General features: G+C 47.2%; 2 protein-coding genes and 2 long non-coding RNA genes across 12 annotated transcripts; 1 reads left to right on the top strand and 3 right to left on the bottom strand.

Moving 5' to 3' along the window:
• Positions 1 to 37,679: 37,679 nt before the first annotated feature.
• Positions 37,680 to 141,937, bottom strand: LOC118370721 (F-box/WD repeat-containing protein 7-like). Of its 4 annotated transcripts, none has more exons than XM_052486709.1 (11): positions 141,513 to 141,937; positions 78,574 to 78,656; positions 75,193 to 75,334; positions 70,389 to 70,523; positions 67,138 to 67,261; positions 66,750 to 66,889; positions 64,651 to 64,764; positions 49,280 to 49,461; positions 48,006 to 48,231; positions 46,179 to 46,389; positions 37,680 to 40,382 (listed from the first exon to the last, which is right to left on the bottom strand). In XM_052486709.1, exons 1-11 carry the CDS (start codon positions 141,750 to 141,752, stop codon positions 40,114 to 40,116), a joined length of 1,866 nt encoding a protein of 621 aa, XP_052342669.1. In that variant the 5' UTR covers positions 141,753 to 141,937; the 3' UTR covers positions 37,680 to 40,113. The 4 variants fall into 4 exon arrangements, with proteins under 4 accessions (XP_052342669.1, XP_052342670.1, XP_052342672.1 ...); XM_052486710.1 differs by having other exon boundaries at positions 66,750 to 66,886; XM_052486712.1 differs by lacking the exon at positions 141,513 to 141,937 and adding an exon at positions 82,882 to 83,246 and having other exon boundaries at positions 66,750 to 66,886.
• On the bottom strand, positions 42,892 to 46,171 carry LOC127913662 (uncharacterized). The gene is made up of 4 exons (XR_008086353.1): positions 46,023 to 46,171; positions 45,761 to 45,866; positions 43,463 to 45,654; positions 42,892 to 43,405 (listed from the first exon to the last, which is right to left on the bottom strand). It is a non-coding gene; the product is annotated as an uncharacterized LOC127913662 (long non-coding RNA).
• Positions 67,274 to 69,409, bottom strand: LOC127913661 (uncharacterized). Of its 5 annotated transcripts, XM_052486716.1 has the most exons (3): positions 69,089 to 69,409; positions 68,975 to 69,031; positions 67,274 to 68,803 (listed from the first exon to the last, which is right to left on the bottom strand). In XM_052486716.1, exons 1-3 carry the CDS (start codon positions 69,336 to 69,338, stop codon positions 67,944 to 67,946), a joined length of 1,167 nt encoding a protein of 388 aa, XP_052342676.1. In that variant the 5' UTR covers positions 69,339 to 69,409; the 3' UTR covers positions 67,274 to 67,943. The 5 variants fall into 5 exon arrangements, with proteins under 5 accessions (XP_052342676.1, XP_052342674.1, XP_052342675.1 ...); XM_052486714.1 differs by having other exon boundaries at positions 68,918 to 69,409; XM_052486715.1 differs by having other exon boundaries at positions 68,975 to 69,409.
• On the top strand, positions 101,540 to 102,754 carry LOC127913663 (uncharacterized). 2 transcript variants are annotated; one of them, XR_008086355.1, is made up of 4 exons: positions 101,540 to 101,823; positions 101,885 to 101,946; positions 102,254 to 102,377; positions 102,440 to 102,754. It is a non-coding gene; the product is annotated as an uncharacterized LOC127913663 (long non-coding RNA). The 2 variants fall into 2 exon arrangements; XR_008086354.1 differs by having other exon boundaries at positions 102,254 to 102,754.
• Positions 141,938 to 144,179: the final 2,242 nt, after the last annotated feature.

Raw genomic sequence — 144,179 nt, 5'->3', positions numbered from 1 at the left:
GGAGACAAATGAAGCTACTCCATTATGGACCGTTCAGTGGCTATTTGGCTCTTTCCAATGAGAGGGTGTTCTGCCATGGCTGTCCTCATCGCCTATCTCATTATGGCTGCCGTATGAATCTTTCTCCTGTTCTGCCTGACCTGCTAATGGTGGCGGGTATATGAAAGAGAGCGTCACTTCAGGAACTGAATAGTCGGTACAGTGAGGTATCATTATTCTCAAAAGGGCGACTGTAGCTATTCACAGGCAAAATTCCATCTTGGCTTGTTTGACAATGGAAGGGTATTAGGGCTGAACAGCATTTAGACCCATAGGGGCAAGAGCCACGCGGGTAATGTACAATAACAATGACTGTGGTTCGCTATGGAGACGTTCGCAGGTGCTCAATTCAACAATACAGACTGAATAGGAGCACAGTCGGAGGCCAGAGATGTATTCGGTGGTCTTAAACGCTCACCTTATTACCTGTAGCGCTACGGTTGTTGTTAACTCTTGCCCCAGGGCATAGCTGACACTATGAGAACAAGGCATCACTGAAAGACCATTGACAGACATCTCATTTCCTAATATATAGCGTCTATTTATTCTATACAGCCCTGTGTGTTTACACCTTCCTTGGTAAAAGGACTCAGTACAGCCCTGTGTGTTTACACCTTCCTTGGTAAAAGGACTCAGTACAGCCCTGTGTGTTTACACCTTCCTTGGTAAAAGGACTCAGTTCAGCCCTGTGTGTTTACACCTTCCATGGTAAAAAGGACTCAGTACAGCCCTGTGTGTTTACACCTTCCTTGGTAAAAGGACTCAGTATAGCCCTGTGTGTTTACACCTTCCTTGGTAAAAGGAATCAGTACAGCCCTGTGTGTTTACACCTTCCTTGGCAAAAGGACTCAGTACAGCCCTGTGTGTTTACACCTTCCTTGGTAAAAATGACTCAGTACAGCCCTGTGTGTTTACACCTTCCTTGGTAAAAGGACTCAGTACAGCCCTGTGTGTTTACACCTTCCTTGGTAAAAGGAATAAGTACAGCCCTGTGTGTTTACACCTTCCTTGGCAAAAGGACTCAGTACAGCCCTGTGTGTTTACACCTTCCTTGGCAAAAGGACTCAGTACAGCCCTGTGTGTTTACACCTTCCTTGGTAAAAGCCACTGTGTTTGCATTATAGATCTGTGGTCGGACAACAGCGGCTCCGGATACCTGCAGGTAATCATTGGGAACTGTATTTGAAGTGATACAGCCAAGCACCAATTGATTGTCTTAAACCTGTCTGTCTGTCTGATGCTCCCAGGAAGTCAAAGCAGACAGTCTTTCTGTGAAGCAGTGCCTCAACAATAATAACAATAGCTAGCTACTTATCATTCTTAGAAAATGCAGCAGGCAAGAAGAACAGACAGACCCTGAAGTTACCACCAGGGAGTCCAGGATGAGGGCGTTTGCATTCACTCTGCCTACATATTCTGTCCCTATTCTGAACCTCAACCTCAGAGGAGGCTGGTGGGAGAAGCTATAGGAGGACGGGCGCATTGTTCCATCTATTCCATTCCAGCCATTACAGAGTCAAACACATCAGACATATGGAAACCACATGTTTGACTCCACTCCATATATTCCATTCCAGCCATTGCAATGAGCCCATCCTCCTATAGCTCTTCCCACAAGCCTCCTCTGGTTGACATACATTAGCAGACGTGGGGGTATAAAATAGACATTCTGTGTGGGTGAAGTACTCTTTCTTTCCTCTAGGTATGACAACCCTATTCTAATTCTGTGTCTGTCAATACAACATTATACACAGGGTAATACTGTATAAGTAACTGTCCATAGACTAAACAAACATTTAAAACACATTAGGAGCTGAACGTTGTTTATCCCGTCTGTGGATCTTTGATAAATGAGCGTTCCTCGACAGCCTTCTGCGGCTTAATGTCAAATTAATGTGTTGTTTTTTTGCCTATTACCTTGGCGACACACAATGGATGGGAACTAATTACATTCCCGTAAAAAGAGGGAAATAAATAACGTTTTTTCTCTTTATTCAATTTGCATTGAATCGAGTTAATGTTATTTATTTAATCTCAGGGCCTCCCTCAGTAAGGAGAATACAGACTAGATCAGAAAATAAGAGCACGTTGTTCCGGTGATTGTGTCAGCTGTGTCTCAGAGCTGTGTCTCAGAGCTGTGTCTCAGAGCTGTGTCTCAGAGCTGTGTCTCAGAGCTGTGTCTCAGAGCTGTGTCTCAGAGCTGTGTCTCAGAGCTGTCTCTCAGAGCTGTCTCTCAGAGCTGTGTCTCAGAGCTGTGTCTCAGAGCTGTGTCTCAGAGCTGTGTCTCAGAGCTGTGTCTCAGAGCTGTGTCTCAGAGCTGTGTCTCAGAGCTGTGTCTCAGAGCTGTGTCTCAGAGCTGTGTCTCAAGGGGATTGTTGTGTTTTCCTGTACATGTTCCTTTCTACAGTACCTAGAGTCTGTTCCCTTCTGAGATGAAATCCTGGGTGGAACTTTGTGGAGAATACAGACTGGTTACTGAAAATAACAAACCTTTCTTTAGATTCTTTCTAAACGGTGACTTTTCAAGGGTTTGGCGTGAAAGTTTTCCTTACCTGGAATTCTTCAGAAATACTTTGAGTCAATATACATCTGAATAATAAATTCTGTTGGAGTTCATTATTACCTTTCAATTATTGTCTGATTGAAGTAGGAGCGCATATGATTAGGTGAATGACCTCACGGGCCAATCAACCCCTTTAATCAATCAAGTCTAGGGGGAGAACCATGATTGAGAGACAAGACTGCTGGACTGAACTAGACTGCTGGACTGAACCGTTTCCCCCAAAGCATCCTAAGGCTAAGTTCATCATTAGAACCATTGAGCTCAATGTTTCTAACGATGAACTTAGCCTTAAGATGCTTTTGGGAAACAGGCCGCTAGACTTGAACACTGCTCCTGATGTATATGAAGTATGAAAGACAATCGGTGGAAGATTTAACCACGCAAGCAGGAAACATGTGACTGGAAATGTTGGAAAGAGACTCGGGGTGAAGGAGCGCACAGTTTCATTCACACCACAGACAGGCAAAGAGTAGGAGGTGTGTGTGTGTGCGTGCGTGTGTGTGGTGGTAGCAGTGAACGTGTGGGAATGCGTTAAGTCTGCCATCCTCTTGATGTCTTGGCAGGCACAACGCCCTGCGCCATGTGCAGCCAAGCCAGGACGTCTCTGTGTCTCCGTATCAGTGTCTCATTTAATACAGTCCAGATGTATATGATGCATTAAGCCCTGGTCTCTGTCACTGACTGACACCCATGATGTTTCCTGTCCCCACAACAGTAGGCCACTGAGGTGGATGTAGTGCACTTGTAGGCCAGGAAACGTGGTTGTTCATTCTCTCTCTCTCTCTCTTTGTTTCTATCCCGGCCTCAGAAGATTCCTCTTCTCATTCAGTGAGAATGTAAGACCCGTCTCAGGCACCAGAATCCTGCCAACAGTTTGCCCGGTCCGCCTCCAATCCCAATCCACCATTGCCAACAGTCATTATCCAAAGCGCTGTTGCTCGCTCAGCCAGTGGAGGATAGAGATCCACAATCCTCAGCTTTTCCTTGTTCTTTGAGCGTTTTCCCAGCGTGTCTTCATTAACTGTTGAGCAAACTGATACTACATCAACGTAGCCCTATACAGGGGATTACGTTTTTCCACAAGTATGGGAGATTGTTCTCACTTGAGAGAGGAGTCTATTTCCGTCATGTCATGTATGCTTTATTTGCAATGTACCAGCATTCATGTTCTCGTTTGAGGTTCCTACCGGAGAGAGGAGATTCGTTCTTGGAGGCAGACAGACATCGAGCACAGAACACAGAGTCCAGCTCCCCTCCCTCTCTCTGTCTTTCACATCTGGTGTTGAGGTCCTTTGATCAGAGCTGTCAAGGGGCTATTATCACGCACGTCATTGAACGTGGCCTGGAGGCACTGTCATTATCATAAATCATGTGGTCTTCTTCTTCGTTGGTTGGGCGTCCTGCCGATGACCAGCGTGTCCTTAATTATACATTCTAAAAGCATACTAGGAGATCCAGGCAGCTTCACAGCATAGGTGTGTTTACATACTCATATTAAAAGAGCTGCTGCACCTTGTAGTGTTTGCTAGGCTTGCTAAGGGTACAGCTGACAGTTGCTCTCAGCGACAGGATTCATAGGCAGTGGTGGTTTCTTTGCCTGACTCAATTTAAATGAATGTCAATCTTTGAATAACTTAATGTAAATGATGCAGTACAGTGGTTTCTCTAACTGCAGCCCACAACAACGGTGGACGTTTTGAGCAGGAGTAGCCCATTTGTGTTCATTAAGATGTTTAAGGGCAGTTTCTCTGTCTACCTCAATGTCCACCACGTCCTGGTCTGTGAAACCCATTGTATTAGATCTAGTCCTAGCACGTCATAACAGTCTTCCCTGCCTGTCTATGTCCTGTCTTTCTAGGTCTGCCCTGCCTGTCTATGTCCTTTCTTTCTATCTGTGCAACGCAGACGTAACACAACTTTACATTTCTGTGTCACCAGAGGATTTTAGATCCACAGATACATTATTACACTGTATTAGGGATTGAAATACTTGGATGGCTCACAACTTCCTCCAGCTAAATCAAGACAAGGTACTTATTATTGGAGCCAAAGCACAGAGAGTGAATCTGGATAAAACACCAGGTAAAAAACCTAGTTGTCATTTTAGATTCTGAACTCAATTTCGAATCACACATTAGGAATGTGACCATAATAGGTTTCTACCACCTGAGGAACATTGCCAAGCTGTGGTCGTTTCTATACCAGGCTGACACAGAGAGACTCATCCATGTTTTTATTACAAGCAGGCTTGACTACTGTAATGCTCTCCTGTCTGGTCCACTCAAGAAAGCCATTGGTCAACTGCAAAACATACAGAATGCTACAGCACGGGTACTGACCAAGACCAGATGGAGAGCACACATTACACCGGTTTTAAGGTCTCTGTACTGTAAAACACACAGAATGCTGCAGCACGGGTACTGACCAAGACCAGATGGAGAGCACACATTACACCGGTTTTAAGGTCTCTGTACTGTAAAACACACAGAATGCTACAGCATGGGTACTGACCAAGACCAGACAGAGAGCACACATTACACCGGTTTTAAGGTCTCTGTACTGTAAAACATACAGAATGCTACAGCACGGGTACTGACCAAGACCAGACAGAGAGCACACATTACACCAGTTTTAAGGTCTATGTACTGTAAAACACACAGAATGCTGCAGCATGGGTACTGACCAAGACCAGACAGAGAGCACACATTACACTGGTTTTAAGGTCTCTGTACTGTAAAACATACAGAATGCTGCAGCACGGGTACTGACCAAGACCAGACAGAGAGCACACATTACACCGGTTTTAAGGTCTCTGTACTGTAAAACATACAGAATGCTGCAGCACGGGTACTGACCAAGACCAGACAGAGAGCACACATTACACCGGTTTTAAGGTCTCTGTACTGTAAAACACACAGAATGCTACAGCATGGGTACTGACCAAGACCAGACAGAGAGCACACATTACACCGGTTTTAAGGTCTCTGTACTGTAAAACACACAGAATGCTACAGCACAGGTACTGACCAAGACCAGATGGAGAGCACACATTACACCGGTTTTAAGGTCTCTGTACTGTAAAACACACAGAATGCTGCAGCACGGGTACTGACCAAGACCAGATGGAGAGCACACATTACACCGGTTTTAAGGTCTCTGTACTGTAAAACACACAGAATGCTACAGCATGGGTACTGACCAAGACCAGACAGAGAGCACACATTACACCGGTTTTAAGGTCTCTGTACTGTAAAACATACAGAATGCTACAGCACGGGTACTGACCAAGACCAGACAGAGAGCACACATTACACCGGTTTTAAGGTCTCTGTACTGTAAAACACACAGAATGCTGCAGCATGGGTACTGACCAAGACCAGACAGAGAGCACACATTACACTGGTTTTAAGGTCTCTGTACTGTAAAACATACAGAATGCTGCAGCACGGGTACTGACCAAGACCAGACAGAGAGCACACATTACACCGGTTTTAAGGTCTCTGTACTGTAAAACATACAGAATGCTGCAGCACGGGTACTGACCAAGACCAGACAGAGAGCACACATTACACCGGTTTTAAGGTCTCTGTACTGTAAAACACACAGAATGCTACAGCATGGGTACTGACCAAGACCAGACAGAGAGCACACATTACACCGGTTTTAAGGTCTCTGTACTGTAAAACACACAGAATGCTACAGCACAGGTACTGACCAAGACCAGATGGAGAGCACACATTACACCGGTTTTAAGGTCTCTGTACTGTAAAACACACAGAATGCTACAGCATGGGTACTGACCAAGACCAGACAGAGAGCACACATTACACCGGTTTTAAGGTCTCTGTACTGTAAAACACACAGAATGCTACAGCACGGGTACTGACCAAGACCAGACAGAGAGCACACATTACACCGGTTTTAAGGTCTCTGTACTGTAAAACACACAGAATGCTACAGCATGGGTACTGACCAAGACCAGACAGAGAGCACACATTACACTGGTTTTAAGGTCTCTGTACTGTAAAACATACAGAATGCTACAGCACGGGTACTGACCAAGACCAGACAGAGAGCACACATTACACCGGTTTTAAGGTCTCTGTACTGTAAAACACACAGAATGCTGCAGCACGGGTACTGACCAAGACCAGATGGAGAGCACACATTACACTGGTTTTAAGGTCTCTGTACTGTAAAACACACAGAATGCTACAGCATGGGTACTGACCAAGACCAGACGGAGAGCACACATTACACCGGTTTTAAGGTCTCTGTACTGTAAAACACACAGAATGCTGCAGCACGGGTACTGACCAAGACCAGATGGAGAGCACACATTACACTGGTTTTAAGGTCTCTGTACTGTAAAACACACAGAATGCTACAGCATGGGTACTGACCAAGACCAGACAGAGAGCACACATTACACCGGTTTTAAGGTCTCTGTACTGTAAAACACACAGAATGCTGCAGCACGGGTACTGACCAAGACCAGACAGAGAGCACACATTACACTGGTTTTAAGGTCTCTGTACTGTAAAACATACAGAATGCTGCAGCACGGGTACTGACTAAGACCAGATGGAGAGCACACATTACACTGGTTTTAAGGTCTCTGTACTGTAAAACATACAGAATGCTGCAGCATGGGTACTGACCAAGACCAGACAGAGAGCACACATTACACCGGTTTTAAGGTCTCTGTACTGTAAAACATACAGAATGCTGCAGCATGGGTACTGACCAAGACCAGACAGAGAGCACACATTACACTGGTTTTAAGGTCTCTGTACTGTAAAACATACAGAATGCTGCAGCACGGGTACTGACTAAGACCAGATGGAGAGCACACATTACACTGGTTTTAAGGTCTCTGTACTGTAAAACATACAGAATGCTGCAGCATGGGTACTGACCAAGACCAGACAGAGAGCACACATTACACCGGTTTTAAGGTCTCTGTACTGTAAAACATACAGAATGCTGCAGCATGGGTACTGACCAAGACCAGACAGAGAGCACACATTACACTGGTTTTAAGGTCTCTGTACTGTAAAACATACAGAATGCTGCAGCACGGGTACTGACCAAGACCAGATGGAGAGCACACATTACACCAGTTTTAAGGTCTCTGTACTGTAAAACATACAGAATGCTGCAGCACGGGTACTGACCAAGACCAGACAGAGAGCACACATTACACTGGTTTTAAGGTCTCTGTACTGTAAAACACACAGAATGCTGCAGCATGGGTACTGACCAAGACCAGAGAGCACACATTACACTGGTTTTAAGGTCTCTGTACTGTAAAACATACAGAATGCTGCAGCACGGGTACTGACTAAGACCAGATGGAGAGCACACATTACACCAGTTTTAAGGTCTCTGTACTGTAAAACATACAGAATGCTGCAGCATGGGTACTGACCAAGACCAGACAGAGAGCACACATTACACCGGTTTTAAGGTCTCTGTACTGTAAAACATACAGAATGCTGCAGCACGGGTACTGACCAAGACCAGACAGAGAACACACATTACACCGGTTTTAAGGTCTCTGTACTGTAAAACATACAGAATGCTGCAGCATGGGTACTGACCAAGACCAGACAGAGAGCACACATTACACTGGTTTTAAGGTCTCTGTACTGTAAAACACACAGAATGCTACAGCATGGGTACTGACCAAGACCAGATGGAGAGCACACATTACACTGGTTTTAAGGTCTCTGTACTGTAAAACACACAGAATGCTACAGCATGGGTACTGACCAAGACCAGACAGAGAGCACACATTACACCGGTTTTAAGGTCTCTGTACTGTAAAACATACAGAATGCTGCAGCACGGGTACTGACCAAGACCAGATGGAGAGCACACATTACACCGGTTTTAAGGTCTCTGTACTGTAAAACACACAGAATGCTGCAGCACGGGTACTGACCAAGACCAGATGGAGAGCACACATTACACTGGTTTTAAGGTCTCTGTACTGTAAAACATACAGAATGCTGCAGCATGGGTACTGACCAAGACCAGATGGAGAGCACACATTACACCGGTTTTAAGGTCTCTGTACTGTAAAACACACAGAATGCTGCAGAATGGGTACTGACCAAGACCAGATGGAGAGCACACATTACACCGGTTTTAAGGTCTCTGTACTGTAAAACACACAGAATGCTGCAGCATGGGTACTGACCAAGACCAGATGGAGAGCACACATTACACCGGTTTTAAGGTCTCTGTACTGTAAAACACACAGAATGCTGCAGCATGGGTACTGACCAAGACCAGACAGAGAGCACACATTACACCGGTTTTAAGGTCTCTGCACTGGCTGCCTGTGAGTTTTAGAATTTATTTGAAGATTCTTCTATTGGTTTTTGAATCAATCTACGATTGTGTACCCCAATACATGTCAGACATGCTTTTAAGTTATGTACCCACTTTTAACTATCCCAAAGCCTAGGACCAAGAGGCATGGAGAGACAGCCTTTTAACTATCCCAAAGCCTAGGACCAAGAGGCATGGAGAGACAGCCTTTTAACTATCCCAAAGCCTATGACCAAGAGGCATGGAGAGACAGCCTTTTAACTATCCCAAAGCCTAGGACCAAGAGGCATGGAGAGACAGCCTTTTAACTATCCCAAAGCCTAGGACCAAGAGGCATGGAGAGACAGCCTTTTAAATATCCCAAAGCCTAGGAACAAGAGGCATGGAGAGACAGCCTTTTAAATATCCCAAAGCCTAGAACCAAGAGGCATGGAGAGACAGCCTTTTAAATATCCCAAAGCCTAGAACCAAGAGGCATGGAGAGACAGCCTTTTAAATATCCCAAAGCCTAGAACCAAGAGGCATGGAGAGACAGCCTTTTAAATATCCCAAAGCCTAGAACCAAGAGGCATGGAGAGACAGCCTTTTAAATATCCCAAAGCATAGAACCAAGAGGAATGGAGAGACAGCCTTTTAAATATCCCAAAGCCTAGAACCAAGAGGCATGGAGAGACAGCCTTTTAAATATCCCAAAGCCTAGAACCAAGAGGCATGGAGAGACAGCCTTTTAAATATCCCAAAGCCTAGGACCAAGAGGCATGGAGAGACAGCCTTTTAAATATCCCAAAGCCTAGGACCAAGAGGCATGGAGAGACAGCCTTTGAAATATCCCAAAGCCTAGGACCAAGAGGCATGGAGAGACAGCCTTTGAAATATCTCAAAGCCTAGGACCAAGAGGCATGGAGAGACAGCCTTTGAAATATCCCAAAGCCTAGGACCAAGAGGCGTGGAGAGACAGCCTTTGAAATATCTCAAAGCCTAGGACCAAGAGGCATGGAGAGACAGCCTTTGAAATATCTCAAAGCCTAGGACCAAGAGGCATGGAGAGACAGCCTTTGAAATATCTCAAAGCCTAGGACCAAGAGGCATGGAGAGACAGCCTTTTAAATATCCCAAAGCCTAGAACCAAGAGGCATGGAGAGACAGCCTTTTAAATATCCCAAAGCCTAGGACCAAGAGGCATGGAGAGACAGCCTTTTAAATATCCCAAAGCCTAGGACCAAGAGGCATGGAGAGACAGCCTTTGAAATATCCCAAAGCCTAGGACCAAGAGGCATGGAGAGACAGCCTTTGAAATATCTCAAAGCCTAGGACCAAGAGGCATGGAGAGACAGCCTTTGAAATATCTCAAAGCCTAGGACCAAGAGGCATGGAGAGACAGCCTTTTAAATATCCCAAAGCCTAGGACCAAGAGGCGTGGAGAGACAGCCTTTGAAATATCTCAAAGCCTAGGACCAAGAGGCATGGAGAGACAGCCTTTTAAATATCCCAAAGCCTAGGACCAAGAGGCATGGAGAGACAGCCTTTTAAATATCCCAAAGCCTAGGACCAAGAGGCATGGAGAGACAGCCTTTGAAATATCTCAAAGCCTAGGACCAAGAGGCGTGGAGAGACAGCCTTTGAAATATCTCAAAGCCTAGGACCAAGAGGCATGGAGAGACAGCCTTTTAAATATCCCAAAGCCTAGGACCAAGAGGCGTGGAGAGACAGCCTTTGAAATATCTCAAAGCCTAGGACCAAGAGGCATGGAGAGGTAGCCTGCCTCTGGAATAGCCTGCCAGAGAACCTGTGGGGGCCGAAACTGTGGATATATTTAAAAGAGATCTTAAAACACAGCTTTTCAGCTTTGCTTTTCCTCTTCCTTTTCATTGTTTGTTTTTTTCCTGTGAAATACACTGTGTTGTCTGAAATGTGCTATATAAATAAAGCTTGATTTGGTTTTATTCGATATCTCTGCCCAACCTGTCTATATCCTGTCTTTCTAACTCTAGTCTTGCCATGTGTTGACAGTCTGCCCTGCCTGTCTATCTCTGCCCTACATGTCTATGTGATGTCTTTCTATCTCTGCCCTACATGTCTATGTGATGTGTTTCTATCTCTGCCCTACCTGTCTATGTGCTGTCTTTCTATCTCTGCCCTACCTGTCTATGTGCTGTCTTTCTATCTCTGCCCTACCTGTCTATGTGCTGTCTTTCTATCTCTGCCCTACCTGTCTATGTGCTGTCTTTCTATCTCTGCCCTACCTGTCTATGTGCTGTCTTTCTATCTCTGCCCTACCTGTCTATGTGCCGTCTTTCTATGTGCAGTCTTTCTATCTCTCCCTTTGAAGTTCACAAGCTTTCCTTTCAACACTCTTGATGTACTCGTCATTAATAGCCGAAACTCCCTCCATCTGCTTTCAATCAGGGTGCATGTTCTAAATGGCACCCTATTCCCTATATAGTGCACTACTTTTGACCAGATGCCTATGGGCCCTGGTCAAAGGTAGTGCACTACATAGGGAATAGGATGCTATTTGGGGCACAACCCAGGGATCTCAGCTCATAATAATGACTCGTTGATCAAGTCCCTGAGGTACCAAGTATGATATTAATACGCTAGCTTTCAACACTGCAGTCGCGAATAAAAGCGCCCGTCTTTTTCATTAGCGGCCAATTTCAAAATCCTGTCAGAAAGTAGAACGGATCCCCTTATTCACCCATCACACACACACTTATTCACCTCCAATTCATTCATTGAGACTGCTGAAGAGGTGAAACACATACAGCCCCCAAGAATGAGCAGGAAAGCAAGACAAGAGTTTAAATAAAATATATTCTCCACATAAAAGAAATATGAACCTCACAAATGCAGGAGAAATGTCTACACTAGTGTCATCCCTCATATGTATTGGTGAGCGGTTTGTTTTCAGTTTGGAGAGGAAAACCTCAAAATCAAGTTACCACGCGGTCCAGTATCTATACCGAACAAAAATATTTAAAATGCAACATGGAACAATTTCAAAGATTTTGCTGAGTTACAGTTCATATATGGAAAAAAGTCCATTGAAATCAATTCATTAGGCCCTAATCTATGGATTTCACATGACTGGGCAGGGGTGCAGCCATTGGTGGCTCTGAGAGGGCATAGGCCCACCCACTTGGAAGCCAGGTCCACCCACTGTAGAGCCAGGCCCAGCTAATCAGAATGAGTTTTTCCCCACAAAAGGGTTATTTAGATTTAGATGCACTATTGTAAGTGGCTGTTCCACTGGATGTCATAAGGTGTATGCACCAATTTGTAAGTCGCTCTGGATAAGAGCGTCTGCTAAATTACTTAAATGTAAATGTAAATGTTATATTACAGACAGAAATACTCCTCAGCACCCCTTCTTTCTGCCCTTTGACGATCCCGCAAGTGAAGAACGTTGAGGTCCTGGGCTGGCGTGGTTACACGTGGTCTGCTGTTGTGAGGCCTGTTGGACGTACTGCCAAATTCTCTAAAACTACGTTGGATGTGGCTTATGGTAGAGAAATTAACATTAAATTATCTAGAAACAGCGCTGGTGGACATTTCTGCAGTCAGCATGCCAATTGCGCGCTCTCTTAAAACTTGAGGTGTCTGTGGAATTGTGTTGCATGATAAAACAACACATTTTAGAATGGCCTTTTATTGTCCCCAGCACAAGGTGCACCTGTGTAATGATCATGCCGTTTAATCAGCTTGTTTAAATGCCACACCTGTCAGGTGGATGGATTATCTTGGCAAAGGAGAAAATGCTCACTAACAGGGATGTAAACAAATGTGTGCACAACATGAGATAATTTTTTTTGTGTGTATGTAACATTTCTGAGATATTTTCTTTCAGCTCATGAAACCAACATTTCACATGTTGAGTTTTTATTTTTGTTTCAGTATAGCAGTCAGACAGCATTTTGCATGTAAGAAACCTCATTACCCTGTTGAACTGGGACTATAATGAAAAGGTGCTAATGAGGGGTCATGAAAAGGTCAAACTAATCTATTCTCTTGATAAATCTCTGCTTCTGACCTCTGACCTTTCCCCATCAGCCCTGAGATAACACAGCATTGGTCACAATGTATAGTTAATGCCGTGTTGACATTGCCTGATGAGCATTTTTGCTATACCCGCGATAACATCTGCTAAATATGTGAACGTGACCAATACAATTTGATTTGACTGACCCTGAATTGAATTCCGCTGCTTGATTGATATCTACATACATTCGGTCTGAATCTGCCATCCTAGAAGTGGTTTGTGTGACTTCAAAATAACGGGACGTTGCACAAAACAAAGGAATCAGGGATTGGATCAAGTCTAACCAATCAACAGTGGTGTAAAGTACTTAAGTAGTACTTTAAAGTATTTTTACTAAAGTTGTTTTTTTAGGGCATCTGTACTTCACTTTATTATTTATATTTGTACTTTTACTTCACTCCAAAAGAAAATAATGTACTTTTTACTGCATGCATTTTCCCCAAAACACCCCAAAGTACATTTTGACAGGAAAATGGTCAAATTCACACCCTTAACAAGGGAACATCCCTGGTCATCCCTACTGTCTCCGATCTGGCAGATTCATTAAACACAAATGGTTCGTTTGTAAATGATGTCTGGAGTGTTGGAGTGTTGGAGTGTACCCCTGGCTATCCGTCAATATAAAAAAACATCATAAAATTGGGCCGTCTGCTATGCTTAACATAAGGAATTTGAAATTATTTTTGACTTTTGATGCTTAAATAAATTTTAGCTATTACATTCACTTTTGATACTTAAGTATATTTTAAACCAAATACTTTTAGACTTTTACTCAAGTAGTATTTTACTGGGTACCTTTCACTTTTACTTGAGTCATTTTCTATCAAGGTATATTTACTTTTACTCAAGTATGACAATTGAGTACTTTTTCCACCACTGCCAATCAGAGTATCAAAATTGACAACATCATCATGTAGGCTGGCTCTGATCCAATCCATCGGTTTCTGGGACCAATCAGAACGGTCAGAATGTGTTTGCATTCTAGAAATCGTAGGGCAGGGAGGCAAATCCAGACGCATCGTGGAGAAGTAATATCAGTTTGGCCAGAGCCATGTGGATGGGTATTCAGGCACGTGATGTCACAACCCGCCATAAAAGTTCATTAAACCTTAAATAACGGAGTGACATAACTCATGCTCGTGGCTACACTCTTAGGGAAAAAAAGTGCCTTCAAGAACATAAAATGGGTCTTCGGCTGTCCCCCTGGGAGAACTCTTTGTGGTTCCAGGTAGAACCATTTCCACAGAGGGTTCTACTTAGAAACAAAAAGGGTTCTCATATGGGAACACTTTTGGAACCCTTTTTTCTAAGAGTGTAAGATGGCAAGTGCCCCTAAGTAGTGGCCAAGTGGGCAAATAAGAGTGTCATCCTAAATCAAACAGTAATATATAACTACAGTACTATACCAGGAGTGAGGTTGACCACAGTCATTAGTATTCTCTTATTAAATACAAGTTAGAGATAAACTGTTTCCCCCAAGGGTGAGTTATGCTGATGAACGTATATTAACATAGATGTCTTGGGAATCATCTAGCGATGTGTTACACATGGTGGATATAATTAGTGTCCTTGTATTGGAGGCACTTCTCCCTGAAATTGCTGAATGGCCTCCCCCCCTCTCTCTCCCCATGTACCTCAGGCTTCTCCTGTCTCTATCTCTCCCCCTCTCTCCCTATGTACCTCCGGCTTCTCCTGTCTCTCTCTATCTCTCCCCCTCTCTCCCTATGTACCTCAGGCTTCTCCTCTCTCTCTCCCCCTATGTACCTCAGGCTTCTCCTGTCTCTATCTCTCCCCCTCTCTCCCTATGTACCTCAGGCTTCTCCTGTCTCTCTCTCTCCCCCTCTCTCCCTATGTACCCCAGGCTTCTCCTGTCTCTCTCTCTCCTCCTCTCTCTCCCCCTCTCTCTCCCTGTGTACCTCAGGCTTCTCCTGTCTCTCTCTCTCTCCCCCTCTCTCCCTATGTACCTCAGGCTTCTCCTGTCTCTCTCTCTCCCCCTCTCTCCCTATGTACCTCAGGCTTCTCCTGTCTCTCTCTCTCCTCCTCTCTCTCCCCCTCTCTCTCCCTATGTACCTCAGGCTTCTCCTGTCTCTCTCTCTCTCTCCCCCTCTCTCTCCCCCTCTCTCCCTATATACCTCAGGCTTCTCCTGTCTCTCTCTCTCTCCCCCTCTCTCCCTATGTATCTCAGGCTTCTCCTGTCTCTCTCTCTCTCTCCCCCTCTCTCCCTATGTACCTCATGCTTCTCCTGTCTCTCTCTCTCCCCCTCTCCCTATGTACCTCAGGCTTCTCCTGTCTCTCTCTCCCCCTCTCTCCCTATATACCTCAGGCTTCTCCTGTCTCTCTCTCTCCCCCCCCCTCTCCCTATGTACCTCAGGCTTCTCCTTTCTCTCTCTCTCTCCCCCTATGTACCTCTCCCTATGTACCTCAGGCTTCTCCTGTCTCTCTCTCCCCCTCTCTCCCTATGTACCTCAGGCTTCTCCTGTCTCTCTCTCTCTCCCCCTCTCTCTCCCCCTCTCTCCCTATGTACCTCAAACGTCTCCTGTCTCTCTCCCTCTCTCTCTCCCCCCCTCTCTCCCTATGTACCTCAGGCTTCTCCTGTCTCTCTCCCTCTCTCTCTCCCCCTCTCTCCCTATGTACCTCAGGCTTCTCCTCTCTCTCTCCCCCTCTCTCCCTATGTACCTCATGCTTCTCCTGTCTCTCTCTCTCTCCCCCTCTCCCCCTATGTAACTCAGGCTTCTCCTGTCTCTATCTCTCCCCCTCTCTCCCTATGTACCTCAGGCTTCTCCTGTCTCTCTCTCTCCCCCTCTCTCCCTATGTACCCCAGGCTTCTCCTGTCTCTCTCTCTCATCCTCTCTCTCCCCCTCTCTCTCCCTATGTACCTCAGGCTTCTCCTGTCTCTCTCTCTCTCTCTCCCCCTCTCTCCCTATGTACCTCAGGCTTCTCCTGTCTCTCTCTCTCCCCCTCTCTCCCTATGTACCTCAGGCTTCTCCTGTCTCTCTCTCTCCTCCTCTCTCTCCCCCTCTCTCTCCCTATGTACCTCAGGCTTCTCCTGTCTCTCTCTCTCTCCCCCCTCTCTCCCCCTCTCTCCCTATATACCTCTTCTCCTGTCTCTCTCTCTCCCCCTCTCCCCTATGTATCTCAGGCTTCTCCTGTCTCTCTCTCTCTCTCCCCCTCTCTCCCTATGTACCTCATGCTTCTCCTGTCTCTCTCTCTCTCCCCTCTCTCCCTATGTACCTCAGGCTTCTCCTGTCTCTCTCTCCCCCTCTCTCCCTATATACCTCAGGCTTCTCCTGTCTCTCTCTCTCCCCCCCTCTCCCTATGTACCTCAGGCTTCTCCTTTCTCTCTCTCTCCCCCTCTCTCCCTATGTACCTCAGGCTTCTCCTGTCTCTCTCTCTCCCCCTCTCTCCCTATGTACCTCAGGCTTCTCCTGTCTCTTTCTCTCTCCCCCTCTCTCCCTATGTACCTCAGGCTTCTCCTGTCTCTCTCTCTCTCCCCCTCTCTCTCCCCCTCTCTCCCTATGTACCTCAAACGTCTCCTGTCTCTCTCCCTCTCTCTCTCCCCCCCTCTCTCCCTATGTACCTCAGGCTTCTCCTGTCTCTCTCCCTCTCTCTCTCCCCCTCTCTCCCTATGTACCTCAGGCTTCTCCTGTCTCTCTCCCCCTCTCTCCCTATGTACCTCAGGCTTCTCCTGTCTCTCTCCCTCCCTCTCTCTCCCTATGTACCTCAGGCTTCTCCTGTCTCTCTCTCTCTATGTACCTCAGGCTTCTCCTGTCTCTCTCTCTCCCCCTCTCTCCATATGTACCTCAGGCTTCTCCTGTCTCTCCCTATGTACCTCAGGCTTCTCCTGTCTCTCTCTCTCTCTCCCCCTCTCTCCCTATGTACATAAGGCTTCTCCTGTCTCTCTCTCTCTCCCCCTCTCTCCATGTGTACCTCAGGCTTCTCCTGTCTCTCTCGCTCTCCCCCTCTCTCCATATGTACCTCAGGCTTCTCCTGTCTCTCCCTATGTACCTCAGGCTTCTCCTGTCTCTCTCTCTCCCCCTCTCTCCCTATGTACCTCAGGCTTCTCCTGTCTCTCTCTCTCCTCTCTCCCTATGTACCTCAGGCTTCTCCTGTCTCTCTCTCTCTCTCCCTATGTCTCTCTGTCTCTCTCCCCCTCTCCCCTATGTACCTCAGGCTTCTCCTGTCTCTCTCTCTCTCCCCCTCTCTCCCTATGTACCTCAGGCTTCTCCTGTCTCTCTCTCCCCCTCTCTCCATATGTACCTCAGGCTTCTCCTGTCTCTCTCCCTCTCCCCCTCTCTCCCTATGTACCTCAGGCTTCTCCGTCTTCCCTATGTACCTCAGGCTTCTCTCTCTCCCTATGTACCTCAGGCTTCTCCCGTCTCTGCCTATGTACCTCAGGCTTCTCCTGTCTCTCTCTCTCCCCCTCTCCCTATGTACCTCAGGGCTTCTCCTGTCTCTCTTTCTCTCTCCTCCCCTCTCTCCTATGTACCTCATGCTTCTCCTGTCTCTCTCTCTCCCCCTCTCTCCATATGTACCTCAGGCTTCTCCTGTCTCTCCCTATGTACCTCAGGCTTCTCCTGTCTCTCCCTATGTACCTCAGGCTTCTCCTGTCTCTCTCTCTCTCTCCACCTCCCATATGTACCTCAGGCTTCTCCTGTCTCTCTCTCTCTCTAATGTACCTCAAGCTTCTCCTGTCTCTCTCTCTCCTCTCTCTCCATATGTACCTCAGGCTTCTCCTGTCTCTCTCCCTATGTACCTCAAGCTTCTCCTGTCTCTCTCCTCTCTCCCTATGTACCTCAGGCTTCTCCTGTCTCTCTCTCTCTCTCTCTCTCCCCCCTCTCTCCTATGTACCTCAGGCTTCTCCTGTCTCTCTCCCCCCCTCTCCCTATGTACCTCAGGCTTCTCCTGTCTCTCTCTCTCTCTCTCTCTCCTCTCTCCCTATGTACCTCAGGCTTCTCCTGTCTCTCTCTCTCTCCCTATGTACCTCAGGCTTCTCCTGTCTCTCTCTCTCTATGTACCTCAGGGCTTCTCCTGTCTCTCTCTCTATGTACCTCAGGCTTCTCCTGTCTCTCTCTCTCTATGTACCTCAGGCTTCTCCTGTCTCTCTCTCCTATGTACCTCAGGCTTCTCCTGTCTCTCTCTCCCCTCTCTCCCTATGTACCTCAGGCTTCTCCTGTCTCTCTCTCCCTCTCTCCATATGTACCTCAGGCTTCTCCTGTCTCTCTCTCTCCCCTCTCCCTCTCTCCATATACTCCTCAGGCTTCTCCTGTCTCTCTCTCCCCTCTCTCCAATGTACCTCAGGCTTCTCCTGTCTCTCTCTCCCTCTCTCCATATGTACCTCAGGCTTCTCCCCCTCTCTCCTCCTCTCTCTCTCCTCTCTCTCTCTCTCTCTCTCTCTCTCTCTCTCTCTCCCTCTCCCCTCTGTACCTCAGGCTTCTCCTGTCTCTCTCTCCCCCCTCTCCCTATGTACCTCAGGCTTCTCCTGTCTCTCTCTCTCCCTCTCTCTCTCTCTCCCTGTACCTCAGGCTTCTCCTGTCTCTCTCTCTCCCCCCTCTCCCTATGTACCTCAGGCTTCTCCTGTCTCTCTTTCTCTCCTCCCCTCTCTCCTATGTACCTCATGCTTCTCCTGTCTCTCTCCCTCTCCCCCTCTCTCCATATGTACCTCAGGCTTCTCCTGTCTCTCCCTATGTACCTCAGGCTTCTCCTGTCTCTCCCTATGTACCTCAGGCTTCTCCTGTCTCTCTCTCTCCACCTCTCTCCATATGTACCTCAGGCTTCTCCTGTCTCTCTCTCTCTCTACCCCTATGTACCTCAAGCTTCTCCTGTCTCTCTCTCTCCTCCTCTCTCCATATGTACCTCAGGCTTCTCCTGTCTCTCTCTCCCCCTATGTACCTCAAGCTTCTCCTGTCTCTCTCTCCCCCTCTCTCCCTATGTACCTCAGGCTTCTCCTGTCTCTCTCTCTCTCTCTCCCCCTCTCTCCCTATGTACCTCAGGCTTCTCCTGTCTCTCTCTCCCCCCCCTCTCCCTATGTACCTCAGGCTTCTTCTGTCTCTCTCTCTCTCTCTCTCTCCCCCTCTCTCCATATGTACCTCAGGCTTCTCCTGTCTCTCCCTATGTACCTCAGGCTTCTCCTGTCTCTCCCTATGTACCTCAGGCTTCTCCTGTCTCTCTCTCCCCCTATGTACCTCAAGCTTATCCTGTCTCTCTCTCCCCTCTCTCCTATGTACCTCAGGCTTCTCCTGTCTCTCTCTCTCTCTCTCTCTCCTCTCTCCCTATGTACCTCAGGCTTCTCCTGTCTCTCTCTCCCCCTCTCCCTATGTACCTCAGGCTTCTCCTGTCTCTCTCTCTCTCTCTCCCCCCCTCTCTCCCTATGTACCTCAGGATTCTCCTGTCTCTCTCTCTCTCCCTCTGTACCTCAGGCTTCTCCTGTCTCTCTCTCTCCCTATGTACCTCAGGCTTCTCCTGTCTCTCTCTCTCTATGTACCTCAGGCTTCTCCTGTCTCTCTCTCTCTATGTACCTCAGGCTTCTCCTGTCTCTCTCTCTCTATGTACCTCAGGCTTCTCCTGTCTCTCTCTCTCTCCCCCCCTCTCTCCCTATGTACCTCAGGCTTCTCCTGTCTCTCTCTCTCTCTGGCCTCGTCATCCTTCTCTCTTCATCTCAGGCCTCTCTCTCTTTCTCCTCATCTCTTATTTTCTGTGTACCTCAGGCTTCTTCTGTCTCTCTTTATTCCTCTCTCTCCCTTCCTGTCTCTCTGCTCGAGTTGTGAGCTGTGCTCCAGAAGGGTTTGTTCTGCCCTAGCTGTGCCTGTGGCGCTCGCCTCTTCAGGAACTGTCAGTAGCACTGTTTCCCTGCCAAGGCATAGAGGGCAAAGACGCACACGCACACACACACACACACACACACACACACACACACACACACACACACACACACGCGTAAGGTCACACCCTGTTCTTACATTTTTAAGACAAGCATCGACCCAAGAGTAATATAGTGTACAGTACAAACCCACACAAACACTTACCAGTGCAGTCACGCACTCACCCACTGAAACACACACACACTGCAGTCTGACCAGTCAGGTAGAGAATATTGAGTGAGTAATACAAATTTGAGGGGGAGAACAAAATAGATGACTCATTTCCTCTATGACACACACACACACACACACACACACACACACACACACACACACACACACACTTCATGTGCTGACCAGCTGGCAAGTGTCTTCACTGACAGTCTGTAATACCTTTCTAATCTCAATGGGTCTTACCTGGTTAAATAAAAAACATGAATGTTTCATGCAGACCGAGTTTCTGTGCCCAAGAACGCCAAGGTAACCGGTCTAAATTACTATCACCACGTAGCACTCACATCTGTAGCCATGAAATGCTTTGAAAGACTGGTGATGGCTCACATCAACACCATCATCCCAGACCCCCTGGACCCACTCCAATTCACATACCGCCCCAACAGATCCACAGATGATGCTCTTGTTAACGTCTTGTTAAGCACATGACCAAATTAATTTCCCCCTGGTGGGATAATAAAGTTGATCTGAATCTATTGCACTACACACTGCCCTTTCCTACCTGAACAAAATAACACCCACGCGAGAATGCTGTTCATTGACGACAGCTCAGCGTTCAACATCATAGTGCCCTTCAAGCTCAACACCAAGCTAAGGACCCTGGGACCGAACACCTCCCTCTGCAACTGGATCCTAGACTTGCTGACGGGCCGCCCCCAGGTGGTGAGAGTAGGCAACAACACATCAGCCACGCTGACCCTCAACACAGGGGCCCCTCAGGGGTGCGTGCTTAGTCCCCTGCTGTACGCCCTATTCACCCACGACATCATTAAGTTTGCTGACGACACGACGGTGGCAGGCTTAATCACTGATGACGAGGCAGCCTATAGGGAGGACAACCTCTCCCTCAACGTGAACAAGACAAAGTAGCTGATCGTGTGCGACAGGAAACGGAGGGCCGAGCACGCCCCCATTCACATGGATGTGGCTGAAGAGAAGCAGGTCGAGAGACGACACTTCTTCCCCCTCGGGAGGCTGAAAATATTTGGCATGGGCCCTCAGATGCTCCAAAAGTTCTACAGCTGCACCATTGAGAACATTTTGACTGGCTGCATCACCGCTTGGTATGCCAACTGCTTGGCATCCAACCGCAAATCAGTACAGAGGGTAGTGCCGATGGCCCAGTACATCACTGGGGCCGAGTTTCCTGCCATCCAGGACCTCTATACCAGGCGGTGTCAGAGGAAGGCCCTAAGAATTGTCAAAGACTCCATCCACCCAAGTCTCTGTTACCACACGACAAGCGGTACCGATGAACCAAGTCTGGAACCAACAGCACCCTGAACAGATTCTACCCCCAAGCCACAACACTGCTAACTAGTTAGTGAAATAGTTAACCAAATAGCTACCCGGGATATGTGCATTGACCGTTTTTGCGCCAACTTTTTTATCTCATCACATACGCTGCAGCTACTGTTAACTATCTGTCAGTTTATTCTTAGTTATATGTAGATATCAACCTCAATTACCTCGTACCCCTACATATCAACTGGTACCGTTTACTATCTGTCAGTTTATTCTTAGTTATATGTAGATATCTACCTCAATTACCTCATACCCCTACATATCAACTGGTACTGTTTACTATCTGTTACTTTATTCTTAGTTATATGTAGATATCTACCTCAATTACCTCGTACCCTACATATCAACTGGTACTGTTTACTTATCAACTGGTACTGTTTACTATCTGTCACTTTATTCTTAGTTATATGTAGATATCTACCTCAATTACCTCATACCCCTACATATCAACTGGTACTGTTTACTATCTGTTACTTTATTCTTAGTTATGTGTAGATATCTACCTCAATTACCTCGTACCCCGACACATCAACTGGTACTGTTTACTATCTGTTACTTTATTCTTAGTTATATGTAGATATCTACCTCAATTACCTCGTACCCCTACATATCAACTGGTACTGTTTACTATCTGTCACTTTATTCTTAGTTATATGTAGATATCTACCTAAATTACCTCGTACCCCTACATATCAACTGGTACTGTTTACTATCTGTCACTTTATTCTTAGTTATATGTAGATATCTACCTCAATTACCTCATACCCCTGCATATCAACTGGTACTGTTTACTATCTGTCACTTTATTCTTAGTTATATGTAGATATCTACCTCAATTACCTTGTACCCCTACATATCAACTGGTACTGTTTACTATTTGTTACTTTATTCTTAGTTATATGTAGATATCTACCTCAATTACCTCGTACCCTACATATCAACTGGCACTGTTTACTATCTGTTACTTTATTCTTAGTTATATGTAGATATCTACCTCAATTACCTCGTACCCCTACATATCAACTGGTACTGTTTACTATCTGTTACTTTATTCTTAGTTATATGTAGATATCTACCTCAATTACCTCGTACCCCTGCATATCAACTGGTACTGTTTACTATCTGTTACTTTATTCTTAGTTATATGTAGATATCTACCTAAATTACCTCGTACCCCTACATATCAACTGGTACTGTTTACTATCTGTCACTTTATTCTTAGTTATATGTAGATATCTACCTCAATTACCTCGTACCCTACATATCAACTGGTACTGTTTACTATCTGTTACTTTATTCTTAGTTATATGTAGATATCTACCTCAATTACCTCGTACCCCTACATATCAACTGGTACTGTTTACTATCTGTTACTTTATTCTTAGTTATATATAGATATCTACCTCAATTACCTCGTACCCCTACATATCAACTGGTACTGTTTACTATCTGTTACTTTATTGTTATTTATATGTAGATATCTACCTCAATTACCTCGTACCCTACATATCAACTGGTACTGTTTACTATTTGTTACTTTATTCTTAGTTATATGTAAATATCTACCTCAATTACCTCGTACCCCTACATATCAACTGGTACTGTTTACTTATCAACTGGTACTGTTTACTATCTGTTACTTTATTCTTAGTTATATGTAGATATCTACCTCAATTACCTCGTACCCCTACATATCAACTGGTACTGTTTACTATTTGTTACTTTATTCTTAGTTATATGTAGATATCTACCTCAATTACCTCATACCCCTACATATCAACTGGTACTGTTTACTATGTGTTACTTTATTCTTAGTTATATGTAGATATCTACCTCAATTACCTCGTACCCCTACATATCAACTGGTACTGTTTACTATTTGTTACTTTATTCTTAGTTATATGTAGATATCTACCTCAATTACCTCGTACCCCTACATATCAACTGGTACTGTTTACTACCTGTCACTTTATTCTTAGTTATATGTAGATATCTACCTCAATTACCTCGTACCCCTACACATCAACTGGTACTGTTTACTATCTGTTACTTTATTCTTAGTTATATGTAGATATCTACCTCAATTACCTCGTACCCCTACATATCAACTGGTACTGTTTACTATCTGTTACTTTATTCTTAGTTATATGTAGATATCTACCTCAATTACCTCGTACCCCTACATATCAACTGGTACTGTTTACTTATCAACTGGTACTGTTTACTATCTGTTAATTTATTCTTAGTTATATGTAGATATCTACCTCAATTACCTCGTACCCTACATATCAACTGGTACTGTTTACTATCTGTCACTTTATATTTAGTTATATGTACATATCTACCTCAATTACCTCGTACCCTACATATCAACTGGTACTGTTTACTATGTCACTTTATTCTTAGTTATATGTAGATATCTACCTCAATTACCTCGTACCCCTACATATCAACTGGTACTGTTTACTATCTGTTACTTTATTCTTAGTTATATGTAGATATCTACCTCAATTACCTCGTACCCCTACATATCAACTGGTACTGTTTACTATTTGTTACTTTATTCTTAGTTATATGTAAATATCTACCTCAATTACCTCGTACCCCTACATATCAACTGGTACTGTTTACTTATCAACTGGTACTGTTTACTATCTGTTACTTTATTCTTAGTTATATGTAGATATCTACCTCAATTACCTCGTACCCCTACATATCAACTGGTACTGTTTACTATTTGTTACTTTATTCTTAGTTATATGTAGATATCTACCTCAATTACCTCGTACCCCTACATATCAACTGGTACTGTTTACTATCTGTCACTTTATTCTTAGTTATATGTAGATATCTACCTCAATTACCTCGTACCCCTACACATCAACTGGTACTGTTTACTATCTGTTACTTTATTCTTAGTTATATGTAGATATCTACCTCAATTACCTCGTACCCCTACATATCAACTGGTACTGTTTACTATCTGTTACTTTATTCTTAGTTATATGTAGATATCTACCTCAATTACCTCGTACCCCTACATATCAACTGGTACTGTTTACTATCTGTTACTTTATTCTTAGTTATATGTAGATATCTACCTCAATTACCTCGTACCCCTACATATCAACTGGTACTGTTTACTATCTGTTACTTTATTCTTAGTTATATGTAGATATCTCCCTCAATTACCTCGTACCCCTGCATATCGATTCAGTACTGGTACCTTGTGTATATAGTCAAGTTATTGTTACTCATTGTGTATTTATTACTTTTATTATTACGGGTTTCACTTTTCCATTATTTCTCTATTTTCTTTCTCTCTGCGTTGTTGGGAAGGGCCCGTAAGTAAACATTTCACTGTTCGTCTACAACGGTTGTTTACTAAGCATGTGATTTGACCTTAATTATCAAACACACAAGGTTCTCTCATGGACAGGTGGTCCTCCATCATCAGATGCTGTGACTATACATATCAGTGTGTGTGTGTATCCTCCCTGTGGCAGCATGTCCCCTGTCACTCTCCACCCACGCACAGTAGTGCTGTACAGATGGGCTCTGGCGTAGTGCGAGTGTGTATGCTCATTTCAAGTCGCCCATACTGAGAGAACACACACCTCAGCTTGCTGTTCCACCTCCAAGTTCTCAACTCCAAAGGTCAGTCAAACTAAACCAGGTGGGGTGGACTTAACAGTCCAACAACTACTCAAACTAAATGAGTAAACATACTGCTGTGTCAGTGTTCCAAACCATTGGTGATTCTGAAATGACTCAGTAAACATACTGTGTGTGTTCCAAACCATTGGTGATTCTGAAATGACTCAGTAAACATACTGTGTGTGTTCCAAACCATTGGTGATTCTGAAATGAATCGGTAAACATACTGTGTCTGTGTTCCAAACCATTGGTGATTCTGAAATGAATCAGTAAACATACTGTGTCTGTGTTCCAAACCATTGGTGATTCTGAAATGAATCAGTAAACATACTGTGTCTGTGTTCCAAACCATTGGTGATTCTGAAATGAATCAGTAAACATACTGTGTCTGTGTTCCAAACCATTGGTGATTCTGAAATGAATCAGTAAACATACTGTGTCTGTGTTCCAAACCATTGGTGATTCTGAAATGAATCAGTAAACATACTGTGTCTGTGTTCCAAACCATTGGTGATTCTGAAATGAATCGGTAAACATACTGTGTCTGTGTTCCAAACCATTGGTGATTCTGAAATGAATCGGTAAACATACTGTGTCTGTGTTCCAAACCATTGGTGATAGACTAGAGGACATCTTGAGAGCGTCTTAGTTTGACTGTGAAATTAGTTCATGTATCTCAGCCCTAGAGTTGTTCTAGATGGGATTGTTGGAAAGCAGGTCACCATAACCGTGTGTGTGGCGGTATACCCAAGTAGCCTAGCTCCCATCCTAGCTCCAAATGTTACTGCACTTGAGGGCTTTTGGAAAATAGAGCAGATGAATTGAGAAAAGCCACTCTTTCCCTCTCCGTATGTATGCCAACCATTGTGCCCAGTTCTAGATATGCCAGAAGGCCAAGGTCGTCCCTTGTGCGCCAATCAATCATGAATCCCAACAGATCAAAGAGGCTATAAGCCAAGCTGGAGACCGACGGTTACTCTCCTGAGATTAGTGATGCCTGGCATGCCGCTGGGTATACTATCAGCCATGCCTGCCACGCCACACAAGGGAAGGGAAGCACACGACTGTGAATATGAATGTGTTGGAGCCTTCACATGCAATTGTTCTCAAAATCTAGGCCCTATTCATTAGGTACCAAACGGAAGAAAACTGATTGAAACAGGGAGGGACAACCTGAAGTTCTCCAATAAGAAACGCTCGGTTTAGTCTTCTGTTGCGAAGTATTTTGCTACCGTGTGCCCTAATGAACACGGCACGCCTTGTGACTCGTCTCATTGTGCGGTGCTCTATCAGATGTGATGTGACCCTCCATCTTGTCTTTCCTGATCCCAAGAAGTCAGAAACTCATTCTAAAAGGCCAATTAGAGAAATGACAAACCTACCTAGCATCACAATGGGGTTTTCAATATCTTGTTAGAGTCCAACCTTGCCAGGGCAAAAAAGAGGGGAAGGTCAGGAAAGTCAAACACACACCTCTGGTTTCCCAGCAAGAAGGGAGTGTTGAGTGACGATTACCCTCATGTCAACCTCAGTGTGTGTGTCGTGTTCATTCACAACTGGTCTCCATAGCGGCCACCCTAGGTGACAAGATGAACGACTAGCACGTCAGCTTCAGTGTGTGTGTCATGTTCATTCACAACTCGTCTCCATAGGGCCACCCTAGGTGACAAGATGAACGACTAGCACGTCAGCTTCAGTGTGTGTGTCCTGTTCATTCACAACTAGTCTCCACAGGGCCACCCTAGGTGACAAGATGAACGACTAGCACATCAGCTTCGGTGTGTGTGTCCATTCACAACTAGTCTCCATAGGGCCACCCTAGGTGACAAGATGAACGACTAGCACATCAGCTTCGGAGTGTGTGTCCATTCACAACTAGTCTCCATAGGGCCACCCTAGGTGACAAGATGAACGACTAGCACATCAGATTCAGCGTGTGTGTCCATTCACAACTAGTCTCCATAGGGCCACCCTAGGTGACAAGATGAACGACTAGCACGTCAGCTTCGGTGTGTGTGTCCATTCACAACTAGTCTCCATAGGGCCACCCTAGATGACAAGATAAACGACTAAGCACATCAGCTTCAGCGTGTGTGTCCTGTTCATTCACAACTAGTCTCCATTGGGCCACCCTAGGTTACAAGATAAATGACTAGCACATCAGCTTCAGTGTGTGTGTCATGTTCATTCACAACTAGTCTCCATTGGGCCACCCTAGGTGACAAGATAAATGACTAGCACGTCAGCTTCAGTGTGTGTGTCATGTTCATTCACAACTCGTCTCCATAGGGCCACCCTAGGTGACAAGATGAACGACTAGCACGTCAGCTTCAGTGTGTGTGTCCTGTTCATTCACAACTAGTCTCCACAGGGCCACCCTAGGTGACAAGATGAACGACTAGCACATCAGCTTCGGTGTGTGTGTCCATTCACAACTAGTCTCCATAGGGCCACCCTAGGTGACAAGATGAACGACTAGCACATCAGCTTCGGTGTGTGTGTCCATTCACAACTAGTCTCCATAGGGCCACCCTAGATGACAAGATGAACGACTAGCACGTCAGCTTCAGTGTGTGTGTCCTGTTAATTCACAACTAGTCTCCATAGGGCCACCCTAGGTGACAAGATGAACGACTAGCACATCAGCTTCAGCATGTGTGTCCTGTTCATTCACAACTAGTCTCCATAGGGCCACCCTAGGGACAAGATAAACGACTAAGCACATCAGCTTCAGTGTGTGTGTCCTGTTCATTCACAACTAGTCTCCATAGGGCCACCCTAGATGACAAGTTGAACGACTAGCACGTCAGCTTCGGTGTGTGTGTCCATTCACAACTAGTCTCCATAGGGCCACCCTAGGTGACAAGATGAACAACTAGGACATCAGCTTCAGTGTGTGTGTCGTGTTAATTCACAACTAGTCTCCATAGGGCCACCCTAGATGACAAGATGAACGACTAGCACATCAGCTTCAGTGTGTGTGTCGTGTTAATTCACAACTAGTCTCCATAGGGCCACCCTAGGTGACAAGATGAACGACTAGCAAATCAGCTTCAGCATGTGTGTCGTGTTCATTCACAACTAGTCTCCATAGGGCCACCCTAGATGACAAGTTGAACGACTAGCACGTCAGCTTCGGTGTGTGTGTCCATTCACAACTAGTCTCCATAGGGCCACCCTAGATGACAAGATGAACGACTAGCACGTCAGCTTCGGTGTGTGTGTCCATTCACAACTAGTCTCCATTGGGCCACCCTAGGTGACAAGATAAATGACTAGCATATCAGCTTCAGTGTGTGTGTCCTGTTAATTCACAACTAGTCTCCATAGGGCCACCCTAGGGACAAGATAAATGACTAAGCACATCAGCTTCAGCGTGTGTGTCCTGTTCATTCACAACTAGTCTCCATAGGGCCACCCTAGGTGACAAGATGAACGACTAGCACATCAGATTCAGCGTGTGTGTCGTGTTCATTCACAACTAGTCTCCATAGGGCCACCCTAGGTGACAAGATGAACGACTAGCACGTCAGCTTCGGTGTGTGTGTCCATTCACAACTAGTCTCCATAGGGCCACCCTAGGTGACAAGATGAACGACTAGCACGTCAGCTTCGGTGTGTGTGTCCATTCACAACTAGTCTCCATAGGGCCACCCTAGGTGACAAGATGAACGACTAGCACATCAGCTTCAGTGTGTGTGTCGTGTTCATTCACAACTAGTCTCCATAGGGCCACCCTAGATGACAAGATAAACGACTAAGCACATCAGCTTCAGCGTGTGTGTCCTGTTAATTCACAACTAGTCTCCATTGGGCCACCCTAGGTGACAAGATAAATGACTAGCACATCAGCTTCAGTGTGTGTGTCCTGTTAATTCACAACTAGTCTCCATTTGGCCACCCAAGGTGACAAGATAAATGACTAGCACATCAGCTTCAGTGTGTGTGTCCTGTTAATTCACAACTAGTCTCCATTTGGCCACCCTAGGTGACAAGATGAACGACTAGCACGTCAGCTTCAGTGTGTGTGTCCTGTTAATTCACAACTAGTCTCCATTTGGCCACCCTAGGTGACAAGATGAACGACTAGCACGTCAGCTTCGGTGTGTGTGTCCATTCACAACTAGTCTCCATAGGGCCACCCTAGGTGACAAGATGAATGACTAGCACGTCAGCTTCAGTGTGTGTGTCATGTTCATTCACAACTCGTCTCCATAGGGCCACCCTAGGTGACAAGATGAACGACTAGCACGTCAGCTTCAGTGTGTGTGTCCTGTTCATTCACAACTAGTCTCCACAGGGCCACCCTAGGTGACAAGATGAACGACTAGCACATCAGCTTCGGTGTGTGTGTCCATTCACAACTAGTCTCCATAGGGCCACCCTAGGTGACAAGATGAACGACTAGCACATCAGCTTCGGTGTGTGTGTCCATTCACAACTAGTCTCCATAGGGCCACCCTAGATGACAAGATGAACGACTAGCACGTCAGCTTCAGTGTGTGTGTCCTGTTAATTCACAACTAGTCTCCATAGGGCCACCCTAGGTGACAAGATGAACGACTAGCACATCAGCTTCAGCATGTGTGTCCTGTTCATTCACAACTAGTCTCCATAGGGCCACCCTAGGGACAAGATAAACGACTAAGCACATCAGCTTCAGCGTGTGTGTCCTGTTCATTCACAACTAGTCTCCATAGGGCCACCCTAGATGACAAGATGAACGACTAGCACATCAGCTTCAGTGTGTGTGTCGTGTTAATTCACAACTAGTCTCCATAGGGCCACCCTAGATGACAAGTTGAACGACTAGCACGTCAGCTTCGGTGTGTGTGTCCATTCACAACTAGTCTCCATAGGGCCACCCTAGGTGACAAGATGAACAACTAGGACATCAGCTTCAGTGTGTGTGTCGTGTTAATTCACAACTAGTCTCCATAGGGCCACCCTAGATGACAAGATGAACGACTAGCACATCAGCTTCAGTGTGTGTGTCGTGTTAATTCACAACTAGTCTCCATAGGGCCACCCTAGGTGACAAGATGAACGACTAGCACATCAGCTTCAGTGTGTGTGTCGTGTTAATTCACAACTAGTCTCCATAGGGCCACCCTAGGTGACAAGATGAACGACTAGCAAATCAGCTTCAGCGTGTGTGTCGTGTTCATTCACAACTACTCTCCATAGGGCCACCCTAGATGACAAGTTGAACGACTAGCACGTCAGCTTCGGTGTGTGTGTGTCCATTCACAACTAGTCTCCATAGGGCCACCCTAGATGACAAGATGAACGACTAGCACGTCAGCTTCGGTGTGTGTGTCCATTCACAACTAGTCTCCATTGGGCCACCCTAGGTGACAAGATAAATGACTAGCATATCAGCTTCAGTGTGTGTGTCCTGTTAATTCACAACTAGTCTCCATAGGGCCACCCTAGGGACAAGATAAATGACTAAGCACATCAGCTTCAGCGTGTGTGTCCTGTTCATTCACAACTAGTCTCCATAGGGCCACCCTAGGTGACAAGATGAACGACTAGCACATCAGCTTCGGTGTGTGTGTCCATTCACAACTAGTCTCCATAGGGCCACCCTAGGTGACAAGATGAACAACAAGCACATCAGCTTCAGTGTGTGTGTCGTGTTAATTCACAACTAGTCTCCATAGGGCCACCCTAGGTGACAAGATGAACGACTAGCACATCAGCTTCAGTGTGTGTGTCCTGTTAATTCACAACTAGTCTCCATAGGGCCACCCAAGGTGACAAGATGAACGACTAGCACATCAGCTTCAGTGTGTGTGTCCTGTTCATTCACAACTAGTCTCCACAGGGCCACCCTAGGTGACAAGATGAACGACTAGCACATCAGCTTCGGTGTGTGTGTCCATTCACAACTAGTCTCCATAGGGCCACCCTAAGTGACAAGATGAACGACTAGCACATCAGCTTCAGTGTGTGTGTCCTGTTAATTCACAACTAGTCTCCATAGGGCCACCCTAGGTGACAAGATGAATGACTAGCACGTCAGCTTCAGTGTGTGTGTCCATTCACAACTAGTCTCCATTGGGCCACCCTAGGTGACAAGATAAATGACTAGCACATCAGCTTCAGTGTGTGTCATGTTCATTCACAACTCGTCTCCATAGGGCCACCCTAGGTGACAAGATGAACGACTAGCACGTCAGCTTCAGTGTGTGTGTCCTGTTCATTCACAACTAGTCTCCATAGGGCCACCCTAGGTGACAAGATGAACGACTAGCACATCAGCTTCGGTGTGTGTGTCCATTCACAACTAGTCTCCATAGGGCCACCCTAGGTGACAAGATGAACGACTAGCACATCAGCTTCGGTGTGTGTGTCCATTCACAACTAGTCTCCATAGGGCCACCATAGGTGACAAGATGAACGACTAGCACATCAGATTCAGCGTGTGTGTCGTGTTCATTCACAACTAGTCTCCATAGGGCCACCCTAGATGACAAGATGAACGACTAGCACGTCAGCTTCGGTGTGTGTGTCCATTCACAACTAGTCTCCATAGGGCCACCCTAGGTGACAAGATGAACGACTAGCACGTCAGCTTCGGTGTGTGTCCATTCAAAACTAGTCTCCATAGGGCCACCCTAGGTGACAAGATGAACGACTAGCACATCAGCTTCAGTGTGTGTGTCGTGTTCATTCACAACTAGTCTCCATAGGGCCACCCTAGATGACAAGATAAACGACTAAGCACATCAGCTTCAGCGTGTGTGTCCTGTTAATTCACAACTAGTTTCCATTGGGCCACCCTAGGTGACAAGATAAATGACTAGCACATCAGCTTCAGTGTGTCCGTCCTGTTAATTCACAACTAGTCTCCATAGGGCCACCCAAGGTGACAAGATAAATGACTAGCACATCAGCTTCAGTGTGTGTCCTGTTTATTCACAACTAGTCTCCATAGGGCCACCCTAGGTGACAAGATAAACGACTAAGCACATCAGCTTCAGCGTGTGTGTCCTGTTCATTCACAACTAGTCTCCATAGGGCCACCCTAGGTGACAAGATGAACGACTAGCACGTCAGCTTCGGTGTGTGTGTCCATTCACAACTAGTCTCCATAGGGCCACCCTAGGTGACAAGATGAACGACTAGCACGTCAGCTTCAGTGTGTGTGTCATGTTCATTCACAACTCGTCTCCATAGGGCCACCCTAGGTGACAAGATGAACGACTAGCACGTCAGCTTCAGTGTGTGTGTCCTGTTAATTCACAACTAGTCTCCATAGGGCCACCCTAAGTGACCAGATGAACGACTAGCACATTTGCTTCGGTGTGTGTGTCCATTCACAACTAGTCTCCATAGGGCCACCCTAGATGACAAGATGAACGACTAGCACGTCAGCTTCGGTGTGTGTGTCCATTCACAACTAGTCTCCATTGGGCCACCCTAGGTGACAAGATAAATGACTAGCATATCAGCTTCAGTGTGTGTGTCCTGTTAATTCACAACTAGTCTCCATAGGGCCACCCTAGGGACAAGATAAACGACTAAGCACATCAGCTTCAGCGTGTGTGTCCTGTTCATTCACAACTAGTCTCCATAGGGCCACCCTAGATGACAAGATAAACGACTAAGCACATCAGCTTCAGCGTGTGTGTCCTGTTCATTCACAACTAGTCTCCATTGGGCCACCCTAGATGACAAGATGAACGACTAGCACGTCAGCTTCAGTGTCTGTGTCCTGTTAATTGACAACTAGTCTCTATAGGGCTACCCTAGGTGACAAGATGAACGACTAGCACATCAGCTTCAGTGTGTGTGTCCTGTTCATTCACAACTAGTCTCCATAGGGCCACCCTAGGTGACAAGATGAACGACTAGCACATCAGCTTCAGTGTGTGTGTCCATTCACAACTAGTCTCCATTGGGCCACCCTAGGTGACAAGATGAACGACTAGCACGTCAGCTTCAGTGTGTGTGTCCTGTTCATTCACAACTAGTCTCCACAGGGCCACCCTAGGTGACAAGATGAACGACTAGAACATCAGCTTCGGTGTGTGTGTCCATTCACAACTAGTCTCCATCGGGCCACCCTAAGTGACAAGATGAACGACTAGCACATCAGCTTCGGTGTGTGTGTCCATTCACAACTAGTCTCCATAGGGCCACCCTAGATGACAAGATGAACGACTAGCACGTCAGCTTCAGTGTGTGTGTCCTGTTAATTCACAACTAGTCTCCATAGGGCCACCCTAAGTGACCAGATGAACGACTAGCACATTTGCTTCGGTGTGTGTGTCCATTCACAACTAGTCTCCATAGGGCCACCCTAGATGACAAGATGAACGACTAGCACGTCAGCTTCGGTGTGTGTGTCCATTCACAACTAGTCTCCATTGGGCCACCCTAGGTGACAAGATAAATGACTAGCATATCAGCTTCAGTGTGTGTGTCCTGTTAATTCACAACTAGTCTCCATAGGGCCACCCTAGGGACAAGATAAACGACTAAGCACATCAGCTTCAGCGTGTGTGTCCTGTTCATTCACAACTAGTCTCCATAGGGCCACCCTAGATGACAAGATAAACGACTAAGCACATCAGCTTCAGCGTGTGTGTCCTGTTCATTCACAACTAGTCTCCATTGGGCCACCCTAGATGACAAGATGAACGACTAGCACGTCAGCTTCAGTGTGTGTGTCCTGTTAATTGACAACTAGTCTCTATAGGGCTACCCTAGGTGACAAGATGAACGACTAGCACATCAGCTTCAGTGTGTGTGTCCTGTTCATTCACAACTAGTCTCCATAGGGCCACCCTAGGTGACAAGATGAACGACTAGCACATCAGCTTCAGTGTGTGTGTCCATTCACAACTAGTCTCCATTGGGCCACCCTAGGTGACAAGATGAACGACTAGCACGTCAGCTTCAGTGTGTGTGTCCTGTTAATTGACAACTAGTCTCTATAGGGCCACCCTAGGTGACAAGATGAACGACTAGCACATCAGCTTCAGTGTGTGTGTCCTGTTCATTCACAACTAGTCTCCATAGGGCCACCCTAGGTGACAAGATGAACGACTAGCACATCAGCTTCAGTGTGTGTGTCCTGTTCATTCACAACTAGTCTCCATAGGGCCACCCTAGATGACAAGATAAACGACTAGCACGTCAGCTTCAGTGTGTGTGTCCTGTTAATTCACAACTAGTCTCCATAGGGCCACCCTAGGGACAAGATAAACGACTAAGCACATCAGCTTCAGCGTGTGTGTCGTGTTAATTTACAACTAGTCTCCATAGGGCCACCCTAGATGACAAGATGAACGACTAGCACATCAGCTTCGGTGTGTGTGTCCATTCATTCACAACTAGATGAACTCACATCAGGGCCACCCTCTCTAGGGCCACCCTGATGACAAGATGAACGACTAGCACATCAGCTTCAGTGTGTGTCCATTCACAACTAGTCTCCATAGGGCCACCCTAGGTGACAAGATGAACGACTAGCACATCAGCTTCAGTGTGTGTGTTTAATGTTAATTCACAACTAGTCTCCATAGGGCCACCCTAGGTGACAAGATGAACGACTAGCACATCAGCTTCAGTGTGTGTGTCGTGTTAATTCACAACTAGTCTCCATAGGGCCACCCTAGATGACAAGATAAACGACTAGCACGTCAGCTTCAGTGTGTGTGTCCTGTTAATTCATAACTAGTCTCCATAGGGCCACCCTAGATGACAAGATAAACAACTAGCACGTCAGCTTCAGTGTGTGTGTCCTGTTAATTCACAACTAGTCTCCATAGGGCCACCCTAGATGACAAGATGAACGACTAGCACGTCAGCTTCGGTGTGTGTGTCCATTCACAACTAGTCTCCATAGGGCCACCCTAAGTGACAAGATGAACGACTAGCACATCAGCTTCGGTGTGTGTGTCCATTCACAACTAGTCTCTATAGGGCCACCCTAGATGACAAGATGAACGACTAGCACGTCAGCTTCAGTGTGTGTGTCCATTCACAACTAGTCTCCATTGGGCCACCCAAGGTGACAAGATAAACGACTAGCACGTCAGCTTCAGTGTGTGTGTCCTGTTAATTGACAACTAGTCTCTATAGGGCCACCCTAGGTGACAAGATGAACGACTAGCACATCAGCTTCAGTGTGTGTGTCCTGTTCATTCACAACTAGTCTCCATAGGGCCACCCAAGGTGACAAGATGAACGACTAGCACATCAGCTTCGGTGTGTGTCCATTCACAACTAGTCTCCATAGGGCCACCCTAGATGACAAGATGAACGACTAGCACATCAGCTTCAGTGTGTGTGTTGTGTTAATTCACAACTAGTCTCCATAGGGCCACCCTAGGTGACAAGATGAACGACTAGCACATCAGCTTCAGTGTGTGTGTCGTGTTAATTCACAACTAGTCTCCATAGGGCCACCCTAGATGACAAGATAAACGACTAGCACGTCAGCTTCAGTGTGTGTGTCCTGTTAATTCATAACTAGTCTCCATAGGGCCACCCTAGATGACAAGATAAACGACTAGCACGTCAGCTTCAGTGTGTGTGTCCTGTTAATTCACAACTAGTTTCCATAGGGCCACCCTAGATGACAAGATAAACAACTAGCACGTCAGCTTCAGTGTGTGTGTCCTGTTAATTCACAACTAGTCTCCATTGGGCCACCCAAGGTGACAAGATGAACGACTAGCACATCAGCTCCCAAAGGAATCAGGGCTATATGGTTCTCTATTTATTCCTGTCTCAAATGGCTGAGGAACTACATCATGTTCCCTTTATGGAGCTCTTGCTAGTTCGCACTTTCCCCACAAAGGAAAGATACCCAACCCCCCACCAGGGTCTCCCCTGCCTGGGTAAAATAAGTAAAGCAGGGCCCCTTAGATGGAGGCTAGCTACGGAGCTGTGTAGCATAGTTAGCCTAGCCTAGCACTGGCCAGTTTACAGGCCCTGGTTTTGAGCATCTACTGGCACTAGTACACTAGTGATGGAACTATCCCTGCAGGGCAGGATTACTGAACAAAGGGAGGGAGCAGGGATCCTCCTTCCAAACCCTCCATCCCAACTCCTTTACATTAAACCCTTCATCTTTTCCCCCTCCTCCACCCTCCAAACACAAGATCTCATCCCCCCATCAAAACCAATCTATATCGCTGTGAAACAGTAGCACCCCTCCCCCTTACCTTCCCATCAAACCTTTCCAGCCCCATCTCTTATTTTATCACCCCTAGCTGGGTCTAGCGATGTATCCCAAATGCACCCCATTCCCTGCAGAGACCCACGAGTCCTGGTCAAACATAGTGCACTATAAAGGGAATAGGGTGCTATTGATCTCTCCTGTTTATTTTACCACCCCTGGTTAGCACGCCAGGCTAGGTTGTGTGTGAGTGGATGGGAATAGGATACATCCATCAATGGGCACTGGCTGCAATGCATATATGCAGAGTGAATTACAAGGCAGAGAAATGAATCCTGCCTGGGGGGGTAGAAGGTAGATTAATAGCTAATAACTTGAAGGAATAGAGCCAATTCATCACGTCCCAAAATGAAGTGCTTTAAGAGTGGCTGTGGATATACATCAGTGTCTTGTAATGAAGCTACTGTATCTTTGCTATCCACTCAGAAACCTGTCGGCCGCAACTTCCATTGGTTGAAATGTACCTGCAGGGAGCTTTTTCAGAATTCATTTTCGTTGCGTGTTACCTTTAACTATATATCCCGTCAGTAAAATGAGTGTAGAATGTATGAAACTTGTTCCAGTGCTGTTGCCGGTCTTACAACTATAAATAGTGTTGTCTTGTCTTTATAGGTTTGCAACTGAGATTCATATCAGGAAATATCACCAAATCTTACTAAATTGCACTCAGGCATATAAGAGTACATCTACCTTCCCCCCTGTACCCAAATCATCATTCTAAAAAGAAAAAAAGAAATCCCAACTACAACCACAGTCTGTATGCATCACAACGACTGCAGTCTCAGATGGAGTAGGCATGAAGGGATACTTTACCTACAGTCTTCTTGCCTTCATAGGCGTCATTGTACAATAGGAATTTGTTCTTAACTGACTTGCCTAGTTAAAAATAAAATATCTTTTTAGAGAGCCTTTTATACTGCAGCCTGAACAAGAAAAGGAGATCACTAGCCAACATGCAGATGAGAAACCACAGCCTTAAAACTGGAAGTTGCCTGAATATACGAACCACTCTGGATTTCAACAGTGCAGGCGCATATTAGATGTCCATAGTGGAACCAGTGAAGTTGAGAGGAGGTAGTCCATGTTCCCATAGGAATACATTTGTTTTATATGCTAACAGGTTCTAATGTGGAGGTCAAGTGTTGGATAGCAAAACGGGATACAGAATGAAACTAGTGATATAGGTGTGGTTAGGCGCTTCTGTCGTCACGGTAAATTAAATACTATGGGACTTGACACCACAAGGAACACTGGCGCGGAGAAGAACCAAGCACCAGCACGCTACTTAACCGTGACTGCAGTTCCGCGAACCTCATTTGTTCAACATGCTAGTAATCTCAAACTTTATCTCTTACATGTTATCGTGGTTACCGGGTTTCATTTGCGATGCGAATGCGTGTGTTGAAACGTGCGCCAAAGACAAAGTATTTGAAAGTAATTCCCTCATTGAATGTATTCCCCTCAGTAATGTAATAAACCGAAGAGGCTTTATTTAACACATAACACAGTGGAAAACAGACAACTGAAATGCTTGAAATGAAAAAAAAAAATGAAAAAAAAAACGCACATTTTATTGCACTTAAGTTATAAGAAAATAAAATTCTAAGTTGAATCAAACAAATACACAATCCCTTTCAGGTTTTTTTTCTGTCCGTTTTCTTTTAGCCAGGCAGTTACATGAATGAACTGAAAAAATAAAAACACCTGCGGCATCTGATTTCTCAAACCAGATCATAAATTAAAACAGATTAAAAAATAAAACGAGAGAGGAGAAAGAACAAGATTGTTTTTTTTAATATACAGTGTTAAACCACTTTCACAGTTCTGCTTGAGTTTGTGTGACTCCTTTCTTGGGAGATTGAGTTTAACTAATTGTTTTGGCTGCAAAGTTCTGTTCTGTTCACTTGAAGCCAGGTTGCCTGTAGGTACTTTTTCCATTCACAAACCATTAGACTGCTAGCTAACGCTGAACAGTTCGACTGTAACGTGTAATGTCATACTCATAACACCAAGACTGTCCCGCCTTCTACTGTACTCGTTGTCAGTTTGCGCCCATTCAACAATGTTGCTTCAAACATTTGAATGGAAACAAATCACATATGGATGGACAGTTTTCTTTCATTTACTCTTTAAAAAAACAAACAAAACAAATTTGCTATTTTCTTTTTTCTCTTTCCCAGTCCACACAGCATCTAGACAGTTCCCCACAAAACAGGCTGAAAGCGCTTTGTCTCAAGGAATGTGTTAACAATTTGCCCAAAAACATACACACACACACACACTACACCCACACACACACACCCACTACACCCACTACACCCTATCGTTTAGCCTATGCAGGCAGACCTGTCTTTGTCCAACTCTCTCTCCTCTCAGCCTGGCTGAGGCATGTTTGGCTCAAAGTTTCAGTGGCAGAAACAAAACCACGGTTGTTATTGTCATGTTTCTCTCTCTCTCTCTCTCTCTCTCTCTCTCTCTGTGTGTCGTCTGTTTAAAACATTAGAAGAGTCCATTTTGGAATTTAGTCTGGGACTAAAACGTCACAGGGAGTAAAAGTTCCATCTTTATTTCAGTTTTATCTAGCAGCATAAATACAGTTTACCCACTGGGAAAACAGTACTGGGAGGGAGAGAGGACGCTATTCCACACGAAGAGTTCCGAGAAGAGAACCCCAACCTCCCCCCCACGTAAGAACCAGCATTGAGGAACCAACCCAGCCAGACTCGTTGAAAAACACAGGACAGCATCGTGTCTAAATCTGGAGACTTAACGTCTCCAGACTTCAGCTATGAAGAAGAAAAGAAGAATGTAAAGAACAACCCAAACAGAAAATAAAACGTGGTGAGTTAACAAAAGCAAAGAAGTGAGTGGAACAGGTTAATACTGGGACTTGTTGCTGTTGGCAACAACAGGCAACCAAAAAACAAATTAACAACAAAAATCCTTGTCTTTGAACTGATTGAAAGAACATAGCTACAAAAGGAAAGCAAATTCACAGTTGTACGTGTGCTCCTATGTGTTTTTTGAAGAAATCAAACCCAGGAACTAAAAGACTGAAGAACAATAAGAATGGAACAAACAGAGAACAGGATATAGGGCCTGATGTTATAGGCTCATACCTGGTTTGGGGACCAATCAGATTCTTGGCATGTCGTTTCTCTCATTCTCTCCCAGACGACAAGACCCTTACTTAGCTAATATTGTGTGTCTGTGTGTTGTCATAAAAACTTTTTCCAATACACTTAATTTCCTCAGATGAGAATTTGATGTTTCCCTGTGTCTTTGTCTTGTATACAGTGTTGATTTTCTAGTAAATAGTCGGTTGGCGCTTTATGTGGGGGATAAAAAATGATATATCTTTATACATCTGAACAAATGCTTGCGTCAGGCTTGAGTGAACAAGTCTCTGTTTTTTTTGCGAAGAAGCTGCCTCTAAAGCCGCAGAGTTATTTCTTCAAGAGTTCCTGTCTTTCTTCTCTTCCTCCTTTATTGGACGAGTCTGTTCCTCCCCCTCTTCTTCCTCTTCCTCCCAGTCTACCGCAGAGGTGCGGTCAAGCCGCACCCCTGTTCCAAGCCACACCCACTTCCTACCCTTTCTGATTCGGACCCCACCCCCTTAAGGTGGGAGGGGTAACAAGTACGGGTGCTGGCCGGTGAGGTTGGCGACTGTGGCTTTGTCAGAAACTGCCACCGACGGGGGGAGGGGAGAGGCAAGGAGGGGGGTTGAGGGTAGGGTGGGATGGGGCTGTTTCTGAGTGTGGGAGTGAAGAGTTTAGGGCACGTTCACCCTCGATGTTGAGCCATCTCATCCTCGTCTCCCTTTAACCCTCCTCCCCTCTCCTCACTTGTCCCCATCTCAACCATTTCCCCTCCTCTCCTCTCACTTCATGTCCACGTCAAAGTCTAGCACCAGTAGTTTTGTCTCCTCGGTGCCGTTGCGGCTTCCCACGGCACACACCAGCTTGGTGTTGGAGGCGCGGATACGCCACACCACCCCGCCGCTGCCGCCGCTCTCCAGCGTCACCAGGTTACGGATGAACTCGCCCGTCTTCAGGTCCCACAGCTTCACCGTGCCGTCGTCCGAGCTGGTGATGACAAAGTTCTTGTTGAACTGCAGGCACGTCACGGCGCTCTGGTGCTTGTGGGGACCTGGTGGTGGAGAGGGGGAGAGAGAGAGGAGGGGGGGAGAGAGAGAGAGGGGGAGAAGAGTGAGAGGAGGGGGAGAGAGAGAGAGGAGGGGGGAGAAGAGAGAGAGGAGGGGGAGAGAGAGAGGGGGAGAAGAGTGAGAGGAGGGGAGAGAGAGAGGGGGGGAGAGAGAGAGGGAGGGGGAGAGAGAGAGGAGGGGGGAGAGAGAGAGAGGAGGGGGAGAGAGAGAGAGAGAGGAGGGGAGAGAGAGAGAGAGGAGGGGGAGAGAGAGAGAGAGGAGGGGGAGAAAGAGAGAGAGGAGGGGAGAGAGAGAGGGGGAGAGAGAGAGAGGGGGAGAGAGAGAGAGGGGGAGAGAGAGAGAGGGGGGAGAGAGAGAGAGGGGGAGAAAGAGAGAGAGGAGGGGGGAGAAAGAGAGAGAGGAGGGAGAAAGAGAGAGGAGGAGGGGAGAAAGAGAGAGAGGAGGGGAAGAAAGAGAGAGAGGAGGGGAAGAAAGAGAGAGAGGAGGGGGAGAGAGAGAGGGGGAGAAGAGAGAGAGGGGGAGAAGAGAGAGAGGAGGGGGAGAGAGAGAGAGGAGGGAGAGAGAGAGAGGGGAGGGGGAGAAGAGTGAGCGAATGTGTGAAAGAGATAAATAGCTAGTTTCTCATTTTCACTGTAGTGTCCCTTTAACGTCTACTTCCCCAGAGTCAGATGAACTCACAGATACCATTTTTGTGTCTCTAGCGTTAGCACAAAGTCGATGTGACTTGCCTCAATTGCACTAACGCTAGTTAGCATTGGGTGGCGAAACTACCTATAACTTCCTTCATACTGGACACAGAGACATAAAAATGGCACCAATGAGTTCATCCGACTCTCAGAAAGTAGATGAAGGGCCCAGTTGACAAAATCCCGTAATATCCCTTCAAGAACGTAGAGAGAGGCAGAGAGTTAGTTGGACTCAACGAGTGAGGGGAAAAAAGGAAACCAACAAAGAGAAAAGGCGTGATAGAAAGAGATCATTGGTTGCGAGGTCATTGGTGGAAGACCTGGTAAACCTGGTAGAGATGGTAAACACTACACTGTTTATTTCTGGAGAGTGTTACGGCCTTGTCCTCGTCTGCCATGGAAAATCCTGGGCTAGTAGAGAGGAGCCCAGGGCATAGAGCTGTCACCATCTACAGCTGCTGACTAGCTCTGCTGACTGCAGCCTTCTGGCACTACAGCGGTGTGTGTGGTGTGTGTATGTGGTGTGTGTGTGCATGTATGTGGTGAGTGTATGTGGTGAGTGTGTGTGGTGAGTGTGTGGTGAGTGTGTGTGTGTGGTGAGTGTGTGTGTGTGGGGCGAGTGTGGCAGCATCACCCATTTGGTGTGCAGATTGTAGTGTCTGTGGCTGTTGCCTCCTCTTCCGATGAGATGCCCCTGTGTGTGTGTGTGGCGGTGAATGACTAATATTCCCTTAGGATATGCAGATGATAAATCCCCCACATTTGATCTCGTTTACACTATTAAAACAAACAAAGAATCACAGTTTGAAAGATGTAGCTGGCAAACATTAAAATACCTTCTAGCAGTTATTCCACAAAACTCTAAACAGTGAGTACTAATCAGGATGAAATCTCTAATATGATGAACTACAGTCCACAATGTGTTCCCTTATGAATGCAAAATCATTCGTTGTATGAAGTACACTTGGAATTGTGTTCATTAGCCTACCAACAGATCTCATTTGAACAGAGCTCCCAGTGGCAGCCAGCAGTGTAAACCCTCATTCCCTCCCTTCGCCTGTCTCTAGTGTTTTCAAAGGGCTAGACATTTTGCACTGCGCGTTTCTCGCAAAGATTGGACAACGTACCCAGCCAACCTCCACATCTCTCCCCCTCTCCCACCCATTTCATTTCCACAACAAAGCAGCTGTCTACATCATTACCTATCCTCTCAGCTTAAGTACCTCATCTGTGGCTGCCAGTGAGTTGCCTGTTAGGCTATTGTCTTATCTAAATGCCCTAATGAATGAATGGCAGAAATTGCCCATTGACCCAATTACATGACCTACATAATCCCTGCACCCCACCCCCCTCCATACCCCCTTAGCCTAACGTCACACCCCCCTTGTCATGGACCCTCATGGGCCAGGCTCCCCGACAAGACAGGACCTGGGCCAGGCTCCCCGACAAGACAGGACCCTGGGCCAGGCTCCCCGACAAGACAGGACCCTGGGCCAGGCTCCCCGACAAGACAGGACCCTGGGCCAGGCTCCCCGACAAGACAAGACCCTGGGCCAGGCTCCCCGACAAGACAAGACCCTGGGCCAGGCTCCCCGACAAGACAAGACCCTGGGCCAGGCTCCCCGACAAGACAGGACCCTGGGCCAGGCTCCCCGACAAGACAGGACCCTGGGCCAGGCTCCCCGACAAGACAGGACCCTGGGCCAGGCTCCCCCGACAAGACAGGACCCTGGGCCAGGCTCCCCGACAAGACAGGACCCTGGGCCAGGCTCCCCGACAAGACAAGACCCTGGGCCAGGCTCCCCGACAAGACAAGACCCTGGGCCAGGCTCCCCGACAAGACAGGACCCTGGGCCAGGCTCCCCGACAAGACAGGACCCTGGGCCAGGCTCCCCGACAAGACAGGACCCTGGGCCAGGCTCCCCGACAAGACAGGACCCTGGGCCAGGCTCCCCGACAAGACAGGACCCTGGGCCAGGCTCCCCGACAAGACAGGACCCTGGGCCAGGCTCCCCGACAAGACAGGACCCTGGGCCAGGCTCCCCGACAAGACAGGACCCTGGGCCAGGCTCCCCGACAAGACAGGACCCTGGGCCAGGCTCCCCGACAAGACAGGACCTGGGCCAGGCTCCCCGACAAGACAGGACCTGGGCCAGGCTCCCCGACAAGACAGGACCTGGGCCAGGCTCCCCGACAAGACAGGACCTGGGCCAGGCTCCCCGACAAGACAGGACCTGGGCCAGGCTCCCCGACAAGACAGGACCTGGGCCAGGCTCCCCGACAAGACAGGACCTGGGCCAGGCTCCCCGACAAGACAGGACCTGGGCCAGGCTCCCGACAAGACAGGACCTGGGCCAGGCTCGCCGACAAGACAGGACCTGGGCCAGGCTCCCCGACAAGACAGGACCTGGGCCAGGCTCCCCGACAAGACAGGACCTGGGCCAGGCTCCCCGACAAGACAGGACCTGGGCCAGGCTCCCCGACAAGACAGGACCTGGGCCAGGCTCCCCGACAAGACAGGACCTGGGCCAGGCTCCCCGACAAGACAGGACCTGGGCCAGGCTCCCCGACAAGACAGGACCTGGGCCAGGCTCCCCGACAAGACAGGACCCCATCCACTTTTGTTCATCCCTCATCCTCCTTTCAATTAAATTACATTTCAATGTAAGGGGCTTTATTGGCATGGGAAACACATGTTACATTGCCAAAGCAAGTGAAATAGATAACAAAAAATTAACTCACAAAAGTTCCAAAAGAATAAAGACATTTCAAATGTCATTATGTCTATATACAGTGTTGTAAAAATGTGCAAATAGTTCAAGTACAAAAGGGAAAATAAATATATGTTGTATTCGTTCTTCACTGGTTGGCCTTTTCTTGCAGCAACACGTTACAAATATTGCTGCTGTGATGGCACACTGTAGTATTTCACCCAGTAGATATGGGAGTTTATCAAAATTGGGTTTGTTCTCAAATTCTTTGTGAGTCTGTGTAATCAGAGGGAAATATGTCTCTCTAATATGGTCATACATTTGGCAGGAGGTTAGGAAGTACAGCTCAGTTTCCACCTCATTTTGTGGCCTCTCTCAATAGCAAGGCTATGCTCACTGAGTCTGTACAAAATCAAATATTTCCTTAATTTTGGGTCAGTCAGTGTTCAGGTATTCTGCCATTGTGTACTCTCTGTTTAGGGCCAAATACCATTCTAGTCCGCAGTTTTTTTGTAAAGTCTTTCCAACGTGTCAAGTAATTATCTTTTTGTTTTCTCATGATTTGGTTGGGTCTAATTATGTTGCTGTCCTGGGGATCTGTTTGTGTTTGTGAGCAGAGCCCCAGGACCAGCTTGCTTAAGGGGCTCTTCTCTAGATGTATTTCTCTGTCGGGGAAGGCTTTGTTATGAAAGGTTTGGGAATCGTTTCCTTTTAGGTGGTTGTAGAATTTAATGTCTCTTTTCTGGATTTTGATAATTAGCGGTTATTGGCCTAATTCTGCTCTACATGCATTATTTGGTGTTTTTCGTTGTACACAGAGGATATTTTTGTAGAATTCTGCATGCAGTCTCAATTTGGTGTTTGTCCCATTTTGTGAATTCTTGGTTAGTGAGTGGACCTCAGACCCCACAACCATAAAAGGAAATGGGTTCCATTACTGATTCAAGTACTTTTTTTAGCTAGATCCTAATTGGTATGTCGAATTTTATGTTCCTTTTGATAGCATAGAAGGCTCTTCTTGCCTTCTCTCTCTCATCCTCATGCAGGGCCATCACCCCTTCTTTCACCCCTCCTCTCACATCCTCCCCTCTTCTTGCTCATTCTAAAACAGGGCGATATCTATTCCCTTTGTTCCAAAGGGAGGGGATATGTGTGAGTTGTAGTTCAATGGGAATCGTTGGGTTTGTAGTTCACTAATAAGGCCATTTGGGGGGGAAATTAGCACTGGCAGAAAACAGTGCAGCTGCACAGTAAGGGTTTCTCCATTTCTCCCCATTCAAGGTAAAGGTACTTAGTGCTAATGGTTGAGAGAACTGTTACACTAACATCCTGAGCCAGGGAAATGATCCCTATCTGGAGAGTGGCTGGCCCACAATGTGTTGGCTCTGTTTGGCCATGCACAGCCAAGCACATCATTGAGTGAATATCTCGGAGCAACAGCCTTTTGCTCGGGTCCAACATTGGCCAATTCCAGACATTTTCCCCACTTACAGATAAAAGGAGGAGGTTGTAGAGTTGTCTGTGGTAGATGGTGGAGTTTGAAGGGAGTCCCCCCCCCCATACTATGTAAAGCATTTTGAGAGTCAAGAACGCACTATATAAGTCATATCAAATCAACCAATCAATCAAACATGGTTGTATTTACAAACCACCAAACAGAAGAAAACGGGCTGAAACAGGGAGGGACTACCTGAACTTGACAAACACCCGTTTTCGTTTTCCATTGCAAAGCGTTTTACTTCGTTGTTCCTTTAATGAAAACAACCCTGTTCCAACGAGGGCGTTGACGACTCGGCGACAGACACGCCTTGCAACGTCTGCAGGCACTACGTGTGTGTGTGGGAAGGACGAAGACTCACCTTGCAACGTCTGCAGGCACTATGTGTGTGTGTGGGAAGGACGAAGACTCACCTTGCAACGTCTGCAGGCACTACGTGTGTGTGTGTGGGAAGGACGAAGACCCACCTTGCAACGTCTGCAGGCACTACGTGTGTGTGTGTGGGAAGGACGAAGACTCACCTTGCAACGTCTGCAGGCACTACGTGTGTGTGTGGGAAGGACGAAGACTCACCTTGCAACGTCTGCAGGCACTACGTGTGTGTGTGGGAAGGACGAAGACTCACCTTGCAACGTCTGCAGGCACTATGTGTGTGTGTGGGAAGGACGAAGACTCACCTTGCAACGTCTGCAGGCACTATGTGTGTGTGTGGGAAGGACGAAGACTCACCTTGCAACGTCTGCAGGCACTATGTGTGTGTGTGGGAAGGACGAAGACTCACCTTGCAACGTCTGCAGGCACTATGTGTGTGTGTGGGAAGGACGAAGACTCACCTTGCAACGTCTGCAGGCACTATGTGTGTGTGTGGGAAGGACGAAGACTCACCTTGCAACGTCTGCAGGCACTGTCCCGTCTTGATGTCCCAGATCTTGACGGTGGAGTCGGCGTTGCCCGAGACCAGGATGTTGTCTTTGAGCTCCATGCCGCTGGTGAGGGACTGGTGACCTGTCAGAGTGTGGATGCAGTTACCCGTCTCCACATCCCACACCCGGATAGACGTGTCCAGACTACCGCTCACCACGTGGATCCCATCAAACTGGAGGGGTGGAAGGATGATCCAGTTATTGAAATTCATTCTGTTTGACACCAACAGATTCCAGTCATTTCTATTCTAGCATGGAATCAATAAATAGAATGTATTCATGAAGCCCTTTTTCCATCAGCAGTTATCAGAGAGACTTTACAGTACCCTGGGACAGAACCCAAAGAGCAAACCAAACAGAGGAGGAAAGAGGACGATCCAGTTACACTTTAACAATAAAATGTTGCTTAAAATAATGAATTGCACATTGAAATTCAGATCAGATGTGTCTGATGAATCCATTGAATGGGAGTCAAATAAAGCTTTTCTAGATAATATTCCATTAGATATAATGAATTAAATTCATTAGCATTCATTTAATATAGCAGTAATTCATTAGATCTAATTAATTGTACAGATATGCACAGCTTTTTCAAAGTCCGTGTCACAGAGTGTATAGAGTGGAGGGCATTTGTCCATCTGAACAGTAAACCTCTCTCTCCTATTCCCTATTCAGATGAACTACCTTTGAGCCTGGTTTAAAGCAGTGCACTATGAAGGGAGAAGGGAGCCATTTGGGATGCAGCCTCTCTCTCTCTGAAGGTGATAGTTGTGGCTCTAAACTGCTCCGTCATCACAGAGCGAGAGATGTAAAGGGAGAGGACATCTTCGAGGACACGAGGCAGAGGAATCCATTAACCTTCTAACACTACTACTGCTGTGTGTGTGTGTGTGTGTGTGTGTGTGTGTGTGTGTGTGTGTGTGTGTGTGTGTGTGTGTGTGTGTGTGACCCAGACTCACACCAATGTTCTGTTTATATAATGTTACTGCAACGTAGAAAGAGAGCCTTGGATACAACAGACAGTGGGACTATTTTGTTGTGGCTCTTTCCCAACCAGTGTGGTTCACATGGCAACCACCTTATTATATTGTGGAATGGCGGTTCAAAGCACCAACTGCAAACACTGTTTTAAAGGGCTCTGGGTTCTCTAAGTACTCCGAGCTCTATCGTTCTTGTTTTATGGACGAGTTAGGCACTGTATGAACCAGATGAGACACAGTTGTACACTTTTCAAAAGAGATTATCATCATTTACACCGAACTGTACAGTGGATATATGAAGGGATTTGATTTGAGTAGAGGACTTCTATGACGGCGTGTTAAATTGATTCGTTTCATGTTTTATTCCTAGAGGGCTGCCAAATAGTAGGACATAAAAGGAATGTAAAAATAGTGATGTTTGAGTTGGGGCGGGGCGCTCTTTGATGAGAAGGGCTTGATTTTGCAGAGTTTGAATGCACAGTTTAAATACACGGTTCACTTAGAGGACTGTAGATTAAAATCCAATAGACTAAGTCACTATACAAATCTTCAGACGTTAATGAAATGATGGACTCTGTGGTGTGTATGAGTGTAAGTGAGCGTGTGCGGCAGGTAGCCTAGCGGTTAAGAGCGTTGGGCAAGTAACCGAAAGGTTGCTGGTTCAAATCCCGAGTCGACAAGGTGAAAAATATGCCGATGTGCCCTTGAGCAAGGCACGTAACCCTAATTGCTCCTGTAAGTCTCTGGATATGAGCGTCTGCTAAATGACTAAAATGTAAATAAATACGAGACAGCTCGTGTACACAGACCTGTAGTGAGTAGACTCTGTTGGTGTGGCCTTGCAGCGTGTGGAGGCAGGTCTCAGTCTCGGGGTCCCAGACCTTGACCATGAAGTCGTAGGCCCCGCTGACCACCCTGCGGCCGTCGTACTGGACGCAGCGCACCGCCGCCACGTGGCCCATGAGGACGTGTAAACACTGGCCCGTCTCCACGTTCCACACGCGCAGCGTGGCGTCGCGAGAACCACTCACCACCCTGGGAGAAGAAAGAGGAGACGGATTGATGACACATTCAAAACACTAGTCTATTCTTGCGGGACTTTAAAAAAGCTAGCTGGCTGGCAGGCTGGCTGGCTCAATGTCTGAGAATTACACGCTGAGAGTTGTTACTGGTTAGATTGGATTCATTTGGATCAAGGCAATTTCTTTCATGTTTACCACAGTTCATGTGACAGCTTTGATGGGAATATTGACAAACTTAGTGTTTTTTCCAGGGCCTTGCAGACACGTATCCTTCATGGTCGTGATTTACTGGCAGTAAATTCAATAGGTTGACCTCTAGCCCTCATCCCCATGATGACAGTTGATGAAAGCAAAACAGGAAATACATAAATAAGATTGTAGCCTTCTCATTCTCAAGACCATTTTCAAGTTTCGCCATCGTCATACTGGTACATGAACATACACAAAACCCCCAGGACACAATTACCCACCCCTCCTAAACCTGCAACCCCTCCTAAACCTGCAACCCCTCCTAAACCTGCAACCCCTCCTAAACCTGCAACCCCTCCTAAACCTGCAACCCCTCCTAAACCTGCAACCCCTCCAGCACAGAAAGCGGAAAAACAGGTTCATAAAGAGTTGGGCGGCGTACTCCATGAGTTACAAAACGGCTTCCGGCATCCAGCACTGACAAAGATGGAAATCACCGTTCTTCCACTGTCAAGCCCTGCAGCCGCCAGAGGCCCTTCACTTCCTCTGAGTGAGTAATCTAAATGGTACACAAAACCTCATCGGCCCCGAGGCAGGAAGAGCATTAGAGAGGAGTGGCAGGCGGATCACTTAGACGGCCACTTTGGTTCTATTCAGTCCCTATGAGACCCTAAGTACACTTCATGAGGCACATTGGCATGTTGTGGTGTTGAGTCTGATGTGTTTTTTACTGCCTGGGTACAGTATGCTTGTAATACATGCTGTTTTGATACCAGGAATAGAATATTGTATGTTTGTCAACTCGTGTCGGACAACTACTGGTCCATTTGAAAGCTCACAACCTGTTGGGTAAACAGTCAGTCAGTACATACGTTTTCTCGTGCAGGTGCATACAGCGCACCGTTGAGGTATGCCCGTACAGGGTGTGGATACAGTCGCCCGTCTCCGCGTTCCAGACCTTGAGCGTCCGGTCGGTGGAGCCGCTGATGATGATGTTATCCCTCATCTGGGACGACCACACGCCCCCCGTGTGGCCCACCAACGTCCTCAGACACTGCAGAGAGATCAGAGAGAGAAGATGTCTCAGTCTAGATACTTCACAATGACAAACAGAAAACACACCTCATTATGCATAGTCCATACTATGACATATTCAGATAGATGGGAGCCACACATTGGTGGTGGACGTGGTGAAGTTCCCCTCCCTTCCCATGTAATCAAACAAGTTTGACATACCTCTCCTCTTTAAAAAAAAACATCACCTCAGTCTCATATACATACACTGCTAAAAAAATAAAAGGGAACACTTAAACAACACAATGTAACTCCAAGTCAATCACACTTCTGTGAAATCAAACTGTCCACTTAGGAAGCAACACTGATTGACAATAAATTTCACATGCTGTTGTGCAAATGGAATAGACAACAGGTGGAAATTATAGGCATTAGCAAGACACCCCCAATAAAGGAGTGCTTCTGCAGGTGGTGACCACAGACCACTTCTCAGTTCCTATGCTTCCTGGCTGATGTTTTGGTCACTTTTGACCAATCCACACAAGTGGCTCAGGTAGTGCAGGTCATCCAGGATGGCACATTAATACCAGCTGTGGCAAGAAGGTTTGCTGTGTCTGTCAGCGTAGTGTCCAGAGCATGGAGGCGCTACCAGGAGACAGGCCAGTACATCAGGAGACGTGGAGGAGGCCGTAGGAGGGCAACAACCCAGCAGCAGGACCACTACCTCCACCTTTGTGAAAGGAGGAGCACTGCCAGAGCCCTGCAAAATGACCTCCAGCAGGCCACAAATGTGCATGTGTCTGCTCAAATGCTCAGAAACAGACTCCATGAGGGTGGTATGAGGGCCCGACGTCCACAGGTGGGGGTTGTGCTTACAGCCCAACACCGTGCAGGACTTTTGGCATATGCCAGAGAATACCAAGATTGGCAAATTCGCCACTGGTTGCCCTGTGCTCTTCACAGATGAAAGCAGGTTCACACTGAGCACATGTGCCAGACGTGACAGAGTCTGGAGACGCCGTGGAGAACGTTCTGCTGCCTGCAACATCCTCCAGCATGACCGGTTTTTTATTTGATTTATTTCACCTTTATTTAACCAGGTAGGCAAGTTCAGAACAAGTTCTCATTTACAATTGCGACCTGGCCAAGATAAAGCAAAGCAGTTTGACACATACAACGACACAGAGTTACACATGGAGTAAAAGAAACACACAGTCAATAATACAGTATAAACAAGTCTATATACGATGTGAGCAAATGAGGTGAGATAAGGGAGGTAAAGGCAAAAAAAGGCCATGGTGGCAAAGTAAATACAATATAGCAAGTAAAACACTGGAATGGTAGATTTGCAAAGGAAGAATGTGCAAAGTAGAAATAAAAATAATGGGGTGCAAAGGAGCAAAATAAATAAATCAATTAAATACAGTAGGGAAAGAGGTAGTTGTTTGGGCTAAATTATAGGTGGGCTATGTACAGCTGCAGTAATCTGTGAGCTGATCTGACAGTTGGTGCTTAAAGCTAGTGAGGGAGATAAGTGTTTCCAGTTTCAGAGATTTTTGTAGTTCGTTCCAGTCATTAGCAGCAGAGAACTGGAAAGAGAGGCGGCCAAAGAAAGAATTGGTTTTGGGGGTGACTAGAGAGATATACCTTCTGGAGCGTGTGCTACAGGTGGGAGATGCTATGGTGACCAGCGAGCTGAGATAAGGGGGGACTTACCTAGCAGGGTCTTGTAGATGACATGGAGCCAGTGGGTTTGGCGACGAGTATGAAGCGAGGGCCAGCCAACGAGAGCGTACAGGTCGCAATGGTGGGTAGTATATGGGGCTTTGGTGACAACACGGATTGCACTGTGATAGACTGCATCCAATTTGTTGAGTAGGGTATTGGATGCTATTTTGTAAATGACATCGCCAAAGTCGAGGATTGGTAGGATGGTCAGTTTTACAAGGGTATGTTTGGCAGCATGAGTGAAGGATGCTTTGTTGCGAAATAGGAAGCCAATTCTAGATTTAACTTTGGATCAGTAGTATACAGAATGGTGTCTTCTGCATAGAGGTGGATCAGAGACTCACCAGCAGCAAGAGCGTCCTCATTGATGTATACAGAGAAGAGAGTCGGTCCAAGAATTGAACCCTGTGGCACCCCATAGAGACTGCCAGAGGTCCGGACAGCAGACCCTCCGATTTGACACACTGAACTCTATCAGAGAAGTAGTTGGTGAACCAGGCGAGGCAATCATTTGAGAAACCACGGCTGTCGAGTCTGCCGATGAGGATGTGGTGATTGACAGAGTCGAAAGCCTTGGCCAGATCAATGAATACGGCTGCACAGTAATGTTTCTTATCGATGGCGGTTAAGATATCATTTAGGACCTTGAGCGTGGCTGAGGTGCACCCATGACCAGCTCTGAAACCAGATTGGTTTGGCGGTGGGTCAGTCATGGTGTGGGGTGGCATTTCTTTGGGGTGCCGCACAGCCCTCCATGTGCTCGCCAGAGGTAGCCTGACTGCCATTAGGTACCGAGATGAGATCCTCAGACCCCTTGTGAGACCATATGCTGGTGCGGTTGGCCCTGGGTTCCTCCTAATGCAAGACAATGCTAGACCTCATGTGGCTGGAGTGTGTCAGCAGTTCCTGCAAGAGGAAGGCATTGATGCTATGGACTGGCCCGCCCGTTCCCCAGACCTGAGACCATCCGCTACCTCATCAGGAGCATGTCCAGACGTTGTAGGGAGGTCATACAGGCACGTGGAGGCCACACACACTACTGAGCCTCATTTGGACTTGTTTTAAGGACATTACATCAGAGTTGGATCAGCCTGTAGTGTGGTTTTCCAACTTTAATTTAGTGTGACTCCAAATCCAGACCTCCATAGGTTGATTTCCATTGATAATTTGTGTGATTTTGTTGTCAGCACATTCAACTATGTAAAGAAAAAAGTATTTAATAAGAATATTTCATTAATTCAGATCTAGGATGTGTTATTTTAGTGTTCCCTTTATTTTTTTGAGCAGTATATATATATATATCTTAAGAGTTTTGAAGTAATGTAAGAAAATATGTAAGAAAATAATTTCACTCAAGTTTGAGATTGACCCTCCGATGATTGGATGAAAGTCTAGTTGAAGACAGGATGGGATATCAGGCTGAGATCACGTTCCATTCAGAAGGTATAACAAAGTGAATTTAAATTGTTCTGACCTTTCCTAAAAACCTCTAGTCAAGTCAATCGACATGTAACTGCAGCACAGGGGGGATAAAATGTATTATATTGACCTTTCCTCCGTCTAAGGGAATTGATTTATACTCATCTACAGTTGAATGAGGAGCCATTTCCTTCTGTTGTTCCAAGAAGATGGAAGTCCTGGGGTTCAAATACTTTCTCTGGGCTTTATTGGGCTTTGCTGGTGCAATCTAACCAACACATTAGCTGGAAACGTGCAAAACCCGACCATCTTACACGCCAGGCAGACTCGAGCAACCACTAAGTATTTGAAAGAGTTCAAATAGTATTTGAACCCAAGTCTGGAGTACAGGTGGTGACAAAGCCTTCACAAAAAAGGGACCCATTCTTCCTAATTTGCAAAGCTAGATTAGCTATTGATTACAGTACAGTGATTAAAGAAATCTTTCCAATCTATTCTATTCAATTTGTAACGGCCTCCATAGCCATTATCCCGCTAAACGTAATTATCCCTCGAATTTAATTAGATTTTTTTGGGGTGGGATGGTAAACCGGAGGAACCAGTCTGTTCCGGGGGCGTTATGATCCGTGCCGGGACGTGACGCGGAGGGTGTAAAACACGTGACCTGAAGCTGATAAAGTGGTGAGCGTCTAGCGACCGTCAAGGCAAGGCGGGGGCAGGGGTTTTATTGAGGTGAGTGAGTTGGGTGTAACTGCAGTCTCTCTCTCTCACTCTCCATCCATCTCCCTTGCTCTCCTGTGATAAACAGGGACGCTTCATTAACTTTGGGACGTAACCTTTTCTCGCCAATGTCACAAGCTATTTATCTAACTGCAGTCAGGCCTCCATTTGCTCAGCTTCATAACGGTTATATTGTGGGAAGAGGAGGAGCAATTAGTAATGGTTCAAAGCAGGATATAATGAGATGAAAGCTTCTCCTACGACTGAGCAAGTTGATCACCAACTAACAGTGACTGTCAACAACAGTAAACTGTCAAATAAATAGTGGGTCAAATACAGTGGAGTTTCTTGGCATGTTGTTCATTCAACTGTCAACATAGTACCAGGTTGAGGTCATGAATGCATTGAATGAGATCAATATTATATGTACACATATTTTTGACTGCATCACATCAAAACACTGTCCTGAGTCAAAGTACTCAACACACACAGCAAGTCTGTCACCAGGGTGATGGACTCCCAGGCAAAACAAGCCCAGGGTTCTGACATTCGGGTTCCAAGAACGTGGAAGCTTTCTCTCCTGGTCTCGGGTGATTACAGCCTACTTCAGAGTCAAGGAGGGAAGGACCCCTGGAAGTGGAGGCTAAGGTGACTATTTATCTGCCTGTGTTGAACAAATATTAAGAGGTATTTCTCTGCGTCTCAGAGGAAGATTAGACATTATTCCTCGAGGGCCTGTTAGGGGCTGGTTTGAAGACCAAGGGTTTGATCAAGTGCTCTATTTTTGCATTACACTTCCTTCCTGAATCCTTTGATCCTTGGCGTTAAAATGTTGGAAAAGTACCTTGTATTGCTCTTCCCCACAGTTATCTTTCGATTGGGGAGACCATGTTGTTTTTCTACTGCGACTGCTGACAGTTGTCTCCTTCCCATAATGGTCACCTTTCCCAGAATGCATAGTCTTCAGAACACAAAACAAAATGACAAAACCAGGTCGGCTGACTGCCTAAGCGAGGATGCCAACAGACAGGTGATGCTAACTGAAGGTAAAAGGCTAGCCCGCTAGCCCCGGAAGATAAACAAACAGGGTCTATTACAAGGCTATGGGAAAGCTGCATAGTGCAAAATAAGATGGTCACATATACTTGGCTAGACAACGTTAGCGGGAAACTCAGACGAGGCCAGATTGCAGACCTTGTTGTGTTTATCAGACAGAGCTCACAGCCCAGCAGAGGTCGGATGTAAGGAGCCTATATGCTGGAGAGGAATGTTTACAGAGGTGTTTTTCTTGCTGCCACCTGCATTTGAACAGACCTGGTGGTTACCCAAGATCTCATTATGACTCAGTGGTACAGAGGGAGAGAGAGAGAGAGCGGGGGAGGGAGAGAGAGAGAGAGCGGGGGAGGGAGAGAGAGGGAGGGGGAGGGAGAGAGAGAGAGCGGGGGGGGGAGAGAGAGAGAGCGGGGGGGAGAGAGAGAGAGAGCGGGGCAGGGAGAGAGAGAGAGAGAGCGGGGGGGAGAGAGAGAGAGAGAGAGCGGGGAGGGAGAGAGAGAGCGGGGGAGGGAGAGAGAGCGGGGGGGAGAGAGAGAGAGCGGGGGAGGGAGAGAGAGAGATCGGGGGAGGAGAGAGAGAGAGCGGGGAGGGAGAGAGAGAGCGGGGAGGGAGGAGAGAGAGGGGGAGAGAGCGGGGAGGGAGAGAGAGAGCGGGGGGGGAGAGAGAGCGGGGGAGGGAGAGAGAGAGAGAGCGGGGAGGGAGAGAGAGAGAGAGCGGGGAGGGAGAGAGAGAGAGCGGGGGAGAGAGAGGAGCGGGGGGAGAGAGAGAGAGAGAGCGGGGGGGAGAGAGAGAGAGAGAGCAGGGGCAGGGAGAGAGAGAGAGAGCGGGGAGGGAGAGAGAGAGAGCGGGGGAGGGAGAGAGAGAGCGGGGGAGGGAGAGAGAGAGAGCGGGGGGGGAGAGAGAGAGCGGGGGAGGGAGAGAGAGAGAGCGGGGGAGGGGGAGAGAGCGGGGAGGGAGAGAGAGCGGGGGAGGGAGAGAGAGAGAGAGCGGGGGAGGGAGAGAGAGAGAGAGAGAGCGGGGCAGGGAGAGAGAGAGAGAGAGCGGGGGAGAGAGAGAGAGAGCGGGGGGGGAGAGAGAGAGAGAGGGGGAGGGAGAGAGAGAGAGAGGGCAGGGAGAGAGAGAGAGAGAGAGCGGGGGGAGGAGAGAGAGAGAGCGGGGGAGGGGAGTGGTGGGGGGAGGAGAGAGAGAGAGCGGGGGAGGGAGAGAGAGAGAGAGCGGGGAGGGAGAGAGAGAGAGAGAGAGAGAGAGAGCGGGGCAGGGAGGGAGAGAGAGAGAGGGGGGAGGGAGAGAGAGAGAGCGGGGCAGGGAGAGAGAGAGAGGGGGGAGGGGGAGAGAGAGAGCGGGGGGGGAGAGAGAGAGAGAGCGGGGGGAGAGAGAGAGAGAGCGGGGGAGGGAGAGAGAGAGAGAGAGAGGGGGGAGGGAGAGAGAGAGAGCGGGGGAGGGAGAGAGAGAGAGCGGGGGAGGGAGAGAGAGAGAGAGCGGGGGAGGGAGGGAGAGAGAGAGAGAGAGAGGGGGGAGGGAGGGAGAGAGAGAGGGAGAGAGAGAGCGGGGAGGGAGAGAGAGAGAGCGGGGGGAGGGAGAGAGAGAGAGCGGGGGGAGGGAGAGAGAGAGAGGGGAGAGAGAGAGAGCGGGGAGGGGAGAGAGAGAGCGGGGAGGGGAGAGAGAGAGCGGGGGAGGGAGGAGAGAGAGCGGGGAGGGGAGAGAGAGAGCGGGGGAGGGAGAGAGAGAGGGGGAGGGGGGAGAGCGGAGGAGGGGAGAGAGAGCGGAGGAGGGGAGAGAGAGCAGGGGAGGGGGAGAGAGAGCAGGGGAGGGGGAGAGAGAGCGGGGAGGGAGAGAGAGAGCGGGGGGGGGAGAGAGAGAGCGGGGAGGGAGAGAGAGAGCGGGGAGGGAGAGAGGGGGAGGGAGAGAGAGAGCGGGGGAGGGAGAGAGGGAGAGAGGGGGGAGAGAGGGGGGAGGAGAGAGAGAGCGGGGGAGGGAGAGAGAGAGCGGGGGAGGGAGAGAGAGAGCGGGGGAGAGGGAAAGGGTGGGAGGGAAAACATGAAAAAGAGAGATGTCCTTTCAAGGACAATGAGTGAATAAAGTGAATAAACCGAGAGAACAAGGGTTTTCCCAGCTCTGTGCAAATGGCCCCGTGACACACAAGAGAAGGGTGTAAACTCTACGTGATAAGACCTCCGCATGCATTCCTGGGTCTTGATGATACGGCCTCAGAAGTTTCTGTTTGACGGTCAACACAGACCTGGCGTTGATCCATGTTAGTCACGGTCTCAGCTGTGATTCCACATCTAGCTTGTGGGGACATGCCAGGTCTGGATACGCCGATTAGTATGAACATAATAACATAGGCTAACAGTTTCTCACAACGACACACACATCAAAACACAGTCTACAAAGATGAGACATGACCACAATCAGAACAATCAATTAAAGGAAGCGCGACTAAGGTACACAATAGTACATTTTGGTAGACAGAAGGTGCTCTTTGGTAAAAGGGGTAAATTGGTCATCAAAAAGAAAGGAGGACCAAGGCACTCTTCATATAATTACTTAAGATGCCATTATTTGTATGGCATGTTCAATAGAAACAAAGTAATAAAAAAAACTACCTTCCTAAGTGTTCTGATACTTCTAGTTTGGAGTTGTATTTTTATGATAACATAGCTAGAGTATTTCACCTTTTAATGTGTATAGTATTGCTTACTAGGTGTTGTCCAATCAATTTTGTAACCACTCCCTCTTCCAATTAGGGCTAATTGGAAAAGCTGTTCAAAAGAGGACATTGTATTATTTTTGTACTCCCTGACAAAAGGCCATGCAGCCGAAACGCGTCGGATGTTTAAAACATTGAATGCTTTGCTTCAGTTCAATACATGTAGTTCTCATATACAAGGAGATCAATGGCCTCATTATGAGGCATACACTCCATTAGTAATGTCTGGAGCTCCTCATGTTATTATCTGAGGTGAAGGTGAACCAGGAATACACAGCTAGAGTGTGTGTGTTGCCTTTCCTCTCTGCGAGAGGGAATCTGCCTGCCAGTTCAGATCAGCCTGACAGGCAGCGGAGTGTGTGTGACAGGCAGCAGAGTTGTCTGTTGACGGGCACAAGGACTTTCACTGCTCCAGCACACAGACAGACAGCCTTTGAAGCACTGGCTGCATGTACAGTGTGTGTGTACCGTGTGTGTAGATCGAAGCTTGACAGCTCTCATTGAAAGCGAAGGGCAGCAAAGACAAAGGTGCAGGCCTCAGACGGACTCGGCAGCCAGCACCATATTCCACGACAACATCCGATCGCTAGGCTACTGAAGACAGACAGACTGAGGAAAACTAAAAGACAATTTAAAAGTCTGGGGCTGCAGTAAGCAAAATGCTAATATGTAAAAAAAAAAAAAAAAGAGCATCAACAACGAAGCCAAACCGAAGCAGCTCTCCGTCTAAGCCCAGACCATCATTTCACGGCATTGTGGTTTCTAGCCTCCTCTTCTTCAGTCTCAAAGCAAACGGTCTTAACAGAACTCCAATGGCGTCCTGTTATCTTCATTAAACACAGAGCAATGCGGAATTCCAGGTTTGTGCTTCCCAAATGGCACCCTACGGTGGGCCCTGGTCAAAAGTAGTGCACTATAAAGGGCATAGGTTGCCATTTGGGACGCAAGCCAGTCTCTCAAGGAGATGAGTAAGGAAGCGTTTGTTGAGTAATCTGCTGGTCTAATCATGTCTTGATTGCTCACAGTTGGGGTGTCCTGAATCACTCCCATACTGTATGATAGTACTGACGGAGTGAGAGAGAAACCCCTCTGGTATCTAAAGGACAAGAATAACAATTCTAGTCTTAGATAATGATGGAATCTTTCATTGGCGACATGAAAGGCTAAATTCCACAACAGTGGAAGATCCATTATCTGATCTGAAGAATGTCTGCTGTGACGCACGATGGAAATGAAATGGTAAATGTTGCTGGATGGGATACGCTGTACATGCAAGCCATGTCTAACAGGGAAAATCTATGGAGGACACGACAGCACCAGACACGTGCCTTGTTTCATTTTGTTCCAAGTGATGTATCAATGCCAGGTGCTACTTTGAGAAATGCAACTGGGGGACTGAACATGCCATAAAAGGAATAGAGGTCCATCACATTCGTTCTAAACAGTAGGCTTTGCCCTGTGTTTGTTCACTACATTAGAACATGTTCAGCAGAATATTTCATTCACTTGACTACTCCCCTCTCTACCGGTCAGGGACAGAAACCTTGTCAAAAGTAGTGCACTATATACAGAATAGGGTGCCATTTTGGACACAAGCTTGGTCTAGTCACTGAATCCCGTGGCTGGGATAATTAAGTCATATTCAGACTGCACATCCTCTTTGGGACAGAGGAATTCAAAGCACTCGGGTTGTGACATTCCTGTCTGCGCCAGCTCATCTTTATCAAAATAAAAGCGTCCCCAAACCAAACAGTCCGGACCGAGACCTTGTGGGCCGCAGCTGAAGGACAACAGAACTAAAAAAAAATACAAATCAATTGGAGATGCTTCAGACGGACATGGAGGCCAGTCTAGAGAGGGAGTCAACATTGTCCCTCTGTAATATCCCAGTAAAACAACAACGGAAGAGAGAAAACCTTCTCAAAGTAGCACCTTGCATTGACACATCACTTGAAAGAGTGAAAAGCATGTCTTTCGAGGTCCATTTTCAAGCGTGGGTTTCTCTCTATCTCCTATTGATCCAGTGGTGAATAAGCCCTTAGTCTGGATGTTAGCTGCTGAAAGCTGGGCAGGAATAGGCTTCCCTGAGCTCCTGTGAGGCTGAAGGTTTACGCCACTTAAGCTGGGACTTGGAGTGGAACACCAAGGTAGGAGAGGAAACACACAAGCGAGGGCACACACACATACACTCCCACACACAGGCATAACACACACGTACTCCCACACACACACACACATGCGCACTCCCACGCATGTACTCCCACACACACCCGCGCACTCCCACACACCCGCGCACTCACCCACACACGTGCACACACGCATGTTCTCCCACACGCATGTTCTCCCACACGCATGTTCTCCCACACACACACACTCCCGTAAACACTCCTGCGCGCACACACACACTCCCACCCACGCACACACGTAAGTACGTACTCCCACCCACCCACACGCACTCCGACCCACACACGTACGTACTCCCACCCACACACACCCACCCACAAGAATAAATAAGAACACCCACCCACACACGTCAGACAATCTGTAAACCCCTTGCTGAACCAGAGCTAAAATGAACAGAGATAAAAAATACAGTCCTGTCTGGCAGCCAGGCAGACATTTTGGCTATTTACTGTGGAAACCCACCTAAGCAGGATCAGGAACCCACCCACACACGTAGCAGCTCCCACTACACACGCACGGGTCACCCACCCACACACACTCACGTCAAAACACACACCCCACGCGTGTCACAGCACACACACTCCCACCCACACACGTGAATGTACCCACACACACTCCCACCCACACACGTACGTACATACTCCCACCCACACACACACACACGCAAGAATAAATAAGAACACCCACAACCCAAGGTCAGACAATCTGTAAAGAAAGAGAAAGAGGAGAGAGAGAAGCGAGGCAGACATTTTGGCTATTTGCTGAAACAGAAGCAGGATCAAAAGAGACTATTCTTTGGCAGAGAGCAAAAGAGAGAGCGAGAGAGCAAAAGAGAGAGAGCAAAAGAATCCGAGAGAGCAAAAGAGAGAGAGCAAAAGAGAGAGAGCAAAGAGAGCAGAGCAAAAGAGCAAAGAGAGCGCAAAAAGAGAGCGAGAGAGCAAAGAGAGCTGAGAGCGCAAAGAGAGCCAGAGAGCAAAGAGAGCGAGAGAGCAAAAAGAGAGAGCGAGAGAGCAAAGAGAGCGAGAGAGCAAAGAGAGAGCGAGAGAGCAAAGAGAGAGCGAGAGAGCAAAGAGAGCGAGAGAGCAAAGAGAGCGAGAGAGCAAAGAGAGCGAGAGAGCAAAGAGAGCGAGAGAGCAAAGAGAGCGAGAGAGCAAAGAGAGCGAGAGAGCAAAGAGAGCGAGAGAGCAAAGAGAGCGAGAGAGCAAAGAGAGAGCGAGAGAGCAAAGAGAGAAAGAGAGCGAGAGCAAAGAGAGAGCAAAGAGAGCAAAGAGAGCGAGAGAGCAAAGAGAGAGCGAGAAAGAGAGCGAGCAAAGAGAGAGCGAGAGAGCAAAGAGAGCGAGAGAGCAAAGAGAGAGCGAGAGAAAGAGAGCAAAGAGCAAAGCCGAGAGAGCAAAGAGAGCGAGAGAGCAAAGGAGCGAGAGAGCAAAGAGAGCGAGAGAGCAAAGAGAGCGAGAGAGCAAAGAGAGCGAGAGAGCAAAGAGAGCGAGAGAGCAAAGAGACCGAGAGAGCAAAGAGAGCGAGAGAGCAAAGACAGCGAGAGAGCAAAGCGAGAGAGAGCAAAGACAGCGAGAGAGCAAAGAGAGCGAGAGAGCAAAGAGAGCGAGAGAGCAAAGAGAGCGAGAGAGCAAAGAGAGCGAGCGAGAGAGCAAAGAGAGCGAGAGAGCAAAGAGAGCGAGAGAGCAAAGAGAGCGAGCGAGAGAGCAAAGAGAGCGCAGAGAGCAAAGAGAGCGCGAGAGAGCAAAGAGAGCGAGAGAGAAAGAGAGCAAAGAGCAAAGAGAGCGAGAGAGCAAAGAGAGCAAGAGCAAAGAGAGCGAGAGAGCAAAGAGAGCGAGAGAGAGCAAAGAGAGCGAGAGAGAGCAAAGGAGCGAGAGAGCAAAGAGAGCGCGAGAGAGCAAAGGAGAGAGAAAGCAAAGGAGCGAGAGAGCAAAGAGAGCGAGAGAGCAAAGAGAGCGAGAGAGCAAAGAGAGCGAGAGAGCAAAGAGAGCGAGAGAGCAAAGAGAGCGAGAGAGCAAAGAGAGCGAGAGAGCAAAGAGAGCGAGAGAGCAAAGAGAGAGAGAGCAAAGAGAGCGAGAGAGCAAAGAGAGCGAGAGAGCAAAGAGAGCGAGAGAGCAAAGAGAGCGAGAGAGCAAAGAGAGCGAGAGAGCAAAGAGAGCGAGAGAGCAAAGAGAGCGAGAGAGCAAAGAGAGCGAGAGAGCAAAGAGAGCGAGAGAGCAAAGAGAGCGAGAGAGCAAAGAGAGCGAGAGAGCAAAGAGAGCGAGAGCAAAAGAGAGCAAAGCGAGAGAGCAAAGGAGAGCGAGAGAGCAAAGGAGCGCGAGAGAGCAAAGAGAGCGAGAGAGCAAAGAGAGCGAGAGAGCAAAGAGAGCGAGAGAGCAAAGGAGCGAGAGAGAGCAAAGGAGCGCGAGAGAGCAAAGGAGCGCGAGAGAGCAAAGGAGCGCGAGAGAGCAAAGGAGCGCGAGAGAGCAAAGGAGCGCGAGAGAGCAAAGGAGCGCGAGAGAGCAAAGGAGCGCGAGAGAGCAAAGGAGCGCGAGAGAGCAAAGGAGCGCGAGAGAGCAAAGGAGCGCGAGAGAGCAAAGGAGCGCGAGAGAGCAAAGGAGCGCGAGAGAGCAAAGGAGCGCGAGAGAGCAAAGGAGCGCGAGAGAGCAAAGGAGCGCGAGAGAGCAAAGGAGCGCAAGAGAGCGCGAGAGAGCAAAGGAGCGCGAGAGAGAGCAAAAGGAGCGCGAGAGAGCAAAGGAGCGCGAGAGAGCAAAGGAGCGCGAGAGAGCAAAGGAGCGCGAGAGAGCAAAGGAGCGCGAGAGAGCAAAGGAGCGCGAGAGAGCAAAGGAGCGCGAGAGAGCAAAGGAGCGCGAGAGAGCAAAGGAGCGCGAGAGAGCAAAGGAGCGCGAGAGAGCAAAGGAGCGCGAGAGAGCAAAGGAGAGCAAAGGAGCGCGAGAGAGCAAAGGAGCGCGAGAGAGCAAAGGAGCGCGAGAGAGCAAAGGAGCGCGAGAGAGCAAAGGAGCGAGAGAGAGCAAAGGAGCGCGAGAGAGCAAAGGAGAGGCGAGAGAGCAAAGGAGCGCGAGAGAGCAAAGGAGAGCAGAGAAAAAGGAGGGCGAGAGAGCAAAAGAGAGGGCGAGAGAGCAAAAGAGAGGGCGAGAGAGCAAAAGAGAGGGCGAGAGAGCAAAAGAGAGGGCGAGAGAGCAAAAGAGAGGGCGAGAGAGCAAAAGAGAGGGCGAGAGAGCAAAAGAGAGGGCGAGAGAGCAAAAGAGAGGGCGAGAGAGCAAAAGAGAGGGCGAGAGAGCAAAAGAGAGGGCGAGAGAGCAAAAGAGAGGGCGAGAGAGCAAAAGAGAGGGCGAGAGAGCAAAAGAGAGGGCGAGAGAGCAAAAGAGAGGGCGAGAGAGCAAAAGAGAGGGCGAGAGAGCAAAAGAGAGGGCGAGAGAGCAAAAGAGAGGGCGAGAGAGCAAAAGAGAGGGCGAGAGAGCAAAAGAGAGGGCGAGAGAGCAAAAGAGAGGGCGAGAGAGCAAAAGAGAGAGCAAGAGAGAGCACAAATAAAGGAAATCTGTTTTTTCCTCTTCTTGCAATGGAGATCTATTCACCAGCGGTTTAACGACTGATCAAGGATCAGCTCACATTGCTTCAGTCCTGACTTCAACAAACAAGAGCAAATTTACTAATCTGGCTCAGGCGAAGATTGTCTCTAGATTCTTCCAAACTGATTTAGGATCAGCACACCTTTCTACAGCTCTGACCTCGACTGTCATAGTGAAATGAACAAATCTGGCACAGGAACAGCTGGTTGGGGCATAAAAGGTAACCAACCACACGGCAGGGAGGGAGGGGTGGGGGGCGGTGTTTGTGGATCCAGCCCAGGTGCATCGTGGGAAAAGAATGGCCTCGGGCCAGCCTGCTGGGTTACGATGACTAATCACGCACACACCTGTTCTGACCTCTGTCGTCACAGCATGATATGAGCAAGTCACTGCAGCACTAACCTGAGAGTAACAAGTCATCCGGATGGACATTACCCTAATGTTGGTGGTGTGAAGAGAGACAATCCGCATGGCTTCACGATCAGATGCCCTTGGTACTGATCTGTTCACATCAGCACAATGCTGAGAGAGACCGACAGACTGTATAATCACTGCTTGGCTGAGTGCCCAATGCAATCAACAGGGAGGAAGCTTTTCTGCTATGAGACACGACGCTGCCTCTTTTTTTCAGTGTTTCATGCACCTGGGCACCACTGACGCATTCAGAGTGTATTTGTCATTGTCCATGCTAGGATAGAACCATGTCTGAAACGTGTTGTTCCTTCCCTTTAGTCGTTCTCCTTGCACTTTAAAAAGCCAGAGAGCTTTGTCCTAAAGGAGAAATGTCATTAAGAGCTCCAGTGAAAATGGAGTCGGTGAAGACCAGGGAAGAGGTGATTTACAATACTCCCTGAGCCTCCCTACCTCTTGCTCTCCCTCTCTCAGCGAGGCCCACACCAACGCCACCATTTTAGTAGACCCTATAAACCAGCAACACAAGGCACGTGTCCCGCATCAGTCCCAGCCATGAATACCAACAGCCCCTCCCTCGCCTGTCTGACGACAGATCTTTCACTGGCTCTCCGCACAATGGCTAAGGATGAATCTCCAACGGTAACCTGTCCCCTATGTAGTGCACTACTATTGACCAGGGACCATAGGTGGCTGGTCAAAAGTAGTGCACTACATAGAGAATAGGGTGGCATTTGGGATAAAAACGAAATGCAGGAGGAGGGAAGAGAACAAAATGGATTCCAGACAATATGCTGCAGTATTGCAGGACAGGTGGTGTTACGTGCCAATGTTGAATGATGTCACTAATCAATTGCAATTTGGTCAGGGTCTCAGGGAGATTCTGGAGCATCAAGCAGTATCATTTGTATAAAATCTCCAGTATGCAGTATACTGTAGCCTATGAATTTGAGTAAACCTTAAATGCAAACATCAATACAAACCCATGACCATGAATCTGAGGTATTGAGTGAAGACACACTAAGACATTTAAAGAGCTGCCATAGCATGTGGATTGACTTCCAGCTAACATGCTTCATTACAGATCAATGAGACGGTAATGAGAAATACACCAGCTGTAATGTGTTCCTTCAGAACAGGAACTCATTACAATGTGTATTGTATTCCACATAACACTGAGATACAGTGGGATGGAACAACCCATGAGACTTAGAGACACCATCACTTTTTAAACTCCTATTCATAATCTCCAGAACCAAACCATCCCAATCTACATACCAGCACCATACTAATCTACATATCAGTACCATACCAGTCTACATACCAGCACCATACCAGTCTACAACTGAGACCACGGCGATTTTCTACATTCTGTGGTCAAAAAGGTTTGGACTCGTTTCAATGTGGGGGTTGGAGAGCGAGGGATGAGTGACAGTCGTACCTTTCCCGTGACAGCCGACCAGACCTTGAGCGAGTTGTCGTCAGAGCCGCTGACGATGCGGTTACCACAGAACTGGAGGCAGGTGATGACATGGTCATCATGACCCTTAAGCACCTAGAGAAGACAGAGGGATGGAGAAGAGAAGAGGGAGGGAAGGAGAGAGAGATGGATGACAGGGAGAAGGAGAGGACGGAGTGAAGGAGAATAAGATAAAATGTCAAGAACCAAACAGGAACAATGACAAGGCTGCATTTCTCCAGAGATCAAAGACTTGAGGTAAATGTCACGACGGCGCTTTGCAGGTGTACAGAGACCCCCTGTTCAAAAAGACTTGTGAGTGTATGTGTGTGTGTATGTAAACTCAGCTGTGAGTGTATGTGTGTGTGTATGTAAACTCAGCTGTGAGTGTATGTGTGTGTGTGTAAACTCAGCTGTGAGTGTATGTGTGTGTAAACTCAGCTGTGAGTGTATGTGTGTGTAAACTCAGCTGTGAGTGTATGTGTGTGTAAACTCAGCTGTGAGTGTATGTGTGTGTGTAAACTCAGCTGTGAGTGTATGTGTGTGTGTAAACTCAGCTGTGAGTGAGTGTGTGTGTGTAAACTCAGCTGTGAGTGTATGTGTGTGTAAACTCAGCTGTGAGTGTGTGTGTGTGTAAACTCAGCTGTGAGTGTATGTGTGTGTAAACTCAGCTGTGAGTGTGTGTGTGTGTAAACTCAGCTGTGAGTGTATGTGTGTGTAAACTCAGCTGTGAGTGTAGTGTAAACTGCTGTGTGTAAACTCAGCTGTGAGTGTATGTGTGTGTAAACTCAGCTGTGAGTGTATGTGTGTGTAAACTCAGCTGTGAGTGTATGTGTGTGTAAACTCAGCTGTGAGTGTATGTGTGTGTAAACTCAGCTGTGAGTGTATGTGTGTGTAAACTCAGCTGTGAGTGTATGTGTGTGTAAACTCAGCTGTGAGTGTATGTGTGTGTAAACTCAGCTGTGAGTGTATGTGTGTGTAAACTCAGCTGTGAGTGTATGTGTGTGTAAACTCAGCTGTGAGTGTATGTGTGTGTAAACTCAGCTGTGAGTGTATGTGTGTGTAAACTCAGCTGTGAGTGTATGTGTGTGTAAACTCAGCTGTGAGTGTATGTGTGTGTAAACTCAGCTGTGAGTGTATGTGTGTGTAAACTCAGCTGTGAGTGTATGTGTGTGTAAACTCAGCTGTGAGTGTATGTGTGTGTAAACTCAGCTGACGGACACGGAGACTCGGCCAATGACAGAGCGCCTTACAGACAGACACAGGGGAGTGTGAAGAGCAAGCGGGGTAACCACGGTTACGTCAGCCACTACTCCGTCTATAGTCACAAAAGGACCTGAGGGCTTTTTGAAATGAGCTAAATTAGCCATACGAGGTATATTAGGAAGATCACTCTCCCTTGCTAGTCAAGCTCAATTTAAACTCTGAAAACACTCAAGAAACAGCAGTTTGATGTAGAAGTAGAATTGAGGTCATGTCGAGCTCTAGAGAAGAACTACCATTAAAAAAAACTATCTATAAGAACTGTCATTACCAAAATCTTCTTTAGGAGAGGTTGAGAACTGACCCACCTATGACTTCTAATAAAACTCAGCATAAGAGCCTTATCGACTTGGACGCCTGATCTAATTCAAAGCCGCTTGATATAAAATCCATACGAGTCTCAAGGGAGTGTTAAGATATAATGAAACCGTCTAATAAGGAACGAAGAAAGGCTTTAGATTCTAAGTTTTATACAAAACCACCAAGTCCAAAGTTGAGAACTGAAGCAGAATTAAATACTGTGGGGCAAATAAAATTATCTATATTATAAACTGGGTGGTTTGAGCCCTAAATGTTGATTGTCTGACAGCTGTGGTATATCAGACTGCATACCACGGGTATGAAAAAACATGCATTTTTACATTGGTAATCAGTTTATAATAGCAATAAGGCAACTCGGGGGTTTGTAAGGCAACTCGTTGCGTTGTGCCTAAGAACAGCCCTTAGCCGTGGTATATAGGCCGTACACCACAAACCCCCGAGGTGCCTTACTTATATAAAATGTTGAGAATAAGGGGAAGCAAAGAGAAAATGTCTACCTTGGGTGATCGGAGGTCTCCTCTCCTCCAGTTGGTGTCTATCCTATGCTGCCTGATGTACGCACACTTCCAGGGGCTGTGGGTGAAGCCCGGCTTGGTGACTTTCCTCTTCTTGAAGGCTAGAGGCTCATCAATGCCTGCTTGTGGAGAGATGAGAGGAGAGGAGCAGTGTCAGTCCGAGACTGTGTCAGAACGCAGAATATCTACCGTTTGCTCAGGCCATTGTCAATCTAGTCTGACCATTGTTCAAGATTGATCACATTGGTCAATGCTGGTGTCATTCATGGTCTGAAACTACTTCAGCATGTTCCTTTTGGCCAGTGCTTGTGCCTGTCATGCCCGTATACCGGTTCAGTGATTCCTATTGGCTAAGTGCGTCTAGACTGACCCTCCTCCCGGCACTTCTCCCTCCAGAGGAGGTTGTCCTCAGCCAGGATCCTCCAGTAACGACAGGTCTGAGCGGCCTGCAACAGGTCCTTGGGCTCAAGGAACGACAGCACGTACAGGGCCAACTGACGGAGGAGGGGAAGGATGGAGGGAAGGAGAGAGAAAGGAGGAGAGAATGTTATTTTACAGCGTAAGGGCGTTGCCGTGGTTGAGTGGGTGGTCTGAGTCTTGTTGACCAACCCCACACCTCCTAAAATACCAGTGCTCTATAATTCAATAGCAGTGCTCTACAACTCAAACATGCCTCATCCCCAAGCCATTATTGACGATCCAGAGCAATTGAGAGCGTTTGAAAGTGTTTCATCGATGCAGCACAGCAGAACCCCTGATTGTGTATTGAGTTGGTTACATAACAGGGTACTACAGGGTGTCTTCGTCTTACTACGTGTCTCAGTCTCATCCATATATGGATACCACTGAACTGCCCCCAGGGCTTGTTCTGTTGCCACTTCTTTACACTGCCTAGTGCCTACCACACCCTATCACACTCCAGCCTGAGAGACAGAGAAAACAGAGAGAAAAAGAGCGAGAGAGAGAAAAAGAGCAAGAGAGAAAAAGAGCGAGAGAGAAAAAGAGCGAGAGAGAAAAAGAGCGAGAGACGAGAGAGAGCTAGAAAAAAAGAGTGAGAAAAAAGAGAAGAGCGAGAAAAAATTGTGAGAAGGAGAAACAGAGAAGAGAGAAGGAGAAAATAGTGAGTGAGAGAAAAGAGAGAGAGGAGAGAACAAATGGGGAGCAAAGCAGAAACCGCTAAATGGGAAGAAACAAGGTAGCAGTGAGAGGGAGCAAGACAGGCTGCCTGAGGCTCCAACCTCTGCTAAACAAGGTAGCAGTGAGAGGGAGCAAGACAGGCTGCCTGAGGCTCCAACCTCTGCTAAACAAGGTAGCAGTGAGAGGGAGCAGGACAGGCTGCCTGAGGCTCCAACCTCTGCTAAACAAGGTAGCAGTGAGAGGGAGCAGGACAGGCTGCCTGAGGCTCCAACCTCTGCTAAACAAGGTAGCAGTGAGAGGGAGCAGGACAGGCTGCCCGAGGCTCCAACCTCTGCTAAACAAGGTAGCAGTGAGAGGGAGCAAGACAGGCTGCCCGAGGCTCCAACCTCTGCTAAACAAGGTAGCAGTGAGAGGGAGCAAGACAGGCTGCCTGAGGCTCCAACCTCTGCTAAACAAGGTAGCAGTGAGAGGGAGCAGGACAGGCTGCCTGAGGCTCCAACCACTGCTGAACAAGGTAGCAGTGAGAGGGAGCAGGACAGGCTGCCTGAAGCTCCAACCACTGCTAAACAAGGTAGCAGTGAGAGGGAGCAGGACAGGCTGCCTGAAGCTCCAACCTCTGCTAAACAAGGTAGCAGTGAGCGGGAGCAGGACAGGCTGCCTGAGGCTCCAACCTCTGCTAAACAAGGCAACAGTGAGCGGGAGCAGGACAGGCTGCCTGAGGCTCCAACCTCTGCTAAACAAGGTGGCAGTGAGAGGGAGCAAGACAGGCTGCCTGAGGCTCCAACCTCTGCTAAACAAGGCAACAGTGAGCGGGAGCAAGACAAGTTTCCTCATGCTCCAACCTCTGCTAAACAAGGCAACAGTGAGCGGGAGCAAGACAAGTTTCCTCATGCTCCAACCTCTGCTAAACAAGGCAACAGTGAGCGGGAGCAAGACATGTTTCCTCATGCTCCAACCTCTGCTAAACAAGGCAACAGTGAGCGGGAGCAAGACAAGTTTCCTCACGCTCCAACCTCTGCTAAACAAGGCAACAGTGAGCGGGAGCAAGACAAGTTTCCTCATGCTCCAACCTCTGCTAAACAAGGCAACAGTGAGCGGGAGCAAGACAAGTTTCCTCATGCTCCAACCTCTGCTAAACAAGGCAACAGTGAGCAGGAGCAAGACAAGTTTCCTCATGTTCCAACCTCTGCTAAACAAGGCAACAGTGAGCGGGAGCAAGACAAGTTTCCTCATGCTCCAACCTCTGCTAAACAAGGCAACAGTGAGAGGGAGCAAGACAAGTTTCCTCATGCTCCAACCTCTGCTAAACAAGGCAACAGTGAGCGGGAGCAAGACAAGTTTCCTCATGCTCCAACCTCTGCTAAACAAACAGTCTGAAGGGGCTTGGCCACTGGAGCAAGCTGAGGGGAGGCTATTTAGACCATTATGGATCATTCCAGACTACTTATCACACATCTCCCCTCACTCACTCACTCCCTCCCCCATTACAGACTACTTCCCACACATCTCCCTTCACTCACTCCCTCCCCCATTACAGACTACTTCCCACACATCTCCCTTCACTCTCTCCCTCCCCCATTACAGACGATTCCACACCCTGCCTTTCTCTCCCCTCTTTCCCTCCCCGTCCAGACCTCCCTCACACCTGACAGACAGGAGGCAGGTGCCAGACAGACAGTCATTCTGATAAGGACCTCTCTGAGGAGTGACAGGAGGCTGTTTAAGATAGGATTCTATGGTCTCAGGGGATCTGAGACCATAGAATCCTGAACAGAGACACATTGGCCTGGTGTTATTAGTCCTCAGTTTGAGCGAAGGGTGACACACCCACCGAAAGTTGCCATTAAGGCTTTTTCCAATGAGTTAAGTGGAGATAAGAAGACAGCTCAGGGAGCATTCAGTTCTCACCTCTTTGGGAAACAGGGATGGATGGATGGATGGATGGATGGATGGGGAGATGGGAGTGTGCAGTTGGGGGAGTTCAATAGGTGGTACGGGAGCTTTGGTTCTCAATTCTTTAGGGATTAGAAAGCGAGAGGGAGGAGGAAGGGGCTCGAAAGCGAGAGAGAAGTGGCTCGAAAGCGAGAGAGAGGAGGAAGGGGCTCGAAAGCGAGAGAGAGGAGGAAGGGGCTCGAAAGCGAGAGAGAGGAGGAAGGGGCTAGAAAGCGAGAGAGAGGAGGAAGGGGCTAGAAAGCGAGAGAGAGGAGGAAGGGGCTAGAAAGCGAGAGAGAGGAGGAAGGGGCTAGAAAGCGAGAGAGAGGAGGAAGGGGTTAGAAAGCGAGAGAGAGGAGGAAGGGGTTAGAAAGCGAGAGAGAGGAGGAAGGGGTTAGAAAGCGAGAGAGAGGAGGAAGGGGTTAGAAAGCGAGAGAGGAGGAGGAAGGGGTTAGAAAGCGACAGGGAGGAGGAAGGGACTAGAAAGCGAGAGGGAGGAGGAAGGGGTTAGTAGCCCTTTCTTTCTATAAAGAGCTATAAAGGGGTTGTCACCTCTTTGGGCAGCAGGGAGATGAAGTCTCGTTGGAACTGTGGCTCAATAACCTGCATCATGTGTTTGACATGCGTGGGCTCACAGCTGTCGATCAACTCATCCAGCGCCATGAGCTTCTCTGGGCCACTCCAGCTCTGAAAAACACACAGGAGGACGAGGGAGAGCAGGGTTAGATGGGATGTGTCGATGGTACACTACTCCAGCTGTGGAATCAACAGGACCGGTCAGGAGAGAAGTACATGGAGAGGACTTTATATGTTGGTTATGTTGATGGTACTTGATTGTAAAAGTAGTTGTTTTTAGTGTGTTGCATTGTATTGGCATACAAGGGTGCTTGCTGTAAGTGTGGTGGAATGTAAAAGTGTTTGAAGCCAATTTGCATAGGTGTAGAAGTGTGTATATTTGTGTGCCAATGCATACACTATATATACAAAAGTATATGAACACCCCTTCAAATTAGTGGACTCGGCTATTTCAGCCACACCCGTTGCCGACAGGTGTATGAAGTCGAGAACACCGCCATGCAATCTCCATAGACAAACACTGGCAGTAGAATGGCCTGACTGAAGAGCTGTGACTTTTAACGTGGCACACTGTCATATGATGCCACCTTCCCAACAAGTCAGTTCGTCAAATTTCTGCCCTGCCACAGCTGCCTCGGTCAACTGTAAGTTCTGTTATGGCGAATTGGAAAAATCTAGGAGCAACAACTTCTTAGCCGCAAAGTGGTAGGCCACACAAGCTCACAGAACGGGACCGCCGAGTGATGAAGCACGTAGTGTGTAAAAATAGTCTGTCCTTGGTTGCAACACTCAATACCTAGTTCCAAACTGCCTCTGGAAGCAACGTCAGCACAAGAACAGCTTCATGAAATGGGTTTCCATGGCCGAGCAGCAGCACACAAGCGTAAGATCACCATGCTCAATGCCAAGCGTCGGCTGGAGTGGTGTAAAGCTTGCTGCCATTGGACTCTGGAGCAGTGGAAGCATGTTCTCTGGAGTGATGAATCACGCTATCTGGCAGTTCGACAGACAAATCTGGGTTTGGAAGATACCATGAGAGCACCACCTGCCCCAATGCATAGTGCCAACTGTAACATTTGGTGGAGGAGGAATAATGGGCTGGGGCTGTTTTTCATGGTTTCGGGCTCCTTAGTTCCAGTGAAGGGATTATCTTAACACTACAGCATACAATGACATTCTAAACGATTCTGTGCTTCCAACTTTGTGGCAGTTTGGGGGTAGGCCCTTTCCGGTTTCAACATGGCAAAGAGGTCCATAGAGAAATGGAATTTGACTGGTCTGCACAGAGCCCTGACCTCAACCCCATCGAACACCTTTGGGATGAATTGGAATGCCGACTGTGAGCCAGGCCTAATCGCCCAACATCAGTGCCCGACCTCACAAATGCCGTTTTGGCTAAATGGAAACAAGTCCCCGCAGCAATGTTCCAACATCTAGTGGAAAACCTTTCTAGAAGAGTGGAGGCTGTTAAAGCAGCAAAGGGGGGGACCAACTCCATATTAATGCTCATGATTTTGGAATAAAATGTTCGACAAGCAGGTGTCCACATACTTTTGGTCATGTGTATGCAAGTAAATAACACATTTCCCTCAACAGAAGCCAGTTAGCCCAAGGCACCTCGCCGCTAACTACACTGGCAACAGGCACATTAAAAGGCCATTTCCACATCAAGCGCCTGGCCTTCATCAGCACTGTTATTACCTAGCTATGCTCTGTCTGGGATTTCTCCTGGCTGAATATTCAGCACCACTCACAGCCTGAAGCTCAAAGCCAAACTGTTGAGCTTAGCTAGCAAAGGCTGTAGTTGTAACTAGACCAAGTGTCTAGATGCTGGGGCCAACGTTGTTTTCCCTTTGGGAGAGCGCTCAAATGTAACACAGTGATTATAAGAGAAAAGGATGGAGGATGGAAAGCATTGGGCATGTAAAGCATCTGTAATTTGGCAGTTAGACTGACGCCACCGGAGGAGCTGGCTGTGCCGGTAGTTAGGAAGGTAATCAGGGAGTTGGGTTCAAAGCAGTACTTCTCGAACCAGGGCAAAGGGTTGGATTACTGAATGGTTACTCAGCGCTGGCTGGCAGGCGACTTAACACCCATTGGTTATGCCTCTGGGAATTAGCTTTCTGGGTAGAAACACCACTAGCTACAAAGCTTGCTTATGCTTGGCGGGTAACGCACTGAATTAAGGCACTGATTACAAAGCATGGGTCAGTCAACCCTGGTTTTCAACCAGACGACATAACACCATGTTTCTTTCCAGTGTTATGACATTTGGATAGCATTATCGTCTGGCTACACTCATCTTAAAACCTCTTAAAGAGGATTCATTGAATTTCTCTCTCACTCCACAGGAAGCACAAAAGGGGCTGAGCATGCCAGGACAGGAGAGAGAATGTACAGAATGCACGTTGGTGGGTTTAGCTGCGTCTAATACGGGCTGTCAGACGAAAGTCAAAAATGGGGCCATAGCAGGTGAACTACGTCAATAGTCTCTCTCTCTCTCACGCTCTCCCGCTCTGTCAAAACCCCGCTCTGTCACACCCACACACACACACACACACACACACACACACACACACACACAGAGGGCGAGTTCTCACATGGACAAGCTATTTCACAGGATTAGTGGTTTTTGGGAACGATTAAGCGATAAATGCAATGTTACAATATTTGACAACGGATGTCTGACTGAATTGTTTGAAGCCGTGCCATGTCCCGGAGAGGCAGGTACTGATCTTACAGGTAGTTGTTGCAGAAGTAAACAGAGCGGAAAAGCCCGACCTTGAACGCAACATTGTTCTAAACAGCTGCGGAATCTTAACATCCTGAAGTAAGACTTACAGGCATCCAATTGTTAAATGAACTTGGCCTGACATCTCTATGCTGCAGTCTGGCTTCTGTGGCTGTAAATCGCTACAGGATGGGATTACATTCCACAATTACATTCCACATTCCACCAGTAAACTGGTTTATTCACCAAACAGAGACGTGAAGAAAGTTAATCACCGCAATATTAGCAGAAAGATGTTGCGAGCAGGAATGTTATTAGCAAATTGCCATTTTTCGAATAAAAGATCTCTTGACATTTTGTGGCGGTTCGGCAGCCATTACCTTCAGAGAATGCTTTGAAGATGGAGCTAAAGCTCTAATTTCTTTCCTGTTTATTTCCCCAAAGATTTGGCCTTTATGACGGGAAAAGTCAATACAGCCACAAAGCCTCCTGTAAAAAACTTCAGCGACGAAGGCAGCAACATTACAGCGAGTTGGTTGCCAAGTCAAATAAACTCAGCATTGCTCCCATTTCGGATGAAAGGGATGCTTACTGACGATGAATTTGATATTAACAAAATGCTGGAAACAAATCGCCGATGTCTGACCACTAGTCATCATTGTGGAGTTGCCTCAACACAACAAGGCTTTTGTTGCCCTATCAAAAAGCAGAGAAGGAACATTACGGCCGTGCCTAAAATGGCACCCTATTCCCTATATAATAAACTATTTCTGACCTGAGGCACTACAGGAAGTACCTGAAAGACAAAAGGATTTCTCTATCGACTATTGGCTGTGACGTTAGAACTCGACCATAGGCTAATATGTCATACGAAGCTGACTGGCCTAAAATACTATGTGGCTTTGAAAGGATTACCTGAACAAAGATCACACCTGTTCAACTGTTGACATAGTATACATCGGGCGTTGGCTGCACAAATACAATATTGGAGCCTGTATTCTAAACAGGTAGGCTAAATCCTATCCCATGCTACAGTGCATATGGTAATGTGTGGGCCAAAACATCAAGGCAGCAATTACCTTCAAGGCTTGAGGAAACATTGATTGGGCGCAACGTCAGCTTTTTGATGAGCTCTCGCTCCAGGGCTTCGTAGGAAGACGGCCAAGGGAGGGGGAGGGGGACATATGTAACAAAGGAGTTGGGAGGAACTCTGGAGCAACTAGGAACTACCTACTTAATTAGCTACTTAGTTAGAACCATCACTCCTCAGGGAGCAGAGGCCAATTAGGAACAGAGCTAGCGGGTTGGAACTAATCACATGAAATGACCACTAGGAAGGGGAGGATGGACGTGACAGGAAGACATTGGAGGAGCGAAGGGGGAACTAACTCACCTGAAATTACCACTAGGAAGGGGAGGATGGACGTGACAGGAAGACATTGGATGAGCTAAGTGGGAACTAATCACCTGAAATTACCACTAGGAAGGGGAGGATGGACGTGACAGGAAGACATTGGAGGAGCTAAGTGGGAACTAATCACCTGAAATTACCACTAGGAAGGGGAGGATGGACGTGACAGGAAGACATTGGAGGAGCTAAGTGGGAACTAATCACCTGAAATTACCACTAGGAAGGGGAGGATGGACGTGACAGGAAGACATTGGAGGAGCTAAGTGGGAACTAATCACCTGAAATTACCACTAGGAAGGGGAGGATGGATGTGACAGGAAGACATTGGAGGAGTGAAGGGGGAACTAACTCACCTGAAATTACCACTAGGAAGGGGAGGATGGACGTGACAGGAAGACATTGGAGGTGCGAAGGGGGAACTAATCACCTGAAATTACCACTAGGAAGGGGAGGATGGATGTGACAGGAAGACATTGGAGGAGTGAAGGGGGAACTAATCACCTGAAATTACCACTAGGAAGGGGAGGATGGACGTGACAGGAAGACATTGGAGGAGCTAAGTGGGAACTAACTCACCTGAAGGGGAAGGATGGACGTGACAGGAAGACATTGGAGGAGCGAAGGGGGAACTAACTCACCTGAAATGTCCGGAGCCATTCCTGGAGACCTGTGGGAGAAGGGATGGAGGTGATACGTCGCCTGTGCTGCCCCTGACCGTTAGCTGTCCTGATATGCCCAAACGTGGTGGGGGTGGCTGGGTAGGGGACCAGCCCTGTAGCACTGTGGGGAGAAATATGGAGAGATGGGGAGGGAGAGAGTAAGAAAGTGAGATTATTATTATTTTTTTTCAGGAGAAAAGATAACCAGACACTATACTGAAGAAAAACTATTTCTCCTGTTCTTCTGAGGAGAAGGATGAGGGTTATATTGATAGCGAGCACCACGGAGGTCATTATGAATAGTTTCAAATGCGGGCAAAGTGCAGGTGCTGCAGCAGTAGCAGCTTCTACAGGTATCTTCCACTCCGCTCACTAATTACAATAGCAGTGAGAAGGAGTACACAAGTTGGGTGGATGGAGAAGCAAACAACAGATACTAATGAGAGAAACATCCCTGGGACTAACTGGGTTTCTATAGCTGGTGTGTGTTCATTAGTACACAACGTAGCAAAACATTTTACAATGAAAACAGCGTGATCTATTGGGCAAATTCAGATAGGTTCCTACCCGTTTGATGTAGTTTGCTTCCGTTTGGTTCCTAGTGAATACCCCTGCGCTCTTCTCAATGTAACAGTTTCTCTGGAATTGAACTGGAACCAAGGTCGTATTCACTAGGCATGAAACGGGAAGGCACTACCTGAACGTCAATTAAGAAAAGTGCAATAAAATGTTGCGTTGCTAAATGTTTCAGCACGCTGTGCATGAATAAATATGTACCTGCTCTCATCAAGAGTTTCTCTGTAACTGAAACCCGCTGTTTATTCCCATGTTTCCATTATCAATAATCAACTAAATGCATCTGCACACAAGCTTGATTCAATTTGGTTTGGGATACTAACTTGTTCTTATTCAACTAAAAATATTTTTAAATCGACTTGATTTAGGGGAAAGAGAACTGCTATTGGAATGTGAATTTTAGGGGTATTTCTATCAGTGTGCCTCTCGCCCTCAGACTTCAAAGTGCACATAGTTCCAAAGAATTAAGTTCAATGTCAACCCCCCCCAAAGGGAAGCCACAAGGCGTGCGCTCATTCGGTACTAGCCAAATGCCACACCAACCATTCAGCAGTTCCTCACACCGTTCTGCTTAGTGACAAAAGTATGAGGTAAGAGAATGAGGTCTGTTTCATAACGGGTTTATTTTTAACGGGATTGAGAGCTAGACCAACGTGTGGCAATTACAAGGCTGCAGAAGCAGCACAGTGCTGCCAGTGCTTCGTCAGGGTCCTCAGGAAGGCATGAAGTACACTTTAATGGGCAAAGAACACGCTGCGGTGAGCACTTCTTATGAGGATTATGTCTTAGTGTGAATAACTACATAATATTCTGACTTACAGGGACAACCGGGGCTGCCTGCTGGATCCTGTCTGTGATACAACAGAACTGGGTCAGGGTTTCTTTACCATTTGCATTGCTGGTCTTACTGGGTAGGAAGGCTAAATCTATTCGTTTACTGGTAGGAAGGTGGGAACAGGGGGTTGGTTCTTTACCTTGGATACTGGATAACAGGGTAGGGGAGGTAGGTACGGGGGGAGGGGGTCTTTACCTTGGATACTGGATAACAGGGTAGGGGAGGTAGGTACGGGGGAGGGGTCTTGCCCTTGGATACTGGATAACAGGGTAGGGGAGTTAGGTAACTTTAGGGATAACAGGGTAGGGGAGTTAGGTACGGGGGGAGGGGGGTCTTTACCTTGGATACTGGATAACAGGGTAGGGGAGTTAGGTACGGGGGGTCTTTACCTTGATACTGGATAACAGGGTAGGGGAGTTAGGTACGGGGGGGTCTTTACCTTGGATACAGGGTAGGGGAGGTAGGTACGGGGGGTCTTTACCTTGGGGATAACAGGGTAGGGGTCTTTACCTTGGATACTGGATAACAGGGTAGGGGAGTTAGGCACGGGGGGTCTTTACCTTGGATACTGGATAACAGGGTAGGGAGTTAGGTACGGGGGGGGATCTTTACTTTACTTGGATACTGAATAACAGGGTAGGGAGATAACAGGGGATAGGGGGGTTAGGTAGGTAGGTACGGGGGGTCTTTACCTTGGATACTGAATAACAGGGTAGGGGAGTTAGGTACGGGGGAGGGGTCTTTACCTTGGATACTGGATAACAGGGTAGGGGAGTTAGGTACGGGGGGGGGGGTCTTTACCTTGGATACTGAATAACAGGGTAGGGGTGGTAGGTATGGGGGGAGGGGTCTTTACCTTGGATACTGAATAACAGGGTAGGGGTGGTAGGTAGGTAGGGGGAGGGGTCTTTACCTTGGATACTGAATAACAGGGTAGGGGTCTTTACCTTGGATACTGAATAACAGGGTAGGGGAGGTAGGTAGGTACGGGGGAGGGGTCTTTACCTTGGATACTGAATAACAGGGTAGGGGAGGTAGGTAGGTACGGGGGGAGGGGGTCTTTACCTTGGATACTGAATAACAGGGTAGGGGAGGTGGTATCTTTACCTTGGATACTGAATAACAGGGTAGGGGAGGTAGGTAGGTATCTTTACCTTGGGGGAGGGGAGGTCTCTTACCTTGGATACTGAATAACAGGGTAGGGGAGGTAGGTAGGTACGGGGGGAGGGGGTCTTTACCTTGGATACTGAATAACAGGGTAGGGGAGGTAGGTAGGTACGGGGGGAGGGGGTCTTTACCTTGGATACTGAATAACAGGGTAGGGGAGGTAGGTAGGTACGGGGGGGTCTTTACCTTGGATACTGAATAACAGGGTAGGGGAGGTAGGTAGGGGGGGGGGTCTTTACCTTGGATACTGAATAACAGGGTAGGGGAGGTAGGTAGGTACGGGGGGGGGGTCTTTACCTTGGATACTGAATAACAGGGTAGGGGAGGTAGGTAGGTACGGGGGGAGGGGGTCTTTACCTTGGATACTGAATAACAGGGTAGGGGAGGTAGGTAGGGGGGGGGTCTTTACCTTGGATACTGAATAACAGGGTAGGGGAGGGGTCTCTTACCTTGGATACTGAATAACAGGGTAGGGGAGGTAGGTACGGGGGGGGGGTCTTTACCTTGGATACTGAATAACAGGGTAGGGAGGTAGGGGTACGGGGGAGGGGGGTCTTTACCTTGGATACTGAATAACAGGGTAGGGGAGGTAGGTAGGTCGGGGGAGGGGTCTTTACCTTGGATACTGAATAACAGGGTAGGGGAGGTAGGTAGGTCTTTACCTTGGATACTGAATAACAGGGTAGGGGAGGTAGGTAGGTACGGGGGGAGGGGGTCTTTACCTTGGATACTGAATAACAGGGTAGGGGAGGTAGGTAGGTCCGGGGGGAGGGGGTCTTTACCTTGGATACTCGGAGCCTTTGCAGGGCTTTTTTCCTGAAGGGAAAGATCGGACCTCTGGGCCATGGTCCAACTTTCTCTTCATCTGCAAAACAAAAGAGGTGAAAGGAGAGAAAGGAGAAGAGATGTTAGGAGGCAGTAGAGCGAGACAGACACCAGAGAGGTACACCCTGCGTGTGCACGTTCCTTCGTTCTTGCACCCCTCTATAAGAAAATAATGACAGGGCCCAAAACTCTTTAAAAAATCCCTGCAGCAACCTAGCATTTGGTGAAAGATGAGACCTTGCGGGAGTGTAAATGATAATTGCTGCCTCACTCTCCAGATTACTTCTCCTCAAAGACAGAAGATATGAGTCATCTCTGCCATTAACATTTGCAGGCTGTACTCCTGAGGAGAACGAAGCAGCGCCTCACTTAGAGAACAGGGAAAGAACTATTTTGTTGTTGAGTAACTGGTATTGCAAACAAACGCTGACTTGAATGCTTTTGAGGCTCACAGCAGGAAAGAACTGACTGTTTACTTCAGAAAATGATTTGAACACAACTGCCGCACACGGCACAGATCCTCACAAGAATAAAACAAAATGCAGATAGTTCTCTTGCCTCGCCACGTGAACCAACCATTTCCACGTGAGCAAACGTAAATTATGAGCAAGAAGCCGAAGGTTCCCAACTTATTCAGCCTATAGATAAAAACACAAAAGAATTTTGAAGTTTCATTAATTCTCAATGCAGATGATGGAGCTGCATAACACAGGCTAGGCTGGCTCCAGCTGAGAGAAAGAACAGGGTGAGGTGTGGTAGAGGTTGGCTAAAACTGAAAGACATTAGGATTTATTTTTATTAGGCTCCCCATTAGCCAACGCCAAATGAAAGGCAGGGCTGGGGTGTGGTAGTTTTTTTTTTTTTTTTTTCACCTTGATGAGCTTCACTCCAATAGGTTTGCATTCCATACTGAGAGCCTCTGACAGGTGTGGAGGATTCCAAAAAAGAGCTGGGGACGCAAACACACACTCACTGAAACAATCATTCGGGAGCAGCTATATGCTACAGGATGTACAGTGAGTCTCAAATGGATTTTTATGCACTTGGTGAATTGAATGCCCGTTTAGGGAGGAGCACTGGGGGTTTCAAAAGACAAAGCCTCTTTCGTGTTGTGTTCGCTTTACTCCACTTTGGTAGTATCTGTGACTGGTACATCTTGACATAAACAGACATTTAGCCTATTTTTATATAGGACGTTAACCCAAATCGATGCAATGTCCACCACACACTGGACTATAATAACAGACCAAGAATACCTATTAACTATTCATATCACTGCACTCTGACCGTCGGGACTCACACATGCATGGAACACTAGCAAGATGCACTGAGAGACGGACAAAAACTACGCCAAGAACAAGTTCAGAATGAAAAATATTTAATTTGTTGCCAATTCTACAGAAAAATAGACAATATAGCCTAGCCTGCAATGAGCTCTCTCTCCCTCTCAAGCAGTTGGGTTTTTATAAGATATTCTCTGATTGTTAGGGGGTTCATTCTCAACCCCAATTCCTTGTTCTCCAAGGAATGACCTCACTGCAATGGCAGTTCAAGTACTAGGGAGAGTTGGGGTGCAGGGGGTGGTGGCTGACGAGGGAATCCCTCAAGCGCAGGCGTTGAAAACACAGAGCGCAACCACCAGTCTCTTGTGTTTCAGCCGTGGGAAAAGGTAACCCAAGACGAGACTGAGAATGTTGTGTGTAGACAGCTACTAATCAGTCACTGTGTCTCACACCTCTGACCTCCCTAACTGTGAGAAGGAGGAGAAGAGCTGGATAGAGAGATAAGGACATTTTGAAAAGCAGTGTGAGAGCGTGAGAGAGAATGAAAGCGAGAATGAAAGCGTACCTCATAAGATCTGAGGAAATCATTCTCTTATTATAAACTGGGTGGTGAATGCCGATTGGCTGACAGCAGTGGGAAATCAGACCATATACCACGGGTATGACAAAACATTTATTTTTACTGCTCTAAATACATTGGTAACCAGTTTATAATAGACAAAAATAAAGATTTGCTCCCTGTCGGTCTGAAAAGAGAGATAAACCAACTGTAATGTGTTATTACTCATTGGAATGTCGACCTTATGAAAATATTGCTAATTGGAATAATGTTCTCCATGCACGCCACAGTTATTCAATTACCATGTCAAGCAGCCATGAAATAATTTAAAGATCTCCATTGGAGAAACAAATAGAACATAACTAGAAAGAGATGGGGCACCCGTAACATCCATTTGCACGGAACAGATAGCAAAGGGACCTATTGAGAAATTAAAGTCAAAATGGATTTTCTATTAGGCTTTGAAAAAGCAGCCAGTCTCCCACTCTGTGCCTGTGGGGGTGTTAAAAAAGACAATTCTTACAACACTGAGCACTACCTTCCCTTCAGAGTAGAACACGCTCCCTATAACAGCAGCTGAGTGGATGGCAGAGAAAGAGCATCGACTCTGTAGAATAGCCGATTGAATGTGAGAGAATATGAAATGAGAGGAAGAGTGGGCTACTCACTGAGACGAATTTGTTACAACAGGAGCTCACAGTGAATGACAGAAAAATATTATTTGGGTTTGAAATTATAGCCGCCTACTTGATACCTCTTGAAATGGAAATAATAAACAGAAAGGATTTAAAAAATGATAATGAGCGTATCTGAATAGAGGTGGGAAACGCCTTGCCCGGCTGAACACAAACAGTCCACATTTTAATCCCACTAATTAAAAACCTGAAATGAATCCAAAACCCAGCAGCCCAGTCAATTTGACTAGCCGGCACTTTTCTCCTTGGATTTTGTGCAAATGAATTTGAAGTGATTACCCAATTTGTTTACATAATATGATCCACTATAAATAATCAACAGCTGCACGTTCCCTTTCGTAGTTTCGGGAGGACGTGCCGAAACTGTTTAACGGTAACCGATGGTGGACACGGACACAGGAGGTGTGGGACGTTCCGCTGCCCGGTAACAGACGTTATTCAGATTTTCCGGTGTGCTCAGTTCATACCGGTTGATTGCCTCTCATAAGGGCTCGCTTTCCACACAGCCAAGATATTAAGCGGATCAGCAACCGCATTTGTCAATGTCATCCGCACTTGAAACCGTAATCGCTTTTAAGAGACGCTGTGATGTTGGTTGCAGTCTTTCAACCTCATCACCAAAGTCTATGAAAAATTCCACCACAATAAGCGTGCATTTCGGGATGACATACTATGATGGATAACAATCTGTCATAAACGCTGTTTTGCCTTATATACAGCAGTCTGACACAGTGACCCATCATTTGTGCTTGAAGCCTCAAGCAAGTCTACAGTGTAAGGAATATAGTCTATTCTTCAACAGGCAATTCAACAGATACAAATCAGATACCTGTAGGCTAACTATGCAGTGAGTCACTTGGCAACACAAGATGCCCACAACTGCATATGTAATAGCCTGATGCATAACACATAGGCAGACCAAGGGAAATATTTGGAAGAGGAAACAGAATAGCTACAAGCTAACCTAAAAGCACGGATTAAAAATACAACATATTGCTCATTATAACCTGGAAATGGAGGTTATATTCTATGCGGAAATGGGAGGAAAATTCCATCCGCCATAAACATATCAAAAAACAAAGTATCTAGTCTAATCATTCCTTCTGATGTTAGAGCACTCTATGCGGGTAAATAATGAAGCATTGTAGCCCATTGGTTAATATGCCGTGATGCAAAGGAACACACTGCTCACACGGTCAGTGTGACACGCAAATGCAGTTAATTGATGGGCAGATAGGCTGGGTCACCGCGTTTTCAACAACGGGCATAATCCATGGTAAAGGAATGAATGCTCATTGCTCAAATATTACAGTGGGAAAATGTGAAGCTACGACAGCAAACCTCACGTGTAATTATTATGCAATAGGCCTATGCATAAAGCCCAATGTATTTCATAAGCAACATTTATTTATTATGTTGCCGACATCCCTGTACCCTGAATGTCATAACGAAAATGTGCTCAGTATGAATCTCAGTCATTCTAAAATATTAATCAAATCGGCTATGATATGAGCCCCGCATAATTTCCCTGCTGTTCCCGTTCATCCTCTGCAGTGCCTGCCCATTCAATCTGCTGATGTACACAGCGGCGCGTCATTTTCAGCCATTCGATTCGCAACTGGCAGAAAATTATTTCCCAGGCGCTCGGTCAATATGTCAATCATGCAACGATATGACAGCAGTATTGTGCGGCATGATGATGCATATAGACGTAGAAAGCCTACTCACTTTATAGAAAATCATCTTTAAAGTGCCGTAGAAACCCATGTTTGGTAATCCGGCTGTGGGTTCCTTTTCCTTCACTGCGAATCGTTGAATCCACAATATGACAGAGTGGTAGAATCGCAGTGCAAAGGGGAGCAGGGCAGGGTGCTCGCGGGTAGATCCGTGACAATCTCTGATGTGGACATGCTCGAGCACGTCACCGGGCGTGCGTGTTTGGCGGTAGGTGTAGTAGATTTATCTGTATGGAATAGCTCCGTCCGTGCCACACCGATTGATTTTTCTCAGTAACGATTCAAATACAGAACGATGAAGCTAGGCAGCTCTCACTACCGATTGCCCCACAGGACTGCACGAGCAAGGATAATGAGCAAGGAGAGAGGGATGATAAAAAAAGGGGAAGTTGCAACTCGGGAGAAAGGGGAGGGCCATGCCCTCTTCAGAGCCTTTACAACGCTAGCTTCTGTGTAGAGCTCAGATTACATTTTCCCCGGCGGTGAGGAGCCGAATGGTGCAGTCCAACAATCAACAGTATGCGCAGCGCATCAATTATTGGTGCGAATACACAGCAGCCAGGCAGGAAAGGGGAGGGGAAATCACGGGTGTGACTAGATGGCGTACAGCTACGACCGGAAGTGACTTTTCGTAGCAGGTTGAGAGAGGTGTTTCACTAACCTTAACCTAATTCTCCTAATCTGCCGTGTTAATTATTCCAATTTGCTGTGCAAATGCGTGTAAATTCTCCTAACCTGCTATGAAAAAGTCACTTTCCGGTCATAGCTGTATACCACCGAGTTCCCCCCTCACTTGTTGCAGTCCACACACACCCCATGGTATGGCAGCAGTGGCACCGCTAATGTTCTTTCCCCATCACTGGGCAGGAGGTATTTATCACAACATGCTTTGAATAGGATATTCTGTATAATCAGTGCTCTGCTTAGGGCAGTCAGACACAAATTACACCCCGAAAAGTGAGAAACTATATAAATATTAGAGGGAGAATGTGATATTGAATAAACAATTTAAAACTTTATTATGCATGGGCTGAAATATTAACGCATAACATTCATATATTATATTCCACACTTCATTTAGCCCGGGGATAAAGAGAAATCCATTATTCTCTAGTCGGCAGCGGTACATAATATGCACTTCAGGTGCAGCACCTAATTTACACACAAAATGAACGCTAATTCCTTTTCAATATGGGCAAAAACAATGATGGGCCTTTGTTAACATAACTAGAACATAGGTGATGGCTTCACAACTGGGAAAGGGCTATCACATGCAAATTATACTGATGTCGAGGGGAAATAAAACAACTCTAAACTACTGGTTTGGGTCCAAAACAAAACAAAGTCACAGCTGAACAAACTAATAAATAATAATGGTTGAGGTGAACACACACTGTTAAAAGAAAATACTTTACAGTATTTGTCACCTCCAAGGTAAGAGGGATGATTTGCACAGGGCTATCCAGCTATCTGGTAAACAAATCCTGCACTGGCAGGTAGCTAGCTCGGCTATTGTTATTCAAATAATGCCTTGTGTAGAAAATAAATAAACATGAAAAGCCCTTTCGTTTATGTTGATCAATTTGGACAAATGGGAAACTAGTCTGGGGATCTTGCATTAGGTCTGTAAACACCTGCAAGGTAAAAGCAACGAGCCTGCAGTCCTGCAATTCTCTGAACATGTTGAGACTTGTTCTCCATAGGGGCCGATTCACAAAAAAGCTGTTGCAGTGCCCATATTTCCTATTGAGAGTGTCATTGGCTGTTGCAGTGCCCATATTTCCTATTGAGAGTGTCATTGGCTGTTGCAGTGCCCATATTTCCTATTGAGAGTGTCATTGGCAACATGGGACCTACATTGTTTTATTATCTTGTTAGAACATCTCTTTAGACATCTGTCAGCACATTACCGGTGAAGGTTGATTCAAAAAACCTATCCATTTCCCTCTCATCAACACCTTGGAGATTCCCTGAAAACACACCACTTCGATTCAGCTACGACCGGAAGTTACGGGAACTTACGCAGCAGCTTAGGAGAATTAACGTAGCAGGTTAAGAGAATTAGGTTAAGGTTAAGAAACTGTGATTGTTGTGTAGTAAATATTTCTGGTTTCATTTTCATTGATATTTATCAACGTTTTTTCCTGTGAAGCGCGTTGCATTGCATTCCTGTCTGAAATGTGCTATATAAATAAAGCTTGATTATGATTTGATTAGGGTTATCAAAAATACTCTTCTAAACTGCTACGAAAAGTCATTTCCACGAGGGTTCCCGAGTGCACTGCAGTGCAAGAGGCGTCACTACAGACCCTGGTTTGATTCCAGGCTGTATCACAACCGGCCGTGAATGGGAGTCCCATAGGGCGACGGCCCAGCATCAGCCGGGTTAGGGTTTGGCTGGGGTAGGCCGTCACTGTAAATAACAATTTGTTCTTAACTGGCTTACCAAGTTAAATAAAAAAATCCAGTCGTAGATGTATTGAAGTGCTGTGTTTTAGGGAGTCTCCAACACCTTGAGTTCTTGCCCCTGTTCCACAGTCCACCTGCCTAACAGCCTCTGTATTAGTCAGTCAATATGATAACCACACAGAGATAATGGAGGAGGATCACAGGAAGGCCCTCTTCACGGGTTACTGACTGGGAATCAGATTTACCAGCTCTAAATGCCATTAAGACACTCGACACCTGTCATTATCTAATCATCTGGATTCAGGTGGGAAATCGGGGGTTTGGCAGGGAGAGGTGAGGAGAGGCACTTGTCAAATTGGTGAGACAAGAAAGAGAGGAGAGAAAATGTGCCAGTATCCCGAAACCATTTGAAGGAAATCGGAAAACTCATACAAGGCAGGCCATAGAGCAACGCCTTAGAAAAGCAAGCCACCTTGATAATCAGATGTTAGTTTAATAGAGATAGTAAACCATGTACACACACAGCTATTTATGTTTTATGACAAGGACTTGCATGTATGACGAACTACCTTTAAAGGGTACAATTGAGGCCTTTGAGAGAGAGAGGGGCCTCACTGCAGCCTCACCTGCTCCCCATGTAATCTAGTGTTGGAGGGGTTAAAGGTGGCAAGGTGCAGTATAACTAAGATAGTCTGGAGCGCCTTGTGTGTGTCCCTTCTCCCTGCACTGAAAATCTTTCCTTGTTTGTTTTTGTTGCCACAGCAACACCAAGCAGCACACGAGACGATGTGTGTGTGTGTGTGTTGGGGCCTCTTGAGAACAACCCCCTCGCTGCCCAACCTTAACACAGTACATTGGAATGCGTGGAACGCGAGAGCGGTGGCGCCCCAGCCTTTGAAGAGCCTGTGACCTCTGTTGCTCCCCTTCTGCCGCTCGGTAAAGCATTAACAGACAGCGGCGCTAGGCTCTTACCTCACAACACTTATCAAAACCTCTTAAAAACCCTCCCCACCCAGACATGGGGCTCCCACAAATCAAATCAAAGTTTATTTGTCAAGTGCGCCGAATACAACAGGTGTAGACCTCACAGTGAAATGCTTACTTACAGGCTCTAACCAACAGTGCAAAAAAAGGTGTTAGGTGACAATAGGTAAGTAAAGAAAGGCTATATACAGTAGCGAGGCTACACACAGACACCGTTTAGTCAGGCTGATTGAGGTAGTATGTACATGAATGTATGGTTAAAGTGACTATGCATATATGATAAACAGAGAGTAGCAGCAGTGTAAAAAGAGGCGTTGGGGTGGGGGGGCACACAATGCAAATACTCCCGGTAACCTGTTCAGGAGTCTTATGGCTTGGGGGTAAAAAACTGTTGAGAAGCCTTTTTGTCCTAGACTTGGCACTCCGGTACAGGTGTCCTCCGAAGTAAACTCATTTCAGACTGGTATCTCAGCCTTGTCTGCGTTTTGTCTTCTCGTCTTTAAGTGATAGACATCCGGGAGAGAGACAGACAGATCTCTCTCTCTCTATAGATATATAAATATATCTAGATATAGATCTATCTATCCATCCATCTATCTATATAGAGAGCGATATATAGAGACAGAGAGGATTGAGAAGGATAATATATGATGAATGGTTCTGTGTTGGAATATATATTGGGAACTAGAATGGAGAATGTAGTAAAATTACTATCTTGTAACAGCGCAGTGGTTTGTCTGGAGGGCAAATGCAAATGATCGGTTCCCTTTATGTCTCTCCTCTCTCTCTCTCGTATGGAGCTTCCGACACAAACAGTAGGCTACAGCATGTGGATGTATGAATTTCTATGGCAGTGTTTCAGCCAACAGAATAGAAATTCGCTTATGAGTTCTTCAGGAAAAATTGAGCACCCATGACTGTTTTTTTTATGTACGTGATACTGCAGTATTTAAAAAAAGAAAAGGAACTGCAGAACTGATTCACGGAATTCATCATTCTTCATGAGGTTTCATTAAATAAAGGGTAGAAACTTAACCCTCTATAGGTGCATAAGATGGACTTGGACATTGAGCTTTTCAAAGGCAACAGATAGGTGGGAAAATACCCTGGCTCAAGCTATAGGAGAATGGTCTCCTTGATCAAATGTTTCAACGTGGGGCCTTGTTGAACTTGAAGCAGCAAATACGTCTTGGGCAGTGGTGAGTCTCTGAATAACCGCCGTGTCATTGTCCTGGCGGTGACAAAATAGGGGACCGTGGGCGGGGGGCCTTCGATCTCAATGGCCGCTCACCGAGAGAGCAAAAGCAGGGTGCAATTCCAACCAGACAGATGACATGCGATCGACGGACGACCACGGGGAGAGATGTGACAAATAGAACCTTGGTCCATCGGTGCAGCATTCCATTCTGGGGATCATTATTCTGAATAATGACATCATCTGCCCGTGGCTGCTTGGGGCCATTAGCATAACAGCCTTTAGCCACCCACACGACTGCAACCCAAGAGTCCAGGCCTCTATTGGGGTCAGGTCAACGAGGAAATTAAAGTGAGGAGGACTGACATCTCCTATTGTGACATCACGAGTGTTCCATGGAAAATGACATGGACAGAATAGAGGATAAAAGGGCAATGTCCATCACTGCCAATCACACGCTGTTAAGAGTCAAATAGTAACTTAACCTGGACCCAAGGTTGTTTTCAGGCTTGATATCTGGCATCCTGAAAGTCTGGGAAGCCCATCGGAAATTCCAGAGACCAATAGTCTCCACTACAGTGAGTTTGAAGAGGAGAAAGTGTACAAAACTCTCTGCACTATGGAGAACAAAAGTTTAACTCCCCTTAGACAACCTACTGGCCAGGGTACGCACCCCCCCCCCCAAGACACCAGGGGCGACCGGGTGTGCTTTGGACCCGTGATAATAACACCATAAATTACTGTGACAAAACTAATATCGAGCTTTATTAGTTGTTCATCTGCCATCAGGATCTAAAATTGGACTTTCTATTTCCCTGCTGAAAGCCATTGAAGGTCAGGCTTCACAATAACACCACAAGGCATTCCCACTTCCTGGAAGGAATACTTAATAAGTAAGTAAATAAGAAATCAAACCGCTGACTAAAGACTTTGATATTTTTCTGCCCCGGGATTCAAGTGAGAAGAGAGACGTCGGACCTCACTGTGACATTTATCTAACCAACTGTGCCTCTTTCTGGATTACAACTGAGAGAAACGGAACTAAATCCCTGGCTGACAAAAAGGTCACCTGGATTATTTTCCTAATCAAAAGAAACCAGTGCTTTATCTATTAGCAGGAACCAGGTAGCAGGCTCGTGTTTAACTTCCAGCGGCATTGTAGGAAAAAGTATATCTGGGTGGTGGGCTCCTGCAGTTTCTCAGTGGATGGGAGGCTAGAGGCTTCTTCCTGACCTCCCATCTGGAGCCTTCCCTTCTGGGGTGGGCCAGGCACGGCACCTCCCAGCTATGGAGGCCTGGCCAGATCTGAGAACAGCAACCATCGCTTACCTCGTATTTTCTCACTGCCTACTGATATAGTGTATCACTGATCTGTGACCTGCCTTTAGAGAGGGACTTCAAATGAAAATGGGGGAGGAGGAAGCTGTTGACCTTGTTGAGTAGAGCGAATAAATCAGACAGCAGGAAGTGTTGTGTCCTTTGTGGATGGGTTGAATTAACCCTTTGGCACTGAACTACAGCAAAGCCGACACGCACGCATACAGAGTTAGAAGGCCGAACACGAGTTCTCCCTCGGATTCTTCAAAGCCAGTCTTGACCTTTACCCATCGTCAATTAATACAGAGATCTTCTGCTAGCTACGAACGGCAGCTATAAACAAGATCAGTCAGAGCATGACTTATGTACCAGACAGCCACGCAGGAAAACAATGTCAGGGGTTGATAATGTTTCTGGGAGCATTTATATAACATCGTTAAATGATTTAGCTGCAGGCCTGTACCATGAACAGGGAACTTACCGACACTGCCACTCTAATAACGCAGTTAACGTGAATACTATCCCTCTGTCCCATCCCTACTGTGTTGCGGTTTAGCATGTTTTGCATTTACCGCATCAATATTCCACATGGACATGAACACGGAGAGAAGAGGGTTACAGAACTGGCAGCCATAAGCCAGGTGAAACTTGGCCTGCGCGGGTGTCAACATTTACAGAGGAATGGATAAACCCCCTTTAATTATTCAAAAGTGCCACTCCACAGCCCAGATTAGCAGCGGTGGTTTGCTGGCTGGGTGTCTGGATGAGCTAGTTGGAGGAGGAGGACGAGGAGTGTGAGGAGCCCAACTGTGTCTGAGTTACCTTTGACCTTCCTGGGTCTCTGGGTTCTGCCCAGTGCTCAATAGGGGACCATAGCTCCACCTCCTTTTTCACATATTTTTCAGATCTCAACCTCTCCTATCCACAGTCCCACCTCTCCTATCCACAGTCCCACCTCTCCTATCCACAGTCCCACCTCTCCCATCCACAGTCCCACCTCTCCCATCCACAGTCCCACCTCTCCCATCCACAGTCCCACCTCTCCCATCCACAGTCCCACCTCTCCCATCCACAGTCCCACCTCTCCCATCCACAGTCCCACCTCTCCCATCCACAGTCCCACCTCTCCCATCCACAGTCCCACCTCTCCCACCTCTCCCATCCACAGTCCATCCACAGTCCCACCTCTCCTATCCACAGTCCCACCTCTCCTATCCACAGTCCCACCTCTCCTATCCACAGTCCCACCTCTCCCATCCACAGTCCCACCTCTCCTATCCACAGTCCCACCTCTCCTATCCACAGTCCCACCTCTCCTATCCACAGTCCCACCTCTCCTATCCACAGTCCCACCTCTCCTATCCACAGTCCCACCTCTCCTATCCACAGTCCCACCTCTCCTATCCACAGTCCCACCTCTCCTATCCACAGTCCCACCTCTCCTATCCACAGTCCCACAACACCCCACCTCTCCCAACACAGGAACAGGCCTCTATGGGGAACTATTGCCCTCTTCTAATAGGATCAGAAAGAGCAGGCTATTCAATCCAGACCTCTGCAAATTACAGATATGAAGCAGGAAGCCAGAGTCCCATTTTTCCCAACATGGGGGAGGAACAGGCATGTATGTTGGGGTCTTTGCCCTCTTCTAATAGGCATGGCAGAAAGAGCAGGCTATTCAATTCCAGACCACTGCAAATTACAGAATGTATGCACAAGCCAGACTGTAAGTGCTCCATTTTTCTGTAAATGGCATATATGGGGGAATATAATATATTATGTTGGTCACCCCCCCACCACCAAGGCAATTTGGAGAATAATTTATAAAGCCAGTATCTCGGCGTGTAGTAAAATGCCATTGGAGAATGCAGATGGGCTGGCCATGTCCATATTATCAAGCTTCAGCATCTCAATAAACGGTGACCTTTAAATGCAGAGTGGTTTGTGGGTGTGAAGCACTTTGCCAAGATGTGGGACTGTTCATTGAGTTATGAATGCGTGGCCGTGGCTCTGTACATCCGGAGCGCACACACACACACACACACACTGAGTATCTCCCACCCACGCTCGCGCTTCAGCAGATGTCACTTTCTCCTTTAAAAATAGCTACAAATTACAGCCCTGCTGCTCCCCTAACAATACCCAAGGACTAATAGGCATTCTCCTAGACCCTGCACTGGAAGGGGCAAGCCAGGGAAGAAGAGGAGGAGGAGGAAGAGGAGATGCCAGGGTAAAGGAATCTCACTAGAACACACAGCATGTTTCTCATGTACAGTTTTCTAGAAAAAGCCACAACTACATCATACCGGAGCCAACTCCATACTACAAAACATCCCTCTCAAAAGGAGAAGATACAGGGGCCGAACCGGAGCAAAATCTATTCTCTGAGATGTAATTGGAGTGGATGGAGCAGCTGGCAACTTTGGGCTTGGGATCTCAGAAAAGCTCGAGAGTGGGATAGTTTTCTCCAGAGCAGAGGAAAAAGAAAGACCTAGGACTCAAAAGCTGAGGCTAGTGGAGAAGACACGAAACTGAACGAGGACGGAGAAGCAATTTGGAGCGGAGAGGGTGAGGTAGCCGTTGTTTTTCACTTTGCTGTCTTTTTGAAGATTACGGCGTGATGAATCAGGAAGACAGGTGAGCCTGAAGGATGGTGTAACATGGAAGGAATGCAGGTGGAGGATCCAGGAACGTCTTGACATGTTTAGCTGAGCTACGACCAGCAACAACAGCTCTTTGTACCAGAAAACCCATTGTATTTGCAGTCCGGAAACATTGCTACATTTCAATACCGCTGTTCTCCCATACTTGACAGTTTACTTACCCAATGTCCTAAATGCCATCTCCACAGCAACCAGCTACAAATAGAGGAGTCAAAGTCAAACACATAAACAAGGGTCTCATGATAAGAAGGATAAGGAGGTCAATATGAAAGAAGCGGCCATTTTTAACCTCTGTCCAATTACCAGAGACTCGGGGGACAACGCTTGATCTGGTTTAGATGTTAGCCATCGGCTTAGCCTTTGAAAAGTACAGGCTCTTTGTCTAAATGGAATTTGAGGAATTAGACTTATCTATAACAGGCTAACAGCAGGAGTGAGTGATAGTGTTGTGATGAGTCAGGTGGTAAAAATGCTGCCACACGCACACACACGCACACACGCACACACGCACACGTTGCCATGTCTTGTGTTCAAAGTGAAAGAGACATAAATGGAATTTGTTTTGGGTGGTTTGTCAGTGGAATGTGACTGACGCAACTCAACAGCAATGCAACCTGGTCCGAGTAGTTGAGGAATGCCCATAACCACAGCCATGTCTGAAATATTCTCCTCCACTCCTGAGTATGCAAGTACAGTATATTAACATGACAGTGTATGCTTGTGTAAGTAAGCATGTGTGTGTTTGTCAGTCAGTGAGAGGGTATGTGTGTCGGTGAGAGTTTATGCATGAATGCGTGTGTGTGTGTGTGTACTGTAGCTGAACCTGAAGCAGTAATCTGCTAGAGTGTGTGTACGTGTGAACGTTTGGTGGGTTTTAACACATGCTCCCTGATAGCGGAATCCTGCAGTCTTTCTGCATGACTAGCTGAGCCAGCAGTGGTGTGGAAGAGCATCCTCCCGTCCTGGGAACACACTCGTCACACTTCCTCGGTTAACCCGGTTAGCATCACCACACATGAACGCAGACACACACACATACACATACATACACACACTCGGTGGTCTGCCCTTCAGGTGCGTCGCTCCCTTACACAGTACGCGATCCTCCCCTTTTCCACACGTCTCAACAGACTCTTGTAGTCACCATATCCCCTGAGGAGAAGCTAGGTAGAACCCAAAAACATCTCTATGTTGAGAGCACCTGGGTCTGTATCCATGCGGCCTGTAGCCTAGCGGTTAGAGAGGTGAGTCAGCAACCGGCGGGCAGCCAGTTTGAATCCCGGGTACGACAGAAAAGAATCTGGCGGGAAGTGAGCCGGTATTAAATCCTAGATGCCTTCACCTGCCCTTGTGCACTTGCGCCCAATGTGGAAGCCTCCAAAATCTCTCCAAAAGCGGTACGTGTCTTTGGTAGGGGTTGGGTTTAAAGCAGAGGTCAAATTTCTGACTGCCCAATAGTGACGTTAATCATATTTAGAGTGGCCGGCCAGACCTCGCAGGTCTTTCACCACCTCCACTATCCATCCTCTGCCCTGCAGCTGCAGTGCAACAATATTGCAGTACTACAGTCAGCTAACACACTCCTAGGGTATTCCAGCCCAACACTATACTACAGCTATAATATTACAGTACTACAGTCAGCTAACACTCTCCTAGGGTATTCCAGCCCAACACTATACTACAGCTATAATATTACAGTACTACAGTCAGCTAACACTCTCCTAGGGTATTCCAGCCCAACACTATACTACAGCTATACTATTACAGTACTACAGTCAGCTAACACTCTCCTAGGGTATTCCAGCCCAACACTATACTACAGCTATAATATTACAGTACTACAGTCAGCTAACACTCTGCTAGAGTATTCCAGCCCAACACTATACTACAGCTATAATATTACAGTACTACAGTCAGCTAACACTCTGCTAGAGTATTCCAGCCCAACACTACACTACAGCTATAATATTACAGTACTACAGTCAGCTAACACTCTGCTAGAGTATTCCAGCCCAACAATACACTACAGCTATAATATTACAGTACTACAGTCAGCTAACACTCTGCTAGAGAATTCCAGCCCAACACTACACTACAGCTATAATATTACAGTACTACAGTCAGCTAACACTCTGCTAGAGTATTCCAGCCCAACACTATACTACAGCTATAATATTACAGTACTACAGTCAGCTAACACTCTGCTAGAGTATTCCAGCCCAACACTACACTACAGCTATAATATTACAGTACTACAGTCAGCTAACACTCTGCTAGAGTATTCCAGCCCAACAATACACTACAGCTATAATATTACAGTACTACAGTCAGCTAACACTCTGCTAGAGTATTCCAGCCCAACACTACAGCTATAATATTACAGTACTACAGTCAGCTAACACTCTGCTAGAGTATTCCAGCCCAACACTACAGCTATAATATTACAGTACTACAGTCAGCTAACACTCTGCTAGAGTATTCCAGACCAACACTACAACTATAATATTACAGTACTACAGTCAGCTAACACTCTGCTAGAGTATTCCAGCCCAACACAACACTACATCTATAATATTACAGTACTACAGTCAGCTAACACTCTGCTAGAGTATTCCAGCCCACCACTACAGCTATAATATTACAGTACTAGTCAGCTAACACTCTGCTAGAGTATTCCAGCCCAACAATACACTACAGCTATAATATTACAGTACTACAGTCAGCTAACACTCTGCTAGAGTATTCCAGCCCAACACTACACTACAGCTATAATATTACAGTACTACAGTCAGCTAACACTCTGCTAGAGTATTCCAGCCCAACACTACACTACAGCTATAATATTACAGTACTACAGTCAGCTAACACTCTGCTAGAGTATTCCAGCCCAACACTACACTACAGCTATAATATTACAGTACTACAGTCAGCTAACACTCTGCTAGAGTATTCCAGCCCAACACTACACTACAGCTATAATATGACAGTACTACAGTCAGCTAACACTCTGCTAGAGTATTCCAGCCCAACACTACAGCTATAATATCACAGTACTACAGTCAGCTAACACTCTGCCAGAGTATTCCAGCCCATCACTACAACTATAATATTACAGTACTACAGTCAGCTAACACTCTGCTAGAGTATTCCAGCCCAACACTACAGCTATAATATTACAGTACTACAGTCAGCTAACACTCTGCTAGAGTATTCCAGCCCAACACTACACTACAGCTATAATATTACAGTACTACAGTCAGCTAACACTCTGCTAGAGTATTCCAGCCCAACACTACACTACAGCTATAATATTACAGTACTACAGTCTCTATGCTCCAAACACTTACCCCTTTAATGGACAAATAATAGTGTGATAGTGTTTCAGTTTGGTTCAAATGGCCCAGAGAGGGCTGTGTGGCTTCCAAAACTTTAATGGTTTAATTTCATAAACAGATCCATTTTTACAAGCACAACAAACACTGGTCCATCGTTTAGGAGGCATGAGCTGAGGTGTCTGTGTGTGTGAGTGAGGGGGGTGACTTGCTTGACTCAACAGCCTGAGGCAAACAGAGTGCCACTAGGGGAGGAAGTGTGTGTAAACAGCAGCATTGGCACGGCTCAATGCTCTGCCGTGTGTCATGGGACTCTCCTCATGTAACATGTTTAAGTCTACCGTTAGGAGGGGTTAGATTAGGACAGAAGGTTACAGTGAACGTACGACATATTGGTTTAATATGAGGAAGCAGAAATAACACAAGTGTGTGTACACAAATGTCTAGGTAAGTGTGTTGGTTGGGAAATAAACTGTCTCGGTAAATAAAATGGTTGAGCATTGTGTGTGTTTGTACAGAAATGGTTGAGTAGGCTATATGTGCAGTGAAACAGTTTCCTTTCTTTGAGAGTAAGGCCGCTTGTATGGGAGAATGGCAAGCGCTCTACAGTCCTATTAACCAACTGAACTGAGACAGTTGAGGGCAGGGATGGCAAGGAGGGAGGGATGGAGTGATGGCTGGGAGGGATGGAGTGATGGCTGGGAGGGATGGAGTGATGGCTGGGAGGGATGGCTGGGAGGGATGGCTGGGAGGGAGGTTGAGACTGAGGCCTTGAGAGGTGAGGTGTCTTGCTGGGATTCAGAGTGCTGGATGTGAGAGTAGAGGGTCAGAGTTGGGGCTGTTACGGTGACTAGGCTTCTCCAAAACGGCATTCCTAATATTAAGAACATTGCTGCGCTTTACAACAGGATTATAGTAGGCTTGTCATGATACCAACATTTGACAAACAACACGATACCAGGCCAAGTATGACCATACCAATTTAGTATCGGGATACCGAGGTGGGAAAACATGTTTTTTTTATCAGTGGCTTAGCATCCTGTTCGGCCCGGTTTGGTTTGTGAAATGATATAAAATGTGTGAAAATCCTGAAAAAAAAGAGGAACCTCCGGTAATATGGGTCATATTTTTTAAAGTTTAGGTTAGAGAAGATTTTTTTGCTGTAAAGCAACAAGCATGCCTGTCGTGAAGCGGTGCTCCATACCCTCTCTGACACTCAGAGGCTGCAGGACAGTCAACTCGGACTGGTCAGTGCGCTTGGTTATAACAGGCGATGAAATTATACAATTTCGAGCTTTACGAGCTGCTCCAATGTAACAAATGTACAAATCAGGGTCTGGATCCCGGCTCGCCATCACAGCTAAATTCTATGTTAGTGGAGGGAGAGAAGCAGGTGAAGCAGGTGAGTGAAGGCTGGTAGGGGATGAGGCTGGCTGATCACAGCTGCCACACCTGATATGCGCATGAAAGTGAAGTGGATATTATTGGACAAGTGCAGACAAGTGTATGCTATTCTGTTCTTCTGAAATAGACATTTTCTTCATATCATGATTATTCACACCTGTAAAATAAATAAGGGCTTCATTGTGATGTGTCGGCTATATTACATGGACTTAGTGGATTGTTTGAAATGTAGATGCTCCAAAAGGTGTGGATCAGTGACTTGTAGGCCAAGCGTGGGAAGCTACGGGATGATAAACTTGTTTATGTTCATTAATGGTCACTTACCATGAGACCAGCAGTTATTTGCATGACAATCACCTGCTGACAACATTTTTAGGACCACCACAGCCCTAGGTCAGAGTCAGTTCATTTGAGAGAGGGTAGATAGAGGGCCCTGCAGAATGTGGACAGTGTGTGTGTGTGTGTAGCACACATTGTGTACACACACACACACACACACACACACACACACACACACGACCAGATAGACCAGGGATGGGCAACTGCATTCCTCAGGGCCGGAGTGTTGTCGCCCTTCCCCCACATCCCTCGCAAACACAGCTGATTCAACTACACTGCATTCTAAACTGAAGACCAAGATTAGTTGAAGTTGGAGTCAGGTGTGTTAACTGGGGCAAAACTGTGACAGTGTTGAGAGGACTGGTGTTGCCCGTCCCTGAAATAGAGCAAGCAGCTCTAAGCAGAGGAAAGTGGCAGACTGCAGGGGAAAATATTAGTGATGTGTGTGTTAGTGGGAAAAGGGGACAAAGGGAGAGCGAGAGAGAAAGAGAGAGAGCATTGCTGACATGTCACCCAGGCAACAAAACCTAGCAGAGAGTTCTCTTATGACTATAAAAAGCCCTTAGCTATAGTCACCACAGCACATATCGAGCACCACTCAGAGAAACCGGTTACTACCCACAGGCAGAGACAGAGAAACACTGGTTACTACCCACAGGCAGAGACAGAGAAACACTGGTTACTACCCACAGGCAGAGAGAGAGGGAGAGAGAGAGAGAGAGAGAGAGAGAGAGAGAGAGAGAGAGAGAGAGAGGTTAGGCAGAGAAACACTGGTTACTACCCACAGGCAGAAAGACAGAGAAACACTGGTTACTACCCACAGGCAGAGAGAGAGAGAGAGAGAGAGAGAAACACTGGTTACTACCCACAGGCAGAGAAACACTGGTTACTACCCACAAGCAGAAAGAGAGAGAGAGAGAGAGAGGAGGGAGAGAAACACTGGTTACTACTACCCACAGGCAGAAAGAGAGAGAGAGAGAGCGAGAAACACTGGTTACTACCCACAGGCAGAGAGAGAGAGGAGGTTGAGAAACACTGGTTACTACCCACAGGCAGAGAGAGAGAGAAAACACTGGTTACTACCCACAGGCAGAGAGAGAGAGGAGGTTGAGAAACACTGGTTACTACCCACAGGCAGAGAGAGAGAGGAGGGAGCGCGAGATAGAGAAGAGAGGCCATGCTCCAACGCTCCATGCTGTCAGTCCTGCTTGGAGTCTAAGGGAAGCAGAGATTTGTGATTGGCAGGTAGAGAGACTGGAGTTAAACCTGAAGCAGAGGTAATGTGACCAGCCTGGTGGAGGTGAACACTGCCCTGAAAGACACACCGGTAAGGAGCAGACTGGAGATGCCAAGCAACATATGGGAGAGAGGAGAAACCTTGATAGTAGCTGCTACAGCTACTGTTAATTAGCTACCAGTTAGTAAAGTAACAGATACTAGACCTTGACAGTAAGATGAAAACGACAAGAATGAACGTTGAAGGATTGTTACACCCACAGAAACGTTGACTTGAAATGGAAATTCCCATTCTAGCCTAGTCTATTTCTATGGTTATTGCAACTGTCTCTGTTGGTGGTTCCCTCTTGCTTTCCAGAGCTGATAGGGCAGACCAGACGTTAACAGTTACAAACCTGGGGTGTATTCAAAATGGCGCCCTATTCCCTATACAGTGCACTACTTTTGACCAGAGCCCTAGTTGAAAGTAGTGCACTATGACGCAGCCCTGGACTGAGACAGTGCAGAGGCAGACCCCAGCTGCTGCATGGAGAGAACCTCACATGCCTGTGTGGGGTCTGGATTTAGGATATCCTGTTGAAGAGGGCCAAGGGCTGAGGTGAAGAGGATTCTCCTCCCCTCTCCCTCTTTGTCCCTCCCCCTCTCTCCTTTTTGTCAGCAGTGAAAGGTCAGCGTTAGACAACCCCTTGCTATTCTCCCCCTCTCAGTTCCTCCTTTTAGTACAGCAGTGGAGAGACAACCCCTTGCTATTCTCCCCCTCTCAGTTCCTCCTTTTAGTACAGCAGTGGAGAGACAACCCCTTGCTATTCTCCCCCTCTCAGTTCCTCCCCCCTCAGTTCCTCCTTTTAGTACAGCAGTGGAGAGTTCCTCCTTTTAGTACAGCAGTGGAGAGACAACCCCTTGCTATTCTCCCCCTCTCAGTTCCTCCTTTTAGTACAGCAGTGGAGAGACAACCCCTTGCTATTCTCCCCCTCTCAGTTCCTCCTTTTAGTACAGCAGTGGAGAGACAACCCCTTGCTATTCTCCCCCTCTCAGTTCCTCCTTTTAGTACAGCAGTGGAGAGACAACCCCTTGCTATTCTCCCCCTCTCAGTTCCTCCTTTTAGTACAGCAGTGGAGAGACAACCCCTTGCTATTCTCCCCCTCTCAGTTCCTCCTTTTAGTACAGCAGTGGAGAGACAACCCCTTGCTATTCTCCCTCAGTTCCTCCTTTTAGTACAGCAGTGGAGAGACAACCCCTTGCTATTCTCCCCTCTCAGTTCCTCCTTTTAGTTCCTCCTTTTAGTACAGCAGTGGAGAGACAACCCCTTGCTATTCTCCCCCTCTCAGTTCCTCCTTTTAGTACAGCAGTGGAGAGACAACCCCTTGCTATTCTCCCTCAGTTCCTCCTTTTAGTACAGCAGTGGAGAGACAACCCCTTGCTATTCTCCCCCTCTCAGTTCCTCCTTTTAGTACAGCAGTGGAGAGACAACCCCTTGCTATTCTCCCCCTCTCAGTTCCTCCTTTTAGTACAGCAGTGGAGAGACAACCCCTTGCTATTCTCCCCCTCTCAGTTCCTCCTTTTAGTACAGCAGTGGAGAGACAACCCCTTGCTATTCTCCCCCTCTCAGTTCCTCCTTTTAGTACAGCAGTGGAGAGACAACCCCTTGCTATTCTCCCCCTCTCAGTTCCTCCTTTTAGTACAGCAGTGGAGAGACAACCCCTTGCTATTCTCCCCCTCTCAGTTCCTCCTTTTAGTACAGCAGTGGAGAGACAACCCCTTGCTATTCTCCCCCTCTCAGTTCCTCCCCTTTTCCTCCTTTTAGTACAGCAGTGGAGAGACAACCCCTTGCTATTCTCCCCTCTCAGTTCCTCCTTTTAGTACAGCAGTGGAGAGACAACCCCTTGCTATTCTCCCCCTCTCAGTTCCTCCTTTTAGTACAGCAGTGGAGAGACAACCCCTTGCTATTCTCCCCCTCTCAGTTCCTCCTTTTAGTACAGCAGTGGAGAGACAACCCCTTGCTATTCTCCCCCTCTCCTCCTTTTAGTACAGTTCCTCCTTTTAGTACAGCAGTGGAGAGACAACCATCTTGCTATTCTCCCCCTCTCAGTTCCTCCTTTTAGTACAGCAGTGGAGAGACAACCCTCTTGCTATTCTCCCCCTCTCAGTTCCTCCTTTTAGTACAGCAGTGGAGAGACAACCCTCTTGCTATTCTCCCCCTCTCAGTTCCTCCTTTTAGTACAGCAGTGGAGAGACAACCCTCTTGCTATTCTCCCCCTCTCAGTTCCTCCTTTTAGTACAGCAGTGGAGAGACAACCCCTTGCTATTCTCCCTCAGTTCCTCCTTTTAGTACAGCAGTGGAGAGACAACCCCTTGCTATTCTCCCCAGTTCCTCCTTTTAGTACAGTTCCTCCCCCTTTTCCTCCTTTTAGTACAGCAGTGGAGAGACAACCCCTTGCTATTCTCCCCTCTCAGTTCCTCCTTTTAGTACAGCAGTGGAGAGACAACCCCTTGCTATTCTCCCCTCTCAGTTCCTCCTTTTAGTACAGCAGTGGTTCCTCCTTTTAGTAGACAACCCCTTGCTATTCTCCCTCTCAGTTCCTCCTTTTAGTACAGCAGTGGAGAGACAACCCCTTGCTATTCTCCCCCTCTCAGTTCCTCCTTTTAGTACAGCAGTGGAGAGACAACCCCTTGCTATTCTCCCCCTCTCAGTTCCTCCTTTTAGTACAGCAGTGGAGAGACAACCCCTTGCTATTCTCCCCCTCTCAGTTCCTCCTTTTAGTACAGCAGTGGAGAGACAACCCCTTGCTATTCTCCCCCTCTCAGTTCCTCCTTTTAGTACAGCAGTGGAGAGACAACCCCTTGCTATTCTCCCTCAGTTCCTCCTTTTAGTACAGCAGTGGAGAGACAACCCCTTGCTATTCTCCCCCTCTCAGTTCCTCCTTTTAGTACAGCAGTGGAGAGAACCCCTTGCTATTCTCCCTCTCACCCCTTGCCTCCCCCTTGTTCCTCCTTTTAGTACAGCAGTGGATTCTCCCCTCTCAGTTCCTCCTTTTAGTACAGCAGTGGAGAGACAACCCCTTGCTATTCTCCCCCTCTCAGTTCCTCCTTTTAGTACAGCAGTGGAGAGACAACCCCTTGCTATTCTCCCTCAGTTCCTCCTTTTAGTACAGCAGTGGAGAGACAACCCCTTGCTATTCTCCCCCTCTCAGTTCCTCCTTTTAGTACAGCAGTGGAGAGACAACCCCTTGCTATTCTCCCCCTCTCAGTTCCTCCTTTTAGTACAGCAGTGGAGAGACAACCCCTTGCTATTCTCCCCCTCTCAGTTCCTCCTTTTAGTACAGCAGTGGAGAGACAACCCCTTGCTATTCTCCCCCTCTCAGTTCCTCCTTTTAGTACAGCAGTGGAGAGACAACCCCTTGCTATTCTCCCCCTCTCAGTTCCTCCTTTTAGTACAGCAGTGGAGAGACAACCCCTTGCTATTCTCCCCCTCTCAGTTCCTCCTTTTAGTACAGCAGTGGAGAGACAACCCCTTGCTATTCTCCCCCTCTCAGTTCCTCCTTTTAGTACAGCAGTGGAGAGACAACCATCTTGCTTTCCCTCCATTTCTTCTTGCAAGAAACTTTTACGTAGCTCATTAATGTCTTTGCACATCTCAATTTGGGAGAATAAATGGCGGCCCACTGGAAGGACATTTTTCCAATTAAGCCGCTTAGATAACTGCTGTGTTTTAATGTAGTTATCGGAAATTACACCGGGCACAACAGCGACTTTCATAATGTGTCTTTCATTATCATGAGGAAGGGGATGAGTTCTTTCTGTCCTTCAGAACAAGTCTCCAACTGGGCCTCAATTAATGCTGTAGATAAAACACCAGAAAAACCTGTTTCTAACATTGAAAAAGTTAACAAGGCTGAAATTCTCATGCAGTTAATGTGGAGCATGAGTCAGCGTTTGAGTCAGAGTCTTGGTGGAGAAAGCGCTGGGACAGGGCTGGTTGGGTAGGCCTCGCAGGTCGAGAGGGGCTGCTGAAGGGCTCAGGGGGTGGGACAGGGCTGGTTGGGTAGGCCTCGCAGGTCGAGAGGGGCTGCTGAAGGGCTCAGGGGTGGGACAGGGCTGGTTGGGTAGGCCTCGCAGGTCGAGAGGGGCTGCTGAAGGGCTCAGGGGGTGGGACAGGGCTGGTTGGGTAGGCCTCGCAGGTCGAGAGGGGCTGCTGAAGGGCTCAGGGGTGGGACAGGGCTGGTTGGGTAGGCCTAGGTCGAGAGGGGCTGCTGAAGGGCTCAGGGGGAGAATGGGACAGGGCTGGTTGGGTAGGCCTCGCAGGTCGAGAGGGGCTGCTGAAGGGCTCAGGGGTGGGACAGGGCTGGTTGGGTAGGCCTCGCAGGTCGAGAGGGGCTGCTGAAGGGCTCAGGGGTGGGACAGGGCTGGTTGGGTAGGCCTCGCAGGTCGAGAGGGGCTGCTGAAGGGCTCAGGGGTGGGACAGGGCTGGTTGGGTAGGCCTCGCAGGTCGAGAGGGGCTGCTGAAGGGCTCAGGGGGTGGGACAGGGCTGGTTGGGTAGGCCTCGCAGGTCGAGAGGGGCTGCTGAAGGGCTCAGGGGGTGGGACAGGGCTGGTTGGGTAGGCCTCGCAGGTCGAGAGGGGCTGCTGAAGGGCTCAGGCGGTGGGACAGGGCTGGTTGGGTAGGCCTCGCAGGTCGAGAGGGGCTGCTGAAGGGCTCAGGGGGTGGGACAGGGCTGGTTGGGTAGGCCTCGCAGGTCGAGAGGGGCTGCTGAAGGGCTCAGGCGCTGGGACAGGGCTGGTTGGGTAGGCCTCGCAGGTCGAGAGGGGCTGTTGAAGGGCTCAGGAGGTGGGACAGGGCAGGTATGGTAGGCCTTGCAGGTCCAGAATGGCTGAACGAGGCCCTCGAGGACAAGCCTGAGGCGGGGAAGGCGGGGCTGCAGTGCGGCAAACAGGGCTACACAACAACCCCTTGTATTATTGAGAATGGCAATCTGCTGGTCATTATTTATACACGTGGGGCTGGTGGATACAGAAAGTTAAGTGCTCATGTATACTTAGAGGCCCATGGGGTTGATGAGCCACCTCACTCTCCTAAATGGCCGCCCCTGTTGGAGAAGCAGTAATGATTCCACGTTAGTACACTTGATTTCATTCCGCCACCCCTACTGCCACCCCCTCCCCTTCTTTCAGCACTCAGTAGATAGTACATAGCGGCACTGTACACAGCCCACACAGCTCTCAGAAAGACTGCAGGAGAAGACAGCATCATCAGGAACACTCATACTCCCTCCATCTTGTGTTTATAAGTGTGTGTGTGTGCCTTTCTGTCTGGAGTGGTATTCAAACATCCAACCACTCTAATCAGTTGTTCATCTTTGACTTCTCCCATCTCTCCATATTGGTCTTCTCTTCATTCTTTGCAGTGTTTTCCACAGGCTGCCCGTTTTGCTTGCCTTCTCACTCTGACAGCTCCCCTCAGTCCGTATTGTGAGGAGGCCATTTTGTTCTCAGAGTGGGGCTGTTGCTACGAGTCCAACGAACTTCAGTAGCCGGCGTCATTCAAAGCTACAGCCTACGTCTTTGGGGAGAGGGACGGGAAGAGGGTGACGAATAAAGAAGTGAAACAAACATCGAAGGATGTCCGTTGTTGAAAAACCGCTGAGCGGCTGGCAGTTAATTAACTCCTTTCATTGTTGTGGCGACCATTTTCTCACCTTGTCCTCAGAAAAATGTGACGGGACTGCAAACACTGAATACTGCTACCCCTTCTCCTTAGCCATTCATACTGGACTGCTGTAATCAGTGAGAATAATCAGCCTTTCAATACAAGGTTACAATGTCAAGGATGCTGCATTGACTACGAACCTGGTCATAATTTGTAAAGTCATTTGCTATTCAACTTCATACGCACTATTGTATGCAGAAAAGGTCAGGGTAGTAGAATAAAAACATCACTTAAGGGGTACACAAACAGTTCTTTGAGCGGCATTCTCCTTTTTTGTAAGAATGTTTTTTGTTATTTAGTACAATGCAATCAATTCCATTGTGGAGAATTGACAATGCCAGTCCTTTCACACACAATCTGTTATCAGGACAGGGCAAGAGACAGGAGGATCTGAGCAGCCCATCTTCCTTGCTAGTGACTCTGGGGTTGAAAAGATGCAGCAACTCAATGGACGTTTTCTTTCAAAATCACGCTAAGCGATTCCAGGGTTCAAATCCCTGCGTAAGATTGCCTCTGGGTTAGTTTGGTCACAGTGACCCAACAGCACCCAAGGACACAGAGGAAAGTGTGACATGACCCAGCTTGGCCTGTGAGGGAAAGGAAGTTGGCATGCGTGCTGACAAGCTAGAGGACACAGCAAGCGTTCATGCCGACCGTGTCACCGCCACACTGCTGTAGTGACGTCGGGGCATGTCACAACACGTGTCATATCCTTCAGCTGTAGAATGGCTCAACGGGTTGCCCACCCTTTCTACAACCAAAACGTCAGCTAATCCGACCATGGCAAACCATTCTTGGACCTTCCCCACTCTATACATTAATCATCCCTATTCAAAAAGCATGCCCAGTGCAGGTGTCTCACCCATTCTATGCTGAGGTGTAGGCCTGAACCCATTGCCAATAAAAGCCTTTTTGACAAAATATTTTAACATTAGCTACAGAACAGAAAAGCCCTTTCAAAAACGATGGCCGTCATAACGGAAACTAGCGAACAGAGAAACAAAACAAGCAGTAATGTTAAGAGACTGTCTCTTCTGGTCTCTCCCCTTCCCCAAATCCCATGCTTTGCGTAGATGAGATGGTTGGTGGATCCTTTCCAGCACAGAGCTCTAAAAATAAAGCCTTTAAAATGCTACTCCGTGTCACAGTGTATTCTCATCATGGTGGGGAGGCCAGGCCTCTGCTGAGAGGACCGTCTGTGTGGCAGCAATCTCTTCAGGGCAAAAAAATAATAAAATCGCCAGTTTCACTGTGGACAGTGTTGCTCTGTACTGATGTCATTTCATCTTCTCGCTCCATGGTCCAGCTGTGAAGCGACCTTAGCTGTGACCTCCAAAGGCGAAGGGCAGAACATTGTCCAGCAAGCTTTCAGTTCAAGCCATGCTCTGCAGTCCGCGCGCACCTGTAATTCGTACAGATGTGGGGCATCACTACGAGTAAAAGCATTGCTTGTGCAGAGGGACTGAATAACAGAGATGCTGATGATATGTTGAGTGGTGGCGTGTTCCTAAATGCAGGGAAAGAGCATGCATTATGTGGCAAGAATGATTAGTCTGTCAGTGCTAGGGAGTCTGCCGCGTCGCTTCCCTTTCTCTGAAAACAACCAGCTGGTTTTTTCCTTCTCTCTCTCCCTCTATCGTCTCCACCCAAAGTAGCGCGTCTACCGTGAGTCTTGATAAATCATGTCAAATTCCAATTTGGTCTCTTAGCAGGGAAACGATTGCCTTTGGAACGACTTTCAGTCAATTACGTCCAAAACGATTTAAGTTGTCAGGTCTATACAGAGCTCAGTTTTCCTTCGTTTGGTGCGAAACACAACATGACCCTTTCAACCTGCCTCTGACGGGAGAGTGAAGGGTTGCTGCGACAACTTACGTAAGGACTTTTCTACAAGGCTCAATGACAGTGAGTTTTACTCCACTCTCCACCCTGCAGAAGTCAGAACATCCCTCCGCACCTCCTGAGCCAGCTGACCTCTGAGAATGAGATCTAGAGACGCTGCTGGAAACGGGGAAGGAGTGCCTCTCATACCACAACAGCAGTACATTTTCCGAAGGAGGATCCTGAGGTTTTCCGGCTCTGGTGCCACACTCACTGCCTTCTTAGTGGTCGTGGTTACTGCTGCATTTCAAGACCAGCAGAACAGAGCCGGAGGGGGGCAACAGTCAGTCCTCTTTCGTACGTTGAGAAAAAGCTAGAAAGAAATTATCTACGATTTTAATAATCTATGAGGGTAGTCACTCCCGTTATACCCTGGCCCCTATATTTCCTCTCCGCTCTCCACAGGGCTTTAGGCCTGAGGGTGAACAGACCTTGAGTGGGCGTTGACACTGCATTTGTTTTGCACACAGCACAGGTCAGAGTCCGCCCCTCGGCAGGTCGGACAGGGCTACTAACGGGTGATCATTATCACACCAGTCAAAAAGACCAATCTGTTGCCTTTGGCACTAGTCAATAGTGCTGTTTAAGGATCAATACTCTCTGGAAAGGTCCAATAGCAGCAAGCAGTAATACCACAGCCAGTCCATCTCAGCTTGCTTCCCCCTCAGGCTATGGAAACAACCAGGGCAAACAAGCTGGGGTCAAGAATGATGATTCTGACCTCTAACTCCTGGGGTATGAACTTTGATTTTTTAAAGTCGTGCCCCCCTCTGTCCTTGACTTTTCATAAATAAGCCTATATAACAAGTCGCCATTGTCAGAATCTTAATATCAAGAACAGAACCAGTTTTAGGAGGGCATGTCATTTTTAAAATTGGTTTACCCCCATTCCCCCTCCCGACAGTAGGGCCTGCTCCATTCCTTCTCCCGACAGTAGGGCCTGCTCCATCCCTTCTCCCGACAGTAGGGCCTGCTCCATCCCTTCTCCCGACAGTAGGGCCTGCTCCATTCCTTCTCCCGACAGTAGGGCCTGCTCCATTCCTTCTCCCGACAGTAGGGCCTGCTCCATTCCTTCTCCCGACAGTAGGGCCTGCTCCATTCCTTCTCCCGACAGTAGGGCCTGCTCCATTCCTTCTCCCGACAGTAGGGCCTGCTCCACTCCTTCTCCCGACAGTAGGGCCTGCTCCACTCCTTCTCCCGACAGTAGGGCCTGCTCCACTCCTTCTCCCGACAGTAGGGCCTGCTCCACTCCTTCTCCCGACAGTAGGGCCTGCTCCACTCCTTCTCCCGACAGTAGGGCCTGCTCCACTCCTTCTCCCGACAGTAGGGCCTGCTCCACTCCTTCTCCCGACAGTAGGGCCTGCTCCACTCCTTCTCCCGACAGTAGGGCCTGCTCCACTCCTTCTCCCGACAGTAGGGCCTGCTCCATTCCATCTCCCAACAGTAGGGCCTGCTCCATTCCTTCTCCCGACAGTAGGGCCTACTCCATTCCTTCTCCCGACAGTAGGGCCTGCTCCACTCCTTCTCCTGACAGTTGAAAGTGCAGTGCCCAGCTGATAATCACTCCAATAATTGCCTCGAAACTGAACCTAAACTAACCCAAAACTAATTTTACACATAAGAGGAAATAAATGAAGCAAAGTATGAAGGGGAGAAAAGGGGGAGAATGGGTGAGTTGATGAGCGAGGGGAAGCGAACGAGGCATAATTATGTAATCACCAATTGAAGAACAGTGCGGACCATTCTATTGTATTAAATCGAGTCTAATTATAGGCCTAATCTCAAAATGGTACGTACCCTATATCAGTTCACCAAATCAAAGCAGTCGTATCGGTCTCCTCTGGCCTCCTTGGAGTAGGCTACACAGTGAGAGTGCGTAATTGTACACGCTGAACGGCTTTCAATATCTGGGAAAATATCCACATCGGGCATTAGGTGCGAATGTGGTGATGAGGCTTGTGGAACCTCACATTGGCAAGGGGAGCAATGTCACCACGGACATTTTCTTCACTTCACTGTCACTGTGGTTTTCTTTTCAAGCAACTTGTTCGCCAGTCTGGCCGGCACCGTGAACAAAGTGAGACGAGAGCTCCCTCCCTCTATGGAAAATAAGGCACCAGCACAGCCGCTGTGGTACAAATGGGACACAATAAAAGGAGAAAAAGCGGAGACTATTCCGCATTGAAACCAAACAAAGGTATATTCTGGAGAGGCAACTGAAGGAGACAGCCAACCTGTTGGTTGTTTGATCAATAGGACTCAAGGTCACAAAAGTAAGACTCGTGTGGTATTTACATATTTGCAGGAAACCATTTGAGTTTGTGACTTTTGCTTGCTACTGCTTTCTAAAAAATGACCTGAACAGAACGGTGCTGTACTGCTGCCTGTACAGTGGAGCTCAACATCAAAGTGACAGGCATATGACCATATGGCACAGCTATTTGCATAATAGGCCAACTCTAGCTGTGATTGGTTGACACACCAGTCTGTGTAGAGTCCAGTCCTTGACAAGACTGACATTCTACATTCTATGAATGCATATATAAAAAAAATATTCGTATGTATTTGGTCTTTGGTCACAAAATTTGAAGTGAAAATAATTGAGTCATATTCTAAGGGTGGATATGAACATATTTTAATAAGATGGTGCTAAATCTGTGTCAGTAGCCCTCTTCAGTCTGCCGAGGAACTAACAGGTGATCATTATCATACCAGTCAAATAGACCCAATCGGTTGCTTTTAGCACATTCAACAGTGCCGTTTAATGATCAATACTCTCTGGACAGGTCCAATAGCAGCAAGCAGTAATACCACAGCCAGTCCATCTCAGCTTTTTCCCCCTCAGGCTGTGGAAACAACCAGGGCAAGCGAGCTGGGCTCAGAATCATCATCATCCTTGACCTCTATAACTCCTGGGGTATGACCTTTGATGTCACAAAGACCTCACAATGGCTGCCATGTGCCTAATGGCTTAATCCCCAGAGACCATCTGCTTGCTGCAGACCCGACCCTGCTTGAGGAGGGTCTGTGAGGGAGAGGAAAGGGCCAAGGCAAGCATGCTCTGCCTCAACTCCTGGTTGGCACCCTGTTCCCTATATAGTACACTACTTTTGACCATGGCCCATGGGGAATAGGATGCCATTTGAGACAAATCCTCTGTCTGCCTGATCGCCTCTGGAGGCAGCTGTATTGTAATGAATCAGGCAGAGGTCCGGGACAAGCGGCACTGTCACAAGGACCGCCCGGCATCGCTGGAAACAAGGACCCCCTTCTCAGCGGCCAGCCCCAGGCATGAACTTGGCAGATTAGCCATTCAGGAAACAAATAAGGCCTCCACACAGACGGCCCCCCCTGAAATGAACAAAAACAATCCACCGCCCGGGACCGGAGACAAGGAAGCGCCTTGGAAAGAAACAGCTTTTTTCCCCTCTAAAGCCTTTTGTCTGAGGGAGTGAAAAACCCTCTGCCTGCCATCTTGTTGTTGTCCTCTTCCACTCTCTAATAAGAAATAGGAAACATACTCTTGGTGCAGTAGTTCAGCCACACTGCAGTATAGACATCTTCGTGGAGTTCATTTATGGGCTACTGGCCTCGATCTTGCTCTCTGTCCGTCAAAAGGTGGTTAAGACCCAAAGGAGGAAATCAAAGCTCAAGAATAGCAGAGGCACGCTATCAGGTTTCTAGTAGGGAGAGCAAACTGCTTTGATCAAACTGACTGGCCCCTGTTGTCACTGTAACTTTACTGTCTTGACCCTGTTCTGTTGGGGAAACATAATGTTCTACTCGCCCACCTCTGGTGCTGGGATTCAGCCAGTGGGGTTTTTTTCTCTTAAGGAGAGGCTGGGTCAGGGGAACTGACTATGTTTACTTGCTGCATGGCCCTGGGAGGTTGGATCATTCCACGATGCTGGTTATCATAGATATTCAATTCTCCAAGCCAAGGTCTTTGGGAGCTTGAGAGGCCAGGCTAGGCGAGTGGCCGATCTGCTCCCTATGAGTCTTCTCGCTGCCCGGGCCTGTTACGAGGGACGGGCGGGGGCGGCAGCCACAGGCGAGACCCCACCACCCTCCCTCCATCCATCTGTAAACGGTTGCCTGGCAACACTGACGGAGAGCTCTGGGCTGGCCTCCGGGCTGCAGTGAGTTAGCTGCAGCTCCAGAATGAGGATGAGGGGGGCTCGTGATGTTTGCTGTCAGAGACCCAGTCCAGTCCGGGCAATGGCCGCAGGTCTTGAACCTTTCAGTAATGAATTCTGCTAATGAAGTCCTCTTTCACAGCATCACTGTAATTCAGAGGCCCCCGTCCGTCATACAGGAAGACAGGCACTGATTACTTTGTCAAAGCAACAACACCAAATCCAATAGGGGTAAAGGGTTCGTTGGAGGGAGAATCAAGGTTGGTAAAAAGAGAAAAAAGAAAGCTGAACAGAGCAACAGCGGCAGATACACAACTACATTTTCAGATGTTCCGCTTAACTGATTTGCAGTGATGCCACGCTTATTAGCCCAATCATTCACTTCCCTTCAGCTAACAAAGCCACGGACAAGCGACCGGGCATCACCCCCCTGTAGTCAGCGTTCAGAGTCCCATCCCGCTGAGGTGGAAATGTCTCTGATACACTTTAGAGGCAACAGCCAACCTTTAGAGTTTCTCCCTCCTCTTCCCCTCCCTGGTCTACGGTCTGCCATCTGTCTCTGATTCAGACCATGATAATGTAGGTTAATTACTATGCAGGAGAGGGAAGTCATACTCTACCAAGAGGCAAGCTCCACAGCAGCCCGGTCCATGAAGGAGCCACATCAACTGCTCTGACTAGATCACCTGCATAGTAGTAAGGAGAAGGGAAGACTAGACTACATGGAACCTGCTTCTTACATGGTATGAAGGGAGAACTAGCGAAAAGGATAGCCTACATGACAGTAAAGGATAGCCTACATGACAGTAAAGGATAGCCTACATGACAGTAAAGGATAGCCTACATGACAGTAAAGGATAGCCTACATGACAGTAAAGGATAGCCTACATGACAGTAAAGGATAGCCCACATGACAGTAAAGGATAGCCCACATGACAGTAAAGGATAGCCCACATGACAGTAAAGGATAGCCCACATGACAGTAAAGGATAGCCCACATGACAGTAAAGGATAGCCCACATGACAGTAAAGGATAGCCCACATGACAGTAAAGGATAGCCTACATGACAGTAAAGGATAGCCTACATGACAGTAAAGGATAGCCTACATGACAGTAAAGGATAGCCCACATGACAGTAAAGGATAGCCCACATGACAGTAAAGGATAGCCCACATGACAGTAAAGGATAGCCCACATGACAGTAAAGGATAGCCCACATGACAGTAAAGGATAGCCCACATGACAGTAAAGGATAGCCCACATGACAGTAAAGGATAGCCCACATGACAGTAAAGGATAGCCCACATGACAGTAAAGGATAGCCCACATGACAGTAAAGGATAGCCCACATGACAGTAAAGGATAGCCCACATGACAGTAAAGGATAGCCCACATGACAGTAAAGGATAGCCCACATGACAGTAAAGGATAGCCCACATGACAGTAAAGGATAGCCCACATGACAGTAAAGGATAGCCTACATGACAGTAAAGGATAGCCTACATGACAGTAAAGGATAGCCTACATGACAGTAAAGGATAGCCTACATGACAGTAAAGGATAGCCTACATGACAGTAAAGGATAGCCTACATGACAGTAAAGGATAGCCTACATGACAGTAAAGGATAGCCTACATGACAGTAAAGGATAGCCCACATGACAGTAAAGGATAGCCCACATGACAGTAAAGGATAGCCCACATGACAGTAAAGGATAGCCCACATGACAGTAAAGGATAGCCCACATGACAGTAAAGGATAGCCCACATGACAGTAAAGGATAGCCCACATGACAGTAAAGGATAGCCCACATGACAGTAAAGGATAGCCCACATGACAGTAAAGGATAGCCCACATGACAGTAAAGGATAGCCTACATGACAGTAAAGGATAGCCTATATGACAATGTGTGTGTGTATATACAGTTGAAGTCGGAAGTTTACATACACTTAGGTTGGAGTCATTAAAACGCGTTTCTCAACCACACCACAAATTTCTTGTTAACAAACTATAGTTTTGGCAAGTCGGTTAGGACATCTACTTTGTGCATGACAAGTCATTCTTCCAACAATTGTTTGCAGACAGATTATTTCACTGTATCACAATTCCAGTGGGTCAGAAGTTTAAATAGACTAAGATGACTGTGCCTTAAAACAGCTTGGAAAATGACAGAAAATGATGTCATGGCTTTAGAAGCTTCTGATAGGCCAATTGACATAATTTGCGTCAAAGCTGCCAAATACTAAATGAGTGTATGTAAACTTCTGACCCGCTGGGAATGTGATGAAAGAAATAAAAACTGAAATAAATCGTTCTCTATACTATTATTCTGACATTTCACTTTCTTAAAATAAAGTGGTGATCCTAACTGACCTAAAACAGGGCATTTTTACTAGGATTAAATGTCAGAAATTGTGAAAAACTGAGTTTAAATGTATTTGGCTAAGGTGTATGTAAACTTCCGACTTCAACTGTATATGACAGTAAAGGATAGGCTATAAAGGACAGTAAAAGACAGCCTATATATGCAGTAAAAGACAGCCTATATATGCAGTAAAAGACAGCCTATATATGCAGTAAAAGACAGCCTATATATGCAGTAAAAGACAGCCTATATATGCAGTAAAAGACAGCCTATATATGCAGTAAAAGACAGCCTATATATGCAGTAAAAGACAGCCTATATATGCAGTAAAAGACAGCCTATATATGCAGTAAAAGACAGCCTATATATGCAGTAAAGGACAGCCTATATATGCAGTAAAGGACAGCCTATATATGCAGTAAAGGGCAGCCTATATATGCAGTAAAGGGCAGCCTATATATGCAGTAAAGGACAGCCTATATATGAGAGTGGGTGGTGGTGATGAATGGGTAAATTAAGGGGAGTGCTTCCAGTGCCAGTAATGAGTGAAGAGTGAAGAGACCAATGATTGAGGGACGGGGGCAGGACTGTGACACTAAAATGGTGGGGGAGTCCAGGTAGTCCCTTCGTCTCCGTTTTCTTCCATTTAGCGCTGAATAAGCATGACCCAAGATGAGAAGGGATAGGGACAGCCTCCTCCTCGTTAGGGATGGGAGACAAGTGAGCCGCTGTCAGGGATTCCCCCTCTAGAACAAGGGTCTGTTTGTAGGATGCTCACATTCCAGGATGTAAAAGGGTAAACAGAGAGTAGGAGGTTGGACCTCATCAACCCCCGATTCCACTCCATCAATCCCTGACACCTGGCTGGGTATCTCTGCTTTGCAGCAGTCCGGGCGGGCACTGAAGTCTGCAGCAAATTAACCACACCATGGTGGGGCCTAGAAACAATGTACAAAAACAACAGCACCGTATTTATGCTCATTAATGTCTCTGACGGACGGAGAAGAGGGGAGGGTCGGGAAGAGGGGAGTGGAGTGGAGATCATTTGGGCTACCAGGAAAAGTGCTGAGAATCAAAAAGCTGACCATGCGAATAATAAACATACTATGTAAAAGTGCTTTGTGGTAGGGATAGCTTTAAGGTAACATTTGCCTTGACTCTGGGTGCTAATGACCCTTAGTGGGAGGAAGGAGAGGGGAGCTTTTCGCTTTTTAAAGGGCCTGTCAGGATTGGCCCGTGAAGCCTGAAACAATTCCAAAGCATCTTTACAGAGGAGCCGAGAAAATAACTCTCCAGAGGATATGTGGAAAGGCGGCCCACTTTTAATTAAAACGCGCTCCCAGCAAACGCTTTCATGCACCGAACTCCTCGAAGAAGTCCTACGTATTCATTTCTCCCCCTTTTAAAAACGACTTGAAGGGGGCACTTTATTTTAGGTCCCCGCATGACCCACATGACTACACTCCCCAACCCCCTCTGTTTGGGACACAGTTTCAGGAAGTAAGATCCTGGTCCTATTAGGAGAAGTAGCTCCAGGGTTCTGCTACCCTCTCATGTGAGAGCAAAGACAGACTTGTAAGACTTGGCCGTTGAAAAACCCCCAACGTGGAACAGAAACAGAAGTTAAAACATTAAGTCCCCACAGAGCTAATAAAGTTTCAATTGGCCTCTTTCCCCTTATACCTTCCATCAATCAGAGGCTTTCAAATGTTTTATTCAGAAGTGAACATGGCAAAACCGATAATACTTGAGCTCTGCAGACCCCTTCCAAGGGAGGCCATTTTAACCAGCTCTCGTCTTCCATCGAGGACAGGAGAACTGCTATAAGTGTAAGCAAGCAGCAGTTATAGGCAGCACTGCAGCAAACAGACGCCCCCGTTGGCAGGCCTCACTGGTCTCTTTCCAAACACTGCCTGCCCCCCAACAAAGGAGAGAAAAGATTCCACACACACACACACCTGCGTTTGATGTGGAGATGGCTTCGCTCAAGGTCGGTTTACTGTTCTGAGCCCATGTGCGCACGTTGTGTGTGTGCTCACGTGTGTAGGTGTGTGTGTTGGAGGGCTTCCTGTTTGTTCTGCCAGCCTGCCACCTGAGAAAGTCTGATGCAGGCCCGCCTCCATCTACCAGCTCCTGTCTGGGGAATAGACTTCTCGCCTCCTGCCTGCCACACTGAAACAAAGCAGTAACACAGGGACACCAGATTCATCAAAAGGGCAAAGGGATTGTGTGTGTTGTATTCTGGAGGGGAGACTCGTCTTATTACAGTTGACACAACAAGCCTCAGAGAGGGGCTGATGGGAGAGGACATACCACTCAGGTACATAGTGTGTACCTTGGTATCAGGAGAGAGAACAAGAAACCCTTTCAATTACCAGTATTGCAGAACACACAATGGGTACAGAACCTGGTCACACAAAGGTATAAGGTGACCTGGAGCTACAATGAATGGAAAGACAAACTAATAGAGAAATCTCTTCATTGTGTTACCTTGTTTTCCTGTAGAGAAAACCGTAACTAACTTGTCCCTCATTGCACTTTGTCCTGTACAATATGCTGCTTGTATTACCAAAGATAAATAACAGGGCTCTGTGACTCCTCTTCACACTGTAGTAAATGACCTGGGGACGTGAGGCCGACTCAGCAGGTGCTGCTCCACAGCCGGTCTGAGACCCAGCAGCACAAGCTGGCCACTAGGCTCTCCGCTTGCTTACCCCCAGGGGGCTCCGGCTCTCCCACACTCAAATTAAAGAGGGCAGTCGGGCCACATCAGCACTCTCTCTTTCTCCCTCCCTCAGTCTGTATCGGCTGCTGTGTTGGGACAGGTAGGGGGTAGCCATACCCAGAGAGACAGTGGTGGTGTCCATAGAAATGGAATTACTACAATGGGGATTCCTCATTCAAGGTAATGTACTGTGCTAGGTAGTAATTATATTTCTTTGGTGGTGGTGGTGCCCAGCCCATGTGAGCAGCCTGAGCCTTCGAGCAACAACTCTGCTCAACCAGGACCAATTCCCCTCTCCCTCTCTCCCTCTCCATCTCCTCTCCCCTCAGTGGAGAATGAAAAGCTACCCACAGGCAAGAAGACGAGTGATTAAAAATCTAATAGTTCTCCTCTCAGCTAAATGATTTGTGGTCTTGTCGCCTCTTGGTTTTGTTTACATGTGTCAAAGTAATCCTCGGCATGGAAATAACGAGCTGGATAGAAGGGGGAGGCCAGATTTAACAAAGTTAGAAACCACAGATGGCCAGCGTCTCACTTATGACTCATCCTTCTCATTAAGCGCTGGTTGGTGACAGTTCAGGCAGCTTTGGATGGTGCACTACGGTGAAAGGAAAAGCCCGGTTCCTTCCCCCCCAGTGTTTGCCTGTTTCGAGGACTCGTGCCTATTTGCAATGGACACCAACTGAGAAGGACCATTATCCCAGTCCATGGAGTGTGAAGTCAGCAAAATATACTACAAATATACAAGTATACTAAAATATACTATGTCCAGAGGGCAGAATGTGAAGTCTGTCCTCAAAATGGCTGACATATTTCACAGGGGTAATGGTAAACAAGTAGTGGCCTGGCGTAATGAAGGGAGTAATGAGGCCCTGCTAATCACATCAGTCGTCCAGTAGTCTGTCGAACAGGAGGCCTGCTGACGCTGCTGGGACCGGGACAGGGTGGGTGGAGAATCAAATGCAGCCATGGAGTCCCTGCTCATTATCATCCATCACGCTAACACAATAGAACACACCGAGGCTCACACAACTGGGGCATCAAAGATGTATTCAAAACAATGCTATCTGGCCCAGGCTGTATCTGAAGCTGAGAGGGAAGACAGGATACACCAGCTCGCCTAGTCGGCGGATGCTGTTGTTGAGATCCACCTGGGGTACTTATGGAGTGTGTCGGGGGAGGGGTGGGGGGTACCATTGATTTTCCATTATGTATTAGTAAATGAATCCCTACGACGTGCTCCCTCTATCCGCAGCGGAGGACTTGATATCGATTGCTGTGTTATATCGCCGTTAAGGAGGGGGATGCGTTGCTAATCAAAATCTAAGTTCTGCTGGGAATAGTGTCGGTGTAATATGTCATTCTGGGCCATGCAGAACAAACCCTGGATAAACTGCTGGGAATAGTGTCGGTGTAATATGTCATTCTGGGCCATGCAGAACAAACCCTGGATAAACTGCTGGAGGGGATTTGGTGGGGAATTTCTTAGCGTCCAAAAAATGTGCCCTTGCATTTTGTTTGGGTTCATTCGACTGTCTGGTATGGCCGTTGTCCAAGTATTTCTCAAAGACAATTACTGTAAATTCTCCCAGATACCAGCTCATTTCATTCAAAGATAAACGCATTCTAAATTCCACACTGTGGTTTGGGGCTTATAGTCATTATTCTACTATTGTCACGAAAACAGTTCCCTCATCAGTCGTGTTCTAAACACATCCCATCCATAAGGACTAATCTCATTAGGGTTCTGGAACCCCCATGACACTCAGCAACTGATCCAAGAACAGATGTCGTACTTCGCCGTCTTGGCTGTTCTGTTGCTGCTAGCGTCCATTTCTCTGGGTTTTAATGATCAGTGTGTGGGGAGAGGAGCAGCATTCTGGACATGGATGGGGGTACAGCTATACAGCACCTTTCAGTTCAGCCAAGGGGTGGTCCAAAATGGCACCCCATTCCATATGTCATGCAAGACTTTCGACCAGAGCCCCGTAGGCTCGTGTCAAAAGTAGTGCACTATATAGGGAATAGGGTGCCATTTCAGATGCAGCCATGGGAACATCACCGCATCAAGGGAAATCCATCCGTTTTAATGGGAATTGGAAGGAGAAGACGCAGAGGGAGGGGAAAAACCTTCAGCAAAGAAGAATGTAATGAAGAGTAATGAAGCAATAGTGGCTAGGAGCTAATTAAATATTACTGCAGTGGGTTACTACTGCAGGATGCTGTAGGACAATTGTTGACAATATTGAGTCGACCACCTCCTCCCATTCACCTTGCTGATACTCTCCTTTTCACCTCGCATAGCGAGCGGCTGATGAAGGATGATTCGCTTCAGTCTGAAAGGACAAGGACTCGGCTAAAAGTAGTGCGGCGGAGGTACATTGTTTTATTCTTACTAACCACACATTGTGCAGCCATTGTTCTTCAAACCACACCGGCACTGCCACTTAGACATGCAACAAGAAAAGTTACAAAACAAGTATATATTCTAATGTCCCATAGATCTGAACAGGCAAGTTGACAAACTGTGATTATTAGGGCAATTAAATAGAAAGACGTTTGAAGAAATGTAACACGTCCTGATCATTTTAAGAACAATCTTATAAAAGGTTAGCAGCGGGTTGAAGAGGGTCCAGATGGAAATAGTCTCTGTAATCAAGTGTTTGACAACGCTATAAAACCGGCGGACCAGCCTACATGTTCAGGACAGAAACACGGTTCCGAATCCCAGAAAAGGAAGACTGGACAATATGACACTGTTCATTTGGCAGTAGTGTCACAGTATGTTCAACAATTACAAGTGATATCACCTCTTTTTCCCTTCGGGTCCACCACTTTCTCTTCTTTTCAAATGCCATCTTCAGAGTCTGAAAGCCCCCCGGTGGCCAGCGGTGCTGATGCCACACCAGGGGACATTGGGCTGTTTGAAGTGCTGCTTTTTACAGGCACCTGGTACTCATTGATATTCCAACGGTTACTGTCCCCGCCTCAACTCAGAAATGTGGCCCCTCAAATTGAGAACCTGTGTGTGGGGGGATAACGGTGTGTGTGTGTGTGTGTGTGTGCTAACCTCAAATTGAGAACCTGTGTGTGGGGGGATAACGGTGTGTGTGTGTGTGTGTGTGTGCTAACAGTTGGCTCAAGTGGAGTGTCACAATGAGATAGAAAGCGGAGGCTCAGTCAGTGATGTTTTTGTTCTACAGAGGACAGGTGCCAGCTGATCCTTAAGACATTGCTTCTGGGTAGAAGTGGAGGCAACTGCTGAGGTGAGAGCCGTAATGGTGTGTGGATAGGAAGCATGCAGGTCCCCTGTAGAGGTTGGATTGTTGTGGTAACATGGTAGAGCCATGGGGGAGGGGGGAGGAGCAGTTTCCAAGTGGCCAGTCGAATGCACACTGAGATTGGAGAAAAGAGGACTCCATGGGGAGCCTCCAGGAAGAATAGGAGTTGTGGTGGTATTGGGGATTGCCGTGCCCCCAGAAGGGCCTCCTCAGTGCCTTCTGTCACAATATAGTTAAGTTCAGGTCTCACACCAATCAAACTCAGACTAACCCCAGGCTCAATAGAAAAGTATAGGCCATCCAAGAGTTCAAAGAGGATGGAGTCTTGAGACCAGACTACCACGGTACAATAAATCACACAACCAGTTCTGAAACCAGACTACCATGGTATACTTAAGCAATAAGGCCTGGGGGGGGGTATATGGCCAAAAAAACACAGCGAAGGGCTTTTCTTAGCCACCACGCAACGCAGAGTGCCTTGACACCCTTAGCAGCAGTATATTGGCCATATATCACAAACCGAGGTGCCTTATTGGTATTATTAACTGGTTACCAACATAATTAGAGCAGTAACAATACATGTTTGGTTATACCCGTGGTATACGTTCTGATACCAGCATTCAGGGCTCGAACCACCCAGGTCATAATAAAGCACATATAACCCGTTCTGAGGTTGGGGCTTTGGTGGTTCTCCAAAGTTGTGCAGAGTTACAAATCACTCAGACACAGCAGGTTAGGTACAGGCCCAGTCTGTAAACTGTTGTATTGAATTTGGCCCGAGTCTAAAAAGGACAGTGTGGATATCACCGGTCAGCAGACAGAGGGAAGGCCTCAGCAACATCTCTCTCAGTAAAGAGGCCTAGTGCCGTTGTCCTGGTTTGAATAAAGGATGGTCTAGAAATAGAAACACTTAAACATCTCTTAAGTGCACATGTCCTCCATCAAATCACTATTCGCAAGCACACACACCGCAAACAATGACTCGATTGCAAAAGTAATGTCTTTTTTGGCAAGCACCCCAACACGAAAATAAAAGAGAGCCGCACACTAGGAGCTCAGATGCAAAACTGTAATACCAATGTTTCGACAGCCAAGCTGTCTTCTTCAGGGTATAAGCACCCCAACTTGCCCACAACTAGAGATTTATGCTGGTCCAGGCCTGCAAGGGGCTGTTTAACTCCAAAGTTAAACGCATAAACGTAAATAGCTTAATTTCATCTGCCACTGACTGGACTAATTAACTGCGGTTGGTTTGTTTGTCTTATTGCGCTGTGTGGAGGCTCAACTCAATTCACAGACCTGACCAAGAAGTCTACAGAACAACCCTAGGAATGACAACGCTCTAGTTATAAACACAGGTGACTAGAGCTTTTAAAAGGTAACAGAGGAATATAAAAAGCCTTGCAGCTCTTCTAGTTAACATTCCCATTCAATTTGGCTGTCGTTAATCTATTAGGTAGAAGCTTCTAAACAGAGAGGCTCCTGTTGCGCTGCTATCTAAGGCAGGTGTGTGTGTTTACACGTGTTACTCCTACAGCCTCACCGTAGGGGTTCCCAGTGGAGGGGGGATCCGTGACCCCGCAGCGGCCTCTTCCGTGACAAGAGGCAGACTACCCGCGGCGAGTCAGGCTCCTGTGTGTGTGTGTGTGTGTGTGTGTGTGTGTGTGTGTGTGTGTCGAGAGCGAAGGAGACACAACAGAGACGTGGCTTTTGGACCCACACTGTTATGTCGAGTTGCCCGTCGCATAAACTTCATTGATGCCTCGCCAGGCTCCCCACTCAGCCCCCGCCATCCCACGCTGTGCCGGGGCAGTGTGCCGCTGGGTTGGCAGTCAAACGACCCCCATCATGCGGTGGTGACGCGTGGCCCTCTTTCCTGTGCTGGGACCCAGGGGGACCACCCCTCCCGCCGGGAGGCCAAGCCATGGGGCCTGAATACACTGGCCCCTCTGTCCCCTGATCTGTGCCTATAGCTAATCGTGTCGGTGGACAAATGCAATTATCAGATGGCTTTACTTGACTTCTTGCCCTGACTGCCACAAATGGGCCGCAGGTTGAGCCAACACTTCATCCATCACACCACTGTATAATTACAACACCACAGCACTATCACCACAATGGCCAGCTTGTCCACAGAGCGGAATCTATAGACCATCACCCGGGGACTGCAGCACATTTCACTGAGCACGGACTGAATGCAGTTCAGTCTCGCTCTCCTTTGAGTGGTTAACAGAGCTCAGTAATATGTAAGAGGGGCCAATAACGCTGTTAAGTCAAATGGGAACACAGTTGGTGGTCCTCTTCCCTCTCCATTGAATGACGATTCGTCTACATTAACAAGTCAGTTAAACGGGCTTCTCTCTACAAAAACACATATTTGCTTGATTTCCATTTACTATGAATGTAGCTAAAGACCACAATGTCCTCTTTCCTTCACTAATAAGTTTAACTGAGAATATTCATCCAATGCATTCAATTCAAAACAGCCTGTCACACTATTAATATATGTAGCCTTCACAATGGAAATTGATATTCAAAGAAATACCACTGCTGAAGAAATAGGCTAAATTCAAATTCTGGAGAAAAAAAAAAAACATTTCTCATCCACATCGTATTTTTCCTGGTATTGTGAATCTCAGACAGTGTGACAGAGAGAGAGACAGAGACAGAGAGAGCGAGACCGAGAGAGACACAGACAGAGAGACAGAGAGAAAGTGTCCCTCAACACCCTAATGCAAGACTGAGCGCTGCATGCACTTGTAGTTGTCATAACAACATGCACATTCAATGGGGCTATAAATCGTGTGTGTGTGTGTGTGTGTGTGTGTGTGTGTGTGTGTGTGTGTGTGTGTGCGCGCTTGTATATAGAGGGTCACTCTGCGTACATACAAATGTGTGTGTATGGGAGTTGGCCAGTTGGCAGACAGCAGAACAGGCACTGTCTCAAAGCACGCAAAGTGGTTGCTGGGAAAGGTCCACACTGCTACAGTCAGACAAAACCAAACGATGACCAGAGGGGTTCTCTTCAGGGTGTCACTGCCCTAATCCAATCAACTGCAGCTCGTTTAATCAGCCTAGCCTGGCACATTCCCACAGCATCTTGTTAAAACGCACAGGTACAAAGCACCTCTAATGTGGTCCACTGGTAAATAGAACAGGGACAGGCAATTAAGCAGAGGGCTGAATGAGCCGTGGTGCCACAACCAACCACAGGTCAGGTTGAGTAACATGAGGACGGGGAAGGGGTGGGGTGTCACTGGGCTGAGCTGCTGCATGCCTCTCTCTCTCTCTCTCTGAGTGAGCATGTAGGTAAGTATTGCCCCCTAGTGGTGATTAAACACCCATTCACCCTGGTCACAAAGGGTATTATAACAAAGGTGCATGTTTGACTGACAAATGTATGTTTGACTGACAAATGATGCATAGCGGAGTCCGAGGACAAGGAGCCTGGATGGTTGTGTGGCTTTTACACATATAGAAAACAAAGTGAACAAACACAAGATCTGCTTACCTGAGTTAGTAGGAATCAACCACGGCAGGAGAGAGCGAGAGCGAGCGAGAGAGAGAGAGAGAGAGAAGACAATTAGGCATTGGACACGTCATTAACTGCCATTATGAGGCAAATCTCTCTTCGCATTGAAGCAATGTACACACTGCTATTCCTACATAATGGTAGGTTTGCATTCATTGTCCTCTCCCAGACAGGCACAAAGCCACCCCATGTTCCCCTTCCAGAAAGGAAACAGGTGGTGATTTCACTGAATGTAAAGCCAACGTGTTCCTTCTATGAAGATGACTGCTAGTGATCGGGGGGTTACATTGACAGTTACATATCGGGATATTATTTTTGACGATGTATGGTATTGTTTTGACAGTATCACAATGTTATTTGTGTGCTAGTTGGATTTTCCCCTCATAGCTTGTTCTCCATCTTCTTTTCAAATAGGGAGCCAAGATGTTTTCAGCACTTTTATTACCATGACTGATCAAGACTCGTGTTCTCATGGCTCCCTCTCTTGTCTCTCTGCAGCAGACATATGGTGAGCAATATGTTTGGAACATCAAATCGCAATAAAATCAGTATCGGATCGCAAAACATACAGAATAATGAGAATCGCAATGCATATCGTATCTGCACCTTAGTATAGTGATACTATTGTATGGTGAGGTCCCTGGCAATTCCCACAGCCCTAATGACTACCAGACAAAAGCACACAGTTTGACAAACGGCACAGTGATACAATATCCGTCCAAGACTACTTCTTAGAATAAATATACCATGCCAGATTCCCCATCATACAGTAGTGAATCAGATAGTAGACAAGAGCCTGAGCTATGCTAGAAAACTGGGACGATTCGTCATGATCCGCAGAGAGGTTAAACGACTCAAAGAAGAAGAACTATGAAAACAGTGAACTATTGCTATTCTATAAGGATAGATGACGAGCAAACTTCCTTTAAAAATCGCTCCGACTCGTAACCTGAAGACTCAGTAATAACCCAAAGACTTGGACTGCGCCAGTTTAACGTTGTTATTTTGGGTATCAGCTCGTTGCTTTAGATGGTCTGTCTTAATGATAAAGCTTCGGGTTGGTTGAGAATCAAAGTGCATTCAAATAAAGAGGAGGCGGTGCTTCCCAGACTAATGGAACCATTTGAATGCGGAGAGGAACGGAGAAAGGAGTTTTTGGGGGGAGGGAGGGAAGGGAAGCAGGCCCCTTGAGTAGGAACATTGGAGGATGCGCTTAAAGCACTGTGATTAACAAAGGAAAACAGAAGGTTTAGCATAAGCTATTCAGTTTGGGTGTGAAGAAATCAGAAAGTGTGAGAAATGAATGCTTGTCCATCTCTGACCGAAATAAACTTGTCATATTTGGGAAGAGACTTCAGGTGACATCCATTCCAACAGACCAACAATGAATCTGTCAAATGGCAAATTAAGCCATCAGTCACATTATTGCACCTTAGATTGTCTGAGTTCCTTTGCATCTCACTGGAACAAACCGCATTTCATTTTCAAAAAATAGAGGGAACATTCAGTCCAGTGTTTGTTGGGAGGGAGAATTCTCACCAAGGTGTATAGTACGGTCCACCAGGGGCTGACAGTGGGGACCTGGTCCGCACAGAGCCTGACAGCCCTGCCTCCCTCCCTACCTGGCTGGCTGGCTGGCTGACATCTTGCCTGACTGACCGCAGGGTATTTAGTGATGCCTTCCCAAAAGGCGGGGCCGGCCTAAGAGACAGCATCCGCCTCCTCTGATCTCTGTACAAGGCGGGAGTTGCACAGCCTGAGTTAGCTAGAACCTTGGCACAGCCTAAGATAGGACTTACTGGAATACAGATGGCAGGACTAACTATTGCAATCTGATGGCTGAATAGACCACAAGGAAAAAAATATATACATTTTTCTTCTCCCCAATGTTGTGGTATCCAATTGGTAGTTACAGTCTTGTATGGACTCGGGAAAGGCAAAGGTCGAGAGCCGTGCATCCTTCAAAACACGACCCAGCCAATCCGCACTGCTTCTTGACACAATGCCCACTTAACCCGGAAGCCAGCAGCACCAATGTGTCAGAGGAAACACTGTACACTCGGCGACCATGTCAGCACGCATGCGCCTGACCCAGGAGTCTCTAGAACGCGATGGGACAAGGATATTCCGCCCGGCCAAACCCTCCCCTAACCTGGACGACGCTGGGCCAATTGTCCGCCGCCCCATGGGTCTCTCGGTCGTGGCCGGCTTCGACAGAGCCTGGACTCAAACCAGGAACTCTAGTGGCACAGCTAGCACTGCAGTGCAGTGTCTTAGACCACAGCGCCACTCGGGAGGCCCAAAATAGGAAACATTTTTCAAATGGATAGTAAGAGTGATCCTTCTCCCTGAAGGGGTTTGGGGGAGGGTGGGCACTGGGCAGAAATGACTCACATATGACCTTGAAGAAGTACCTTGCTCTAAGTTACTGGAGAAACTCATTGGGGCCAGATAAATGTGTTCCTAGAAGTGGTAAGGAGGAAAACAAGGGGAGTAATCTGGGTGTCGTCACAAAGGGAGACTGAGCGATGCAGAGGGCTATGATGAACCAATCACCCATAGGGTCACAACCCTCAATTTCAGATCCCCCGTTCTTCAAGCATTAGAGACCACAAAATGGCATCTAGGGTGAATCTTAATAGAGCATTGTCCTAACACTGTGTGAAAAGGCAATGTTTTTCAGTATCTTTGGACTTCCAAAGCTACACGACCAGTCAGACATTTTGACTGAGCACAGCGAGAGAGTGCAGTAAATGTCAATCTAGGCTCCTGGGAGAAGAATGAGAGAGCGAGAAGTCTTCACAACAGTGACAGAAGTCTCCTCAGATCAACAAGATGGGACCCAAACAAAGTGATACTGAAATGATTTCTTGAAATTAGCCTAAGTTGTAGCTACACATTTCATTCAGTTGCATTGCTCCATCTTCATAACAAACGCTGCACTATTGTCCACTGGCAATATGCCCTTTGGTTTGCCTTTGTTTGAGATCTACCCAGTGGAGGCAAAGGCATTTTCTCTAGTTATGAATGTTTCATATAGGTCACTTATGCAATGGTAAATAGCATTAACGTTTCAAAGCACTGTTCACACTCGGCCATCAATAATAGTCAAAACAATATGCTCTATGAATATTTTACTTCTGAAAGAAATGTCTCCACAGAGTGTTTACTTGATGGCTGCTTTTGAACAAGTTAAAGACGGCAGCAATTTACATTCTGTGCGATAGTTTCTAGTGTAAACAAAGTCTCTTATCCAAGTCGTGAGTCTCAAAGCATTAGAGGAACGTCGAGTGAAAAATGGCATGCAGAAATCGCATCCGTCGATTGGTAATATCATTATAGCCGTATCAAACGAAACAAACACTAAAACATCACGGTTGAATGTTAATCACTGCAAATCTACTTTCTGGAGCAGTGCGGAACTGGCTAATCAACTGGCAGGCATCAAACAGTATGACAGACTACCTCTTTGCATGCAGTCTTCCAATTAGAATTCTTAATGAAGAACTACTGCCAGAGTCTAGAAATCTGAATGTAGCTGCGGAGGAAGAGGGAGAAAGTCATTTCCCTATACCACTCAGAGAAGGCACTGCAGCATACTGCACTGTTAGAAAAACTAAAAACGCCTTGATTTACCAAGCAGAGTTCATCTACAGCTGTTCTACACAAACTGTTCTACCCAGAAGTGTATTTTTCTGGCAGCTGTCATAACAAATTTTGTTTCAGTGAAGTTCACATTTTACGCTACTTGGGAAAGTCTCGCAGCAATCAAATGGCCGACATTCTTTGTTCAGTAAGTTTGAGCTCTACGGATATTAGACAAGACTAATGGAAACGGTAACAGGAGGACTTGTCAAACCCTTAAGTCTTAATCCTCAACCACATTACACAGCAAATAGCCCAGAAAGGACTTTTAGGTCAATATTAATCACTCCCAGCGTTGGTCTGTAGTTTTTATGAATGCTAGTTCAAACTGCATTTGCGACAGGGACAGTTGAAGAACGCAGTGGCATTCAGAAATAAAGTCAACCTCATGGGTTTAGAGACTGAATGATTCCATTAAGCTACGGCTAATGAAGAGCCCACCCAGTCCACAGGAAAGGGAGGATCAGGTGCTGTTGGCCAGAGATAAGACAAGTCCATAGAGAGAAAGAGAGATGGAAGGAAGGAGAGAGGATGGGGAGGGGTAATATGTGGTAAGGCGAGAGAGTGGGAGCGAGTGGGGACTGTGTGGGGAAATAGAGGGAGCCACTGGACCTACATACAGACACAATCAATACTCTAAGACATGCAGCTCTCGCCCCTCTGCTCAGTACGGTGCTTTGAACGGGAAAATGGGGGGTGAAAGTAATTGCATTCCTCCTCCCTCAGTAAACTAACTGTAAGGCTATTCAGTCGAATGACGAAGCGGGTCCTGTATGTCCTTGAGTCTGTAAACGTGAGAGAGCTGTGTCACTGTACTACTAAACCAGAATGATGTTTTAAGGAAATATGGACAGTGCAAGTGGTCTGCAGTAACAACCAACACAAAACAGAAATGCCCCTAGACGAGACGCGGAGAGGTGTGAAAGGGTTGCCTTGACATACAGATGTAGGAGCCTACAGGCAGAACGAGAGATGCCAGAAACAGAGCGAGAGATGGGAAGGTCCAGCTGAAGCCCATTAAGTTGCATATCCTATCCTCCTCCATTCTTCCTTGGCTGGTTTGTTTTCCTCAGAGAATGCTCTTCCCTCTTCCAGACGTCTCTTGACCTGACTTTTTAAAACACGGCAACAAGCGGCTGCTCGGAACTCCCGCTTCTTCCTCATCAATCTACTGGCCCCGGTTGACAGCGTTCCCTAAACATTCCAGCTACTGGAAATGGCCCCAGTGGGAATAGTGGGAATGGGCCTTAGACTAATGGTGGGAATGTCCCCTTCTGTAACATGGGAGAAAAGGGCTGGTGTGACGAAGGGTCGGAACATTGATGTAAAACACAAGAGAACCTGACGGTGAGGAAACAGACCTTAGACAAGGTCAGTGATGTCAACAAGTCCCTGCGGTGGTTAGCTATAGGTGGGGTTTAAATGGCTGCTTTGATCTAGGCTAGTCTTCCAACAGATGGAGTCACTCATACGCAACAACGCCAGTACCTCAACTTACAGTCGCAGACGAATGTTGCACTGTGACACAAGACAATGACGGCCGTCATGCCAACGTGTGTTCAAGTCTTCTCTGCTGCCAAGGACGGTCCGCTACGGTACGGCAGAGGAGAGCGGCTGGACGATGAGCATTGTTGTATCACTGCACACAAAGCCTGAGGGCTGAAGGAACTGACAGGCAGGGTCCTATTAATAGCCAGCTGAGTCACCGGAGCTACATTAGTGAGAGGCTGGCGACTCGCTTTTACATAGAAAACGCATCCATCTCCCCGTGCCTGGGTGCCTTGATGTTATGTATAATTAAATACAGAGAAAGCCAAGAGGGGGCAGGGGGAAGCTGTCCTTAATTGGACAGGGAGCTTGAGTAACAAGTTTAGAGAGAAGACGGGCTGGAAGGAAGGCCTGGTTGGTTGGGCAGGCAGGCAATGGTGGAGGTGGACAAAGTTCAGGCTGCTAAAGAGATGTGGGAGTTGGGCTGCGTCTGAAATGGCACCCTATTCCCTGTATAGTGCAATACTTCTGAGCAGGGCCCTGGTCAAATGTAGTGCACTACACAGGGAATAGGGTGCCACTTGGGACAAACTCGTGGCCTTCTGAATTGAAGGGATGCGATGTGCCGCTTGCCTTTACTTGGGTGATGACGGAGGTCTCTCAGACGGGGAGGTGGACGGCACAGCGAGCCCGGGCAAGGGGAGACATTTATAAAACGGCGCAGGGTTTATAAATAGGGGGGGAAGTTGAAGCCTGGCGTAACATCTCCCACATGATACATGGTTATAATCAAATGTGAGAAGAGACCTCGGGTTTCCAACGTCTTCAAAACATGGTCAGCTAAGTGTGTGTGTGTGTGTGTGTGTGTGAGTCCGCTAACTACGGCAGCCATGAAAATCCTCATGAGTCACTGTGTTTCCTTGGATAAGTCGTTCCTTACTTTATCACAACATGCAACAAGTTTCTGTGTGCCTTTCTGCCTCGATTCTTTCTAACAGAGACATTAACATTGTCCCTGCACCCATTGGTTTCCCTCTGCATGCTAAACGTTAGTCTTAGGAGGCCTTCAGTTGTAGACACGTCGGTAGAGGACATGTGGAGATCGATGGAAGCGTGAGAGGTACTGCGTATTCATTCTGAATACAGACAGACATCTGAGGACTAGATAACCACAAGGCCCCTTCGTGCACCTTCACATCCAGGGATGCAGACTAACTAATACAATGTGAGAGCGCACACACACAATCACACCCAAGGACACTCATATAGTGGTATTAAAAGCAGAAACAAAAAGGAAGCAAGCATTTACATTTTTAACCTTCATTTAACTAGGCAAATCACTGAACACATTCTTTCTTACAATGCCGGCCAACGCTGGGCCAATTGTGAGCCGCCCTATGGGACTCCCAATCACGGCCGGTTGTGATACAGCCTGGATTCAGACCAGGGTGTCTGTAGTGACGCCTTAAGCACTGAGGGTAAAGGGTAATAAAGAGCCACTTCATATGCATGTGCAAGACCAGTAGGAGCAAGGCAGGGTCCAAGTAGCCTCTTCTTTGTGAGAGCATTAAAGGTGTGAAGAGCATTAAAGGGCACTGTGTTTTTTTAGCTACATGGGCAAGGTACTATTCAACTGACCCCAGTTCCCAGGATTAGAAAAATAGTTTCTTTTGAACTAAAATGAAAGTGTCAATTTTCACGCTGTAGCATAAACATTGTTTAGATATCAATGTATAGTAAAATAATCCAAACCTGTAAGTCTATGGGATATTACAGAAATCATACTACAAGGTTTGATAGGGTCCTGCGTTCACGCATTCCGTATGCCAGAGCCAAGATGGCAGACCAGCTGGCACCAGACTCTGCCTGTGCTGCAGAAACCGCTGGCTGTCCAGCTGTTCATCGCGGAGCCCTTAGCAGACAAACCCAGAGACACTAGCATGGCCGCCAGACACGAATAAAGGGTAGGGTGAAGTCGTGGGCTAAAAGTCAGCCTAAACTTCACCAACGACGTCAGCCACGACTCGTTCGGTGCTACTGAACAAATCAAATCACATTTTAATTGTCACATACACATGGTTAGCAGATGTTAATGCGAGTGTAGCGAAATGCTAGTGGATGTGACGCGTCTCGAGTAAGGTTAAAGGCATAAAAAGTTAGACTAGCCTATACTTTACATGAATGACCTTTGAGCATTAACGACTGGTCTCAACTAGTTTGGTACCACTGAATGGTGAGAGCTCATCTGATACTGGGGATCCGTTAGACAGAGCAGCCTAAGCAGCTCCACTCTAGCCAAGGCATGGAGGGAATCATTACCAGCGCTGGTGACAGGCATGACGAGGCACTCTACAGTGAGCCTGACCAACGGGTGAACTGAACCCACTATATTAGATACTTGACAGAATACCAGCCAACCCAGACTGACCAATACCGTTGTTCAAAACCAAAGTCTACCTGAACAACTCATTCAAATCACACACTCAATCAAGCAACAAAGGCTTTCCACTCCTTGATCAAACTGCCTGGAGGTACTTGTTTAGTCTTTCTTTAGTCTGTGCAATACACTGGAGTTTCAGCCGTCTGCAACAGCAGAACAAGCAATAACGCTCCTTCTTTCCTCTCTATATTCTGCAGGCTGTGCAAGGCTATCTTTATTATTACCAATGCTGAGCCTGGCTGCACTCCACAGTGGGTTCACTGTGGGTGGCGGAGAGAGAGAGCGAGAGAAACTATGTGCACATAATATGACATTTGAAATCTCTATTCTTTCTCTCTTTATTCTTTCTGGAGTGTAACTGTTCGTTCATTGTCTATTTCACTTTTGTTTGTTATCCATTTCACTGGCTTTGGCAATGTTAACATTGGTTTCCCATGCTAATAAAGCCCCTTACATTGAGATTGGGAGAGAGTGGGCAGGGAGGGGTAGAGGCAACATCGCCTGCCAGCTCATAGCTCACAGGATCCTATGACCGTTATGTCTTGCATCCAAGCCTTTCGCCTAAGAAATGCCCACCACTCTCTCCCTCCCTCCCCCTCTCTTTATCCGTCCTTCAGTCTCCGTCTCTCGCTCTGCAGCTCTCTCTTTTGGCATGTCTCTCTAAACTCTCAGCACCTGCACCCTCAGAGCAGTGGCAGGCGGACCACACACAGAGGACGAGGGACGGAGGGGTTATGCACAGATTAAACAAACCATGCAGACAGCCGCATCAATTACAGCCGGCCGGTTGGCTGTCTATTCACCGGCTGCGTCCGACTGCCTGCTGACGACCCAATTACGTGCCTGCTAGGCGCGCAAGCCAGAGCAACAGAGAGATGGGTGGGTGGGTTTTAAAAGGGGAGTAGCAACAGATACTGAGGCTTGGAAAGGAGGACCAGACAGACATTTAACCAGCTCATTCCCAACCAGGGGATCCCAGCCCAGAACACAAGACTGTGGAGGCGGGGAGTCGGGGCAGTGTTGCACAGGCATAATTACACAAATGAGAGAGAAATCTATAATGGGGGGGGGTGTCTGTTGTCCCTCGGCCAAACGGCCATCAAAGCCAGAGACAACAGATCAATGAGGAAGATTAATTCTCTATATATACAGCGGGGCAAAAAAGTATTTAGTCAGCCACCAATTGTGCAAGTTCTCCCACTTAAAAAGATAAGGCCTGTAATTTATCATCATAGGTACACTTCAACTATGACAGACAAAATGAGAAAAAAATCCAGAAAATCACTGTAGGATTTTTAATGCATTTATTTGCAAACAATAACAAGTTTCTCAATACTTTGTTATATACCCTTTGTTGGCAATGACAGAGGTCAAACGTTTTCTGTAAGTCTTCACAAGGTTCTCACACACTGTTGCTGGTATTTTGGCCCATTCCTCCATGCAGATCCCCTCTTGAGCAGTGATGTTTTGGGGCTGTTGCCTGGCAACACGGACTTTCAACTCCCTCCAAAGATTTTCTATGTGGTTGAGATCGGGAGACTGGCTAGGCCACTCCAGGACCTTGAAATGCTTCTTACGAAGCCACTCCTTCGTTGACCGGGCAGTGCGTTTGGGATCATTGTCATTCTGAAAGACCCAGCCACGTTTCATCTTCAATGCCCTTGCTGATGGAAGGAGGTTTCCCCTCAAAATCTCACGATACATGGCCCCTTTCATTCTTTCCTTTACACAGATCAGTCGTCCTGGTCCCTTTGCAGAAAAACAGCCCCAAAGCATGATGTTTCCACTCCCATGCTTCACAGTAGGTATGGTGTTCTTTGGATGCAACTCAGCATTCTTTGTCCTCCAAACACGATGAGTTGAGTCCCTGGCGGCGTAGTGTGTTACTGATGGTAGGCTTTGTTACTTTGGTCCCAGCTCTCTGCAGGTCATTCACTAGGTCCCCCAGTGTGGTTCTGGGATTTTTGCTCACCGTTCTTGTGATCATTTTGACCCCACGGGGTGAGATCTTGCGTGGAGCCCCAGATCAAGGGAGATTATCAGTGGTCTTGTATGTCTTAATAATAATAATAATAATATATGCCCTGGCGTTACAAGCGCCATGCTCTACCAACTGAGCTACAGGACCGTCTTCCATTTCCTAATAATTGCTCCCACAGTTGATTTCTTCAAACCAAGCTGCTTACCTATTGCAGATTCAGTCTTCCCAGCCTGGTGCAGGTCTACAATTTTGTTTCTGGTGTCCTTTGACAGCTCTTTGGTCTTCGCCATAGTGGAGTTTGGAGTGTGACGGTTTGAGGTTGTGGACAGGTGTCTTTTATACTGATAACAAGTTCAAACAGGTGCCATTAATACAGGTAACGAGTGGAGGACAGAGGAGCCTCTTAAACCCTACAATGTGATTTTATGGATTTTTTTTCTCATTTTGCCTGTCATAGTTGTACTTATGATGAAAATTACAGGCCTCTCTCCTCTTTTTAAGTGGGAGAACTTGCACAATTGGTGGCTGACTAAATACTTTTTTGCCCCACTTGATATACACACACATACTGTTAGAGTGAGAGCTGTGGCGCGAGGGGCCCAGTGAGAAGCATAGCACCCGTTCCTTGGAAACCGTTAATTGAAAATAAACAGTCCAGTTTTGGTGGAAGAGGTAACAGGGTAGCTTAGCCACTCTGCTCTCAGGCTGGCAGCTTAGAGACGCCGGCACAAACAACACCCAGATATCACAAAACTCCTAGAGCAGCTTGGCCCCGTGTGGCTCCTGACACAAGTGCTTAGCAATACCAGATCACAGGTAAGGAGCAGGGGCCCCGATACACTACGCCTCTGACTCACTTCAAAAACAGACTCCCAAACAAATCGTTAGTGAAGCAGCAAGGAGAAAACAGGCTACGACAACGCAGTCTTGTTTAACCTCAGGCTTACTTATTGGATGTAGTTGTTGGTAATGATGACTCTCAGTCATGTGAGTAGACCTTGAGGTACTGTACACCAGACACAACAACTGAGAAGCAGAGCAGTGTGTATCTGAGTGCGTGTGGAGGGGTTTTAAAAGCTGCCACCCCAACTTCAGTTTCTCTACGGTTGGGGAACATGGCGATGCTTAGGCCCCGTGACGCATTCCTGAGGGAGGGGAACGCCTCTTGTTAACCCCTCTTGCCCCCGTCTGCCGTGGGAAATGTCAGTGCCTCCAGGCAGCCCTGCTGCAGGTGGGAAGGGACTAAAGTATGACCTGAGCCAGTCGGTCGTGAGCCGACTGAGCAGGTCTTGGTAACACTGCGTCACGTACAGCATACAGCGTTTAGAGAGAGAACTCATATTCACCTTTAAACGCTACAGTGTCTCGACATGCATGCGTGTCGAGACAAGATATGCATGCGAGAGAGATCGCCGTGTCATCAATGATGACCAGGCTAATTTATGTTGAAGTACTCGGAAACAAGTCAATGTTTTCCAGTACACTGATGAACATTGACTGATAAGGAACAGTGTTTGTTTACCATGATTCGTTGTGAGTATATTGGTTGATTAGATCAGATGAAATCAAACAAAATCAGGTCAAGAGGTAGTGATGATGGCAGATGATTCGATAAGACTGCTGCTATAAATCAGAAACCCGAAAAATGACCGCCCTCCCTGGCCACCGAATCCTTGCCTCTTCATTTTCTTAGTGGGGGACAGAACAGCTTGGTTGGGCCGAACTGCTGGCTGGCCCTCTCCCGCTCTCTGCCCTGGAATTGGTCTGCCTAGAATAGCATGGAGCAGATGCCTTCCTCCCTTCCACCCCCCTTCAGTGTTATTTGGAGCCCAAGGGCAATGGAATCCCAGCACCTCTCCCAGGAGTGAGGGAGCAGAGCTCTGGTCCTTGCCTCAGGAGAGAGAGCGGGGGTTGAACGGGGCCGGGCATCAGCTGTCCAGGTCACAAATCCAGAGATGAATGTGGCAGCCCATATAGATATTACAGATATGGTCAAATACGCCAAGGTGTGGGAAGGGAGGAATGCGCTAGTGAGGGAGGCTAGCTAGCGAGACGGCTAACACCAGGGGAACGCCCCATGAGTCCACGCCCCACAAATCCTTTTGACATGATTTGACATCATTTCGCCATCACTTCTTCCTTGGCTTTCAACTGAATGGGAGGTCAGTACGTCTGAGGCGAAAGTGTTGTGGGTTTCTCTCAGAAGCTGAGCCATAACAGCAGAGAGGAGCTCTTCTTATGTGGGTTCTATTAATAGAGAGTAAAGGAGCAGCAGGACAGATAGTTGTGATGCGCAGCCAGAATGCTATGGGTATCCATCGCAATGCAACACTTAGTTGGTGATGGGGACTTACGGTCAGTTTGTGAGCAAAGACCGGATTGTCTACTGATAATGGGAAAAAGTGCATTTAGAGCTGGAGGGTGATGAACAAAAGCCTTAAGAGTATAATCTGTAATAGAAAAATGACCAGATGGACAATGAAGGATTAGAAGTGGGCGAGGGTGCCATAAAGAGCTCCCAGATAGCACTTATCTCTGGTGAACTTGTCGGGAGAGACTGCAGATACAACGGACCGACTGCCCAGTGGCAGGGCATGTCTTACACCACGAGGCCCATTGAAGGGACATAACAGGCGGCTCCCCTGTGAGAGCAACACCGCTCTCTGGGAGTCTGTGTTTCATCCTCTGCTCAAAGCTGTGTCACAGCCCAGCAGGGTACAGAGTAAAAACAAGCCTACGGGTCTGTTCAATACTCTGTAACCTATTCTACTTGGTAGGGAATAGACAGGCGATTAGTCAGAGGGACCTTGGATTTCTAGTGTGTGGGGAGAGCGTGAAGTTGTGAATGCGGTCCCCAGTGGCAGGCTACATTTTTAAAAGGTCATCATTTTGAAGCGTGACACAATACTGACACAATAGAAACAAATCGCTAAATACGTAATAATTAATCCAAAAAGAAAGCCAGAACTCAGGTCTTGGAGTGGTAATGTAGCGTGCTTTATTATTCCAGCATAAGCCCTGTCATATTGCAGTCTATTGCATCAGCAAATGGACCATATTCAGTGCTTCTCCAGGCCCTCCATTTGAACAACATCTCTCCTGCAAGGACACCTTGCTGTCAATTGCAATAACGTGAACAGGGCCGCTAAAGCGATGCGGCGAGGAGACGATTGCTTCGGTGAGCCATGATGCAGAGTCGAGGGATTGCGAGTCCCGTTTTGATCTATGTAGCACCAAATGAGTACAAGGTGAAGCTCCTCAAATCCAAAAGGTCTTATCTGAACCGCCCGCCGCAGGCACCTTAACACATGGCTGGGCCCGACCGGCAAGAAGTTGGTCAATGTGTTTACTAGAAGATGGATTTGAGAAATAATCCACTGCAGAGATTGGAGTCTTGGGAGGAGCGTGAGGGAGTTAAGGGAGTCAACTGGCCGTGCACTGATCTCTAAGGCCTGGTGTGGGCTTTTCTCAACATCTCTTCCTCGGCATAAAGGTGCAAACTTTTCTTGTGCTTTCTCTGCAAATAACTTGTATGAAAGTATGATGAATGACACAGAGTAGTGCTAAGCAGTAAGCACGCAAGGGCATATACAGTACACAAACAGCACGCGGGCGAAGTTGAATTTAACAGCCTAAAATTGGTGCCATCTCATATCCCTTTTATCCAACACTCTTGGAAATGGAAATGTTTTTGAAATGTGACCGAAGACATGACAGCGAGGTTGCAATCTGCGCCTGGCTTGCAGCATGCATCATAGGCCGCACCTACCAAGAGTGTCACGTCGCCCTGCTTCACACACACAGACGCCTTACAAACAAAATTACAACATCTTGTTTTATACTAGATACTTGGCTGATTAACGGCTAAATCCGCAACAGCTGACATGTCCCTGTGAGGCTATACAAAACTACTTTGAAGGCAAAGAAGGGATGGATAACGGGCAAAATAAGCAAAGTGTTTCCTTCCGTGGCTTTTGAGATCTAGCTATTAGCTCATCCACTTTGCACTTGATATCAGAGTCTCTAGGGAAAGTTGTCGCCTATACTGAGCGAAAGTCCAAGCAGCTGATGGCCCTGGCTGATGGCAGGGGACAGGACACATAGCTGTAATGGGCAGGTCCAGATCATCTTACTCAAAACGGCATGGCAGCAGGATGAGCCAGGAAAGTAACGCCAAGTCTCAAATGCAAAGCCGTGTAAGTCTAATTCCCCGATAACCATCAGCAGCTGGATACCTTTTCTGAGCCTGGCAAACGAGGTTTGCGTAACCTGTTGGCACATTTGAATTGGAAACTCAAGCCAAGTCTCTATGCTATTTATATCAGGAGATTGACAGTGTTGAAGGACGATACAAAAGATCCTGGAGATGTCCTCAGACAAGGACCGTATTTAAGCTTGTGTGCCTACATTTCAGGAGACAAATGTTATGTAACATTATTGCTGAGCGATTAACCAAGATTTCGTTTTCTTTTGGGTGGGTTTATTAAAACAACTAATTGACCGATGTCAGTTCAATTGCTTGAATTCCATTCAGGAGTTGTGTGTGAGCCCAACGCGCCGAGAGAAATCCAATTATTCTCGACAGAAATCCTGGCCTGAAGGGGAGTTGTAGTTTGCATTAAGAAATATTCAACCTAGTTCAGTGCAGAAACCTGGTAATTAACTACAATTAATCTTAGTTGAATTACATACGACCTTGCCGTGAAACTCTTACTTAAGCTCTTAAACAACAATGCAGTTCAAGAAATAGTCAAGAACATCCATTGCACCTGTTCTTTCCGGCTTGGACAAAGAATTTTACGCATGCTACGTTAGGTTAGATACACACGGAACGCATGAGAGAGGAATGTACACAACAACGAGAGGGATAGAGACCGTTTGTGCATGTATGTCTCATCTACTTTGAAGAAGCAGGAAAATGATTTTGTCAGGCTAGCCTAGCTGAATAGGATGACTGAAGATCCGTATGGGGAGCACCGAGATAACGTTAGATGGTCTGGCTGGCTGCTATTCCCTGAGCAGAGATAACGTTAGATGGTCTGGCTGGCTGCTATTCCCTGAGCAGAGATAACGTTAGATGGTCTGGCTGGCTGCTATTCCCTGAGCAGAGATAACGTTAGATGGTCTGGCTGGCTGCTATTCCCTGAGCAGAGATAACGTTAGATGGTCTGGCTGGCTGCTATTCCCTGAGCAGAGATAACGTTAGATGGTCTGGCTGGCTGCTATTCCCTGAGCAGAGATGAGATGATTACTTTAAGGAATTTAAAAAAAAAATCAAGTCATAAAATAAAAAACTTATACATTTGATTATTTCATAGTCATTTCCTATTTCTCTATTGACCCGACTGAAAATATTCCATCGTCTCTATGTTTTTGCAATTGAATGTTCATAATGATTGACTTCGGGATCCCCCCCCCAAAAAAATATATATTTTCTGTCAATAATCCATAATGCATTTAATGTATAATCGAAACCGTAATCCATGATTATTTTTTTAAATAATCAAACTACCTCAAATCACTAAATCGCTCCGTACTATGGAACATATGATAATGTATTCAGTTAAATAAGTTTATTAACTTAACAGTTTTGTTAAAATAACTAAACTTTTCTGCAATTATCTCAGCAGCAACACTGTCGCATTAGAAATGACAGAAATGTCTTGTGAAAGCTCCTGGGACTCTGAGGAATGAACTCTCTTGAAAGCAGAATCTCCGGGGACTTAAGTTCTAACGTCCCATAAAGACAAGAGAAATACCAGCAATTCCATTCACTGCAGCCAGCTGCTGCCTCCACAGTAGAGTCTGATGGAGTCTGCGTGGCACAACAGCAAGGGCAGCCCCACAACTGGGCATGGGGGACCTAGCTACGGTTTGGTTTGGTCTACTGAGACAACGTTCTTCCAGAAGGCAGCCAGTGGCAAAGTTTAGACTGTTTTTCAGTTCGGGGCCTGGAACTCTCTCCTCGCAAGGTACCATTTTAACACAGTGACAAAGACTCAAAAACAAAAGGTACTTACTTGTTCTTGAACACGACCCACTAAAGAACAAAAGGGAAGCCTGTAAGGGCCCATTTTGTCTTTTCATACAAAGTTAATCTTACTGGGGGAATGTGTGCAAGTTGCTGATAGAACACCTGTATTCTGCAGTGTTTTAGTTAGTGGGAGAGCGTGAAAGAGGTAGAGAGGGAAGGCAAAGATCCCCTGATGGAGGGGTCGGCATGCCGAGGGCGCTGCTCTGCTTTTGGAGGGGGAAACTGCACTCTCGCCACGGGAAGCCAGGGATTAAGCTCGACCGGCAACAGTGCCATAATCCTACATTTAAAATAAATATATATATAAACCAATTACCATCCAGAGGCTGCCAGAGGTGGGGGCTTAACTAACTTTATTCTTCCCGTGTTTGGTTCCCTGTGCCAGGGGTGTCTCGTTTCATGCTCCCCTGGAGGCCTAGGTCTGGTTGGTACCAAAAGGTGTATTTCACCTTCAGCTCAAACGATTAAATCCTAATTAGCGTCAAGGCTGAGTTTCCCTAGCAGTTGTAGAAAACAGGGCACAGAACATTCCTTACCAAAGGAGAGGGAGGTAAGGAATGAAGGGAGGCATGAACTAGAAAGAGGGAGGGAGCAAGAGAATGAGCGAACACAGAAGGGACCCAGTGGGACACCTTATTTACAGTTATAACACTCTCAACACCATTTTACAGCCCACAACACATCTGAAACAGTACACGGTACAAATTAACACTGGATGGAGGTCAAGACATTTCGCTTTCATGAAGTTCTTGGGGAGAATCACCTCACAAACAGCCTTTTAAAGGACTAGAGTACCGGGTCCTAAACAACCACTGAGTTTAACAGGTTAAAGGGCTAGAGTACCGGGTCCTAAACAACCACTGAGTTTAACAGGTTAAAGGGCTAGAGTACCGGGTCCAAAACAACCACTGAGTTTAACAGGTTAAAGGGCTCAGGTTAAAGAGTTTTAACAGGTTAAAGCCGGGTCCAAAACAACCACTGAGTTTAACAGGTTAAAGGGCTCAACCACTGAGTTTACGGGTCCTAAACAACCACTGAGTTTAACAGGTTAAAGGGCTAGAGTACCGGGTCCTAAACAACCACTGAGTTTAACAGGTTAAAGGGCTAGAGTACCGGGTCCTAAACAACCACTGAGTTTAACAGGTTAAAGGGCTATAGTACCGGGTCCTAAACAACCACTGAGTTTAACAGGTTAAAGGGCTAGAGTACCGGGTCCTAAACAACCACTGAGTTTAACAGGTTAAAGGGCTATAGCCATCGTATGCCTGGACAGTTGCTCATCCTGCTTTGTGACGTGTGCGTTGACTGTGAACCTAGTTTGGTCTTCCTTTTTGTTAGTCATGCAGTGTAACAGAGGAATGTAAACAGTCTGTTTTACCTTGCAAAAAATGATTATGGTGATTATTATGAGTACCACTTGAATCCCATTGGACAGTGAGCGAAACACTTACAAAGAGAAACATCTCTTTAATTCTGACTCTGTGGCCAGGAAAGACTGAGCATAGTGGATATTATCCTGCCTAGCCACCCCCTTAGATCCCTTTCGGCTTAGCTTTTGAACCTGCAGCTAGCGCGTAAACAGCGCTAATGAAGGACAAATTACCATTCTGATCCCTTTGTCTCGGAGCTGTTTTACCCAGTGGCTGGCTTTGATCTCAGACAGAAGAGAGAGAGAGAGGGGGAGAACAAGATACAGCGGGAGAGCAAGAGGCAGGGGGAGCGAGGTAGATGGAGCGGGCAGAGAGTGGGAGAATGGGGGAGACAAAATGTGGGGCGAGCGAGCGAGAGGGGGGGGGGAGCGAGCGAGCGAGCGAGAGAGGGGGGGCGGGGAGAGCGAGCGAGAGAGAGGGGGGGCGGGGAGAGCGAGCGAGCGAGAGAGAGGGGGTGGGGAGAGCGAGCGAGCGAGCGGGGAGAGAGAGAGAGGGGGGCGGGGAGAGCGAGCGAGCGAGAGAGAGGGGGCAGGGAGAGCGAGCGAGCGAGCGAGAGAGGGGGGCGGGGAGAGCGAGCGAGCGAGAGAGAGGGGGGGCGGGGAGAGCGAGCGAGCGAGAGGGAGGGCGGGGAGAGCGAGCGAGCGAGAGGGGGGGCGGGGAGAGCGAGCGAGCGAGAGGGGGGGCGGGGAGAGCGAGCGAGAGGGGGGGCGGGGAGAGCGAGCGAGAGGGGGGGCGGGGAGAGCGAGCGAGAGGGGGGGGGGGAGAGCGAGCGAGCGAGAGGGGGCGCAGGGAGAGCGAGCGAGCGAGCGGGCTGCAGTCTCCTCAGTTACTGTTTTAGCTGTGTCCTCTCCTCATTCTCTCTCCATCCTTCACTCTGTCCCTCAACTCCCTCTGTGAAAGCTGCGGAGGTGGAAAGAGGACAATTATATTCTCTCAATCTTTCATGTCCTCTCCCATCCTTCCCTCAGCAACCCCTATAAAAAAAGAGCCCTTCGTCTAAGCTCCAAGGCATTTTTACTATGATGTAGCCAACACTCAAACATTGGAGGTGCCAGTCTTATTTGACAAGAAAATATCAATGCTGTTAGCGGTAGTCAATTCAATTCCCCAAAGTGATGAAGTTTTTTTTAAGGGTTCACATCAGTACAATGTCACAAAAGTGCAAATTGCCCATCAAGGGCTGCCAACATTTCCCACGTCACAGACAGGGGGTACAAAAGCTGTGGTACATCTGATTCCTTACAGACAGGGGGTACAAAAGCTGTGGTACGTCTGATTCCTTACAGACAGGGGGTACAAAAGCTGTGGTACGTCTGATTCCTTACAGACAGGGGGTACAAAAGCTGTGGTACGTCTGATTCCTTACAGACAGGGGGTACAAAAGCTGTGGTACGTCTGATTCCTTACAGACAGGGGGTACAAAAGCTGTGGTACGTCTGATTCCTTACAGACAGGGGGTACAAAAGCTGTGGTACGTCTGATTCCTTACAGACAGGGGGTACAAAAGCTGTGGTACGTCTGATTCCTTACAGGGGAAACAACTAGAAAAAAGGTTGCGTGGGCCGCAATTCAATTTGGCAGGATAACAGCTCAACATGGCAGTCAAAGCCTTGGTCAGCCTTCTCCACTTGTTGCCGCAGTGCGCCACACACACACACACACACATATAAAAAGTGTGTACGTGTAAGGATGCTGGACTTAGGTTGCTGAGCATAAGGAGTAAAGCCGCAGGCCAGTTGTCGAGGTGTAACGTTCCATCGCGTCCGATACCATTGAACTGTCCTGGCCGTCACTAGCCCCCCTCCTATCTAGCAGCACGTCTCCCATTAATCGGATGACATCACTGAAACACGTCAGCAATAAAAGACGACTGAAGGGAGAGGACATCCAGAGCCCGTGTCTTTTATGCACTTGTCCCTGTAAAACGTTCAACTTTACGTTCTTGAAACGTCGACAACCGATATTTCCTTGGACTACAGAAGCTGCCAGGTGTTTATCCCTGCGATCAATACATTTGGTCACCGTCTCCTAAACATAACCTATAAATAGAGAGATACCATGCAGCCTTTTTAAGGTCACATGTAGGAGTCCTGAACGGCTCTTTGGGCGAGGCTGCCCGGGCACATGACTGCGTCAACAAGAGCATTGTTGCGCCCAGCAGTCTACCCACGACACACGGTAGCATAAAACCGTATTTTAGAGAGAAACCAAATACTTAAATACAAATAAATTGGTTGAAAGTTATTTGCTGAAGTAGGCACATGATTAAGGATTGGGTAGTGTGCATTTGTTAGCATTACACAACATGGTACAATGTAATTGTGACAAAGCCCTTAGTAAAAGTCCTTGGGGAATCGGGTATTCTACCAAACTGACAAGCTATTGCGCTCATTCACGTGTTGGCAATATAGTTTTCATATTATGAAACACTTTGTCAAGAATAAAACCTGTCACTGCATTTACGGTCAAGGACAAGTGCCAACACTGACTATCGCTGTTATCTTTCCATCTTGATTTAATGAAACAAGACGAGACACAACAGTGCAGGTAACAAATGACTGTTGACTGAAGTGGGAAGAGATGTAGTAGGTACAGTGTTTATACAGTGTTTATATCCACGTTGAGAAGGCTTGTGGGTTAGAGGTCAGAACTATTTTTGAGACGGCCTCCACTGCGTTTCACTTTGACAATATACAACCCAGGGAAGAAACAAGACTCTTGTTGAACATTTCAAAAACAAAAGAAAAAAGCCACCAGAGCAGAAACAAAAAGAGGAAAAACAAACAGCCTCTGACAGATGGAGACAAAAACTGTCACCTTGATTAACTACAAACACAACAACAGAGAGACTGACAACGTGCAATTCAACAGAAGAGAGGAAACTGGGAAGAGACCTTGACGCTAAAACAGAATCACAGTTGCACTAGTCCGCAGACAGTCTTGCTTTCGTCAGTCCCGTCTCACATATGAGCCAGCAGGGTGCGGAGTGAACCCTTGACATTATGTGGGTGACAGGCGAGATTCCTCACTCATGTCGGTAAGCATCTGGCCTACCCCAACCCCCCTTAACACACCTTGGGACCAAGCCCGGCAGCACTCACCCGTCTGCGACAGAAGGGCAGCCCCTGAGTGATGATGTTGATGCTGAAGAGCCGGAGCACTTTCTGCGGGGGCAGTGGTGGCTCCTTAGCCACCTTGACCACCACCTTTGGGTCTGCCACTATGTCCAGGGCCTGGCTCTCCGGTGTTGCCAGGGGGGCCTTCTCTTTCCCAGAGGCCTTGGGCATCTTCTTTCGGGATCCGGAAGATGCGAAAAGGGGTATGGGGCAATGCCTCAGCATTGCAAGAACAGGGGCTAGTAGGTCATATCCCAGAGGGGTAATCAGGGGTGGGTCGGCTCAGGGAGCAGGTTGTTGTACGTAGTGGCAGGGGGGAATTCGACTCTTCTCTCTGGAGCTCTTGAAAACACTAATGCAACCCTCACGGTGCTTTGTTGATGCTGGTCTGTCCACTACGAGCTCGCTCCCCAGCTCATCGGCCCTCTTTAAATGATCCCAGGGCGTGATGTCATCGCTGCGGTCCCTGCCAGGCAGAGCAGCTGTCTGCCATGCCTCAGGATAGGCCCCGCCCCCCCGGAACGACGAGTCACTGTGGAATCCGGCTCCCTGACCCCCTGGGGAGGAATTAGTTCCACCGGTTGTCCAAAACTGCAGTTATGAGGAAGCTCAATGGGGTGACATGTGCAATCCCCCAGACCAGCCCCCTCCTGTCCTGTCTGCTCCTCCCTGACTTACCACTGTAATCAGCTGCTTTGACATGGTCTCTTAACACAGTGTTTCCCAAACGGTGGGGTCCTTTTCTTTTTTTTTGGAACTCAGTCAGGCTTTCAACATACTCTTGAAACCTGCGATAGTAGAATGCACAAGGTGACATTTCTAAATTGGGTAGTGCATCAGCAGTTCTTCTTGTCATGTCAGTCATTACATACCTTAGAGAGCTATTTACAATTTGTCAGAAATGTCCAGATCAGCTGGTCAGTGTCAGGTAAAACATTTTTGGGGGGCATAATGTTACAGTATTGCAGTTGGACATGGGGGGCATAATGTTACAGTATCGCAGTGGGACATGGGGGGCATAATGTTACAGTATCACAGTGGGACATGGGGGGCATAATGTTACAGTATCGCAGTGGGACATGGGGGCATAATGTTACAGTATCGCAGTGGGACATGGGGGGCATAATGTTAACAGTATCGCAGTGGGACATGGGGGCATAATGTTACAGTATCGCAGTGGGACATGGGGGGCATAATGTTACAGTATCACAGTGGGACATGGGGGGCATAATGTTACAGTATCGCAGTGGGACATGGGGGGCATAATGTTACAGTATCGCAGTGGGACATGGGGGGCATAATGTTACAGTATCACAGTGGGACATGGGGGGCATAATGTTACAGTATCACAGTGGGACATGGGGGGCATAATGTTACAGTATCACAGTGGGACATGGGGGGCATAATGTTACAGTATCGCAGTGGGACATGGGGGCATAATGTTACAGTATCGCAGTGGGACATGGGGGGCATAATGTTACAGTATCACAGTGGGACATGGGGGCATAATGTTACAGTATCGCAGTGGGACATGGGGGCCATAATGTTACAGTATCACAGTGGGACATGGGGGCAGAATGTTACAGTATCACAGTGGGACATGGGGGCATGATGTTACAGTATTGCAATGGGACATGGGGGGAGCATAATGTTACAGTATTGCAGTGGGACATGGGGGCATAACTTTACAGTATCAGTGGGACATGGGGCATAATGTTACAGTATTGCAGTGGGACATGTGGGGGGCATAATGTTACAGTATCACAGTGGGACATGGGGGAGCATAATGTTACAGTATCACAGTGGGACATGGGGGGCATAATGTTACAGTATCACAGTGGGACATGGGGGGCATAATGTTACAGTATCAGTGGGACATGGGGGACATAATGTTACAGTATCGCAGTGGGACATGGGGGGCATAATGTTACAGTATCGCAGTGGGACATGGGGGAGGGGCCATAATGTTACAGTATCGCAGTGGGACATGGGGGGGGGCCCTTATGTTACAGTATCGCAGTGGGACATGGGGGGCATAATTTAACAGTAGCGCATTGGGACATGGAGGGGGGGGGGGCATAATGTTACAGTATTGCAGTGGGACATGACACCTGTCATAAACAGTGACAGTTTATGCCAACTCATGACAAGCAGATCAATACTGTTAGCACATAGCATATTTAGGCTAAGTGGTATGTACATTGAACAGCAGGTCAAGAGAATGTTCCTCACACTCAGAATTACTTAGGCCCATGTTTATGACATCTAAAGTAAGTGTTAACAGAAACTCGAACTCTTCCGTGCTGCCGGCCAGGGAGTTATGGCATCATAGTAACCTTGACTATGATGCTGAGGCGGATGAAGGATATTTAGGGCTGCCGTTCAACACAGCAGACAGATGTCAGAATGTGTGACATGGCCACTTCATCGAGGCTTGATGTGACCTGCTGGAGTCAGGATGGATAGGCTTTAGGCCTACAGCAGACACTCTGATGACGGCATAACTGCCGAAACGTTACCCTGTCCGCCAGAAAATAAGGTGGGGGGGGGGGCACTCCAATAAATTAAATTAAAATATTGGAGTGCCGCCGTCTCCCAACTTTTCGAGAACTTGGGATTTAATTTGAAGGTTGAAATCTCCCTTAGAAGAAC

The sequence above is a fragment of the Oncorhynchus keta genome, chromosome 29 (assembly GCF_023373465.1).
Source record: "Oncorhynchus keta strain PuntledgeMale-10-30-2019 chromosome 29, Oket_V2, whole genome shotgun sequence".
Lineage (NCBI taxonomy): Eukaryota > Metazoa > Chordata > Actinopteri > Salmoniformes > Salmonidae > Oncorhynchus > Oncorhynchus keta.
The sequence above is the reverse complement of the archived record's forward strand: the minus strand, read 5'-3'. Positions and strand labels throughout refer to the sequence as shown.

Bases quoted from the DNA above. Each gene is read 5' to 3' on its own strand.
- LOC127913661 (XM_052486713.1), bottom strand. From the start codon at position 69,338: ATGATCCATAATGGTCTAAATAGCCTCCCCTCAGCTTGCTCCAGTGGC. The intron at 69,032-69,088 runs GTTGGAACATGA...TGTTTAGCAGAG, and splicing joins TGTTGCCTTGTTTAGCAGAG to GTTGGAGCATGAGGAAACTT.
- LOC118370721 (XM_052486709.1), bottom strand. From the start codon at position 141,752: ATGCTGAGGCATTGCCCCATACCCCTTTTCGCATCTTCCGGATCCCGA. The intron at 70,524-75,192 runs GTGAGTTAGTTC...TGTGTTTTTCAG, and splicing joins AATGGCTCCGGACATTTCAG to AGCTGGAGTGGCCCAGAGAA. The intron at 48,232-49,279 runs GTATGTACTGAC...TTCTTCTCCCAG, and splicing joins ATGCACCTGCACGAGAAAAC to GGTGGTGAGTGGTTCTCGCG.